The sequence below is a fragment of the Aotus nancymaae genome, unplaced genomic scaffold (assembly GCF_030222135.1).
Source record: "Aotus nancymaae isolate 86718 unplaced genomic scaffold, 86718_ANA_hifiasm-v0.15.2.pri h1tg000049l, whole genome shotgun sequence".
Classification (NCBI taxonomy): domain Eukaryota; kingdom Metazoa; phylum Chordata; class Mammalia; order Primates; family Aotidae; genus Aotus; species Aotus nancymaae.
This window is the reverse complement of record NW_026988463.1, coordinates 31,727,526-31,855,080: the sequence shown is the minus strand read 5'-3', so window position 1 is coordinate 31,855,080 and position 127,555 is coordinate 31,727,526. Positions and strand designations below refer to the sequence as shown.

Below are 127,555 nucleotides of genomic sequence, written 5' to 3'. Positions count from 1 at the left end.
AGCCAGGAGGTTGGGGCTGGCATTGGCATGCAGAGATAAGCTGAGGCAGTGTGTCCTGGAGAAAGGTCTCTGTTTTGATAAAATTGGAGCACTCAGGGCTGGCACCGTAGGGACCCCTGACCATGTCTCCCTTCAGAGGCCCTGTTCCCACAGCATGTGATGGGTGCTTCTGGGCCCTCACCCCGGCATCGCCTCACAGCCCATTCCTTTTGTGACTCTGGGTGTGGCTGAAGAAGCAGGTGGTCATCTGCAGCGGCTGCCGGCTCCACAGGGCAAACCTCTGAGATCTCCAGCTACCTGGAATCGAGAAACCTCAGAGCCTCAGGTTCAGAGCTGACATCGCCCAGTGCGTCATGCAGGTTCCAAGCACTTGAGGGAAGAAGGTAAGACCTGAAGCACAGGCCTCGGTGCACTGGTGAAGAGAGGCTTAACGCGCCGTGTCTGGGGTGGCACCTGAGCACTGACCGGGGTGGCTGTGGTGGGGCCGCCCGGTCCCGTCTGCCACTTGAGAAAGCAGAACACAAGAAAAGTGCAAACATGCACATTTACTGCCCCTTCTCCATCTCCCAGAGGAGACCTCGTCCCACCCATCCAGTCCTTCCCTGGCTGCTGCGTGGGCTCCCTGCATGAGCCAGACCTTTCTGTAACAGCAGATTCTGCTTGAACTCTTGTTCACAGCAGGGCTGTGTTTCAGGCTTTGGGCACATTGGTCCTGGGTTCCAGTCTGACCTTCATCTCTGCCTGGAAGCTATCTGTTTATTCCGCCTCAGTTTTTCTTCTAACAAGTGGGGAGTGTAAAACCTCAGTATGAAGAATGTTACTGATTTTTTTAAAAAGCCAGCATCATAATTGTACGTGGGCTGCATCTATTTTTTTTTTCCTGAGACGGAGCCTCCCCAGTCGCTGGGACTACAGGTGCACGCTGCCACACCCGGCTAATTTTTTTGTGTTTTAGTAGAGATGGGTTTCACTGTGTGGACCAGGCCACTTGTATCCACTTAAATAGAGGCTCCAGTAGCCCAGGAAGACAAGAACATGAAATGAGGCCTGTATCACTATGTTTAGTTTTGGCTCCATGTAACAGACAACCCGAGTAGTTGCTTTGCTTAAACAAGGAAAGAATGCAATTCCCTCCTCCTGCAGCGTCCAGGGCCCGTGTCAGGGTACACAGGGGCCAATGTCTGAGGCTCTGAAACAGCCTCCACTGTCGTTGTGAAAATAGGGGCTGAATGAGGGTAGACTTGAGTCCATGGTTCCTCATGCTGAGCAATTTCCAAAGTTACGATCTGGAAAAAATCACACCCGTTGAATGTTTCTAGGAATCATGTAGCTGTTTGGTGTGGGTTTTAAAACACGGGCTTCATAAATGCTAACACATTTCCTTTCTTCATTTCACTGTCTTGGAAATTTAGCATCTTACCATCACGGGCCACGTCCACCTAATTTGCTACATGTTTTTTCTCTCAGTGGTCCAATCGAAAGCATAATATATAATCAACATGGAATATCAGAAATAGCAAAACTTTAGGTAACAAGACAACACTTTTTTTTTTAATTGCATTTTAGGTGTTGGGGTACATGTGAAGAACATGCAAGATTGTTGTATAGGTACACACATGGCAGTGTGATGTGCTGCCTTCCTCCCCATCACCTACATCTGGCATTTCTCCCCATGCTATCTCTCCCCAATACCCCACCCCCCCGCTGTCCCTTCTCTATTTCCCCCCAACAGACCCCAGTATGTGATGCTCCCCTCCCTGTGTCCATGTGTTCTCATTGTTCAACACCCACCTGTGAGTGAGGACATGTGGTATTTGATTTTCTGTTCTTGTGTCAGTTTGCTGAGAATGATGGTTTCCAGGTTCATCCATGTCCCTACAAAGGACACGAATTCATCGTTTTTGATGGCTGCATAGTATTCCATGGTGTATATGTGCCACATTTTCCCCTGTCCACTCTATCATCGATGGGCATTTGGGTTGGTTCCAAGCAACACATTTTTTTTTTTTTAAGTATAAATGAGAGTACCAGGACTTTAGGCCATCTGGGTGGCACTATTTATATCACACCAGGAAACAGCACAGGCCATTCAGAAACACTTCCTGAAGGCACCAGAATGGGGAGGAACCGGGGCCACAAACGAGAACCTTCACTGGCTCGTGCTAGTCAGTGGACATGTGACAATCTCACTTCTTTTTGGTTTTTTTTTTTTTTTTGACAGGATCTGGCTCTGTCCCCTGGGCTGGAGTGCAGTGACATGATCATGGCTCACTGCAACCTTCGCTTCCTGGGCTCAAGCCATCTGCCCACTTCAGCCTCCCAAGTAGCTGGGACTACAGGCATGTGCCACCACACCTGGCTAATTTTTGTATTTTTTGTAGAGACGGGTTCCCCATGTTTCCCAGACTGGTCTCAAACTCCTGGACTCCAGCAGTCCTCCCCACTCAACCTTCTAAAGTGCTGGGATTACAGGTGTGAGTCACCAGGCACATACAGGGTCCAGCCCTATAGGGTTCTGTGAACCCCTCCCTGCTGGTTTAGAAATAAAAGACACAGACACAGAGATGGAGAAGAGAGTTAGGGCTCGGTGTCCACTGCCAACCAAAGCACGGAGACCTGCAGTGGCACCGAGTGCCTGGACACTCTGACTTTTATTGAGTACAAAGCAGGGGGCAGGGAAGGTCAGGGGAGGTAATGGTGGTCGGTGACAGGGTCAGGTAATCACGTCTTGGAGATGGGGGCCGAGGACTTTCAAGTAGCCAAGGTGAGGAGAAAACCTAATGCATCAGCGCTCTTCGCATATTTGTCAGAAATGTCAAGGACACTACAATTATGTTACTATTATTAATAATTATCTTCTGAGAAAAAGAGAAACCAGGTGCAGAAGCAGAGTGTTAGAGTGGACAGGGAACGTGACCACTGAAGCACAGCCTCACATAGAGACAGTTAAGCCCCCAGATGTCTGTGGGCCTCCCTGACAGCTGCCAGGCCTTACCGCAAGAGCTTGGAGAAGCGGAGTTTTCTCCAAACTTCCCCAGGAAGGAGACGTCTCGGCCATTTTGGACATCTCCTCCCCTAGCTGGCTAAACAGCGGGGCTTTCCCAGCGCTGGCGCTGCCGCACAGCCGCGGCACCCTCCAGCAGCCCTTATGCGGGCGTGACAGAGGGCTTAAAGCATTTTGCCTTAGGATCACTGTGTTCACAATGTCACCTCAGTTCCACGCTTCATAACCCAAGAGTCATTAGTAAAATTAAAGGTTATATTGAGCATATCTTTATGATTTTAAGTGAGTAACTATAAAATTATATGTGATTATATAAAGGAATAACTATGTGCCTACATTTCTCATTCTTTTCTAGATCAATATTTATATGGGAATAGGCTGAGGCTTCAGACCCTTGCCATGGCACTTGTGGGGTTTTTCCCATACAGGCCCAGCCAGTATTATTCTTTAAATGCTAATTATTTTACCTATATAGTTTATTGGGATCAAGTACTGTCCAAATAGTGAGATTTCTGGGGGGGGCTATGAAATATGCCACCCCTACCAAAGCATCTATAAAACTGTATGTTCTGGCCTAGGACTGTAACCCCCTCAGTCCCCTAACCCAGTTTAAGAGGTATGACAATGTCACCTCTTCAGAAACCCCCATGGGAGGCCTTGAACCTCCAGACAACTGTGCCTTCTGATCATTCAAGATGTGCTGGGCAGGCTAGGGGCGGTGGCTCACATCTGCAATTCTAGCACTTTGTGAGACTGAGGCTTGAACCCAAGAGTTTGGAAACCAGCCTGGGCAACATGGTGAAAACCCACCTTTATTAGTTCATATTACACAGCTATACACCCAAGGCTGGGTAATTTATTAAGGAAAGAAGTTTAATTGACTCACAGTTCCATATGGCTTGGGGGACCTCAAGATACACAATCATGGCAGAAGGGGAAGCAGGCACCTTCTTCACAAGGTGGCAGGAGAAAGTGTGTGTAGGAGGAACTGTCAAACACTTATAAAACCATCAGATCTCATGAGAACTCACTGTCATAAGAACAGCACGGGGAAAACCACACCCCCACGATCCCATCACCGCCCCCCAGGCCCCTCCCTCAACACATGGGGATTGTGAGGATTAAAATTTGAAAAGAGATTTGGGTGGGGACACAGAGCCAAATCATATTCTGCCACTGGGCCCTCCCAAATCTCACATCCCTTCTGCATTTCAACACCAATCATGCCTTCCCAACAGTCCCCCAAAGTCTTAACTCATTCCAGCATTAACTCAAAATCCAAAGTCTCATCTGAGACAAGGAAAATCCTTTCTGCCTATGAGCCTGTAAAATCAAAAGCAAGTTAGTTACTTCCAAGATACAATGGGGGTGCAGGAACTGGGTAAATGTTCCTGTTTCAAAAGGGAGAAACTGGCCAAAACAAAGGGGCCATGGGTCCCACGCAAATCCGAAACCCAACGGGGCAGTCATTAAATCTTAAAGCCCTGAAATGATCTCCTTTGACTCCATGACTCCCACCCAGGGCACCCGGGTTCCCATGGCCTTGGGCAGCTCCTCCACAGGCTGGCATTGAGTGTCTGTGGCTTCTCCAGGTGCACGGTGCAAGCTGTCAGTGGATCTACCATCCTGGGGTCTGGAGGATGGTGGCCCCCTTCTCACAGCTCCACTAGGCAGTGCCCCAGCAGGGACTCTGTGTAGGGGCTCCAACCCCCCATTTCCCTTCTGCACTGCCCTAGCAGAGGTTCTCCATGAGGGCTTCTGCCTGAACATCCAGGCATTTCCATGCATCCTCTGAAATCTAGAAGGAGGTTCCCAAACCTCAGCTCTTGACTTCTCTGTAACCTCAGGCCCAACACCATGGAAGACATCAAGGCTTGGGGCTCCCAGCCTCTGAAGCAATGGCCCGAGCTGGGCCTTCACCCCTTCAGCCACAACTGGAGCTGAAGCAGCTGGGATGAGGGCATCATGTCCCAAGGCTGCATAGGGCAGAAGGGCCCTGAGGCCATGAAACCATTTTTTCCTTCTAGACCTCCCAGCCTGTGATGGGAGGGGCTGCTATAAAGGTCTCTGACATGCCCTGGAGACATTTTTCTCATTGTCTTGGCTACTAACATTTGGTTCCTCATTATTTCTGCAAATTTTTGCAGCCAGCTTGAATATATCCCCAGAAAATGGGTTTTTCTTTTCTGCCACATGGTCAGGATGCAAATTTTCCAAACTTGTATGCTCAACTTCCTTTTTAAACACAAGGTCCTCATTTCTATCTGAGACCAGCCTGGACTTCATTGTTCATATCACTCTCAGCATTTTGGTCAAAACCATTCAACAAACGTCTACGAAGTTCCAAACTTTCCCACATCTTCCTCTCTTCTTCTGAGCCCTCCAAACTGTTCCAACCTGTTCCCATTACCCAGTTCCAAAGTCGTTTCCACATTTTCAGGTTATCTTTATGTGAGTGTCCCATTCCTGATCCCAATTTACTGTACTGGTTCATTTTCACACTGCTATAAAGAAATACCCAAGACTAATTTATAAAGAGCCTTAACTAACTCATAGTTCACATGGCTGGGGAGGCCTCAGGAAACTTACAATCATGGCAGAAGGGGAAGCAGGCACCTTCTTCACAAGGCAGCAGGAGAGAGTGTGTGTGTAGGATGAACTGTCAAACACTTATAAAACCATCAGATCTGTGAGCACTCACTCACTGTCATGAGAACAGCATGGGGCAATCTGGCCCATGACCCCATTACCTCACACCAGGTCCCTCCCTTGACACTTGGGGATTATGGAGACTATAATTAGAGATGAGATTTGGGTGGTGACACAGAGCCAAACCATATCACCGTCTCTACAAAAAATACAAAAATCAGATGGATGTGGTGGCACATGCCTGTGGGCCCAGCTACTTGGGGGCCTGAGGTGGGAAGATCACTTATGCCCAAGAGGTGGAGGCTGCAGTGAGCTGTGATGACACCACTGTGTTCCAGCCTAGGCACTATGTCTGAAAAAAATAAAAATATAAAAAAGATCTACCAGGGTCCCTTCCCCTGAAATACTGCAAGCAAGACTGACCCAGCCCCACCCTCTCAGTGGTTGAGAGACACAGCCCCTGAGGTGGGGCCAAGAGCACAGCCCCCACACAACCGGGCATCGGCAGGACTGGCACAGGTGGTTGGCCAGGCTCTGAGAGCTGACCGTGTGCCAGCGTGGGGCCCAGACAGTCCAGCACATCCACACCTGGCACCAGTGGGTCCCGGGACGTGACCCTGATGTTAGGAGCCTGAGGCAGGGTTAGGGACCTTGTGCTTTCTAGTCACCCAGACCCAGGGGCCTGACACAGCTCTCTTTGGCTGAGACAGGTGAGGTGCTGAGCTTGGCCGTGGGCCACTGTCTGGGGTTCTTCACCGTCTGGCTCTCTCCATGTTGGCCCAATCAGAGGTTACCACGGTCCACGCCATTCCATAACTTGGTCCACCTCTCATCCCTGGACCAAGTGGCCCTACACCCTCAAAGAGTCAGGCAGTCTCCCTGCCAGATCACAACTGCCAAGGGCCGGGTGGCGTCTATGGATGCCCAGGGCACGAGGCGGCTGAAGGAAAAGACTGGGTGACAGGACCATACAGTGAGGGATGGCAGAAGCCCCCCCGCTTCCCGAGGGTCATGATGGGTGGATCCATCCATGCTGGCTGCAGCCCTCACCAGTCTCTGACTTGGAGACACCCTGGCTGAAGGAGGTGCCCACTGCCCGGAGGCTTCAGTGACCCCAGTCCTGTAAGAGGGTCTCCTCAGGCAATAGTCCTCACTTGGCTCTGACAGAGAACAGCAGGAAAGTCTCCATCTCGACAAGTTCACTTCAGCCTGGCGCACAAGCAAACACTATTCGGCCAGCAGCAAGGGCACCCGCTGGCGAGACAGGTGCACGACACACCCTCGCAGGGGCGGCCGGGGCGGCCGGGCAGGAGAGGCTGGAGTGAAGCCGGGCTGGCTCCGGACGGGGAGCCGCTGCGAGACCCGCACTCCGAGGACGCGCGTGGGCTGTGTCTTTGCACCGTGCTGGTCGCGTTCGTGGCTGGTTGGTGACTCCCTGTGTCCCGAGCGACGGCCCTGTCCTCCGAGCCAGGCCCGCGCTCCGCCTCCAGCGGCCTCTGGACGCCGCGGACAGCGGGTTCCTGCCCAGCGAGGCCGCTGCCAGGCGTGGGTCGGACTGGGCCCGGCTTGGCGCCAGCTGCCCCCTGCTCCGCGGCGCTGCGGCCCTGGGGGCCCAGAAAAAGGGCCATCGCTGTCCAATCGCCGCAACCGCTGACGCCTGGCGCCCGTGGGTTTCCCTGGCCGCGCGTGTCTGGCGCCCGCGTCCGCCGCCCTCTCCCCCAGCGCCGCGGCCTCGGCGGTGCGCGGAGCTGGTCCCGACCTCCCGCCCCAAGGAGCCTGGTGGGACCGCGGTCCTGGCGTTCGTCCTGGTCCCGCCGGCACCTCTGCCTCCGCCGCCCCTGGGTGACTTTTCGGGCCCCCGCATCTGCGGAGTCCTCCCGGGCAGGGGCTGCGCCTGACGGGACGCGTCGCGGGTCTGGGCAAGGGTCACGCGGAAAATCTGGGGACACAGACGCGGCCTCCGACTGCTCCTGTGCTGGGGTTCGGTTCCTTGTCAGCCTCTCTGGTTGGACCCTGGACTGGGGAGAGGCCTGCGGGGCGGGGCCGGTGACGCTCCCGGAGAACGGGATTGGGTGCCCACCAGAGGCTCCGAGGAGGAGGAGCCAGGCCCTACAGAGACTGGCCCTTACAAGGATTCTTGTTCCAAAACTGGACGGATCTTTTGGTTTAAAAACGTTCTCCGGTACTCACCCTTCTCTCTCCTAGCTCGGTTTTGGAGTAAATCATGGCACTGTTTTGCGGTAACAACTTTATGCCTATTAGCATCCTAGAACACACGCAGATATACTGAACATTTATTATTTCTTACTATTTTGAGACAGGGTCTCACTCTGTCCCAGAGGGCAGTGGTGCCATCTCAGCTCCTTGCAACGTTGAACTCCCAGGCTCAAGTGATCCTCCCACCTCAGCATCCCAAGTAGCTGGAAGCGCAGATGCCTGCATCACCACACCTGGTTAGTTTTTTGTTTTTGTTTGTTTTGTAGAGATGAGTTTCTCTATGTTGCCCAAGCTGGTCTGGAGCTCTGGGGCTGAAGTGATTCCGCCCCCTGCCCCCCACTCCTTGGCTGCCCAAAGTGCTGGGATTACAGACATGAACCACCACGCCCAGCCTGTATATTTATTATTTATTTTTGAAAACCAAAGTTGCTCTAATAAAATCCAGCTTTGGCTGTTTAACCGCCCAGCTCAGCCAGAGTAATGTGATTAGAAAGTTTTCTTCTATGCAAATTTAGAAGCCCACAACACAAGGGGCCTTGGTGCCTGCGGTGTGGATCAGTTCTTTCTACTGAGACTGGTGGCCCCTTTCTGATGTAATAAGGGTGCTCTGAGTTGACTGAAGGAATTGCATCATGAAAGCACTTCCTCGTTTAATAAGGATGAGACAGCTGGCCTGGACCTGCCTGGCGTCCACCCGGAAAGCCCCAAAGTGGCCTCGGGGTAGATGAAGCAGGAGCCTGCACTGTGGCCTGGCCCATGTGGCTGCCTGGGGGAAGCACAGGGACATGGGGCCCAGAGCAGGTCAGCCGTGCCGGGTCTTTTCCTGTTCGCTGGGGATGGCACTTCCCTGGGTCTTCAGCGTCCCATACTTTCTAGTAGGCATCCACATTGGCATCCCTGCTGGTGGGGCAAGGTGGGGCCAGTTCATAGCCAGGGTCCTGTCCTGTGCACAAGAGCTGCCTCTGCCTGGCTCCAGCATTAGCCAGGAGATAGAAGAGGGAGAGGGTACAGGGGAAGGGGAAAGGCCCCAGAGTGGGACTGAAAACCTGGACCCCAGCACTCAGCACACCCAGGTTTCCTGCACAGCATTCTCTCCAGCCCTGGGGCCTGACGGCAGAGCCCCTGAAATGGGGGGCAGAGGTGATGGGGGTGAAAAGGGACCCTTTCGGAAACCTGTGTCCCACTTGCAAACAGAGCCTGGACACTGTTTCTGGCACTGGCTCTAGGCCTCTCCCCTGGTGCTGCAGAGACCTTCCTGGACTGTCCCCCAAGTCACTGGGCTCCATGCTGGGATCAGGGTGGGCTTCCCAAGGGGATCCCACCTGTGTGTGAGGTCCCCACCCTCCACCACACAGTGCAGGAACTGCTGGCCCCTTCTGCCTGAAGCTGCTTCCTGTGGCCCCGTGAGCCACCTAGGCTCTGCTGCTGCCCCTGACCCCAAGCCCTTTGTCCCAAGGCCCCAACTCCCAGAAAGGGATGGAGGACAGGTGCACGTGTGGGCGGGGCTGCAGAGCTGCAGCTGGCTGCGCTGGTGGTGGGTGAGATCTACCTGGAAATCCATTCCCTGCAGTGCTCAGTGCCGGGAGGGGCTGGGGCTGGGGCAGAGGTGACTCATGGCAGCTCCAGGCTCCCCTAGCCTTTCAGCCTCATCAGCTTTCATCCCGCTCCAGGGACACGGGTGACCCCAGCCCGCAGGAGGCCAGCGCACCCCTCCTTAGGCCCCACTCCCCACTCAGACTCCCCCATTCACCCCTTTCTTTCTTCACTGGATCATTTATGCCTGTGGGCTACACATATAGGGGCCAGGAGCTGCTCATGGGTGCCCAGAACCAGGGGTCAACCAGGAACCAGACACTCCTGTCAGGGAGGACACCCCGGGCCCACGCCCAGGCCCAGAACCAGGTAGATGGAGCGGGAACTCGCAGGGCAGGGCCTGGGCAGCGGGTAGGGGTGGGCCCCAGACTCCCCTGGGGGGCTGCAGCCGCGCCATTAAGGCAGATCCCGGTGGGGCTCAGAGAAGGCCTGGACCACCCATCGCGAGAACGCGCTCTCCACCTGTGTGCGCCTCGTTCCGGGAGGCGCGGAGTCTCTTCGGGGGTCCCCGGGGGGAGCACAGTGCCGGCCTCACTCACATCTGGCCGGGTGGGGGCGGAAGAAAGGCCAGCCGGGCAGGGGACGCGCAGGAGAGACGGAAGACGCCGGTGGACGACGCGAAATCTTCACTTAGAGAAAAGCCACAGAGTCAGAGACCCAAGGGGGCGGGGCTGCAGCGAGGGCGCCTGGGGCGAGATACGAACACGCGGAGAGCGGGGGCTGCGCGCTGGTCACAGGAGCTGGCGGGGTCGCTGCGGAAACAGTGCTGAGGGTTGAGAGCCCCCCGAGGACCCCGCGCCCGTTCACCCGCCCCGCGGCCCCCGCGGGCTCGGATTCGCACCCCCACCCAGAGGAGCCCGCGGGCGGGATCCGCGGCCCCTGGGAGGGAGGAGGGGGAAGGGGTGACCGGGGTCCCGGGCTCAGAAGCGGTGGCGGGAGGCCAGGAAGGGCCCCGGGCCCAGCCGGCCGGAGCCCCGCGGCGCGCACCTACCCCGGGCTGGGCTGCGGGTGGGAGACCGTCACTGCGCAGGCAGGGGCGCCGCGCTCCTCGCCGCCTTCCGCGCCGCCTCCCGCGCCGCCTCCTTCTCCGCCTCCGCCGACGGCTTCCCGGGGGGTTCGGTGGCCGCCGCCGCCCCAGCCTGGGTGGGCCTCTTGCGCTCCTCCTTGTTGGCGCGGCGGCCGTCCCCCCAGGGCGCCGGCGGCTCAGTGCTGTGCTTGCGACTGAGCGCGTTGGCCTCGATGGCCGCCAGGACGCTGCGGTGGCGCTCCGGGTCCATCTTGGCGTAGTACATCTCCAGGGTCAGCGGCGCGCAGAGCTTGTGTTGCGGGAGGGGCTGGGTCAGGGCCGCGGGGCTCAGCCCTCCTGGACCCGGACCCTCGCTCTTCCGAGGCTGGGGGCACTGCGGACCATTTCTAATGGGGCCATGGTTTCCGGACACCGAAGTCAGCCACAGGCTCAGAACTCAGGGCCTTGGAGGGCCACGGGGCCAGGGGGTCGCTGTCGGGTTGTAGGGGAGGGGGCCGCCCGGAGAGTGGGGCGCAGACACCAGCGGACCTGCCCAGCCCAGTGAGGCCTCTGCGGAGCGCTCCAGCGCATAAACCATGGAGTTAAGGAAAAGGGGCAGATTTCACTTCTGAAAAACGAAAGGCTTTCGAGAAACACACTGAAAGCTACAACCGTCATTGGCAAAGAGAACAATAAGGAAGGAAGAAAATATGTAGGAGCATTAATATGTTACATAGAAATAAAGCCTTGCACTAGTCACTCGGGGGGGACAGGTGACCCCCTGGAGAGACGGCTGGAGGGTGACTTTTGCTTTAGTGATGGCTTAGAGAAAGTCATCATTAAAATATCAAGTTTTCAAAAGACAGGATCTCATGTTCTGGAGAAGTAACAGGAACACAGATTTGGAGACCAAGTTCCCCAGCAGCAGGAAGCAGCCCTGCCGTCCCCTGACTGGAGGCCACGGGAGGACGGGAGGCTCTACCACTCCCCACCAGAGACAGGCCCCCTTACCCGTGTCAGGAAGCCGTTGGGGCAGCTGAACTGGTCGTACCAGATGGCCTCGTACAGGATCAGCACGCAGCCCATCAGTGCCATGGTGAAGGCAATCATCCGCCCCATGGGCAGCTGGCAGGAGGACAGGGAGGGGCTCAGACACGCGTGTAGGGGCTGGCTTTGTGGGGAGCCCCTCAGGGGATGAGGTTAGCACAGGACCACTGCCACCCCCAGTCTTGACGCCCCACCCCCCGCCCCAGGCAGTTAGACTTTTCCAAGAGTCGGCAGCACAGTCAAGTGTGCAGGCGCCACCCCTGGGGCCAGGCCTTGCTGGCAGCCCCTCCACCGGGAATCTGGAAACATCTGCCACCATGTAAAGTGATGTGACCTTTGTCCTAGGTGGGTCTTTCGGGAATTTGCAGCTTCTGTGTGGTGTGGGCTTCACAGGGGATGGGGGCTGTGGCCTCTGGTGAGTCAGAGGCTGCACTCACCAGGCCTCCCAGGGTGCTGCCCACAGTGGATGCGGCAACATGAGCCGCACACTGGAAGGTGAAGCCGGGGCGGGGAACTCAAGCAGACATGGTGGGGTTGGGGCAGACCTTACTACTGAAGAATGACAGGCTTTGTAAACAGGCCACTAAACATGACTGAAGCTATCATCATAACGTTGAGAGATTTAAAACAGAGGATGAGGAAGATATTTCCCAGATACACGGCAGAAAGAATTACATAGAAAGCCCGTGAGTCACTGAAGATGGGCAATGACCACTGGGCAACAGGCTAGCCACGCAGGTGGGAGCTTCCCAGCAAGAGAAACATCTCAGGAGCTCTGCATTCTGTTGGCACCTGCAGCCTCCAGAGGGGTGCAGGTCAGCCGGAGGCCAGCTCTGGATGGGATGACTCACTGCCACCTTCTCCTCCCTGAGAGCTGGGGCAAGGGGCCCCCAGCCGGGCCGGGCCTGAGCCCAGACACCCCCAGCTGCCCTCCACCTTCTCCCCCTGCCCTGAGTCTCCACAGTGTGTGGGGTGGGTGTGCTTACCCTGCGCCCTTCCTCTGGATGGCTGCAGTTCGGCTTCTGGCCCTCCAGGTCAGGGAACTTCTTTGGCTGGTCTGAGGAGGACAGCTGGTATGCTGTCTGCGTCTTGATGACCACCTGTGAAAAGAGATGGCCATGGCCTCGCTGGGCAGCTGGCAGGGACCCAAGAGAGCAGTGAACTGATAAGAGAGGGAGCCAGGGTCAGCTTTGTGTCAGTGGTGTTGACGCTGACCATCTTCCAGGACCGTCTCGGTGGATGGCAAGGCTCCAGCAGCCACACAGTGAGGCCAAGGGAAGGCGGACGCTGAAAGTCTGCTGGAGCCACGGCAACACTGGGCCTGGCCCGACCGCTGACAGAGCACTTCAGTCTGCTGCTGCTTCCAACTCAGGGTGCTGGAGAATTGCCCTTGGCCAACAGGGGTGGTCCTCCTGCCCTGGGTCCCCAGCATAGATGCTGCCGCCACTTCCAGCAGGGACAACTCGGGGTGCCCTTCATGCTGCACGACTCCCTGGGGGTCAGACTGGTCTGGGCTCAAGCTGAGCTCTGCTTCTCCCCAGTTTCTGCTTTATGTACCCCCACTAGTCACTTGCCCAAGGATCCCCGTCTCAGGCTCAACCCAGGACAGAGCCATGCCCCAAGGAGAAGGGTGGGAAGCCTTGTCTGCTGAGTGCTCTATGGACAGCAAGTGGGTCAAGTGCTGGCTGGGAGTCAGTGTGTGATTTCCCAGTCATGTGTCCGCCAGTTTGCCCCGTTCTGGCACACAGGAGCTGACCAGGAGGTCACAGAGTGCCCCTGGCCAACTGGGGTTTTGGCCCTCACGGCCCTTCCTCCGCTTGCTCTACTGCACCTGGGAAGAGGCCACATCTAGACAAACTTCACCCCACACCCCTTTGTTTCCAGGGGAGCCTGAGAAGGACCCCCACGCCGCCCAGGACCTCACCTGCTCAGGGAGCGGCAGCTGGAGCTGGCTGACGTCCAAGGGGCTGATCAGAGGCACACTGTCCATGGCAGCCGCATCCTGGTCCCCAGGGTCTTTACCTGGCTTCCCAGAGAAGCTGCAGCCCAGCTTCACCATGGTGGACAGTGGTCCTTATCCTGTCCAGAGACACACAGGGTCACTGTCCACAGGCTGTCCCCTGTACACCCATGCCATCTGGCTATGAAGCCAGAGGGTCCTGAGCTGGTCCTGATGCTCCTCACATCAGAGCCTGGGACGGGCTGTAAGGGGTCAGGCCAGCCTCCCTGGGGAAACCCAGCAAGTCCAGCCAGATGCTTCCTGCCCTTTCTTGACCCCCACAGACCCTCTGGACCCCACAGCATTGCAGGGGAGAGAGCCCCAGCCAGGACTGTCCATGAAGCTGAGGGAGTCTTCCACCAGCAGCTGCTCTAGACTGCTTCTTCTTCTTCCTCCTCCTCCTCCCCCCTTCCCCCCTTTTCCTTCTTCTTCTTCTGAGTGCAATGGTGCCACCTTGGCTCACTGCAGCCTCTCTCTCCTAGGCTTAAGCAATCCTACCATCTCAGCCTTCCGAGTACCTGGAACCACAGGTGTGCCCCACCATGCCTGTCATTCTACATGGGGGCAGAGGAGCAGGAACACACAAAGCATCTTGGAAAAGAAGGTGGAGGAGTATCATCTGCCGGGGTCTGGCTTGATGCACAGCATTAGAAATCAAGCGGGGTGGGGCTGCTGCATGCTGGAAAAAGTCCCACGTGACACACTTTGCACACACGAATGCTGATTTGCAGCATGGCTGCCTCTCAATAAACCGGTGTCCACATCAAAAACAGTGAGCCTGATCCCTACTTCACATTACACAGAGAAGTCTACACAGGGTGAATAAACCTAAACTGTAAAAGCAAAACAATAAAGCATCTCAAAGATAATAAAGTAGATTATTCTGGTCTCAGGGAGGGAAAAATTTCTTCATTAGGACAATAGGCACTAACCATAAAAGGAAATTTTGATAAAATGACTTCATTAAAACTATAAACTTCTGCTTATCAAAACAGCCTTCAAAAAATGGATGCAGAAAAAAATAAAATTAAATTAAAAAATGGAAGCAGAACCCAAGACTAGAAGACAGTTGTAACCCACAAATGATGGGCACATTGTAAGTTGAGTGATGTTCCCTCAAAAATATGTCCAGGTCCTCGGATCTGAGAGTGCCTGTGAATGAGATATACTTGGAATTAGGTTCTTTGCAGACAGAATTGAGCTAAAACAAACTTGTCCCAAACCAGGGTGAGCCCTGATCCAAAACTAGTATCCTTAATAAAACAGGGAAATTAGGCCATTCGAGGTGGCTCATGCCTGTAACCCCAGTGTAAGGCCTGTGCCTCCTTGGGAGCTGAATGGACATGCCCTTCTCTCTCTGTGCCTAAAAACTACATCATCATACTGAGCACATTGCTCAGCATTTGCCCTCTCCACGCAGGCTCCCCTTGCCCATTTCCGCATTCCAATCTCAGCCCTGCACCTGCCATAAATTTTGAAAAGGCCTGCCAAGAGCCCGCCCTATGGTAGCTCCCCCGTACATCCTCGGCCAGCCCCTCGTCCGTGCTCACTCCCTTCATACCCAATGGAAATGCCCCCGCTTTGTTCACCTCGCCCATCCCCAGTCTTTTAATACCCAATAGAACTACCTTGTCTTTGTTTCCCCCGTAGTCAATCAGCCACTTCTACTCCCTATAAAACCCCACGCCCCAAGAAGAGAAGCGCGACTTCTCTGGCCCCTTCCCGGACCATAGAACCTCGCCCGGGAGCCGAATAAATTGGCTTTTAATTTCCTCACTCCGGTCTCTGTTTCCTCATTGAACTCGGCGAAAAGTCTAACACCCAGTACTTTGGAAGGTGGAGGTGGGTGGATCATGAGGTCAGGAGTTCAAGACCGGCCTGGCCAAGATGGTGAAACCCAGTCTCTACTAAAAATACAAAAATTAGCCGGGTGTAGGGACAGGCACCAGTAATCCCAGCTGCTTGGGAGGCTGAGGCAGAGAATAGCTTGAACCTGGGAGGTGGAGGTTGCAGTGAGCTGAGATCATGCCACTGCACTCCAGCCTGGGTGACAGAGCAAGACTACGCCTCAAACAAACAAACAAAAAAAAACAAACAACAACAACAAAAAAAAAGGGAAATCAGACAGTGGAGGATGCTATGTGTAGACGGAGCAGAGACCGGAACGCTGCAGCTGAAACCCAAGGAATGCTTGGCCACCAGAAGCTGGAGGAAGCTCCCCTAGAGGCTCTGGAGGGAGCACAGCCCTGCAAACACCTTCATTCTGGAATTCTCGCCTCCGGAACTGTGAAAGAATGACTTTGTTATTCTAAGCCACCTGCTTGTAATTTGTGACAGCAGCACTAGGATGTCCAGGTAACTGCCAGAGACAGCAGTGACCACTCTTCCTGCCCTGCAGTGGCCGGCCCTCTGTGGGTTCCAGGTGTGGGTAGGCAACACGGTAACAGGAGCAGGGGACCCACAGTCACAGAGCTTTTTTTTTTTTAAGATGGAGTTTCACCACAGTGGCCAGGCTGGTCTTGAACTCCCGACCTCAGGTGATCCAACCACCTCAGAATCCCAAAGTGCTATGACCATGCCCGGCCATAGTCACAGAGCTGCTGCCCAGCTGCCGCCACTCAAGTACAGATAATGTGGAGGTATCTCATGGAGGTTAGGGTGGAAGGAACTAAGGGTGGAATGATTTGAAGGTAAAAGATTCTGAGGGGGAAGGACTGCGGCTGGCGGCCGGTGGGGAGGGTCTGAGGGGCGAGGGGTTGGAAGGGTTGTGGAAGGGTGGGGGAAGGATCCCAGGGGTGAGGGTCTGAGGGCAGAGGAATCCCACGGGGAAGGATTGCAGGGGTAGGGGTGGGGGAGAGAAAGGATATGAGGGCAGAGGGTCCAAGGTGGAAGGGTCTGAGAACAGAGGTATCTGAGGGGGAAGGATCTGAAGGGGAAGGCTCTGAGGGGGAAGGGTCTGTGGGCAAAAATATCTGAGGTGGAAGGATCTGAGGGGGAAGGACCTGAAGGGGAAGAACCGGATGGGGGGAGAAGGACCTGAGGTGGGGGAAGGATCTGAGCGGGGGAAGGACCTGAGGGGGGAGAAGGACCTGAGTGGGGGAAAAGGACCTGATGGGGGGAGAAGGACCTGATGGGGGGAGAAGGACCTGAGGGGAGAAGGACCTGAGAGGGGAAGGACCTGAGGGGAGAAGGACCTGAGGGGTGAGGGACCTGAGTGGGAAGTGTAAGGCTGGTTGCGTCGCCGGGAGCTTGCGCACACGCCTGCCCTTCCCTCGCCGGGGGCTCGGACGCTCCCCGCTCCCCTCGCCAGGGGCTCGGATGCTCCCCGCTCCCTCGCCAGGAGCTCGGACGCTCCCCTCTCCCTCACGGAGAGCTCGGACACACCCCCTCCCCTTGCCGGGAGCTCGGACACACCTCCTTCCCTTGCCGGGAGCTCGGACACCCCCCACCCCCTCATCCCGGGAGCCCGGGGGGGGGAAAAAAAAGCCCCGCCAGGACCTACCTGCCTACCATTTTGTCCTATCTGGGCCCCACTCCCTGCCTACCATTTTGTCCTATCTGGGCCCCACTCCCCGCCATTTTGTCCCACTCACCTTGGGCACAACCAATCAAATGCCTCCACTCCCTATAAAACCCCACGTCTGAGAGGAGTCCACGCGACTTCTCCGGCCCCTCCTGTCGGACTGCAGAGCCTCACCCGGGAGCCTGAATAAATTCCTTTGCATTGGATTATTTTCGTGCTGGCCTCAGTTTCTTCATTTTATCCTCAGCGAGACCAAACCTTACAGGAAGGACTGGAGGGGGAAGGACCTGAGGGGGGAAGGACCTGAGGGGGAAGGACCTGAGGGGGGAAAGGACCTGAGGGGAAAGGATCTGAGGGGGGAATGATCTAAAGGGGGAAGGACCTGAGGGGAGAAGGACCTGAGGGGGTAGGACCTAAGGGAGGAAGGACCTGAAGGAGAAGTACCGGAGTGGGGAAGGACCTAAGGGAAAAGTACCTGAGGGGGGAAGGACCTGAGGGAGGAAGAACCTGAGGGGGAAGGATCTGAGGGGAGATGAGTTGAGGGGGAAGAAGCTGAGGGGGAATCACTTGAGGGGAAGGACCTGAGGTGGAAAGATTCTAGGGTGGCAGCTTCTGCCTGGGGAAGGACCTGGGGGGAGGGATCTGCATGGTGGGAGTGAGACTGGACAGCCAGGTCTGGGTAGGGGATGGGGGAGGCCGCTCTGAGCAGGAAGGAGCTGGGCTAGGGGAGACAGGGCTCCCAGACCTGGACTTGACCAGGCCCTCTGGAGCCCTAACCCATGCCCCTCTTTGTCATGTGTTTATTGCAGGCGACCCTGTGCCTGGCCCAGCCTTTCCAGAAGAAGCCATACAGTGGTTCCCACTCACCTACCCCGGGCCAGAGGCTCTTCCTGAGGTGGGTCCCGACGTGGCCGGGGCAGAGAGGATGGCCACTCAGCTGGGGAGGTTTCCACGTGCACCTGTGGTGCAGAAGCGCCCTGTGTGTGCAGGCGGGGACAGACGAGGCACTACCGAGCTTGAGTACAAAAGAGAGCGAACCAGGGAAGCAGAACCCGAGAGGCGGGGAAGGATGTGGTTGTGGGGCGCGGGCAGCAGTGCCAGGGCTTGAGGGGGAGCTTGGCCCGCGGGGGTGGGAGCGCCACGGAGGAGGAGGGGTCGGGGGTCTTCCCGGAGCGGACGCCCAGAGCAAGCCCAGCCTCTCCACAGACGGGAGATGGGGAGGCAGAGAAAGAGGCGCAGTCCCGCCCCAGGCCCCGCAGCGCCATAGGGTGGGCAGGACCCCGCCAGGAGAAGCTGCTCTTCTGACGTTCCCTTCCAGCCAAGCTTCAACTGCAACTCCTCTGACGACCAATTTACGCCATCGTGGGTTACCTTGGTGACGGAGACAGGCCCAAGAGGCGTCTTCAGGAAGAAAAAGCCATTGGGGGCCTGCTGAAGCCTCGCTTTGGTTCCAGGCCCAGTGCCCCGGGCGGAATGTAGGGGGGTGCCGGCCTGTGTGTGGGGTCCACCCCCCCACACACCAGACCATCCCTTTGTGCTGCTGCGTCATGAAGGCCTCTCTTCCCACGGCAGACACGCGTCTTGTGGACCTGGGGGCCCCTCTGCTCCTCCCCCGGCCCCTCCCTGCACCTGCGCTGTCGCTGCGTTTTCTGCGGGTCCCCTGCGCCCCACTTGCCGAGCTCTGGCAGGGAGGCAAGCACCCGGCTCCTGCCTGCCAGGGCAGGCAGCCTCACCTGCCATTGTTGGATGTCTCCGTGTGTCTTTCTATGTGTGTGTGTGTGTGTCCGTGTGTGTATATCTTCCCGTGTGTGTTCATTTGTGTGTGTAGCCCAGTATGCTGGACATGAGTGTGGCCAGTGCACTCCAGTGCGGTTTCTCTGTAGTCCCTCTACCTTCTGGTGCCCGTCTGTCCTTGGCTCAGCTTAGGGACTGTGAGGCCCGCCTTCTTTGTGTTGCTCCTGGTTTCTGAAGCCTTAGTGTAGTGGGGGTCAGGCTCCCACCTGCAGGCCTCCTAATCACCTGCCCATCCCAAGGGGTTCAATCCTCCTGAAAGAATGTGGGGATCGCTCCAGCGTTGAGACCACTCAGTGTCCCCGCCATAATGGAGCTTGAGCCCGGACACGTTTCCCACCCCCTGGAGGCAGTCGAGACCAGTGAAAGAGAGATTTAATAGAAGTTTGAGTGTGCAGAAGCCTATTTCTGGTCCACTGACCTAAAGGCTGGGTGAAGGCTGTGTGGTTTTACTAGGCATTGTTTCTTGAAGTACCTGCTCTGGGCTAGTTTTATGACTTTGTTTACCCTCTATTGATGGGTCCCATGCTTGTTCCTGTGACTGCTATTTGCAAAGTTAATGGGTCTATCGCCTCTCTGATGACTTGCATAGATCATTAACATTTTAACTATAGGTTTCCTCACCCTGATAATGAGACCCACCTGTGTGACTTGATTGTACCCATTGTGTGACTTGATTGTACCCATTGTGTGTTTTCCGGCTGCCTAAGCTTGTAGCTGGATGGCTCTCTCTTCCCTTTATGAAGATAATGGCATCTGTTCTGATAATTGAGATGGGACTAAGAATGCTTATGTAAATGAGGTGGGGCAAAGAATGTTCCTGTAAAATGAGGTAGGAAAAGATATATATACTAACTCAGTGTACAATAAAGTTGCTGGTTTTAGGCATTGCTAATTGGGAACTGCCTGGCCAGCCCTCCAGACTCCAGCTGTCCTGTCTTTTCCTTTCTTTCGCGCACTCTCTCTTCCAGGTATTGGGACCCCCTTGCAGGCCAAGAGACCCCGGCAGATGTGCCGCTCTCACCAGCCCCCGACAAAAGAAGACCAACACAGCACACCCAAAACCAAACTCTTCCATGGGCCCTTGGTCCTACGGCACATGTAGGGCTGCTACTGTCCTCAGGACCCCTTGAGGGACTACACTGTTGTGCAGGTTTCCTACGTATGATTCTTGTTAAAAAAAAAATTGTCATTTCTATGTCAGGTGAGCCTGAGATTCTGTATTTCGAGTAGGCACTCAGGGGATGCCAGTGCTTATGGGTCATGTTTGATATTTCCAGGAGCAAGTCTCAGTATTGTTCTTTGGAAGTAATTATTGTAGATGTGGGGTCTGCATTTAAAGGCCTCTTCTGGAGACAGTCTTCATTTTTCTTCCTAATTTCTTTCATCACATAATTCAAACACACTGATTGGCAACATAGATGGAAACAGAGAGATAGTTCCTAAATTGTCTTTTCTTGAATGACTCATTTAGCGGACTCTTTGCCTCTCTAGGGACAGATTAAATGGTCTGCAGGTAGCCATGGGATGACATCACAATGGGTTTGGTAGCAGGAAGAATTGAAATCACAGTGAGGTAAGAAAACATTAATAGATTTATAGTATCATGTCATTCTGTTGAGAATGATTTGGTACCTACTCTAGCTTGGGAATGATCCTTGATCTCAGCTGTCCAAGTAATTCTGGGGAGCAGTGCCCGCTTTCTCTTCCAGTGTCTAGGGAACAGTGGTCTGCGTGTGGGAATGGCAACATCTACACAGAGGCTGTGCTGTGATTGGTGGTTTCTAACATATTGGCTGCAAATACGCAGGTACGTACAGTTCCTTTAATCATCTGTATGCCTTCCTTGAAATGGTAAATATCATCTGAACTATAGAATGTGAATTTTAGCTGAATTCATTTACAAGGATCTTTTCTATGGCATTCTAACTGGTTTTACCTGAACTAGGATTTAGGAGCTGTGAGACCTTTTCCTTCTGCTCTTCTTTTGCTGCTGAAAACTCATCTCTTTCCTTAACGATGAATGCACCTGCCTATATGTGGGCAAACAATGTGTGTACAACCATCCTAGGTTTAGCATTTCAGCTACAGAAGTCACACCTGACACGTTAGGAAAACTGACAGGCTCTGAGTAAATCCTAATCACGGATATTTAGAAAAGTATATATAAAGTACACTTAACTTGTTACTTTTTATTTCCTATGGCATCAATGGTCACAAAATATAGTGGTCCAATAAAGTGTTAATGAGAAACAGATAATTTTTCAAGAGCCTAACTTAAGCAACCATGTTTAACGGAAGAAACTTATTGTTATCCTTAGTAAAACATTCAGGATGGTCTGGAATTTTGTTGTTGTTGTTGTTGTTGTTGTTATTGTTGTTGTTTTCCTGGAGAACCAGAGGAGGAAAACAAAGCTTCGTTCCTGAGGGAGAAAAACATCAGGTTGGAAGAAGTTACGCACCTTTCCACGGCCTGACCTTTGAGAATTTTTCTCTCTTCCAATTGTTTCCCTCATCTCCTTATCCTGTTTTCTTCTATTTGCAGCCATTGTCTGGCAGGAAAGAGTTCCTAGAGAGAGAAGACAAAGACCGTCTCTGTTGCGAAAGAAGCCCCAGGCTCAAGACTGGAGAACTGAATGTGCAACTTGCAAGGGTACTGGAGACAATGAAAATCGTGTCAGGTAAATTGGATGCTAAAAGCTTGTCTGGAGGGGATGAAAGTTCCATGTTTATGATTTGCTGATCACAGGAAATATGGAAAACCAAATGGCAGGGTAGGACCTTCCTTAAAATATGATTTAGTGGAAACAGTCCTTCAGAAACAGATTTCATCCACTGATTAACCTCCCACACACAGTTACACTCTGGACTTAGGTGTCCATAAGAGTGAGAATCTTCATTTTTAACACCGGGAATTGTTTTTCTCTCGACAGGACAAGTTGACAATGGGTCTCCGTGTACAGGCCATGAAAGCAATTTGATGGAACCACTTTGTAGCAAGATGATGATGTTTTCCATGAAAACAATAAAGTGACTAAGATCCGTTAGCATGTTGTGCTTGGCTTTTGTGGGGGTCCTCAGCGGCATGCCTGGACATCCATCTCGGGATTTGGCTTTGCCCCAGAAAGCTTTTGAGACGCTCTCTCCACCCGATCTACTCCAAGGGGAGGCCAGTTCCGGGTGTGGCTGCCTCTGCCGCTGGCTTCATTTGCCGCTTTGTCTTTCTTCACACCTTCTCCGGACAGCAGTGCTGAGAAGGGGTCCCTGGGCTTGGAGACCAAGGCAGGGCCCCTTGGTGGGTGGCCCAGGTCGAAGCGGGGCAGTGAGCTCATGGAGCCAGGGAACGTTCTACTGACATCCTCCCCGAGGGTCTCAGGCATCTTTCTGGGGTCCACCGACCCCCGCCACACCTCACCAGACTAAATCTCCAGCCCCGTGGGACCCGATCCCTGCCCACGCCATCCGATCCGGAATCCACTGGGCAGAGCAGTCTCCAGTGCCCAGCTCAGGGTCTCAAGCGCCCTCCCCATGCAGCTGACCCAAACAGGAAAGTCGGCTCAGGGAGCCACTGAGGTCAGGACGGTCGGGCTCCTGCGTAGCTTGTAGCACGCAGCCTCCTTACCCGCGGCCGCCTCGGACACCGCCACCAGCATTTTCCGGTGCCGCTGCGGCCGGCCGCAGCAGGGTGCGGACATTGCCCCTGGCCAGCCCGGCACGCCAATGCGCATGCGCAAGTGGCGCCCCACAAGCGCGAGCGCCCACCAGGGGCTCGCGTCACAGTGACCGCCCCCGTGGCCTGGGGAACCACCGTCTCAGCGGCTTGGCAGTGCAGGGGTTCTCCGTGGAGGTGCCTCGGCGTTGGGCGACTGTCCCCCATCCCCGGGATTGTTGCCACGGCCCCTCGATTTCAGGAGTCGGGCATGGCGGACCAGGCTGAGAAAAGCTGCAGCGGAGCTTCAGGGTTGCCCAGGGCGATCCCCAAGGATTCCCACGATGCTTCAGGCCTTCTCAGAAGCTGTGGAGGGTGCGTCTTCTCGAAAGCTGGCCCTGCTGGGATTTCCAGGTACCGCCAGCCTGTGTGCCGCAGGGCTGCTCTCTCCGCGATGGACTTCCTGGCAGAGAGCAGAACCCTGTAGCCTCAGGAGCTGACTGCGACTGTTGGATGTCTCCGTGTGTCTTTCTTTCTGTGTGTGTGTGTCTGTGTGCGTCTGTGTGTGCGTGTCTGTGTTCATGTGTTTTTGCATGTGTGTGTGGGAGTACTGTATCCTTGACGTGAGTGTGGCCAGTGCACTCCAGCTCGGTTTCTCTGTAGGCCGCCTACCTTCTGGTGTATGTCTCTCCTTGGCTCAGCACAGAGGCTGCGCGGCCTCGCGTTTTTTTTTTTGTTTTGTTTTGTTTTTAATGTCATCTGTCACTTTGTGTTTCTTCTGTCAGTGAAATAGAATTCAAAGGCAGGAGTTGCCATACTAATGGAGTCATTACTGAATATTGTGAGGTCATCTCTAAGTACTGTACAGTGGAGTACTGAGTACTGAGTATTGTGCTGCACAGTGGAGGCAGGCGGTTTATGTCTGGAGCATGGGATTTCACCAGGACCTCATGAGCCCAGGAGACCATGAGGATCTTGGTCCATTCATCCCTGGCAATAATGGTGAACAGGGGCAGTCATTCCTGACAGAGAAGAGGGAACCAAAGGCTGCAGCCACTCATGGTGAGGTCCTTGGTCACCCCAGCAGGCAAGAGCCTTGGACCATCTGAAATGCTGGCTCAGGGTGAAAGAAATCTTACATGCGTTCTCTCTAGAGGGGACTGATGACAAATATTAATTATGAACTTGGGACCAGCTGCAGCTGCCCGGAATGTAGCTCATTCCAACACATCTCTGTATTCAGTCTTTCTGTAGGTCATGCCTATCCACTCTCCCGAAGACTCAGTGCCACTGTGGGAGGGTAAATGTGGATCTGAGTAGTACAAGGGCAGACTGTGGCAGACACTTTCTGGCACTTTGCATCATTTTCCTTCAATATCCTTCTGATTTCAGCAGCAGCAGTGGTGGTGATCAGTTACAGGCAAGTGCAGGCATGCAGGGCGTGTCCTGCATCAAGCATGTGACAGCATCTTTTCCCTCTCTGGCTCAGGGTTTTTTCAACAACAAAGGTCTGTTGAGGCTATGAGCAAGCTCTGTCCACAATTATGAGGAAGTCAGTGTCCTCAGGGAACACCCTGCACCTCTGGAGATGTAGGAGCAGGTGGATAAATGCTCCAGGCTCCTTCTTACAGGACAATTTTGGGAGACTTTTTGTACTCTTTGCAAGGGTTTCTACAGAATTAAGTCCTCTTTGCTGAAGCAGCAACCGTAACCCACCCTGACGTCAGCTTTTCCTCTTTCCCTTTAACACTCTTGTTTCTTTTGTCTGTTCCCTGAAGTGCCTCTCAAATAAACTCCCAACTCCAAGACCTTGTCTTAGGTTGTGCTTTGAAGGCATGAAACAGAGATGCCCCTGTGTTTTCATTTGTGTGTTTGTTTTTTGAGACAGAGTCTTGCTCTGGTGCCCAAACTGGAGTGCAGTGGTGCAGTCACAGCTCATGGCAGCCTCCACTTCCCAAGTTCAAGTGATCCTCCCACCTCAGCCACCTGAGTATCTGAGACTACAGGCATACATCACCAAGCCTAGCTAATTTTTTGTTGACATAGGATCTCACTATGTTGCCCAGGCTGGTCTAAAACTCCTGGGCTCATGGCCAGGTGTGGTGGTTCATGCCTGTACTCTAGCACTTTGGAAGGCCAAGGCAGGTGGATCACTTGAGGTCAGGAGTTTGAGACCAGCTGGCCAACATGGTGAAACACTGTCTCTACTAAAAATACAAAAATATTAGCCAGGTGTGATGGCACCTGCCTGTAGTCCCAGCTCCTCAGGAGGTTGAGGCAGGAGAATCACTTGAACCTGGGAGGCAGAGGCTGCAGTGAGCTGAGATCAAGTCACTGCACTCCAGCATGGGTGACAGAGCAAGAGTCTGTCTCAAAAAAATAAAAATAAAACAATAAAACTCTTGGCTCAAGTCATCCTCCTACCTCAGCCTCCCAAAGTGCTAAGATTACAGGCATGAACCACTGCTCCTGGCCAAGGATACCCCTTAATCAAACAGTCCTGGCAGAAGGGCTGCGATGGCCCAGGGCAGCAGGTGTCTGGCCAACAGTTTCTAGTGTTTTGTGACTGTTACCTACTGACACACATGAAAGAGACCGTCATACTGGTGTGTACTGGTGGAATGTTGACTCTTGTCTTCAACAATGTCGAAGTTCAGGGTTCAGTAAAAGTATTTAAACTGGGCATGGTGGCTCACATCTGTAATCCCAGCACTTTGAGAAGCCAAGACAAGAGGATAGCTTGGGCACAGGAGTTCAAGACCAGCCTGGGCAACATAGTGAGACCCTTCATCTCTACAAAAAATACAAAAGTTAGCCAGGCATAATGGCATGTACCTGTAGTCCCAGCTACTTGGGAGGCTGAGGTGGGAGAATCACTTGAGCCGAGGAGGTTGAGGCTGCTGTGAGCCATGATTGTGCCACTGCACTCCAGCCTGGACAACAGAGTGAGACCTTGTCTCCAAAAAAAAAAAAAAAAAAAAGTAAAAAAAAAAACCAGGATTTGTAGATCTCAGAACTGAGCAGGTCAAGCTATTCATAACTAGTTCTTTCATGTATTCATAAAGTTCTAAGATAAAATCTCTGTGTAGGTGATTATCTGAATGGCTGGGGCCTATGCCACTTGGTAAGTAGTCTTTCTTTTCTTGAATGGGGCTTCAGCCAGAAATTTTTCTTGTTTGGTTTTGTTGGGTGGTCAGGTTGTGCCAAGCATTACATATAATGCTTGAGTCATAATCATGTTGATAACAGAAAAAGAAACCATTTATGGGCCCTTCCCGTGCTAAGTACTTCGCACCCAGGATCTTATATGCCTCAGAATTACTCTTCAAGGTAGCTATTGCTGTTACTTCCAATTTCTTGATGAGGAAACTGGCTCAGACAGGTTAGGTAACTTGCCTGGGGTCACTCAGCAGTTAGGTGACAGAGCTGGTATTTTTGCCCTCTCCCTGGGCTGTCTTCTTAGCAGCACCTGTGAGTCCATCCCAGAAGAGATTCAGTCATTTCTGCTCACTCTCTATTGGCTAGAACTGGTCACATGACCCCAGGTGAGTTGCAAAGCATGCTGAGAGGTAGAGAAGCATGTGGCTAATTGGTGATTATTTGCAGCTCAGCACCAGACACAGTGGAGTGCAGGCAGGGCTCTATGAGGTGTGGTCATCTCTGTACACTGGTTGCCATGCAAGGCTTGACTCAGAGCATCTGTTGGCCAGCATCTGCTTTTCCAACCTGTGTACATACAAATGGGATCAGTCCACAGCATCCCTGGGAGACTAGAAGACACCTTGAACTCCACTCAGGATTAGTTCTTTCAAAGGCAGATTAATTGCTGCTGATGTTCTTTGGACATAATTTTCCACGAGACAGCATCATTTGGAAAGCCATAAATACACATTCAGATGCACATGATGGATAATAAACTCGGCTCCAATGAGTCATTTGAGCTGCCATAAATCTTGTTTGCATTTTCTTCCCTGGTTTCTGTAAATCAGGCCCTATCTGGGTCCTGGTGGCCCCTACCTGTCATCCATTAAGCTGCAGGTGGTGCATCCAACAGCCAGCCCCACATGCCGCCCTCATGTCCTATGCATATCCAGCCCAGGTGTCCCTGCAGTTTTACTTGTCTCTCATGCTTTTATAAATAGCAGCTGTCCTCTACCCCCCACCACCACCAACATCACAGATTACACAAACCTGATTGGGTTTTAATAACATGCAAGTTTTAAAAGTAAGCTGGAGCAAGCTGCTGCTGGGTTTCTACCCTCTCCTTGGCCTGTGCCCCTGCAGGCTGTTTTGTTTTCAACAATCCAATCATGCAAAGAGCAGACAAAACTTCATGGGGTTTGGAATTAGACCCGGTGGGCTGCAGTGGTTCTGTAATTAAGAGTTTTCAGCCAAGTTATTTGGCCTCAGCATGCTCATCTGCAGGGTGGTGTAATAGCCCCTCTTCCTTGGATTGTATCTCAGGATAACAATACTCAGGTAATCAACCTTAGAGAAAACTTCAAAACTCAGTGATTTAACCCAATGAACAGGTTTGATTTTTACCCCATGCAAAATCCAGGATGGCAACTTCCCTCTCTTACAGCTTTGTTATCTGGAGTGGGTGTTCCTCTAAGATCCCTAGAGCAGGAGAGGAGAGAGATAGAGAGAGGACATTGGCTCCTAACTGCTCCAGCCCACAGAGATGCCATCATTTCCAGTGACATCGTATTGGCTGAAACTGGTCACGTGACCCCTAGTGAATTGCAAAGGCTGCTGGGAGGTAGAGAAGCAGGTGGCTAATTAATGAACATTTGCAGGAGTGGTTATGAGTGTTCAATCAGATGCAGTTCTTGGGCCAGGCACCAAAGGGCTCCAGCAGAGCCTCAGAATGTCAGAGATGAGTCTACAATAAGATTGGCCAGGCGTGGTGACTCATGCCTGTCATCAGAGCACTTTGGGAGGCTGAGGAGGGGTGAATCACTTGAGGTTAGGAGTTTGAGACCACATTGGCCAACATGGTGAAACCCCATCTCTTCTAAAAATACAAACATTAGCCTGGTGTGGTGATGTGCACCTGTAGTCCCAGCTACTCCAGGCTACTCGGGAGGCTGAGATGAGAGAATCACTTGAACCTGGGAGGTAGAGGTTGTAGTGAGCCAAGAATGCACCACTGCACTCCAGCCTGGGTGACAGAGTGAGACTTCAGTCACTGTTGGTGGGCAGAGCAATGACTTTCATGTTTCTGGAGGGCCTGGCTGGACAGCATAAGGCCACATACCTGGGATACCTCTTGGGGCCAGTTCAGCAAACTTTCTTTCAACCTTAGCCTGGGGGAGGGACTGGGAGGCCCCCACTGTTGTAAGCAGCCATTCCTGAGAGTCAGGGTGCAGGCTGAGATCAGACACATGTGGGTCCAATCCTGGATCTGCTATTAACTTGCCCTGTGCACCCAGAAGAGTCATTGATTCATTTCAGCCTTCTCAGTTTTCTTCTATGTTGAATGGAGGCCAATCAGGTGACTGATGGGTAAAGGCCCAGAGCTAGGTTTCTTATTTATTTATTTACAAGACAGAGTCTCACTCCATCACCCAGGCTGGAGTGCAATGGCATGATCTCTGGGTTCACTGCAACCTCCACCTCCCAGGTTCAAGAGATTCTCCTGCCTCAGCCTCCCGAGTAGCTGAGATCACAGGCATGCGCCACCACGCCCAGGTAACTTTTGTACCTTTAGTAGAGAAGGGGTTTTGCCATGTTGGCCAGGCTGGTCTTGAACGCCTGACCTCAAATGATCCACCCACCTCGGCCTTCCAAAGTGCTGGGATTACAGGCATGAGCCACAGCCTCAGGCCCCAGAGACAGGTTTCTAATAGGAGCTCAGAAAGTGGGCTTCACCCAAGAACACTCTGTTTTCCATGATGCCATGCACACTCCCTAAGAGCTGAGCTCTCTCCCCTTTGTGCTCTCACCACCCACTCCTCCCTTGGGCTGACACCTAACAGCACCCATTATCTTTCCAAGCCCCTAGCACCTTCCAGCCTCTGTCGGGGCTTCAGGCTCCCATTACTCAAGCAGATGGCTTCTGCCCTGCCTGCAGGAAGACCTCCATGATTTCCTCCTAGCTCTTATTGGTATGGGGAGATAGTGGGCAGCTGGTGGTCCTGAAGTGCTCTCTGGGCTGTGGCTGGATGGGGTGGAGGCCATCCAGCAGATGAGGGTCTCCTTTGTCTGTGATGCTGGCCTGCCCCTTAGGCAGCCTCTTCAGCTGGGCCACATGGCTTCTTGGCTGGAATGCCACATGCATGCTTGACCCTGCTTCTTCAAGCATAGAAGCAACAGGTCTCTGGAAAGCAAAGGGGTGGCAGGAACCCTGGGGGGACAGGCTGGGGGAAACTGACAGATATTGCACCCTCTGCTCTCAAGATAGGAGGCTGGGAACCCAGGGCTGCCTCTCTCATGACTAGAGACAGCTGGGCTAGAAAGAAGCCACTTAAACTGTAGGCGAGATGCTGGATTCTAGTTTTTGCCTGACTGCTAATTTAGCCTGCAGCCTTAAGCCAACTCCTTTTGTGTCCAGGTCTCAGTTTGTTCATCTATAAAATGGGTATTGTATTTATCCTCCCCACTTTACAAAGACAGCTCCAAAGCACTTATAGGAGTGGGCATGAGGATGAAGGCTGTGGGAATCAGAGGGACCCTCTGTTGGGATTTAAAATCCTGGCTGGGTGTGGCGGGTCACTCCTGTAATCCCAGCACTTTGGGAGACTGAGGCAGGCATATTACTTGAGGTCAGGAGTTTGAGACCAGACTGGCCAACATGATAAAACCCCATCTCTAATAAAAGATACAACAATCAGTCAGACGTGGTGGTGGACACCTGCAATCCCAGCTACTTGGAGGCTGAGGCAAGAGAATCGCTTGAACCTGGGAGGTTCAGTGAGCTGAGATCGCACCACTGCACTCCAGCCTGGGCAACAGAGTGAGACTCCATCTCAAAAATAAAATAAGAGTTTGCCTGTGACCTGCTCTGGACTGGACAGCAACTTTTGTTCCTTTGGAATCCAGGCAGGACCCAGAGTCCAGCCCTGGACTAGAGGGACTGTTCCTTCTTTCTCCCTCCTCCCACCCTAAGGGTGAAATCTGTTGCTTGTCCCTGGTGGAATTCCCTTTTTCCAGCTTCCATTCTCAAAAGCACCCCATAAAATACCAAAAATAATCACTGTGCATGGCTTCCATTTGGGGAGGATTTGTCTTTTTCCTTTTATTACTTCTTACCATGACATACCAGCCTTTTATCTTTGCACACCCAGGTCTGTGACCCTGGGAGGCAGGCCAAAGGCAGTGTGTGCAGGCCTCTTGGGTCAAATGAGGACTCACCCCTCTGAATGCCAGGGAAAGCCCAGGGGACTTCTTGGGGGAGGCAGCACACAGTGAACAGACAGGGAGACACTAGGTCTGGGCCCTGAAGGATGCATAGAAGTTTGTCGAGTGACAAAATTGAGTGTGTTCCTGGCAGAGGGAGCAAAGTGTGCAGAGAGATAGGAATGAAAATGGACTGGTGTGTTCTGGGAGCAACTGGAAATTCAGTAAGCCTGGATGTTAGGGTTCCTGGGGATGGAGAGGCCAGGAGGACCGGGTTGTGGAAGACCAGACTTTATTTCCAGGACAGCTGGGAGTCAGGGAGCAGCACAAGTGAGGTGGGGACATCCCAGAACATCTGCCCACCACAGCCAGCTTTTGTGACAGCACTGAATCTTGTATTGGTGGCAGGGTGGCCTGTTTTTTCCCCAGATTTTACTTCCTGGGCAAAGGCAGTCTTGCAAGAATCTGAAAGGTGCCACTGCATAAATGACTCTTTTTTTGTTTTGTTTTTGTTTTTTTGCAAAAAGTCAACAGTTCTGTGATCTTTGTAGAAATTAATCAGGAACACGTGTTCTTTTTCATAAATTGCAAGAAATCAAAAGGAAAAAAGTGCTTTTAGGGTAAAAGACAGTGGGAGTTCCATCACTAGCTGGAATGCCCCACACACGGTCTTGGAGTAGGGTCCTTCCCTGCACCCAGTGTCCTGGGGTACCTCACTGGAGAGAGAGCATGGGCTGGGAACAGGATATGGGGTGGGCTTAGATACCACCCAGACATGAGATGCTCCCTGGCAGAAGCAGGGGACCAAGCCCAACAAGGGGCATGACAATCTCTGGAGTGACAGCCCAGGGTCGAGGGAACCCAGAGAAGGCCTCTAAGTGTCTCAGACATGGGGGGAGGAACAATTGGAGAAGAGACCAAACAGGTGAGCTGGGGATGTGGGATGTATCAAGACTGGTTTTTTTTTCTTTTTTGAGACAGGGTCTCCCTCTGTTGCCCATGCTGGAGTGCAGTGGCACAATCTCAGCTCACTGCAACCTCTGACTCCCAGGTTCAAGCAATTCTCCTGCCTCAGCCTGAGACTGTCTTGAATGTATGGCTAAAGAATCTTGATTTTTCTCTTGTACTTTTCTCCCCAGGTATCTGAGATGGGGACACAATGACAAAAGCCCTGGGTACAGAAAATCAGTCCAGCTTTTTTCTTACAGTGGGCCCAATCCCATATTTTGTGGGTTTTTTTTTCTTTTTTTCAAATGAAATCTCGCTCTCTCGCCTACCCTGGAGTGCAGTGGCATGATCTCAACATACTGCAACCTCTGCCTCCCGGGTTCAAGCAATTCTCCTGCCTCAGCCTCCTGAGTAGCTGGGATTACAGGCACATGCCACCATTCCCTGCTGATTTTTGCATTTTTAGTAGAAACAGAGTTTGACCATGTTGGCCACGCTGCTCTCGAACTCCTGGCCTCAAGTAATCAACCCACCTCCGCCTCTCAAAGTGCTGGGATTGCAGGTGCCACTGCACCTGGCCCCAATCCAATCCTTTGAACCTCAATGCCCTAATCTGTAAAGTGGCGATCATAATGAGACCTACGTCCCCCTTGGGGCCTGTGGAGAGGTGCATGATCTCCAGGACCTCTCTCATACTGGCCTCCTTGCCAGCTCCCCTGGGTCTGTCTGCCATGGGGGCTGCAGTTACTCACAGGCTGAAGAAGTGAGGAAATGCAGTTGCTTGGGCCTAGACCCAGCTGATGCTCTGTGTGCCCAAAGCCTAGTAGGGCCTGGGCCCCTGGTGGCTGTGACACTCCTGTGTCCAACCCATGGTGGAGAAAGAGACCAGGAAGACATGGTGCACTGAAAGCCTTTTGTGTGGCATCCTCCAGGCACCAGATCCAGGGCTTCTCCTGCAGCCCCAGCCCCACCATGGGAGCCATGCAGCACCCAGTTCAACACCAGCCACCCCTGTGGTGGCCTGGTGCCAGCCCTGCAGGCAGGCACTGAGATAATCTAGCTAGACTGGCTACCATCTTGGCATGTCCCAAGACAGCCCAGGGCCTCGGGGAACTTCAAAAGGAAAATTAATGTCTCTTACCAGCTATTAGAGGAAATTATTCAGATAGAAATCTTCTTTTCTATTTCCTCATCCTTGTTTTTGAATCCTGAGCCTTTGATTTCTTTCTACTCTGGAAATTTTCAGAAAGATGCTCTGAGGACCTGGGCTGTGCACCAAGGCTTAATGAGTACCTGGCACACCTGGCATTGAGCCTCACCTGGGGAAGTCAGCTTCTGAGGCCTGTGCCTCCTGAACCCAGCCCTGAGGTCTTCCAAAGAGGCTGGCAGGCCCTTGGCAGCTGAGGGCAGCTCTCCCAAATTGGGTGGGCCTCTGCTGCAGCTGATGCCCAGGGGAGGTGGCATGGGGCTGCAGGCAGACATCATGCACCAGGGTGGAGGGGTGCTGAGGGCACTTCTGGGTGGAGGAGAGGCCGAGGTGTGGACTCAGTGGGAACCCTTCCTGTCTCAGTGGGGACCCCTCATGCTCTCCACCCTTCAGTCTTTCCCCACTGCCTTGGATATGGTCTTTCAACTTCCCAATCTGGTGCTCAAAATCCTGCAGATCAATCTCTGGCAGTTACCCTAGCCTTGCCCCTCATCCCCTCCTCTACACATTCCCCACTTCTGCCTGCCCACAATCAACAACCTTCTTCTCTTTCTCTACCTGGTAGACTCCTGTGCCTCCTCAGGTGGTCCAGCCCTGCCTCACCTTCTCAGAAATGCTGGCTTGGACTCCACCCATCAGAACATTTGGCATCTCCATCACCTAGACCAGGCCATTATCCTGAGCTAGTCAGGAGCTACTCATGGGCTGCATCCCCTAGAAACTCCCCGAAGCCAGGGAGAAGGGTGGCTTCATCTCCAGGTTCCCAGTGTCAGGTGGCCCAGATGGGCTTTAATAAGCTCCTGTTTGAGTGAGTGACACTTGATGATAATGATGGCTTGAATAAATAAAGGAATGAAAAAATGAATGGGACTTATTAGAAGAGGCACCAGGAACAAGGTGTCAAGAGACTAATCATGGGCTGGGCATTATGGCTCATGCCTGGAATCCCAGCACTTTGGGAGGCTGAGGCAGGTGGATCACCTGAGGTCAGGAGTTCGAGACCAGTCTGGCCAACATGGTGAAAACCTGTCTCTACTAAAAATAAAAAAAAATTAGCCAGGCATGGTGGCAGGTGCCTGTAATCCCAGCTACTTGGGAGGCTGAGACAGGAGAATCACTTGAACCTGGGAGGTGGAGGTTACAGTGAGCCGAGATCACACAATTGCACTCCAGCTTGGGTGACAGAGCAAGACTTCGTCTCAAAAAAAAAAAAAAAAAAAAAAACAGAGACTAATCTTGAATCATGACTCAGTCACTTCCTTCCTGTGTGACATGGAGTGAGTTGCTTTACCTCTCTGTGCTTCAGCTTTCAATTCTGTAAAATGGGATTAATAGTTTTAGCCCTGCCTTCAAAACAGAGTTGTGTGGATAAAACAAAACAAAGGGGTTGCCAGGTGCAGTGGCTCATGCCTGTAATCCCAGGGCTTTGGGAGGCCAAAGTGGGTAGATCATTTGAGATCAGCAGTTTGAGACCAGCCTGGCCAAAATGGTGAAACCACATCTTTACTAAAAATACAGAAATTAGCTGGAAGTGGGAGGAGACACCTGTAATCCCAGCTACTCAATCACTTGAGACCAAGAGGTGGAGGTTGCAGTGAGCTGAGATGGTGCCACTGCACTCCAGTCCAGGTGACAGAGGGAGACTCCATCGCTAAATAAATAAATAAATAAATAAATGAAGGGATTGAGCATGCAATTATATTAAAGGTCCATGTACCACTCATCCCTCCATCCATCCAACAACTCATTCATCCAATTATCAATTCATCCGTTCATCCACTCATCCATCCACCCATCTATTCATCTATTCACCCGTTCACCATCCATCCACTCATTCATCCATCCACCCACTCATACAGTCATTCATCCCCTCACCCATCTATTTATCCATCCAATTATCCACCCATCCATCTATTCATCCATGCATTCACCCATTTATTTATCCATCCAATTATCTATCCATCTATCATCTATCCATCCATCCATCCATCCATCCATCATCCATCCTCTTGTCCATTCATTTTTAAACTGATAAGCAACTTCAGCAAAGTCTCAGGATACAAAATCAATGCGCAGAAGTCACAAGTATCCCTATACACCAATAACAGACTAACAGAGAGCCAAATCAAGAGCGAACTCCCATTCAAAATTGCTAAAAAGAGAATAAAATACCTAGGAATGCAACTAACAAAGGATGTAAAAGACCCCTTCAAGGAGAACTACAAACCACTGCTCAAGGAAAAAAGAGAGGAAACAAACAAATGGAAAAACATTCCATGCTCATGGTTAGGAATAATCAATATCATGAAAATGGCCACACTGCCCAAAGTAATTTATAGATTCAATGCTATTCCCATGTACAGAACTGGAAAAAAAAAAACACCTTAAACTTCATTTGGAACCAAGGGCCTGCATAGCCAAGACAATCCTAAGCAAAAAGAAAAAAGCTGGAGGAATCTCGCTACCTGACTTCAAACTATACTACAAGGCTACAGTAATCAAAACAACATGGTACTGGTACCAAAACAGAGATATAGACCAATGGAACAGAACAGAGGCCCTGGAGGCAACGCCACACATCTACAACCATCTGATCTTTCACAAACCTGACAAAAACAAGCAATGGAAAAAGGATTCCCTGCTTAATAAATGGTGTTGGGAAAACTGGCTAGCCATGTGCAGAAAGCAGAAACTGGACCCCTTCCTGATGCCTTACACTAAAATTAATAAGTTAATTCCAGATGGATTAAAGATTTAAACATAAGATCTAATACCATAAAACCTAGGCAGAATCATTCAGGACATAGGCATAGGCAAGGACTTCATGACTAAAACACCGAAAGTGTTGGCAACAAAAGCCAAAATAGACAAATGGGATCTAATTAAACTCCAGAGCTGCTGTACTGCAAAAGAAACAATCAGTAGAGTGAACTGGCAACCAACAGAATGGGAAAAAATTTTTGCAATCTACCCATCTGACAAAGAGCTAATATCTAGAATCTACAAGGAACTAAAACAGATTTACAAGAAAAACAACCCATTAAAAACTAAGTGAAGGATATGAACAGACACTTTTCAAAAGAAGACATATATGAGGCCAACAAACATGGAAAAAAGCTCATCATCACTGGTCATTAGAGAAATGCAAATCAAAACCACATTGAGATATTATCTCACACCAGTTAGAATGGCGCTCATCAAAAAGCTGGAGACAACAGATACTAGAGAGGATATGGAGAAATAGGAACACTTTTACACTGTTGGTGAGACTGTAAATTAATTCAACCATTGTGGAAGACAGTGTGGCACTTCCTCAAGAAATAGATACTCCATTTGACCCAGCAATCCCCTTACCCAAAGGATTATGAATAGTTCTATTATAAAGAAACATGCACACATATGTTTACAATAGCAAAGATCTGGAACCAACCCAAATGCCAATCAGTGATAGACTGGACAAGGAAAATGTGGCACATATAGACCATGGAATACTATGCAGCCATAAAAAACGATGAGTTCGTGTCCTTTAGAGGGACATGGATGAATCTGCAAACCATCATCTTCAGCAAACTGACACAAGAACAGAAAATCAAACACCACATGTTCTCATTCATAGGTGGGTGTTGAACAATGAGAACACATGGACACAGGGAGGGGAGCATCACACACTGGGGTCTGTTGGAGTGGGGCTAGGGCAGAGATAGTAGGGGGTGGAGAGGTCGGGAGGGATAACATGGGAAGAAATGCCAGATATAGGTGACGGGGGGATAGAGGCAGCAAACCATCTTGCCATGTATGTACCTATGCAACAATCCTGCATGATCTGCACATGTACCCCAGAACCTAAAGTACAATAAACAAAACAAAACCAAACACTTACTGAAGTCTCCTGCATGTCAGACCTGTGTTGAGGAATGGGGGACAGAGCGGGGCCAAAGCAAGACTTGCCTCCAGAACACTGTCAGGGAGAGGTAATAGGTGGCAGCAGAGAAGCCCAGACAGGAGCTAAGGGGAGGAGGTCAAGCATGCCGTCTCAAGAGTGCAACCCAGACCAGGCACGGTGACTCACATCTGTAATTTCACCACTGTGGGAGGCAGAGTTGAGCAAATCATTTGAGGCAAAGAGTTTGAGACCAGTCTGGGCAAAGTGGTAAAATTCTGTCTCTAGAAAAAATTAGCCAAGGCCAGGTACAGGAACCCCAGCACTGTGGAAGGCCAAGGCAGGCGGATCACCTGAGGTCAGGAGTTTGAGAGCAACATGGACAACATAATGAAACCCTGTCTCTACCAAAAATACAAAAATTAGCCAGGTGTGATGGCATGTGCCTGTAATCCCAGCTACTTGGGAGGCTGAGGCAGGAGAATCCCTTGAACCCAGGAGGTGGAGGTTGCAGTGAGCCGAGATTGTGCCATTACACTCCAGTCTAGGTGACTGAGCAAGACTCCATCTCAAAAAAAAAAGAAAGGAAAGAAGGAAGGAAGGAAGAAAAAAAGAGTAGGCAAGCATGATGGTGTGTGTCTATAGTCGTAGCTACTCAGGAGGCTGAAGCAAGAGGATTGTTTGACCCCGGGAAGTGGGAGCTGAATTGAGCCCAAATCATGCCACTTGCACTCCAGTCTGGGTAATAGAGCAAGACCTTGTCTGAAAAAAAGAAAATGAACAAAACAAAACAAAAGAGTGCAACCCAAATCTCTGCATCCCACAACCACAAATGCACCTGCTCTTGTCACATTCAGCCAGCTTCAGAAACCCTAGGAGACCAGGAACATTTCTGCCAGGAGTCCAGCTGGGAGGGTCTTTGGAGGGGCTGGTCATGGAGGCAGAGGTCAAGAGGAAGGGAAAACCAGACACAGAGAGGTTAAAGATATGCCTCCAACTACATGACTCGGAAGCTGTTGAATTGGGATGTGAGTCCTGAGCCACGTTCTTAACCAGGTCCACAGCCTGGATCAAATGGGCCCTCAAGTCAAGTGTTCGGAAAGCCTCCCATAGGTGGCTGGCCACCATCTGTTATATACTTCTCCTGACAAGAAGCTGACTACATTTCCATTCTAGTGAAGCTCATCTGTGCATGGCTCTGACTGTGTAAAGCTCCTTCTGGGATAGAGGATCCACATTGGCCCTGGCTCTGCCCTCTGGACCCCGTATTCCTGTGGACCTGGAATATCCCTGCAGAAACTTGAAGACAGTGGTGTGTCTCAGCCTTCTCTTCCCCAACCTGGGTACCCTTCCCTGGTCCCCCCAGACCCTCTCACCTCCCAGCTGTCTGTCTAGCCTAAAAGATCAAGTGCCTTGTTGAGACCACAAGAGTGGGAAGGCAGCTTAGGAGATCAGGAAAAAGACTTATGGCACTAATTTAGAGTGTTAGCCTCACCCTTGGCCTTATCCTTGCCTTCCAGACATTAACTTTTATCACCCCCCAAATCTTGATTTAATTACTCCATCTTAATGTATTGTCTTCATTGCTATAAAATACCTTGATTCCCTTTGGGGAGTAGAGATAAATAATAAATAAATAAAGGGACAAGCTAACCCCCCTAAGATTGGGAGGATGACCACATCTGAGTCCTTTTTCTCTTGTCTGCTTCAAGAACCAATTGTTAATTCTTTTAGTAAGTTTCAGGCCAGTTGATGTCATGACAATATCTTGAAATCAACCATAGTAGCCGAGCATGATGGTTCATGCCTGTAATCTCAGCACTTTGGGAGGCTGAGATGGGTGGATCACCTGAGGCCAGGAGTTCAAGACCAGCCTGGTCAACATGGCAAGACCCCATCTCTACTAAAAATACAAAAAATTAGCCGGGTGTCATGGTGCACACCTGTAATCCCAGCTACTTGGGAGGCTGAGGCAAGAGAATCGCCTGAACTCAGAATCCGGGAGGTGGAGGTTATAGTGAGCTGAGATTGCATCACTGTACTCCAGCCTGGGTGACAGAATGAGACTGACTCAAAAAAAAAAAAAAAGAAGAAAAAAGAAATCAAGCATAGTGAGGGTCTTTACACCACGAGTATTGGCAAATGCTATCAGTCGGGGCTTTCCGTGCTACAGTTTCTAGCACATAACTGAATATGCCTCTCTTCTTTCTTCTCCCCATGGAGCAGTCAAGTGAGGAAGACTGCCTGATCCTAGAGACCCTAGTTCTCCCAAGACACGGACTAAGGCTTTCATTCTCAGAGGACTTTCCCCTCACCTGACTCTCCTCTGTGCACACTCTGTCTCACTCTGTATTCTTTTAGGAGCTGCAGAGTTTCGAGAATACATCCACTCAATTAACATAGGTTGAACACCACTCTCTGTCAGGAACCAGGCTTGGAACTTGTGACTGGGAACTTACAGATTGGACAGAGCTCCCATCTCTACCAGTGCCTCCGGGGCACTCACTCGATGGCATATATATAATACATGCTATCTCACTTAACCCTCACAACACCTGGGCCCATTTTACAGATGAGAAAAATGCAGATCCTGGAGTGCCGATTGAGTCACTTCTATCTGTTCCATTCCAAAGACCCAGGCTTAACATTCCAAAATGACAGTGGTGGTGATTTTTTTTTCTTGTTTGGGCTTCACTATGGCTTTGAGAGGAAGCTGTTTGTTGCTCTATTTGCCAAGAAGGAAAACCTGAAGCTCAGGAAGTTGACTGGTCCAACTTGCAAGCTTGAATGAAAATGCAGGACTCCATCTCCTAAATCCAGGTAATGGTGCAAAATTAGCCCCCTCCTGGGGTGGAGCCTTGAGTTGGGAGCCCTGAGTTCTTGTCTCAGCTCCACTGGGGATGTCAAGGCTGACCTTGGACACGTCACTTCTCATGATCTAAGCCATTCTGTGCTCCTCAGCCCTAATCGCTCTGAACCCCAAACCCTGCCATCCCATGCCACTTGAGCTTTATTATGGGATGTTCCATGAACATTGCCACTTACTGTAACACAGATGGGACTCTCTAAGTCTTTTCCTCATTTGTAAAAACTGAAATAACAATAGTTTCTACTTTACAGGATATTGTGAGAATACAATAACATACTATCAATGGATCCCTCAAGGATGCTCGCTGAATGTTAGCCACTAACTCTCTGGAAACATGTCCCCACTGTCTAGGTGGCTGTGGTACACATGTATGAAGCCCACGTACATTCAAGTATCCAGCATCACCTAAAATGCACACAAGTTCATCCATTCAGTATTGACATGGTCAGATAGTGTGGTGGACTATAGATGGCTACAAATTATTTGTCATGCCTTTCAAGAAATCTACCCAGCCTGGCATGGTGGCTAACACCTGTAATCCCAGCACTTTGGGAGGCCAAGGCGGGCAGATCACAAGGTCAGGAGTTTGAGACCAGCCTGGCCAATATGGTGAAACTCTGTCTCTACTAAAAATACAAAAATTAGCTGGATGTGGTGGTGTGCACCTGTAATCCCAGCCACTTAGGAGGCTGAGGCAGAAGATCACTTGAACCCAGGAGGTGAAATTTGCAGTGAGTCAAGATTGTGCCATTGCACTCCAGCCTGGGCAACAAAGCAAGACTCCATCTCCAAAAAAATAAAAAAAAATCTATTTTCCCTCCTGTTGAGTCTAGGCTACCCTCATGGCTGCTTACCTAATAGAATGTAATGGAAGGAACAGTGGCCAGTTATAGTCCTGGTCTTTAAGAAGACTGGCAGTTTCTGCTTCTCCCTCTTGGAACACTTGCTCTTGGAGCACTACTTCTCAGAAACCAGCCATAATGCTCCAAAACATGTACAGAAGCCACATTTAGGCACTCTGATTGACAGCCCCTCTAAAGTCCCAGGCAATATCCAACATGAGCTGCCAATCATGTGGATGGGCCGCCTTGGATATTCCAGCCCACTGGAGCCCCCTGATGCCTGCATCCCCAACCAACATCACATAAATCAGAAGAGCTTCCCAGCTGAGCACAGTCAGCTTATAGGATAATGAGATTTAAGATGGTTATTGCTTTAAACCACTAAGTGTTGGGGTAATTTGTTATACAGCAAACCAAAACATATGTTATAACCATTTATGAAACGGTAACATATTTCTTTACTTTTTTTTTTTGAAAAGATTAGTCACTCTATACAGAAAACTATAGACAATAACTTGCTGCCTGTTTTTGTAGAGCCTGCAAAGTAAGCATGATTTTTACACTATAACATGGTGGAAAAAAATCAAAAGAAGAATATTATTGTATGAGCTGTGTGAGAAATTTATATGAAATTCAAATTTCAGTATTCACAAATAAAGTTTGATTGGAACACAGGCATACTCATTCAGGTACATCCTGTCCACCGCTGCTTTGTCATGAGAGCAGGAGAATTCTGTGGTGGTATCAGAGACCATATGAACCACAGCAACTAAGATATTTACTGTCTGGCCCTTTCCAGGAAAAGTTCACCAACTCCCTTCTGTAGAGCATTAAGTATGTGTCACCATTTTGAACTTAAAATCCTGCATATAAGAGCTTGTATGTGGCCAGTTGCAGTGGCTCATGCCTGTACTCCCAGCACTTTGGGAGGCTGAGGCGGGCAGATCACGAGTTCAGGAGTTTGAGACCAACCTGGCCAACATGGTGAAACCCCGTCTCTACTAAAAATGCAAAAATTAGCTGGGCATGGTGGTGGGTGCCTGTAATCCCAGCTACTCAGGAGGCTGAAGCAGGAGAATCATTTGAACCCAGGAGGCAGAGGTTGCAGTGTGTTGAGATCGTGCCACTGCACTCCAGGCTAGGCGAGAGAGCAAGATTTTATCTCAAAAAATAAAAATAATAATAATAACTTGTATGTGTCTGAACACTTTTTTTAATTTTTTTAGTTTAATCATTTTTATTTCAAGTGTATTTTAAAAATCATAAATGGGGTTTCATTATCTAAAGTTGAAACATTTATCCTTCATAGCTTCAGAATTTGACAAGGAATTGTAGACCATGCTTTTCAAATCCAGTCTTCTTTGCTATTTTTCAAACTTCTGAGATCTAGTATTAAACTGCTTCATTCTAAATGTACAGTTTTAGATAACTATTATACACTTGTTGTTAAGGGTTTTCTGAAAACAGTCTATCAAATATAAAGAATGGTTTCTATCTAAGAATCAGCAGTGAAGGAAGAAATATTAGCCACCTATCAAGAAATCAATTATTCATTTTAAAAATAACAGAACCAGTGCTGCTCTCTGTCATAAAAGAGAACATGGAAAATTTATTTTTATAGACCTTGGTAATATTTTATTCCCCACAGAGGCCTTCAATTCTTTTACACACAGTAATCATCAGGACTTACTGAGTAAAAATCTCAGGTATTAACCATGGCCCTAAAATGTGCTATTCCAAAGAGGAACAGGTTACTTTTGAGGAAAAAAGCTGCCTTGGTGACTTCCCTCAAATGTTTATTTTAAATAAAAATAGTTGATGGAAATATTTTTTAAACCAACTTTGGGTATAATATGGCATGCCGCCCATCAAACAAAAAAGGAAATCTAAACTTTCTTTCCTTTTATAATGATTCTTCATCTTTACTTTTAAGATTACAACATATTCACCTTTTTATGCTTGTTTGCTTTTTTTGACTGCCTAATCCAATATTTAAATTTTTTAAAGTCTACATTTCTATGTAGTAAGAGTTATTTTTCAAATAATCTTTATAAGCCAGAATACAGACACCAGAGCAACACTCTCAAGTCATACTGTTAGACTATAATAAAGAGATGAAAATGGATGGATATCTGAAGATAGGTATTCCCTCTGCTCTCTCTGAAGGTGAGCAAGCTTTTAACACATGAGCAACACAGAACTCCATTCCTCTGGAGCTCCTTTAAACTCAGAATGCTTCAAATCAGTAAGTCAATATATTATTCTTAAAAATTAAAGTTTGGTCACTAAGAAGGACTGAACAAAAATTATTCCCCTCCCATCAAACACAATCAGAAAAGTTCTATCAGGCCCTCTTCTCCCCACAAAAACAGGGAAGTAGCTGGGGCTGAAGACGTTAAGTGTCACATTCCAGTTCCTAAAACATCGCTACTATTTGCTTAAAGTTGTAGGTCTATGTATTTCCTTTTCCAATACGTCCCCATTTATAAGTTTATTTCCACACATACAAACGTGCACATGTGTGCATGTGCACATGCACACATGCACACACACAATCTCAAGACACTTTTTTGTATTTGCTGATAAATTATGAGGATTATGAACTAGGTGTGTACAGGGTTTCATAGGTGCTTTGTAAACATCAGAGTCACTTGGGTCCTTTCCTCCATAAGCCTAAAATCAAATTATGCAACCTATGACCACTACTTGCCCAGACACTGTTCACAGGCTGCATATTGACGAAGGGCAGAGAAAACGTCCTCATAACTGATGTTTAGGTGGGAAGGCAAAGAGACAATCTCAGTCAATCTGATGTGCTAGGGAAGAAAGCCTAATGTGCTGTCCACAGGACCAAACTTCAATACTAAATCAGGATCAGGACAACCATTTGAACTAAGTAAACTGCCTAACATATCTACATCCAAATCTGTGGGTCTCTTTTGCTTCTGGGCTACTAACTGGCAAAAGTCCTGAGCAGCTCTCACAGTATCTGCTTTTCCATTTTTCGGGGACAGCACCTTCACTGCCAAATGGCAATTTAAAACTGGATCATCTTTGTCATTACTATTTGCAAACTCTGGTGAATATTTTGAACAATCTAGGCCCAGAAGTTCTTGCTGTTGTTTTAAAATTTCATCCATCAATCTGGAATTCTTTTGAAAATACCTGTGATCCCAGCACTTTGGGAGGCCAAGGCAGGAGGAACACTTGAGGCCAGGAATTACAGGCTAGCCTGGGCAACATAGCAAGACCTTGTCTCTTGGTGGTCGTAGACGCTAATGTAGGAGATGCCCACGGCCATACACCACACCACGAGGCTTGGCGATATCCGAGAACCTGGGCTCCTGCTCCACCTCGGTGAACACCAGGCCCATGTGCACAGGCAGCTTCTCCAGGGAACGGCCGTCCGCGCGCCAACGCAGCCGGTGGTGGGCGGCGGCCAGGCACGACCAGCCGCGCGGGTGCCTGTGGTAACGGCGGTTCCTGCCAATCTCCGGGAGCTTGCGGAGCGTGAAGCCGAGCGGCGCTAGGACCGCGGCAGAGGCGGCGCGGCAGCAGCGCCGCCAGATCCAGTTCCCGGTGCGGAACCGAACGCGGAGCCAGCAGGTGAGCGTGCCGTGCAGACAGAGCGGCGCGTGCAACATCCGCCACACCAACTCGTACAGCCCCGTCATAGTCTTGTGGCGCTCGGGCACCCTCTCTCCCTCCCGCCCACTTCCGCGGCGTGACGGCTTTTTATCCACCCCTGCGGCAGGAGCCGGCCATCGCCCCGCGGACCCCGCTCCCCGCGCCCAAACCCCTTTCCACTGCCAACACTTCACCTCGCCCCCGCCGCCATCTTCCTCCTCCTGTCTGAACACTTATTTAGGGCTTTTCTACTTATTTGTTTTTAATGTTTATAGCGACGCGATCTCACTCTGTTACCCTGGCTGCAGTCCAATTGTGCAGACATAACTCACTGCAGCCTCCATGTCCTAAGCTCAGGTGATTCTACCACCTCAGCCTCCTGAGTAGCTGGGACTACAGGTGCATGCCACCATGCCCAGCTAAATCTTTTATGTCTTATTTTGCAGACATAGGGTCTTGCTATGTTGTCCAGGTTGGTCTCAAACTCCTGGGCTCAAGTAATCCTCCCACCTCGGCTTCCCAAAGTTCTGGATTAGAGGCGTGAACCACAGTGCCCTGTCTATTTATTTGAAACTCTGAAAGTTTTCAGAAGTATAAGAATGGCCCAACAGTGTGCAAACATAGGAGGAATGGCTAGAAAGCATTCAAAGAGAGATCAAAGGGAGACTCTTTGATTATGGGGACGAACAGAGGACTTTGAAGAAAGAAACTAGAAAAAAAAAAAAAGAAAGAAACTAGAAATGGAAGGGGTCCTAGTAGGACAAGGACATTTCCAAAGTCCAACACAGCATCCATCCTCCCTAGCCCCTTCCAGCCTCCCCGCTCCCACTGTCCTATCCTGGCCAGAGCTCCAGGTTTCACTGTTCCCACTGTAGAGCCTACCCGAGTTGTCCCCACCTTTGTTCTCTGCCCATCTTCCTTCACTAGTGCTCAGCTTCACAGCCCTTCCTCCTGCAGCCTCCCACCTCCAGGCCTCCATTCCCTCCCTTCTCCATGCTCTGAAGTTCTGTACACAGGAGTTGCCTCTAAGATCCCACTGGCCAGGTCATACTGTTGAGACCCAACTACTCATTCTTCTGCTCCCTGGGCTGGGTGCACCTCCTGGGTAGTCATTGGGCTTATTTATCTCTGGGCCCCCAGGGAAGGCATTAGAGCCAAGCTGCTGAATACAGGAGCCCTGCAGCTTGTACTGAGCATCTGAGCACCAGAAACTTCTAGGATTTCACGGTGGAAGACCCTAAGATATGGCATCTCCTCCCCATGCCCCACTGTCAGGGATGAGGGGTGCAGAGACATCAGGGCCTCCCAGCTGGAGGGATTGTTCAGGGCCAACTCTGAGCTGCCTTCCACCCTTGCCTAGCCTCTGGCAGGGCCTCTGGCCAGGGAGGAACGACCAACAGAGTCACCTCCTGCTGACAAGCCTGGCGCTGACAGCTGGGATCTAGGAGAACAAGAAGTCCAATCAAGGTGCAGGGCTGGGCAGGCCTGCTTTCAGGTGTATGATCTCACCTCTCGGAAACTGGCAAGCTGCTCGAGGCCTTGTGGAGCCTTTGATGACCCAGTGCTGAGGATGCAAATTGCAGGCCCCTAGGCCTCCTGGGTCTGGCCAACACTCTGCTCTAGGGACAAACGACTGAGCCCAGAGAGGGTCCCAGATGGGGCTGGGTAGGAATTAAACTGAATGGGCATACAGGCAGAGCATCCACCCTGGAGAACAGACCCAGGCCTGACTGGGACCCAGAGCCTGGAAGAGCATGTGGAGGGGCAGGGACAAACCAGCCCCCTCCTGCCCCATTCCCGGGAAACACAGCTTGTGTGTTCTAGTCAGTCAGCTTTAGCAAAGCTGACTAGTGACATCAGGCAGGCACCCCTTCTCGTTCAGATCCTAGGCCCCTGACACGCTGGGCCCAGCTGGGTGCTGGAGCTAAAGGAACTTTGCTCCTAGCTCAGCTCGTCTCTGGGCTTTGTCACCTAATGGCCACCAGCACCCTGGTGGAAGGGACCGGCCAGGGGGAGCAGTTGGCCCCATCTCAGCTGGAATCTGCCAGGGCAGCTTGGCCTGCAGCTTGCTGGAGTCCATACTTTTCTGTGAGCTCAAAGGGCAGATCCTAGGAGCCAAAACTGACCCAGAGGGAATGGAACTCAGATGGCCAAAGAAACCACCGCCCTCTGTCCTCTTGGTATGCAACCTTGGTTCCACCCATGAAGACCAGAAGGTGGCGGTCTCTGGTTTTCCAAGGACTCGCGGGGTAGGAGTCCAAGACAGAGCACATACTAGCCTCTCACCATGCCCAGCAGTGGCCTCTGTCATCGCCTCTGTGGATGGCAGCACGGGCCTTCCATCCATTCCCCAAAAGGAAGGCAAAGCCACAGCGCCCATGTGGTTGCCCAAGCCTCAAGGGAGGTTCCATATGCCTTTGAAATGATTACTCTGCTCTGGCTGGAGGCCCCGGGTCCTGCCACCTGACCCCAAGAGCCTCTCTCTGCTTAGGCCCTGCCTCCTGATCACTCACGGAGCTTGGCCTCCCAATGACTGTGACCAAGACGGGCTGTGTACTGCCCTTCAGAGCTCCTCCAGCTCTGGTGGACCCGGCTCATTGGTGCCCTGGATGGCTCCCACACCCCCAGCAACCAGAGCTTCTCTCTCCTCCAGGCCCCCTGGGAACTCTGCCTAGCCCACACCTTGGGCTGTTTCTGGATGCATCCACTGCTCAGCCTCTCAAGGACAGAGGCTGAGTGTGAGCCCACGTCGATTGTGAGTGCTTACCATGAGCCTGGTACAAGGAGGCACCCACTGGTGGTTTGTATCTGGTCAGTGACAGGGCAGTGTGACCACATCTTCAGAGTGGAAAGATAACAGGCTTCGAGAACAGACAGCCATGGGCAGTTGCAGCCTTTGGACAAGTATGTTAGCTTCTCTGAGTCTCAGTTTTCTCATCTGCAGAAAGAGAATATTAGCACCCATTCCCCTACAAAACAGCACAGCCACACAAGACTAAAGAGAGGGCTTCTTTTGCCCAGCGTGATGACTCACACCTGTAATCCCAGCACTTTGGGAGGCTGAGGCAGGTGGATAACCTGAGGTCAGGAGTTCGAGACCAGCCTGACCAACATGGTAAAACCCCACCTCTACTAAAAATACAAAATTAGCTGGGCATGGTGGCACATGCCTGTAATCCCAGCTACTAGGGAGGCTGAGGCAGGAATATGACTTGAACCCAGGAGACCAAGGTTGTAGTGAGTCGAGATCGCACCACTGCACTCGATCTGGGCAACAACTTCAAAACTCCATCTCACTCTGTCACCCAGGGTTGAGTGCAGTGGTGCAATCTCAGCTCACTGCAACCTCTACCTCCCAGTTTCAAATAATCCTCCTGCCTCAGCCTCCTGAGCAGCGAGACTACAGGTGTCTGCCACCACAGCTGGCTAATTTTTGTATTTTTTAGTAGAGACGGAGTTTTACTGTGTTGGCCAGGCTGGTCTTGAACTGGTCAGGCTGATCTCAAAGGATCCGCCCACCTAAGCCTCCCAAAGTGCTGGGATTACATACATGAACCACTGCGCCCGGCCCTAAGGCTGGAGAGAGGTTTTATAGAGACCAACTGAATGAAGCCCTGGGTACCAGATCTGGCACAGGCACTCAAAAAAATCAGTCCTGGCACTCCAGCTCTGGGCTTCTATGTAACTGGCACTGTGTGCCCAGTCCCTCGGAAGCTGACCTGAGCCAGGGTGAGAGCCTTCACAGTGTCCTGCAGGGAAAGTGCTGGGCCAGGGTCTTCAGCCCTGGCTTTTGGGCTCATCCTGCCACTTCTTGCCTATGCGTGCAAAGGAGAGCTGCCTTTTCTGTCTGAATCTCAGCTTTCTCTTCTGTAAAATGGGTGCTCCAGCCTGTCTGGGCCACCTCACAGTGGAGGTCCAGGTGCTGTACAGACTGTCAAGGGCCATGTGTCAGGTGGCCCAGGCCACCCAGGGACTGGGCAACCTCACTGGCAGGTAGGCATAGGGATGGCTTTTGTCCAGGAGGGTCTGCCTGGATGGTAACCCAGTGAGAGTCCTCAGTCCCCAGCTGAGCTGCTCTGGGCCCAGCCTGGTCTGACATCCCATCCCGAAGTTTCCCAAGCTGGACAGGCTGTCTCTGGGTGCCCACTTCCCACCATTCCATTTTATTTGCCTGTGCTTAAGCCAGCTCAGGCTTCCAGCATTATTATTACTAGACAGAGTCTTGCTTTGTTGCCCAGGCTGGAGTGCAGTGGCGTGATCTTAGCTCACTGCAGCCTCTACCTCTCAGGTTCAAGCGATTACCATGCTTCAGCCTCTCGAGTAGCTGGGATTACAGGCACAGAACCATACCTAGCTACTTTGTTTTAGTAGAGACAGGATTTCACCATGTTGGCCAGGCTGGTTTCAAACTCCACACCTCAAGTGATCCACTTGCCTCAGCCTCCCAAAGTGCTGGGATGACAGGCATGAGTCACTGCATCTGGCCAGGCCTCTAGCTTTTGTGAGAGACTCACATCTGCCCACTTGATGAAGCTCTGGGCAGAGCAAGGAGAAAAACCAGTATTTACTGGAATGGATGAGGGCATTCCAACAGGGGCCTTTCGCTGAATGGAGGCAGCATGAAAAAGGGGCAGGTGGGACCCAGATGTGCAGGAGCCCGAGGCTGCCCCTTGAGGCTGTCCCAGGAATCTGAGCCTAGCTGCAGCAGCCCCCAAGATTGACGAGGAGCAGCGCGATCCTCTCCCCACCAAGGACGGTGGGAGTGGGGTGGGAGCTGGCCCAGGACTTCCAGGCAGGATCAGCCACTGCTCAGGCACTGTCCCAGGCGGGTACAGCCAGGGGCAGGCTCAGCACTGCGCAGGCCGTTGGCTCAGTGAGTGCAGAGAGGGGCCCCCAGGTTATGCCAAAAACGTGTCTTCTCAAACTTTCTCCTCAAGCCTGTCTCATATGCTGGTTCCTATCTCTCTCTAATAGTTGCTGGGTACCTGGGAGCAGAGACTTGGCCAGTTCTCCCCAAGCTCAGCTGCAGGCTTCAGGGATCTGGGCAAGGTCTGGTTAACCCTGCCCATCTTTTGAGGAGGAAGGCTGGTTGCTCCCCTAGCCTCCACTGTGACATTAGGAGGCAAGGGCAGCCAGGCTGATCGCTAGTTTCATCTGGGTCCCCCAGGTGATGGGATGGGCAGTGACAGGTGCATTGGCAGCCAGGCTGGAGTGGCATGGCCAGCTGCCCTGGGCACCATCTTCCCTGCCTGTCACCACTCCTGTCTGCCCAAGTAGCAAAGCAAAGTCACAGTGACAAGATCCAGAGGTAGGAGGCTCCAACTGGAGATGGTGCTGCTGTCACAGGCCACCGGAGAAGCAATGCGACAGCTTCTCATGGTGGCGGGCTGTCCCCACTCCCTCCCCGGCTCTGGCTTGATCCTTGTCATTGTCTATTTCTTTGCCTTGCCCTTATCTCAGCCTGGCTTCTCTTCCAGGATATCAGTGCTGAGAGGATCTCGGTCCACGCCTGTCTCCATCTCTCTTCCCCACTCCCTAAACTCAGGACCTAGTCACTCCTGCTCCTTACACACACACACACACACACACACACACTAACACACATATACGCACTCTCACACTCACACTCTACCGCCCCCCCCAAACACTCCCAACCCATCTTAGGAAACAAGTTTCCCTCCCAGAACCTTTATTAAGATCTGTGGGGAGGCCGGGTACGATGGCTCACACCTGTAATCCCAGCACTTTGGGAGGCCAAGGTGGGTGGATCATGAGGTCAAGAGATTGAGACCATTCTGGCCATCATGGTGAAAACCCGTCTCTACTAAAAATACAAACATTAGCTGGTTGTGGTGGCACGTGCCTGTAATCCCAGCTACTTGGGAGACTGAGGCAGGAAAATCGCTTGAACCTGGGAGGCGGCAGTTGCAGTGAAGAGAGATCATGCCACTGCACTCCAGCCTGGCAACACAGTAAGACTCTGTCTCAAAAAAAAAAGAAAAAAAAAGACCTGTGGAGAATGACTGAGATCTGGGCCCCCAGTGAGTCTGTAAGTGTGAGCCTGTGTGTGAGCCTGTGAGCATCCACGTGGCTGTGGAATTTAGAAAGCATGTGTGCACACAAGTGAGTGTGACAGTGAAGTGCTGAGAGTTGAAAGAGTGTGTGTTTGGGGTCAGTGTGGCCTTGGCTGTATGCGCACACAGATGAGCTGTGGTGAGGGTGGAGGGAGGTGAGTGACTCTCAGCGTGGAAGCTGAGCCCGGGGCAGATGGACAAATGCACTCTTTGAGCTCCTGTGGAGTCTGCCACCCCATATCTTGCTTGACTACTCCCTCTGTCATCCTGGGCTCCCTCAAATCAGGACGGGGGGCATGAAAGGGGAGTGAAGCTGCTGACCTGTAGGAAGGAGCCTGCCACTCCCTAGGCCTATCAGCCACTGATTTGTTCCACATTGCTATAGATACTTACAAATCCCAGTTTCTGAGGAGTAAGACATCCTCTGCCAGCCAGCTGGAGCTGGTGGGTAGGGAGCTAGGGGGCGAGACACATGGGGGAGGAGAGGGGACCACACCAGAGGCTGGCATCAGGGACTCCTGAGTTCAGCTCCTAGTTTTGCCAAAGGTTAGCATGGGTGCCCCCATATGTCTTCATCAGGAACTGCAGAGCCAGAAATACCACCCACACCTCTGCCCCAGGAAGCAGCCCCTGCCTCTGCCTGATGAAGAGCAAGACTCCCCCTCGACAGCTAGCTTTCTGCCTTCTAGTCACGTCTCTCAAGTAGGGGTAAAGAGAGGGGTCTTCATGCTTTTTTTGTCTCACTGTTGCCCAGACTGGTCTCTAACTCCTGGCCTCAAGTGATCCTCCTGCCTCTAGCTCCCAAAGCACAGCAGTTACAGGTGTGAGCTGTCACACCCAGCAGCTTCTTACTCTTTAAACAACACATAAAATTCTCCTTGAGTTCCTGGAGGGGGACTGTCTCTTTGAACTCAAAATCTTTCCAGGACACTTTGATCATTCCATTAGGCTTTCTAGATTGGAGGCAGAAGAAACTGCAGCTCATTGACTCCCATGTCTTACATGGCTGGAGCAGGAGGAAGAGTGCAGGGATATGCTACACACTTAAACAACCAGATCTTGTGAGAACTCTATCATGATGACAGCACTAGAGGAATGGTGCTAAACCGTTCATGAAGACTCTGATCCCATGATCCAATCACCTCCTACCAGGCCCCACCTCCAATATTGGGGATTACAATTTGACACAAAATTTGGGCTGGGACAGATCCATAGCATATCAATAACTGCTACAGATGACATGCAGAATTGAGACAGAATGAGGTCATTCAGGGACTTAAGTATAGACACAGAAGAAAAGGAAAAGTGAATGCTGAACCTATGGCCTCGCTCTAATTTAAATAGGTCAGGCAAGAGCAGGGGAACCAGCAAAGGCAGCTGAGAAAGAGCATCCAGGGCTGCAGGTGAGTCCTGTGAGACAAGTGAATCAAAGAGAGAACAGGAGTGGAGCCAGAGTATGTATTGACCATTCTTTTGTGAAGTTTTGCCACAAAGTGGAGTGGAGAAAAGGTGCAGGTCCTGGCATAGGAGATAGGGTCAAGACTAATTTGTTTGTTTTGAAGATGAGAGAAATAGCTGCATGTTGTGTGATGATGATAAGAGACCAGTAGAAAGGGAAATAGTAATGATGGTGGACAGGGGATAGGATGGCTGGAGTGACACCCTGGAGCAGTAAGAGATGATGGAATTCAGCAGTCCAGTGCAGGATTCTTTGGGTAGACACAGCAGTGGTTCATCCACAGTCACAGGCAGGCAATAGGAGGCAGATGGGTGGAGATGGAGGTGGGAGTTTGTGGAAGACTTTTACCGATTCTGTTCTCTTAGCAAAGCAGGAGGCAAGGAAGGGGGAGGCAGTGGGAAGGATTGAACAGAGAGGAGGAAGTGTGAAATACTCATTTGGAAGAATGGAAGATTGAATAGACCAGGATTAATCTGGCATGGTCCTGTTTTCCTCCAGCCATGTTTAGTTGTATGGTTGTGGCATGGAATAGATGGAGAGCTGGGTTTATCCAGGGCTTCCATCTTACCAAGCAGATAGGAGGTGACAGGGAGGTGGGTGAATTGAGGTATTCAAGGGACTAATGAGAATGGCCATAGGGTTTAAGCTCGCTCACTAGAGAGGGAAAAGTAATTAAGGAAGGAATAAACAGTGAACAAGTAGTAAGATGTGGATTGGAGGTGCTGGTAAGGTTGCAGGAGTTTTGTTTCAGGGCAGTGTACAGAGTAACCTGAATAGCTAGGAGGTGGTGGTTAGAGTGGGATACTGTGGGGGTTGCAGTCTTTGGACCTCACAAGGTCTAAGGTCTGATCATGGAGGGAGGGGGAAGCTGAGGTAGGGCAGAGGACAAGAGTGGGCTTCATGAGACCAAATGGATGTTAGAATGATTATCTTCCCGGATACTGAAATCTCCAAGTAGGAGGCCTAGTGTGAAGAAGTTACAACATCCTAAGCTCTTCACGGATAAGGGAAGTTCGCACCATGTGGGGTAGCCTCCCTAGTCCAACACCCAGTATACAGTGTATGCAGAGTGAATACTTGGGGGTCTTGAGAACAAAGTCCCTGTGAGAGGACCTGAAGCCTAGGGGTCTCGGTGACAAGAGTGGCCTGGTTTTTTGGTGTAGAATTGAGCCTTTAATATGATCCCACACCGCTGGGATCATGTTAAAAAGAAACCCACCAGGATTAGAGGAAGATGCATCCTCTGACAATGTATGCTCTGTAGGCATTCCAAGTAGCTGGGCTAGAGGTCAGACGGACTCCAGGGCATTTCCTCAGGTGGGAATGGACAGAGAACTGGGAAGGCAAAGCTGTGCAGGAAGAAAATGGCCACATGCTACGTTCCCTCAGGGGAAGCCCCCTTCCCAGGAGCACGGAAGGCAAGGCAGTTTAGGCTGGGTCAGTTTGTCCCTGTCCTCAGAGTCTGCTGGTCCTGGCAAAAGAGGGCCTTATTTTATTCATTTTTCTTTGAAATAGTGTCTCGCTCTCCTGCCCAGGCTGGAGCGCAGTGGCTCAATCTCAGCTCACTGCAATCTCCGCCTCCAGGGCTCAAGCGATCCTCCCTCCTCAGCCTCCAGAGTAGCTGGGATTCCAGGCGCCAGCCACGACGCCTGCTAATTTCCCCCTCCCCGCGCCCCTCAACCGCGAGAAGGGGTCTCTCTATGTTGCCCAGGCTGGTCTTGCACTCCTAGGCTCAAGCGATCCTCCTGCCTCGGTCTCCCAAAGTGCTGGGATTACAGGAGTGAGCCACTGCGCCCGGCCAAAAGAGGGCTTTAGGGCACCCCGGAACGCGAGATGTCCGTCATCTGTCATCTTTAACGAGGAGGAAGTGGACTCCCAATCCAGCGATAGTCCATTCCTCCCCGGCACGGTGACCCCGGGGCGGCCAGGACCAAATGTGTCTCCTTCCGGCTTTTGTAACACACCGAGTTACCGGCGCCAGGTCGCACATCCGCCCTGGCCTTCCGGGAGGACTCCGGTGAGCGCGGTGAACGCTGCTGGGGAGTCCCACCGCGGGAGTTGAGGCCGCGGATTCCGAGGGCGGGAGGGGCGGAATCAGAAGGGACGCGGATCCTTCGGACTGCACTGCGTGGACGGCGCCTGCGCGTACACTCGGCTGTTCACGACTCGTTCCTCCGGTTCTCCACTGAAAGTCGTCCCCCCGCCGGTTTCTATTTTGTGCCTTCTTGTTTCCCTCCGGCGAGTCAGCGCGATTGTAAATTTCCGTTTCCGGTGGTTTCCAGGCGGACTTGAGGAGTTGTGGTTGTGATTCCTGGCTGTGGTAGGTGGCGGTAAGGTCCGTGAGTCTTGGGCACTGGGAGGCTCGCCAGTCGTGCAGGTGGGAAGGTCGTTCCCCGGTCCTCCGGGTCATCTGCTCCGGAGAATCGGCATTATTTCGCATCTATGGGAGGTGTGCCGGGGTCGTTCGAAGAGTAACGGGACGGGGAGGGAAGGTAGCAGAGAGACGTCGTTTCCTGGAGATGGGGTCCTGGCAGGCGACTTAGACCTGAGCCGGATTTGTTGACCCCAAATTGTGCTTTTCCCACTAAGAAGAAAGACATGGAGAGAAAAACATTACAAGTTCGGAACTAAAATGTAGTAGAGAAGAAACATAATCTCTGAAATCACACAGCTGGTCAGTTTCAAAGCGCTGCTAGTGGCTAGCTCTCTTAACTTCCGACCAGCGTTCCTTGAATTTCTGTTGATATATAAAGACTTAATGGGACTGGCGGGGTGGCTTACGCCAGTAATCCCAGTGAAAGGCCGGGGTGTGCGGATCGCGTGGTCAACAGATCGAGACTATCCTGGCCAACTTGGTGAAACCCGTCTCCACTAAAAATGCAAAAAAAAAAAATTAGCTGGGCATGGTGGCGCATACCTGTAGTCCCAGCTACTCCGGAGGCGGAGGCAGGAAAATCTCTTGAACCCGGGAGGCATAGGTTGCAGTTAGCTGAGATGGCGCCACTGCACTCCAGCCTGGCGACAGAGCGAGACTCTTGTCAAAAAAAAAAAAAAAAAACTTTCTTTTTCCACACTGGTGTATGTGCCTGTGGGAAGCCTCTGACTCACCTCCATGTTCCAGTGCAGTCTTCCAATAATATATCCCTCATTGCATGGCATGGAAGATACTAGTTTGGATTTCCCTCTGCAAATCAGATTATAGCTGTACCCATTTACTGGCACAGTGCCTAGCACATCATAGACAGATACAAATATTTACTAAATGGAATTAATACAGTACCTTAATTGAATGAAATGGCACCCTGCCCCACCTTTTTAAAAACAAGCTGTCAGATTTTATGTACCCAGATTTCCTGAAAGCTCACTAATTCAGTGATTACCAATTTATTGGCCACAGATTGCCAGGTAGCTCAGAAATCACTGGAAGGGTCTCTGTAAGTCCATGGAGTCTCTAGGCATCATCTAGAACCAGTAATTTCTCACACATACAGATAACTGCTATTTTTCAAATGTATGTAGATGAGTTGTAATTTAAAAGTTTTACAGAGTCAACAGGTACTAAAAGTAATACTGCGATCATATTGGAGGTTCATAAAAACATTTTTAGGCCTGGCTCAGTGGCTCACACCTGTAATCCCAAGACTTTGGGAGGCCGAGGCGGGTGGATCACCTGAGGTCAGGAGTTCAAAACTAGCCTGGTCAACATGGTGAAACCCATCTCTACTAAAAATACAAAATTAGCGGGGTGTGGTGGGGCATGCCTGTAATCCCAGCTACTTGGGAGGCTGAGGCAGGAGAATCGCTTTGAACCTGGGGGACAGAGGTTGCAGTGAGCCAAGATTTTGCCACTGCACTCCAGCCTGGGCGACAAGAGCAAAACTCTGTCTCAAAAAAAAAATTAAAGTTTTTACATTTTTTATTGAAATTTAAGTTTTAGTTTAAGTTAGGAAATCACTTCATTAGTCCTGTTGATATCTAAATCTGAGCTGTCTAGTATGGTAGCCACATGTGACCATTTATAGAGTGGAATCAATTAAAAATTCATTTTTTCAGTTTCCCTAAGTACATTTTAAGTAACCACATGTGGCGAATGCCTAAATGACTGAAAAGTACAGATATAGAATATTTCCGTCCTTGCAGAAATAAATACTTTTGATATTGACACTTAAGATAATTAAAAAGTAACTTAACCATAAAATGTAACCTTAGCAGAGGTAACTCATCTAATTTATAGCATAACAGAAATGAAATTGGGGATGGTTAAGTAGTTTCTACCCTTGTTAAGTGAACACATACATGATCTCGTCACAAAGAAATAAATGAAATTTACTGTTTTTTCCCTGGGTATTGCCTGAATTGTAAAATGCTTCTCCCACATCCTTACCCCAACCTTCTTCCTTGTAGGTTAGAGATACTTGTTATTGGTAAATAGCCACTATGGAGGCTAAGGACCAGAAGAAACACAGAAAGAAAAACAGTGGGCCCAAAGCTGAAAAGAAAAAGAAGCGGCATCTGCAGGCTCTCCAGCTAGGAGACGAAGAAGATGCCCGGAAGAGAAATCCCAAAGCTTTTGCAGTTCAGTCTGCTGTGCGGATGGCTCGATCCTTTCACAGGTATGTTTGGCTACAGTCTGGTGGTTCTTCTGTTGATGCTTTTTAAATAGTAGGAGCCTCTCACAGGTGACATTTGGATTCACGAGTCTGGTCCAGCTCCAGAGGACATGGAGATGCATGCTGTGTGGCTTTCACTAAAAGATGAGAAATCTTTCCCATAGAAGCTGTCATGCCTTCAGCATCTGCACACTGGTTGGTGTTTCTTGCCCAAGATAAAAGAATTCATAGAATTTGTTTGTTCCTAAACTTTAAACTGTTTCTGTGGTGATAAATGTGCTTTTTCCCTCTGGATATGTTTTACATAGTTGTAATATAAAATACAAAAATTATGGTATTTAATACTAACATAGCTTTGTTTAGTGAGTCCTTGTGATATGCCTAGCAATGTACTTTAAACATTTTCAACTAAATGTTTCCAGCAGCCTTACCAGAGTAAGGCTGCCCTCATTTTGGGGATAAGAAAACCGAGGTCAAGAAAACAAGTTATCTCCAATCATATAACCAGTGAATAGGAGAGCCAAATTTAACTCTAGAGCTTCTGCTCTTATCTGTTATGATGCACTGCCTCGGTAGTTACCTTTTACTATTAAAGTCACTAATAAAACCCAGTCAGATTTAAGGGGTGTTTAATTTTCAACTCTATATACTGTTGAAGTCATCTTGTTACATGTTATCGAATAGCAGTGATTTGGATAGGGGCCAGAAATCAACAAGCCAATAATTAACAAGTTAATATATTTATATATTGTCTATTATACTCTCTAAAATACTAAAGTACTCTCTATAAGTATACTAAAAAAAAGCCTACTTATAAGATTGATACCTTTTACTCTATTTTGAAAATGAGTTTACTATTTTTGGTTTTCATGAATAGAACTCAGGATCTAAAGACAAAAAAGCATCATATTCCAGTGGTTGATCGAACTCCACTAGAGCCCCCACCAATAGTGGTGGTAGTGATGGGGCCTCCAAAAGTTGGAAAGAGCACTTTGATACAATGCCTCATTCGGAACTTCACCCGGCAGAAGTTGACGGAGATCAGAGGCCCGGTGACAATCGTGTCAGGTAGGAGATGCTGCCACAGACACAGTTGGCATGGCTGTTGTCATCTGAGGAACATGCATGTGTTTGTTGTTTTCTTGAGTGGAACATATTAAAGATTGTCATATCATGTTAACCTCTCTTATGTTTTTACTAAGTTGGCTATAGCTTCAGAAAAGGGTAAGTTCTCAGAGATAAGGATATGATGCATGTCTTATTGTGACTGCCCTATGGCTTTGCCAGGTATGTTCCTTGGAAAGGCCTAGGAGGCCTGGTTACCTCGTGAACACATCATTTAACAGATAGCACACACTTCTATGTGCCAGGCACACATGCTTTCCCTTATGAAGCCACATTCTGGTGGAAGTGAGTTTTCTCTTTTTCCTATGATAATTTGTCTGCTTTGGGAGATGGTGACCTTTCCAAGTTTGAGGCAAAATGAAACAAGCTTCCAGTGGTAGAATGGCAATGTACAGTCTGAAATCTTTTGTTATTGCAATAATATAGTTGGATTGAGGCTTTTCTTTATCTTTGGAGCATCCATATTTTCTTTTTCTTTTTTTGAGACAGAGTCTTACTCTGTGGCACAGGCTGGAGTGCAGTGGGTTGATTACAGCTCACTGCAGCCTCAACCTCCTAGGCTCAAGCAATCCCCCTACCTCAGCCTTCTGAGTAGTGTATGCCACCATGCCTGGCTAATTTTTCTTTTCTTTTTTTTTTTCTTTCCCTGTAGAGATGGGGTTTCCCCATGTGACCCAGGCTGGTCTCAAAACTCCTGGGTTCAAGGGATCTGCCTGCATTAGCCTCCCAAGGTTTTAGGACTAAAGGCGTGAGTCACTGTGCCCAACCCATATTTTCTTAACCATTTTCTTTTTACCTTAATTTAGAAATAATTATTGTTATGAATATTCTGTTGCATTATGTTTGAGAATGTTTTTAGCTATAGTGGGAATACGGGAAGTTTTGATAGAGGTGAAGACATTGGCCTGCAGCTGAACAGCAGGATCGTGGCTATCATGGAGCCTGTCCAGTCAGGATTTTCTCTTTGTGAGCACTTTTATTCATCTGGGTATTTTCTCTTTGTGAGCACTTTTATTCATCTGGGTAGACTTCTGATATTATTTCAGTTTAGAGCACAGCAAGAAAAACAAGATGAAATTTATTTTATGTTACCAGTTTTTGCCTATAAAAATGAGCTTGTAGTATACTCCTGTAAACATATAAGGTGTTTTACTGGATACAATTAAAACATGAAAATTAGAGTTGATGCTTAGAGTTTTTTCAGAGTCTTTTTAAAGTAAACTTTTTATCTTTTCACTTATAGGTAAAAAGCGCAGACTCACTATTATTGAATGTGGGTGTGACATTAACATGATGATTGATTTGGCTAAAGTAGCAGATCTGGTAAGTCAGCAGGGGCAGCCTGGGGTCTGATGGAGACTTACAGCATTGTGGTGGGTTATTTACCTCATGATGAAGGGAAGAAAGTTTTATGATTGTTAAAGGAAACATGGTCTTCATCAGGGATACAGTACATGTGATTGAATTGGTGATGATAATAAATGTTATTATATTAATAATAAAAATGGAATGTGCACAATGAAATATATTCCATAATCTAAAAGCAAATCCCAAGATGGAGAAAAATCTTTAATGAACACAGCTAATAATAACTCATTAACTTGCTTGTATGTGTATACATATATATATACACACACAAGTTAATGAGTTGTATAATGAACGTATGTATATGTGTGCGTGTGTATATGCACACATATACATACGTTCAAATATATCGTAGTAAGTACCATTTCTTCCTGGACTCTTCCTGGCACTGTGCTAACTGCTATCTACAAATTTAGCTTACATAAACCCTTGAGGTGAGTCGGTATTATCTGTTGTTTCCATAAGATGAAATAGAGCCTCCCAGCAGTTAAGTAACTTGTGTGAAGGTGGGACCCTTGTTCCCAATGGTTCCAGAACCTTCCTCCTTAATCGTAATAAGTAAGTATATGAATTGCCCTCAAGAAGTGGTCAGAGTTTATCAATAGAAAATCTAGACAGTACTCAGTGTATGGAAAACGTACACACGTTTGCATTTATGGAAATGGTAAGGTTCACTATTTTCTGATATTCTATTAACTATTTTTTAAATTAGCAAAAATAAAATACTAATTAGTTAAAAAAAACATTGATTAGGAATTATGGGCTGACAGATACCTTATTTTTTTCATTTTTATTTAGTTTTTTCTAGACAGCTGTTTCGTGTGGTGACAAAGAGCTACAGATTTTATTCTTTGGCCCAGGAAATTCCTAAATTACAAAGTAAAAAGTAATACAGATTTTAAAGTTGTGTCATTGTAATGTCAGGAAGCTAAATAACATTCAAATTTTGAGCGTGTAGTGCTGCTGCTAGTAAAAATAAGTGTTGTTATTAATGTAGTGTAAGCTTACTAAATCTTGTGTACTTGAAATGATTGGGATAGTTCAAAGAAGTCATTTGTTTCTCCTTTATTTAAAATGTAGCAAGTTTCTGATTTTGAAGACATATATATTAAGAGATGCCTTTACATTTTTATTTTTAATTATTTTGAATACATAATAGTTGTACATATTTATGGGGTACATGTGGTATTTTCATAAAGTATACAATGTGTGATGATCAAATCAGGGCAATTAGGATATCTATCACCTCAAACATTTATCATTTCTTTGTGTTAGGAACATTTCAATTTCATCCTTATAGTTATTCTAAATTAAAATTATAGCCACCCTATTGTCCTGTTGGACACTAGAATTTATTTTATTGAAGTGTATTTTTTTTACCTGTTAACCTTTCCCTCTTTGTCCCTCCCTCCCTGCTACCCTTCCCAGCCTCTTAACCATCCTTGAGAGAGATGCCTATTATGTAAATCTTTTTAAGATTTTTGAAAGGAACACACACATGATAAAGTACTCTAACTGTAATGCAGGGTACACACAATGCACATTTCCCTGCTCTAACTGCTGGTCTCTCAGATCCCTGCAGAGCAGTATCCTTCCAGATGCATATAAACACACACGCCACCCTTTAAAAACACAAATGGAAGCTTATTTTGACACACTGTTCTGTGCTTTGCTTTTTTCATATAATATATCGTGGAGGTACGTAATCAGTAAGTATTGTAGTTCTGCCTCCTTTTTAATCCATTCTGTGGATACACCATAATTTATTTAGCCTACCCTATGTTGCTTGCTCTGCTCTGGGTTGTCAAAGCCTCCTGAGTATGCAGAGGTACACACAATATGTAAATTTAGGTGCGTACGTGTGTGTGTGGATTAGGGGAGTAACACTGGCTTAGATGACAAAGATTGGCAGCTGAGGTACTGTTTGCACCCTGTTCTTCCTGACCCTACAACCAGCTGCTTGCCCCTTGGCACTCTGTGGCATCAGATGTGGTGTGAAGATATTCCATCTGTCCTTTGAGCTGGTCCAGTGTTGCTGGAGGGCTCTGCTTGCTGCCTCAGTCTGCAGTGGCAGCTGTGCTTTCTCACAAGCCCAGCTTCATATATTCTGTGATTTTGGATTTTGAATGTTTCTCAGTTTAATCAAAGATGGGCATTTCTGTTTCCATTTTTTTGGTTATTTTTAGTTATCTAAGGAAAGATAAGAACAGAAGTGTCTTTAGTATTAAAACTAGAAGTTTCCAGGAATCAATTCTGAAATTATTTTGCATCTTTAAAGTGTCTTAAGTTTTAAAAATTGGTCTTACGTGCTTAAATTTTCTTATAGACTACCATTCATCATAATCGTACTATTTTTTGAATTAATTCAAAAAAAAATTCTGAGCAATTGAGTTATACAAATCAACATATAAGATAAAGGTTTCCACTGCATACTTCCCAGCAAAAAAACAGATTTTTTTTTCTATGAGGAGATTAAGACATATTTAATATTTCATTAATTATCATTTTCTTCCCATTCTTTGGGTGTCAAGAGACCTGTTATTTGGCTTAAAAATACCTTACAGGAAACTTCACTTCTTTAAATTAGGATTTCTTAGGTAAGGTCCAGGTTAGACCCAGCCTTTTCTGAATACTTCTCATACATTAAAATTCTTAAAATGAAAGTTTGTGTCCTAGTGGCCATTGTCTTACGGTTGCCTTTTAGAGCAAGTCAGAGGGTGGTAGTTTCTCACTAATAGGGTGATGCCTATTAGTCATTTGATTTAGTCTGGATTGGGACTTTCCTGTCAAGGGCCAGATAGTAAATATTTTTGGCTTTGTGGATCATATCTCTTGCAGCTACTTAGCTCTGCAGTTGTAGTGCACAGGAGCCATAGATAATATGTAAATGAATTACGTGGCTGTGTCCCAATTAAAGTTTAGTTACAAAAACAGGAGTTGGGCTGGATTTGGCCTGTGGGCCAGTTGCCAACCCCTAGTGTAGGTGGTCTGTTTTGGTAGTTTCTTTGAGAAATGATGTGTTCTTCTTTTAGGTACTGATGCTTATAGATGCCAGCTTTGGGTTTGAAATGGAAACGTTTGAGTTTCTAAACATCTGTCAGGTACACGGCTTTCCTAAAATTATGGGAGTTCTCACCCACCTCGACTCCTTCAAGCATAATAAGCAACTGAAGAAGACAAAGAAGCGATTAAAACACAGGTTCTGGACAGAAGTTTACCCGGTAGGAAGAGAAATAATTGTTGGATACTAACAGTATAATCCTTTTAAAATAGACTGAAGAGACCAGGTGCAGTGGCTCACCCCTGTAATAACAGCACTTTGGGAGGCAGAGGCGGGCGGATCACTTGAGGCCAGGAGTTTCGAGCTCAGGGCAACATGGCCAAACCTATCTCTAATAAAAATGCAAAAATTAGGCTGGGCGCAGTGGCTCACGCCTGTAATCCCAGCACTTTGGGAGGCCGAGGTGGGTGGATCACAAGGTCCGGAGATTGAGACCATCCTGGTCAACATGGTGAAACCCCGTCTCTACTAAAAATACAAAAAAATTAGCTGGGCACGGTGGCACATGCCTGTGATCCCAGCTACTCAGGAGGCTGAGGCAGGATAATTGCTTGAACCCAGGAGGCAGAGGTTGCGGTGAGCCGAGATTGCGCCATTGCACTCTAGCCTGGGTAACAAGAGTGAAACTCCGTCTCAAAAAAAAAATGCAAAAATTAACTGGTGTGGTGGCATGCACCTGCAATTCCAGCTACTTGTGAGTCTGAGACATGAGAATTGCTTGAACCTGGGAGGCAGAGGGTGCAGTGAGCTGAGATCATGCCATTGCACTCCAGCCTGGGTGACAGAGTGAGATTCCATATAAAAAAAGAGTGAAGAGACATTAATAAACATCTCTATAGCATTCACCTCCTGAATTTCCTTTGTGTGTGTGTGTTCACAGTCTCTGGAAGATTTCCCTGAAGAGACTACTTATTCTGAGCCTCTTGGTGTATCTCACTGGTCTCTTGTACCTGCTACACCAGGCAGTGTCTCGCTGTTTTGGGATAGGGACTTTAAATAGAGTATATCAGGAGTTTCTCACAGTTATAGGACCAGGCACTGCCCCTTCCTTTGCATACTGCTCTGGTTCATTGGCCGCAGAACGATTTCTGTGTTCAGAGGCCTCACCTCCTTCTCCTCACCATTCTTAGACACCTCTGCTTGGCTGCAGAGCAGTCTGCCTCTGTGGGGTTCTGATAAGTCCTGAAAGAAGCCAGCAAGGCTCTGGAAGCCTCAGGACAGTGGTTTGTTGGAAGTCTCCCTTCTTAAAATTGCTTCTTGTTTAGAGTTTTTATTTTGCAGCAATATTAATGAGAATTTAATTGAAATTTAAGTTTTAATTTTCCTTTAATGTTTAGGGTGCAAAGCTGTTCTACCTTTCTGGAATGGTGCATGGAGAATATCAAAACCAAGAAATCCACAATCTGGGCCGTTTTATTACAGTTATGAAGTTTAGGCCTCTCACATGGCAAACTTCTCACCCTTATATCCTGGCAGACAGGTAAAAAGTGATTGTAAACTCCTTCTTCCTGGGCCATATATTTCAAAGTTAAAAAGGCTAGAAAAAGAAAAGAACAGTGATAGGATTTATTTTGTGCCTATTTGAATAGTGGGGGTAGAAGTGCAGCTGATGGAAAATGTCTACTTATTGCTCCAAGATGCTGTGCCTTTGGTAGTAAATTAACTATGAGATGTTTAGGAAAATGGGTAGAAGAAGCATTTAAGGCTACGGAATATGGCCCCATCCTATGTTCAGCCTCAGTTTTCAGTGATGCTGCCTTGTACCCGTGTGCTTGAGTTCTTCGTGTGTGCCTTCAGTTTCCTTCCTTTGTGCTCTTCCTCATTTGGGTTTCTCAGCCTGGAATACCCTTTTCCACCTGCCAGAATCCACATCACAGTAAAAATCCCAGAGTACAGGCTTGCCCTCTTCCAGAAAGGGATTTTCTGAATATGTTCTTCACTCTTCCCTGACCCCAGGTGGACGTCATCTCCCTGTCTGGTTTCTTATGGAATGAATGTCACTTTCAGCCTAGAGACACAGTTGTGTGTCTGTCCCTTTTCCTCTGGTGGATGGTGAACACTGCTTCCTTATTTCTGCATTTTCTAGTTTTCTAAACAACGTGCTTAGCGGACAAGAGTATGATGAGTCACTGACACATGAAAGGAGGGATAGGAAGTTCTGCCATTCATTTCTGCTGTATGACTGAGTTTATTTTTCTAGGATGGAAGATTTGACAAACCCAGAGGATATCCGAACAAACATCAAATGTGACCGGAAGGTGTCACTTTATGGTTATTTAAGAGGAGCGCACTTGAAAAATAAAAGCCAGATTCACATGCCAGGTATTGTCTTGTTGTTAGAACATGCTAGAATTACACATAGGATTCTCGAGATTGCTTCATTTCTCAGGAAAACTGAAAAATGACCAACAAGGGAAGATAGCTTTGCTGGAGGTTTTAAACCCAGCTCTGTGTAGGCCTGCATTGGTGTTACCGAATCCCCTCCTCTCTGACCTCCTGTCTTGTAGTGAGAGGGGCACTATTCCAGTGTGGCACAATGCCCTTCTTTAGTGTCATGGTTTAAGCCCTTGGACTGTGGATCATTTTTACCCCCAAAGTGAACAGTAGGTACTTACTGACTTCTTGTCAGCTGAAGCTGGCTTTTTAAAAGAGTCCTGTCTTCTAGGCGTAGGAGATTTCACCGTGAGTGACGTCAGTTTCCTCCCAGACCCTTGTGCTCTTCCTGAACAACAGAAGAAGCGCTGTTTAAATGAGAAGGAGAAGCTGGTTTATGCACCTCTTTCTGGAGTTGGGGGTGTGCTGTATGACAAAGATGCTGTCTATGTTGACCTTGGTGGCAGCCACGGTTTTCAGGCATTGGTGAGACACAAGTCATTGTTCTGAACTCTCATTCTTCTTTTCTAATCTATTTTTTAATCACAAAAGTAATGTACTCAGCTTTTATTTATTGAAGTCTTTTCTCTTGTACTTACAATAAAGGTCCAAATGCATATTGTAAATATATAGAATAAAAAGAAAACTTCTTTTTCATTATACCAAGAAGAGTACTGTCCTCCATGCCTCCTTGATCCATGGCCCCAGTACAGGCACTGCTGCCAGTGTGGCACCTTGCACAGCCCATCCTCGTTTCTACAAAATCAATTTGCTTTCCAACTCTCATTGGTCTTTTTCTTTTTCTCATTCACAGTGGTCTCCTCTGTATTTTAAAGTGGGTTTCAAATGTTTATTTCTTAGTTCTGAAGATGAATTGTATTGGGTTAAAATCAGGGTTATTTTAAAATGTTAGAAAAGCCAGCATTGTGGTTGTAGCATTGGAACTGAGGTTTTTCTAGCTAGGTGTTTAGGTTTTTATACTCTGAACTTTGCAAAAGTTTAATGGAGATGGGGATCCATTTCAGGCTTTGTTGTAAAGATTTTCTTCTCTACTTTTTGAGGCATTAAGAAAGGTTCTCAGGAAATGTGTCTAAGGTAATTTTGAGAAACTGAGTGAAACCAGTGTCTCTCCAGGATCTTTATACTTTCCTCACGTCCCCTTTCTTGGTGGTCTTGACAGGACGAGGTGGGGTCCACCCATGAGCTGGTCCAGAGTCTCATCTCCACCCATTCCACCATTGATGCAAAGATGGCTTCAAGTCGAGTGATGCTGTTTTCTGATTCCAAGGCACTTGGGTCAGAGGATATAGATAATCAAGGGTAAGTTTGCTTTTCTTCTGTTTTTAATAAAAGGATATATTACAGAAGATGCATAGTTTTGCCATCAGAACACATTTTGGTGGGATTAATTCCAGGTTGTTTTGTTTTTCTTTGTGTGTGCATATGTCTCTGAGGGCTCTTCACATACCTGACATTACAAGGGAGTATTTTCTTGAAATAAAATACAGGATGCATTTTTCAACAGACCCTAAATATTCCTCGAATGCCACACCATCTTCCATAGGTTGCTTTTTGTTTTTAAGAGACCTGAGGCCACTGGGCTTTCTTTTGGTGGCCAAAACACTAGAGCAGAGTCAGGGAGTTTGTGGCTACCCAGAAGCCATGTGCCTTGTCTCTGAAAGTTTTGTTTAGATTATGTTGTATTATCTCCCGTGGGTATGTTTCCACTGATGTGTGGCTTATGTAAATTATTTTTCAGTCCAGGTTGGGAATTGGTGTGCCTTTATACATAGTGGATGTTTGTAAAACATTGGTTTTATTGTATTCATTTATGACTACCAGTAAAATTTATCTGAAAATTTGTTGCAATGTGCGTAAACTGTCTAGCACGATGCCTGACAGATACGAAGTGTTCGCTGAAAGATCACTCTTTTATAATGAGTGTTACTAGCTATTTTCATTTTTGCATATCCTTATAGTCATCCTTGTCTATAAGAATACTCCCTTCTAATATAGTTATAGTTAAAATACATAGTTTTATTTCTATATTCCGAGCATTTCCTTTTTCTCTACAGTCTTTATGTAGTCATCATTTTGTTATTATTGGTGTATTCTTTTTGTTTGTTTGTTTGTTTGTTTGTTTTTGAGATAAGGTCTCACTTTGTCTCCCAGGCTGGAGTGCAGTAGCATGATCTTGGCTCACTGCAACCTTGAACTCCCAGGCCCAAGTAATCCTCCTGCTTCAGTCCCCCAAGTAGCTGGGACTACAGGAATGCAGGAGCCTTCAGCCTGTCTCCTGTGTCCTTTCAACCACTCCCGGCTAATTTTTTTCTTGTTTTCTAGAGAAGAGGTCTCACTATGTTGCCCAGGTTGGTCTAGAACTCCTGAGCTCAAGCTGCCTTCCTGCCTTGACCTCCCAAAGTCCTGGGATTACAGATGTGAGCCACTATGCCTGGCCTATTATTGCTGTATTCTAACTTATCCATCTCTTATGGTGTGATTTTTAGTTTTTTCTAATTTATGTTTTCATAATTTTGTATATCATGCTACGTTAAACAGCTTCATACAGTTTTCTTTCATTCTGTGATTTTAGCCTCCTGATGATTCTTCTCTGTCAGTTGTGGCACTGGTGACTTAAAATGGATTTTCTTCCTCTGTCACTCCTCCTACATTTGTTAGCTGGCATTTTTAACAAAGAGCTTTCACTTCTCCCTTTTATTTCAGTATCACTGCTGACTAATACACTTGCATTTTATTCCATGGGTTATTTTCCTTCACTATCATTATTCTTTCTGATGCCTATGCTGTCCCAGATTTGGCCGCGGGAGCCTTCAGCCTGTCTCCTCTGTCCTTTCAACTGTCTTTGTTAGTCTTTGAGTGTTTCTTACTTTCTGACAGAAAAAGAGATTCAGGCTCATTTTGCCCTCCTTCTGCTTTGCTTTGGGCCCAGACTCAGCCATTTCTCTTAAGGATCATGTATTTTTAGCTTAGAAATAAATCAGCTTTCCAAAAGATCTACAAAGTATTAACTTCCCTTTTCCGCAATTTTTTCTAAAATTAGATTTTTTTTTTTTTTTTTTTTAAAAGAGGATCATTCCTTTATTCTCTCTGTAAATTTTTTTGGAGTGTGGTATTAGGGAACCACGCCTGAGTTTGCTTATTAACTCTTACAGCGTTTATCAGATCATTTTTTTCTTATGTCATCTTAAACAATTCCTTAACATTTTCTGTTTCTTTGTATTTTCATTGACTATATTGCCATTTCTAGATTAGCTGATTAATGTACGAATTGAATTATTTTGCATTTCTTTGGTAATAATATAGGCTGTTGATGCTAAAGGAGGAAAAACAAATGGACTTGAAAACTGGTCGAATGCGTCGGAAAGCCATTTTTGGTGATGAAGATGGATCTGGAGATAGTGATGATGAAGATGATGATGAAATGTCTGAAGATGACGGGTTGGAATACGGCTCTAGTGATGAGGAAGCAGAAGAGGAGGAAAATGCTGAGGTGACTGATGAGTATATGATTGCTAAGGGCATCAAACGACGGAAACTTGAGGAGTTGGAAGAAGACAGTGAAGTAGATTTGCCAGCATTTGCTGACAGTGACGATGACCTTGAGAAGAGCTCAGCAGAAGAAGGGGAAGTGGAGGAAGCTGATGAAAGTAGTGAAGAAGAGGACTGCTCTTCAGGAGAGAGGGGCATTTCAGGATCAAAGGCTGTTGGAGAAGGTAGTAAAGCAGAGCTGTCGCCATCTAATCACCAAAGTGACCCTGTGAATCTGGAGAAGTCTTTGCCAATGAAGAAAGCAGCCCTCACCACTTCCGATTCTGGGCATTGCACAGCTGAAGAGGTGTTTGCATCTGAAGATGATTCTGAAGAAAGCTCCTCGCTCAGTATAGAGGAAGAGAACTCAGAAAATCAAGAAGCTCTTAGGAAAAAACTTTTGAAGCCTTCTCAGGTGGGCAGTGGTCAGAAACTGGGGCCAAGGAACTTCATTGATGAGACCAGTGATATAGAAGATTTACTCAAAGAGGAAGAAGATTACAAGGAAGAAAAGAATGATTCCACAGAAACTTCCGGTAAGCTTAAATTTAGTTGGTTGCTACTATGAACTTGACTCTTGAAATGGTACCCAAAGGAATGTCTACATTTGTGGGTCTGTTGATTTTTTAAGATTTTGTTAACTGTTGAGATGCTGTATTGTGGATGGTCTTGAGGGAGGGGAGACACGTAAACAAGCCTCACTGGATGTTGACGTTGGTTGTTTCAGGTGCCCTCAAGTGGAAGGAAGACCTTTCCAGAAAGGCAGCTGAGGCCTTTCTGAGGCAGCAGCAAGCAGCTCCAAACCTCAGAAAGCTTATTTATGGGACAGGTAAAGAATTCTGGTTCAGAGCTGGAAACATTTCAGTTCCTCTGATTATTTTCTGAAAACGAGATGAGGGAATTGGTTGGAGGATTGGGCTGGTATTGTTGACATTCATAATTGCTGACCATCACATTTCCTATTTGGCAGATGTCTTTAATCATCAGCTTATGAGGACCACACATTGGTCTTGTGAAGTACACTTATAGGTTTGCTGTAAAACTTGATGCAAATACTGTCTATTGCATCATGTGATGTCCTCTTTTTAAAAGTCCTTCATGAGAATTTTTTTGTAGAATTTAGTGCCAGAAAAATATTCTGCCCATAAAAATATTTATTTGTTCCTTTCTGAAAATGAGAACCCTATATCATACATTTTGTTCTCCCTTTTGCCCTTGTCCTCTGATTTTATGCTTTATTAAACTTACCTGTATGTTCTTTGTGGTAGAATTAATATAAAAATAAATCTATAGTGGTGAACTTCATATTGTGCCTGGTTACTGCACGATGAGATCAAGGTCACATGGTGAGACATTTGGGCTCAGCACCCTGAAATGGGAGGGTTGTTGTGTACTGATTTTCATTCAGGTTTTGTCTAGGTGTGGCTGACCTGTCCTCTCAGTGCCTGACTCATATGTGGCCATCGTCATACCCCCCACAGACAGAGACCCTCAGTTCCTGAGTTCAAAGACTCATGGCCTAACTAGTTAAAAACGATGAATCCTCTACGGCTGTAGTTTTTGTTCTCACTTTTCTGCCATGGTCTTCTCTTTAGTGACAGAAGATAATGAAGAAGATGATGATACCCAAGAAGAGCTTGGAGGGTTATTTCGTGTCAACCAGCCTGACAGAGCATGTAAGCACAAGGCCGACTCTTTGGACTGCTCCAGATTTCTTGTGGAGGCACCCCATGACTGGGATTTAGAGGAGGTAAGGGGGTGGTACGTTTGATTTGTTAGAGAATTGTTGTAGAATAAGATTGTCTGATGTCAATATTGCTTGCCTGTTATTGGCTTCTTATTTTTATAGGATGACAGGTCATCTAGATATTGTAGTGGGCACTTCATCCATCCTAAGCAATAACAGGTTCTGAGTTTAGTTAGACCATGTGCACAGTCCACGGAGGACGGTTCAGTTTCCAGTGTGAACAGTAGTGTGAATCTTTATTTTGAAGCATCCCACTTAAGTTTTTATACATCTGATGTATTTTGTATCTCATCACTAGGATATATGTAGCATCCCTGAGTTAACATTTATAGTTTCTGCTATTTGTAAGCATACAGAAATCTGTGATACCTATAAATGTTCTTCCTGTAGCTCACCACTTTGTAGTCACACTGAAACTTGCCACAGCTTACCCTCCTCTTACTCTTAGATCTTTTCTTTCTCTGTCTTTTTTTTTTTTTTTTTTTTGGAGACACAGTCTTGGTCTGCAGTCCTGGGTGGAGTGTAGTGGCACGAGTGTATGGTCCAATGCAGCCTTGACTTCCTGGGCTCAAGGGATCTTCCCACCTCAGCCTCTGGAATAGCTGGGATTGTAGGCACGAGCCACCAGGCCTTCTTAATTTTTGCATTTTTTGTAGAGACAGTGTTTCACCATGTTGAGCTGGAGTCTCAAATTCTGGGCTCAAGTGATCTTCCTGTTTTGGCCTCCCAAAGTGCTGGGATTACAGGAGTGAGTGATCATGCCAGCCCCTTTCTTTATATTCTCTTTTGGACTGTTCTGATCTTCCAAAGGCTTCCTTTTTTTCAGTCAATTCAGTTTGACTTAGACGACATTTCTCACAGAGGGCCAGTTGCTCTCATCCTGCCTTGCCAGGTAATAATGTACTTTATGAGGTTTTATTGAACCATTTTTGATGGTGAAATTTAATACAGCTATAGAAAACCACATAAAAACAATTGTTTAACTTAATGGGTTGCCAGAAGGTGAATACCCCTGTATTCAGCACTCAGGCTGTGAAATGAAGCTTTGCTGCTTGATTGCAACACCAACCAGGATCCCCTTTCTCCCTATAGAAGGAAGTGTGGTCCAGCCTCTTATGGTGATTCTTTCCTTTCCTTCCTGGTTTCCTCCTCCATGCTTCTATAAGCATCGTAATGATGTAGTTTACTTTTACCTGATTTTCATGACTTTTTCAGTCTATCTTTTAAATTTTTTAGTCAACAATCTTCCTTTTCATTTCTTTTTTTGGTTACATTTTATTTAAGAAACCAAGTCTTTGTTCTGTAGAGTTTCTTGTATTCTGGATTTTGTGGATTGCTTTGCATCCCTCTGCAGTTTCTCAGGCCCTCCTGTATTTCCTGTGAATAGGTAAGGAGCAAAACTGATAGAACTTCTGTGATGAGCAGAATGTGAATCTGAGTTGGGAGTTGTGGCTACTGAGCTGCTAGTGAGACTAGAGAACTAAATTTTAAATTTTATTTAATCTTGGTTAAGATTATTTTAAATAGCCATGTGGTTCTAGTTACCCGATGGACAAAACATTTAGCAGTTGAATAGGATTTAAATTTGATTCTTATTTTTCAGCAAAACTGCTTTCCAGGTGGTGGTGTTTTCTGATTAGGAGGCACATAAAGACCAGTTGTGTGTTTTTAATGATGTTAAATGTTATCAGTTGTTGATGCTCAATGCCTAGAACCATTAACTTCTTAAGAACATAGAGTGGTGATGTTCTATTCATCATTTCTCTTTATTTATTATCTGTAATACTTCTTTAAAGAGAAATGTTTCCTCTTCTACTGTTTGGTTATCCACTTCCAAATATATAGTTTAAATGCTTGATTTTTTTAATCAGTTTTTGGAGTGATTCTCCAAAGGATACTTGTTTGTAAATATTATTGTGATGTCATGGATATAAATGTAGTTGATGTGCCTTGTGTTGGTGCACCTGTTATCCTTATTAAAGCTCCTCTTTATCCCACCTGTGGCCTGTGGAAGTCTCTGCTCGCCAGCTCCTGAGTCCTTATGTGATGATCGTAGTCATCCTTAATCAATTCTTGCTCTCTGATTTGAGAGAGCACTTGGAATCACCCATAGAAAGTTCTGATGTCTTTTAGTAGAAAATCGTATTTCAGCATGACATCCTAGGCACAGGAATGCTTACTGCCATGAGTTGGTCATTACTTCTGGGGCTTCTCAGTGACCTGAAGCAGGTGAGTTCATATAGATATTTCCAGTTTGAATTCAGGACTACATCTTACTCATTATTCTAGACAATTATTCCCTGGTTGAATCAGAAGATGTTGAAATTAGAGAATCTCATAATTACTCATTTGTTTTATCCTATTATTACACACAAAACAGTGTCAGAATAATATGATTACTGAGAACAAGATGTTTTTTCCCTCATATACTCTCTCATTTCTCTTTTCAAAAGTGACTGTGCCATTTTTCTTACCCACTGGCACTGTATATGAGTTCCAATTTCACCACTTCTTCACCACAGTTGTTATTATCTGTCCTTCTATTATAGCCATCCTAGAGGGGGTGAAGTGGTATCTCATTGTAGTATTGACTTGCATTTCCCTGATAGATAATGATGTTGAACATCTTTTTATGTGCTTATTGGCTATTTGTATATATTCTTTGGAAAATATCTTCATATTGTTTGCCGATTTCAAAAATTGGATTACTTAGTTGTATGCATTGTTTATATATTCTGGATATAAGTCTGTTATCAGATATATAATTTGCGTATAACTTCTCCCATTGTATAGGAATTAAGTTTTCAAACAGACATGTTTAGATTAACGAGTAGCAAGACCAATATGTAAACTGTCTCATTGCATCCCCTTAGAAACCTTAATAAAATCGAAAATTAGTTGAATTAGTAATTATCTGTTTGTTTACTTATGAGGTCGGTAGACTAGTAGTATTGAATATTTTCCCTATCTGCTGCTTAATGTTTTTTATCTCTGTGGTTAAACTGTCTCCATCAGAGGTAAAGTTATTTCCTAGGCTCATTTGCAATGAGACTATCCATGAACGTGGAAAATATTTCAAGGCAAGTTGTCACCTATTACCATTTCTTATATTGTTTTGCTGAGTGATTGGGACACCTCACCTAAGTGCTGACTTTTCTGCATAAGGTCATGAACAGTATCAGAGATTGCTTCGTGACTGGAAAGTGGGAAGATGATAAAGATGCAGCCAAGGTCTTAGCAGAAGATGGTAAGTAAAGAGCTGCTTTCTTCAGGAGAACTGGTTTCTCTACACTTTATTTTCTTCTGTATCTTAGACAATAGTCAGGTTGAAAATAATAGTCATTTGTGAATCGCTTTTGGGAATTCAGACAGGTATAATGAACCAGGTAATATTCTGGTTTTTCCTTTTATGATGACCTTATTTTCTCCTGTTGGCTAACTGATTACCTATGGACCTGAAAGAAAAGTGAGAAACTTCCCATAAATTTTATCATGTGTTTGTTAAAAATAGATTTTGTGTGATGTGAAAAATAAACACAAATAACATTTATATTTTTCTTGTGATGATAAAGGTAGCATACATTATGGAAAATTTAGAATGAACAGTACATAACATACCAGAATTCTACCAACCCATAAAAAAACCTTTGCTAACTTCTTGAAGTACTTCTTTCTAGTCATTTAAAAATCATGTGTGTAAACCTTTTTCGTTGTACTTTACTTAAATTTTGGCAGGAAGATTGGTTAAGTGATGTATTTTGTATAATTTTTGTCATTTGTTCAAAGATTTCATTTTTATTATTTAAATATCATACCATAATTCAAGTCACAATTTTTTCAACATCTAAGTAGTTTTGTACTTTGTTCATTTTATAAAGAACTCCACATTGAACAACCTTGAAATAATTCTTGGATCACATTTTTTATTTTTGTAAAATATTCATAAGTGTTAGAATTGAGTCATTTTTATGGATTGCAGCTGCCACATGGGGTTTTGGAAGGTTGTTCTTTTTGTTTGATTTTGAGACAGGATCTGGCTCTGTTAGCCAGGCTGGAGTGCTGGTGTGGTCACAGCTCCCTGTAGCCTCAGCCTCGCATATCCAAACCTCCCGAGTAGCTACGACTATAGGCATGCATCACTACACCCAGCTAATTTGAAATTTTTTCTGTACAGTCTTCTTATGTTGACCAGACTGGTCTCAAACTCCTAGACTTAAGAGATCCTCCTGCCTCAGCCTCCTGAGTAGCTTGGACCACAAATGTGTGCCACCATGCCTGGCTAATGTTTAAATTTTTGTACAGATGAGGATCTTGCCATGTTGCCTAGGCTGGTCTTGAATTCCTGGGCTTAAGCAATCCTCCTGCCTTAGCCTTCCAAAGTGCTGGGATTACAGGCATGAGCCACTGTGCCTAGTCTGTAGTATATTAATGTATTCTTTATATATATGTAATTTTTTTCTGGACTTACTAGTTTATATCATTGATCTCTGTTGGATCATTTAGTATTATTATAATTTAGAACCCTATGTATCTTTATCATGTTATTAAGACAACAGTTATTAAAACTGTCTCAACAGTTTCTTTCTCTTTGTTCTGCTGGCGGGACTTTTTTTTTTTTTTAGGATTCTCCTGACTATTCTCACTTGCTTATTGTTTTTTCCATAGGAACTTAAGAATCATCTTTTCTGTTTTCAAAAGAAAGTGTGGTAGGTTTCTTTTTTAGTCACTTAGGTGAGGTATAATTGATAGTAAACTATAATGTTTAAAGTGTACAATTTGATAAACTTTGATAATATGAATATACCATTGCCACAATCAAAATAATTAATACATTTGGAATAAAGAATATTCACAGGTGACAACACATTTGTCTCATGCCACTTTGTAACCCTCCCACCTCTCCTCTCCCATCGTCAGGTAGATTCAGCTGCCTTATGTCACTATTCAGTAGATTGTGCCCTTTAGAATTTAATAGAAATGGGATCCTACAAATGTACTCTTTTCTGTCTAACTTCTTTTACTCAGCGTGATTATTTCAAGATTTATCCATGCTGTTGCATTTTCATTTCTTTGGATTTGGCCAGTAGTAGTCCATTGTATGAGAGATAACAATTTATTTATTTGTTAACCTGTTGATGGACAATTATTTCCAGGTTTTGGCTATTATGAGCAAAGCTGCTATGAACATTTTTATAGAAGTCTTTATATTTAGAGGCCAGGCGCAGTGGCTTTACTTGTATTCCCAGCACTTTGGGAGGCCTAGGCGGGTGGATCACCTAAGGTCGGGAGTTCGAGACCAGCCTGACCAACATGGAGAAACCCCATCTCTACTAAAAATGCAAAACTTAACTGCACGTGGTGGTGCATACCTGTAATCCCAGCTACTCAGGAGGCTGAGGCAGGAGAATTGCTGGAACCCTGGAGGCAGAGGTGGCAGTGATCTAAGACCATGCCATTGCACTCCATCCTGGGCAATGAGAGTGAAAACTCCATCTCCAAAAATAAAAAAAAAGTCTTTATATGAATGACTGCTTTTCTTTTGCATAAATAAGTAGTTCCGAATGTACTAAATGGGTCTTACGATAAATACACATTTAATTTTTTAAGAAATCGCCCAACTGTTTTCTAAAGTGGTTATACCATTTTCCATTACCATTGTAACTTTATTCGACTTTTGGTTACTTCACTCTACATCTTTGCCAGTACATTGTAGTATCAGTCTTTTTAAATAATAGGCCTTCTTTTAGGTGTAGAGTGGTATCTTGCAGTTTTAGTGACTAATAGTATCGAGCATTTTTCCTGTGCTTATTTGCCATCTGTGTCTTCTTTGATGAAATGTCTGTCCAGATCTTTTGTACATTAATTTGGTTGAATTCTAAGAAATTTTATGTATTTTTGATACAAATTCTGTATCCTGTGATATGCAATTATTTTTGCCTAGTGTGTGCCTTATCTTTTCATTTTTTAAATAGTGTTTTTCACAGAGCGAAGTATTTAATTTTGGTGTAGGTCAATTTATCAAAATTTCCTTTTTTTTTTTGAGATGGAGTCTCGCTCTGTTGACCAGAGTGTGACACAATTTCAGCTCACTCCAACTTCCTCTCCCCAGGTTCAAGCCATTCTCCTGCCTCAGCCTCTCAAGTAGCTGGGGTTACAGGCACCCACCACCCCACCCAGCTAATTTTTGTATTTTTAGTAGAGACAGCGTTTCACCATGTTAGTCAGGCTGGTCTTGAGCTCCTGACATCAGGTGGTCCACCCACCGCAGCCTCCCAAAGTGCTGGGATTACAGGCATAAGCCACTGTGCCCTGCCCCAAATTTTATTTTATGGACTATGCTTTTGATATTGTATGTAAGAAATGTTTGGCTAACCTAATGTCACAAATTGTCTAATATATTCTATAAGTCTTACAGTTTCAGGTTTCACATTTAGGTCTATAATCCTTTTTGAGTTAATTTTTTATATGTTGTTGGATATGGATTTAGGTTACTTTTGACATACTGATTTCCATCTGTTGAAAGACATTTTTTCCCCCCCCATTAAATTGCTCTGTATTGGTTGGCCATATATGGGTGAATATTTCTGGGCTCTCTGTTCTGTTCCATTGATATATTTGTTTATTTTTATACCAATACCAGTGCTGTCTCAGTTACTTACAGCTTTCTGATCAGTCTTGGAATTAGGTAGTTTTCAACTTTAGGTAGTTTTTCAAACTTTAGTCTCCTTTTCAAAGTTGTTTTGGTTAATCTGGGTTCTTTGCATTTTCATATAGATTTTAAGATGAGCATGTCAATTGCTACAAAAAAGCCCACTGCAATCTTGATTGGGATTTCATGGAACTTGTAAAACAATTTGAAAAAATTGACCTCTTAACCACATTGAGTTTTCTAATCTATTAACATAGTATCTCTCCATCTATCTTTTTTTTTTTTTTTTTTTTTTTTGAGACGGAGTTTCGCTCGTTACCCAGGCTGGAGTACAATGGCGCGATCTCGGCTCACCACAACCTCCGCCTCCTGGGTTCAGGCAATTCTCCTGCCTCAGCCTCCTGAGTAGCTGGGATTACAGGCACGCACCACCATGCCCAGCTAATTTTTTGTATTAGTAGAGACGGGGTTTCACCATGTTGACCAGGATGGTCTCGATCTCTTGACTTCGTGATCCACCCGCCTCAGCCTCCCGAAGTGCTGGGATTACAGCATCTATCTTGTTCTTTAATTTCTCTCAGCAAGGTTTTCAGGACACAGATCTTATACAACTGTCAGCAATTTATTTTCATATCAACTTGTATTTGTGTATGACTAATATATAAGAAATGCATTTGATTTTTGTATATTGGTCTTGTATCCTGCAATGTTGCTAAATTACTCATTTTTTTTGTTTTGTTTTTTTGAGACAGAATTTCCCTCTCTCACTTAGGCTGGAGTGTAGTGTCATGATCTCAGCTCACCACAGCCTTTGCCTCCCAGGTTCAAGCAGTTCTCGGGCCTAGACTCCCAAGTAGCTGAGATTACAGGCAGCCACCACCATGCCCAGCTAATTTTTGTATTTTTAGTAGAGATGGGGTTTTACCATGTTGGCCAGGCTCGTCTCAAACTCCTGATCTCAATTTTTTTATTTTTATTTTTGATGAAGTCTAATTTACCAGTGTTTTTGTTTTAGAGAATATGAAATTTGCATCAAGTCTAGGAACTATTTCTTATTCTTTGATCCTGAAGATTTTCTACTATGTTGCTTTCCAAAAGTTCTATAGTATTTTTTGTTTTCTCTTTACACCCATGATCTATTTTGACTTTTTCATTTTACCAGATATGAGGCGTAAGTCAAGGTTTATATTTTTGCCTGTGGGTACATAATTTTTCTAGCAACACTTGTTCCATTGCATTGCTTTTGACTTTTGTAAAAAGTGAGTTGAGCATCTTTATGTGGATCTGTTTCTGGGTTCTCTTGGGTTCCATCGACTTGCTGTGTCAATCCCTTTGCCACCCTTGCTGTCTACGTCCCTGCAGTTTTATAGTGAGTGTTAATGTTGAGCAGAGTGAATCCTCTTACTTTATTCTTCTTTTTCAAGATTGGTTAAGCTATCCCAGGACTTGTGACTTTCCATGTAAATATTAGAATAAACTTGTTTATGTCTACAACAACTTAGCTGAGATTTTGATAGGAATTGCATTAAACCTATACATCAGGTTTGGGAGATAATCTTTTTCTATTTTGAGTATTAAAATATATGAACACAATATATTTAGTTTTTTTATTTCTTTATCAATATTATGATTTGCAGCATACTGGTTGGGAATATGTTTTGATAAGTTTAGACCTAAATATTTCATTTTGATTGATCATTGTTCATCTTTTATCCTGCTAAACTCACTTACTAGTTGTAGGAGGGATTTATTTTGTTTCGGTTTGTTTTGTTTTTGTAGATTGCCTGGGATTGCCTGCACAGACAGTTGTGTACAAAACATAGGGACAATGTTCTTTCTTTTCAACCTATATGGCTTTTCCTTTTCTTTTGTTAATTACTTTATTTTGGAGGGGGTAGAGATGGAGTCTTGCTATGTTGCTCAGGCTGGTCTCAAACTCCTGAACTCCAGTGATCTGCCTGCCTCAGCCTCCCAGAGTGCTGGGATTATAGGTGTAAGCAACCACACCCGGCCTTCTTTCTGTTTTAAGATTTTCTGCCTTAATTCAGTGACTGGACTTTTATTACAATGTGGAGTAAGAGTGCCAAGAGTGGACTTCCTACGTTGTTCCCAATCTTTTCACTGGTATTTATTTATTATCATGATTGGGTGTTGAATTTTGTCTAATGCCTTTCAGTGTCAGTTGATATGATCATCTGGATATGCGTTTCATTCTGTGTTCTTTTAATATAGATTGTGTTGATCCTTTTATTTTTATTTTTTGAGACACGGTCTTCTTCTGTCACCCAGACTGGAGTGCAGTGCTGCTATCATGGCTCACTGCAGCCTCAACCTCCTATGCTCCAGTGATCCTCCTGCCTCAGCCTCCCGAGTAGCTGGGATTACAAGTGTGTGGCTAATCTTTTTGTTTGTTTTGTTTTGTAGAACCAGGTCTTACTGTGTTGCCCAGGCTGATCTTGAACTCCTGGCTTCAACAATCCTCCCACTTTGGCCTCTTAGTGTTAGGTTTATAGGCAGGAGCCACCGCACCTGGCCTGATTCATTTTTTTTTTGAATGTTGAACCAGACTTGCATACCTGGAATAACTCTCACTTGGTTGGTCATGAATGAAAATGAAATACAACATAGTTTTTTTCTTTTCATGTCAGATGGTTAACGTGCTAATGTTGTAACAAGGCTCAAGGGTGGCATATCCCACACATATGCATCAACATCCAGACATCACACTTAGGAACTACGAAAGGATAGCCAGGTGAAAATTTTTGTACAAATCTTTTTATATGTTGAGATGTTGGTCACTGCCTGTGGAAGTCTGCTCTGCAGACCCTGACCTAAGGACGAATGAATGAATGCACTCTTACATCATTGCAGTGTTTTAAGTGGGCTAGGGATGACCCTTGGCTGCTTTTAGAGGGCAGAATGCAGCCAATCGACCAAGATTCCCTGTTTATCGACACATTTATTCCCTCAAGATTGTACAACAAAGGTTCTAAGTTAACATACTTGTGGATATTTAACATGGTTAAGAGAATGGTTTTATGACTGGTAAAAGCCTTAGGTTCTGGCCCAGAGTAAATACTAGTAACAGGTCATTCCCATTTGATCTTCCCTGGAGAGGGCCACCCAGCACAAAATTAACTTGAGTAAACAGAGTGGGGATAAATGGGTGTGGGGGTAAGACCTTTGATCAGTCTCTACCTCTTTCCTATGCTAATGTTAACAAGGTGGCTGCCTTTGACTTGCCTTAATAAAACCTTTTGGTCTTTCAAAGGTTTGAGACTATAATCTATAACTTTCCCTAAATATTTTCTGTAATATTTTGCCAACCACCCCTAGTGAATAGCAACAATGTGTTGTTGGATTCCATTTGATAGATTTTGTCGAGGACTTTTTGCATTCATGAGAGATATTGATCTGTGTGGTTGTTTTTTGGTTTCCTTTTGTTTTGTGGGGGTACCATCTTCATCTAATTTTGGCATCAGGATAATAGTAGCCTCAAAATGAGTTGCAAAGTGTTCCCCATTCTGTTTTCTGGAAGAGTTTGCATAGAATTGGAATGAATTCTTTAAATATTTGGTGTAATTCTCCAGTGAAGCCATCTGAGCTTGGAGAGTTTGTGTTCAGAAGCTCTTAATTAAGAATTTTATTTCTTTTTTTTTTTTTTTTTTTTTTTTTTTTTTTTTTTTTTTTTTTTTTTTTTTTTTTTTTTTTGAGACGGAGTTTCGCTCTTGTTACCCAGGCTGGAGTGCAATGGCGCGATCTCGGCTCACCGCAACCTCCGCCTCCTGGGTTCAGGCAATTCTCCTGCCTCAGCCTCCTGAGTAGCTGGGATTACAGGCACGCGCCACCATGCCCAGCTAATTTTTTTGTATTAGTAGAGACGGGGTTTCACAATGTTGACCAGGATGGTCTCGATCTCTTGACCTCGTGATCCACCCGCCTCGGCCTCCCAAAGTGCTGGGATTACAGGCTTGAGCCACCGCGCCCGGCCTAGAATTTTATTTCTTTAATGGTTATAGGATGATTCAGGTTATCTGTCTCATCTTGCCTGAAGTTTGGTAACTTACAATTTTCAAGGTATTTCAAGACCCGTTAGGGAGGTGGAAGTCGCCCTGATTGTCTTCTGCAAGAGACCAGCTTGGGTGTTCTGAGGGTGATGTTTATGGTATTTGTTTAATACTCTTTAATGGCTGCAGGAGCCTTTTTGAGCACCTCTGTTTTATTCCTGATGTTGTTGGTTTGTGTCCTCTCTGTTTTTATCTATGTCTTAAAATTAATTAGTTTTGTTGATTCTATTCAGTAAGCAGCTTTTTGTTTCATTGATTTTCTCTGTTTTTCTGTTTTCAATTTTATTGACTTCTGCCCTTTATTATTTCTGTTCTTCTGCTTGTTTGGGGCTTAGTCTGTTCTTTTTCAAATTTGTTAGATTATTGGTTTACATTTTTGAAATTTCTCTTTTTTTCTTCTTCTTTTCTTTTCTTTTTTTTTTTTTTTTGAGATAGAGTCTTGCTCTGTTGCCAGGCTAGAGTGCAGTGGTGCAATCTCCATCTCCCAGGTTTAAGAGTTTCTCCTGCCTCAGCCTCCCAAGTAGCTGGGACTACAGGTGCACACAACCATGCCCAGTTAATTTTTGTATTTTTAGTAGAGATGGGGTTTTACCCTGTTGGCTAGGATGGACTCGATCTCTTGACCTCATGATCCACCCGCTTCGGTCTCCCAAAGTACTGGGGTTACAACTGTGAGCCACCGCCCCTGGCCTATCTTTTCTCATTTCTAATGTGAGTATTTAGTGCTTAAATTTCCTTCCTAGCACTGTTCAGCTGTACTCCACAAATGTTCATATGTTGTATTTTCATTCATATTTCCTTGGGCCTTCTTTTTGGCCCATGTATTATTTATAAGTATGTAGTTTTAATTATCGAGTATTTAGAGAGTTTTCTCTTTTTCTATTACATTATGTTCTGAGAACATATTCTTATGACTTGAATGATTTTAGATTTGCTGTGATTTCTTTTATTGCCCCGAATGTACTTCGTCTTGGTAGATGTTCTGTTGACTTTAAAAATGTGTGTATTTTCCTGTTGGGGAGTAGGGTTTTGTACAGATGTCAGATTTTGCTGGTTGACTGTTCAGATCTTTTGTAAATCCTTGCTCCTTTTCTGCCTAGTTTCACTCTGTCACTTAGGCTAGAGTGTGCAGTGGCCCAAACATGGCTCACTGCAGCCTTGACTTCCTAGGTTCAAGCAGTTCCCCTGCCTTAACCTCCTAAGTAGCTGGGACTATAGGTGTGTGCTGCCACACCTGGCTAAATTTAAAATTTTTTGGAGAGATGAGTCCTTGCTGTGTTGCACAGGCTCGAACTCCTGGCCTCAAGCGATCCTTCTGTCTTGGCCTCCCAGAGTGCTAGGATTACAAGTTTGAGCCACTGCATCTGGCCTCTGCCTAGTTTTAACAGTTGCTGAGAGAAGGATGTTGGTGGGTTAATCCTATTGTCACTATGTAGTTGTTACGGTCACTTCCTTTTCACCCCATTGGTGAAGGAGGGGTCCCTGCTCTAAAGTATAGGAGAAGGAGGGGTCCCTGCTCTAAAGTATAGGAGATAGCTGAACACGACACCTCGATGTGAATGGATGAGATTGACAGCAGTGTTTTAGTCACATATACCCATAGCTTAGAGGAGGACACTGCATGCCACCCAGGGTCAGATGGGCACTGTACTCAGTAGCTGAGTGAGGGCTGGGGTTGGGGGAGGCAGACAGGCTTGATATTAACAGGAGCGCACAATGACCATTCGTTCCCAAGGGGTTTGCGATTGGCTTGTTTGAATAAATTCATGGGCTGGCAAACAGGTAAAGTGAAACTTGTTAGGCTGAGGTGCAGCTGCTCTGGCTGATAAAAGAACCAGCCTGGTGGGGAGCCTTCCTGCTGGGAAGTGTTTGCTCTGGATGTTACAATATGAGTATTGTGATATAGCAGTCTGCTGGTACCAGTATTTACCTCTTCAAAGTCTGGAAACCCATCTTCCATTTAGGTCTCATTACCTTTTCTGCTTTTATAAATCCCTGGCTTGAATATTAAGTGGTGGTATAGTTGAAAATATGGCATTTCCCTCTTGCCTCCATGATTTTAGAGAAATACACTGACATTTGAGTTGGCATGTCCCTACAGGCATTCTGCCATTTTTGGTCTTGTTTTTAGTTTTGAAAGTTTAATTGGTGTTGCTTTCTTTGGTATACTTTGAGATTTGCTCAGCTTCTTGAATCTGTAAGTTTCTATCTTTCACCCAATGTGGGAAGCATCTGGCATTAGTTCTTTATGTGCTCTCGCAGCTCTGGTCTCCTGTGAGACTCAGATAATATAAATGCGGGGTCTTTTGTTATCGTCCCACAGGTCTATGCAGCTTTTGTTCATTTGTTTTCAGGTTATTTTCTCTCTATTGTTTAGACTGGGTGAATTCTGCTGACCAGGCTTTATGTTCTCTGATTCTCTCCTGTGTCATCTCCACTTTTACTCAATAGAGCCCATCCTGAGAGATTTATTTTATAATTTATGTTACTGTATTTTATATTTCTAATTTCCATTTGATTCTTCGTCATTCTCTTTGCTGAACTTTTCAGTTTTTTGTTTGTTGCCATGGGATTTGTCGTTGCTTGTTGAAGCATTTTTATACTGGCTGTTAAAAGCGATGAGTCAGATGGTTCCAGCATCTGACTCATTTCAGTGTTGGTGTCTTCAGTTGTCCTTTCACATTAAAATTATTATTTTCTCAGTGGTATGACAGGTGATATTCTCTTGATTCCTACACATTTTGGTTATTCTGCTGGAAGGCCTATGTAATTTTTTTATTTTTGCAGGCAGTTCTCCTGTTTACGTTTAGTATGTAGGTCCTGGTCTACTTTGTGGGCTGTGATTCTAATGACAATTTAATTTCAGAGCCTTCATGGTGCCAATTTGGCCTTTTTGGCTTATCTGGTATCACTAGGACTCTCCCACCAGTCCCTGCTGGTGTCCACCTGAGGGAACAGGGGAGCTGCCCCAGGCTGGGCCACCTGCTGCAGCTAGGTGGATGGGGGATGGTGGTTGTCTTGGTGTGTGGAGCTGGTTTTCTTGTGGGGAAGATCTCCTTTGACCTGGGGGGATTGAGCCTGCCTGTGTTGCCTTCTGTTGCTAGGTTGGGAGTTGGGAAACAATGGGCCTTGGTCACCCTCCTGTTGGATAGGGTCCAGGGAGACACCTGGCCACTATGCATTCCCCAGTGCTAGAGTCCCTCGGCAGTCTTTTTCTGTCCACCTTTCAGAATTCTCCATTGATCATCTCTTGTCTACTGTTTCTAGAGTTGAAGTTACACTTCTTAGTCAGGAGGGAATAATGTGTTGTCTTCTCTAGACCAGAAGTCCTTAGTGGTGGTTCTGGGTTGTAACTGTGCTAAAGGAAGAATTGGCATATCGTGTCTTTCTTTTCAAATACGGGCATATCATTATTCTGTAGATAATATTTACAACACCTACTTCCTTGGGTTGAACAGTGTGGTTAAGGCAAGGAAAGTACTTAACGCAGTACCTGGTGTGGAGCGCACTTACGAGTGTTGGCGGTGATGCTATTCCTTTTGTCCTTTGGTAGCTTATTAAAGCTTTTCTTCTTTTTTAAAAAACTAAAGTTCTGGCGTAATTCTTGTTAGGTTTATTCCTATTTTATCCTTTCTTGCTTTTGTTACAAATAGGAGCTTCCTATCTGTTACATCTTCTACCTGGTTCTTTGGCTCTTATGTGAAAATGTTTTAGTAGCCTTTAAAATGTTGCCTCCCAAATGAATTTTAACTTGCGTATTTCTTTTATTTCTTTTCTTTTCTTTTTTTGAGACAGGGTCTCACTCTGTCACCCAGGCTGAAGTTCAGTGACGCAATTATGGCTCACTGCAAACTCCGCCTCCCCGGCTCCCAAAGTGCTAAGTTTATAGGCATGAGCCACTGCACCCAGCCTTGCCTGTCAATTTATTTTAAGAGTGGGACCTATAATTGAGCTCAGAGCTCCAAAAACAAATGAAGAAATGAACGAGTGAATGAGCTCTTCCCATGGATTTGGTGTGGTTTGGGGCTGTACTCTTGATCTAAATGCTATGTTTTATATAATCTAAGATTTCCCCTAGGTGTGTTACACGATTGTGTCGTGTTGAACTTACACTGAGACTCTTTTTCACATATGCTGGTATCAGCATTGGGCTTTTCTATTCACTCTTTGAACTATTCGTTTGGGGGGACACAGACCTGTGTCTCTCATCAAGAGCATCCATTGGCCGGGCCCAGTCGCTCACGCCTGTAATCCCAGCACTTTGGGGGACCAAGGCGGGTGGTTTATGAGGTCAGGAGTTCGAGACCAGCCTGGCCAATATGGTGAAATCCCATCTCTACTAAAAATACAAAAATTAGCCAGTCCCAGTGGTGGGCACCTGTAATCCTAGCTACTTGGAGGCTGAGGCAGGAGAATTGCTTGAATCTGAGAGGTGGAGATTGCAATGAGCTGAGATTGTGCCACTGCACTCCATCCTGGGTGACTGATCAAGACTCTACATCAAAACAAAAACAAAAACAAAAGAATGCCCATTATCTATACTGGAAAAACTGAGATTGGCATTTTGACGTGAAGTGTGGAAATGCGGCTCAGGTCCATTTAGTTTACCTAAACAGATGATGAAATACTAACTGTTTTACGAAGCATTCCTGAGTGCAAAGTTCTGCCTGTGTGTGTAATGATGGGAACAGTGAGAATGAGGCTTGGAACATGGAGCACACTGTGGGCCTGTGGCGGGTGGGACCAGCGGCACATGCATGCCTGGCTCACAGAGCAGCTTTTGGGTGTTCTTTTCCAGAGGAGCTCTACGGTGACTTTGAAGACTTGGAAACAGGGGACGTACACAAGGGAAAATCAGGCCCCATTACTCAGGTATGACTTTGCTATGGTTGGCTGTTCTTGGTCATTGTGTTCTGAGAGAGGCTCACATTGAGACATGCAAATCTTACTTGTGATGTGTGATGATTGCAGATTGGATGAATGGATTCCTCCCTAAAAGATCAGGATGTGGGGACCAGAGAGAAGCTTTCTTGTTTACTTGTTAAGTTTTGGATGACATGTACTACTGCTTCTTGCCAGTCATTTGCCAAGTCTGCTGTGATTTTTTCATTCATGGAAGTCTTAGCTCCTTGGGGTTACATTCCACCATTGCCATCATTGTCCTCTTCTTTAAATTTAAATTTAAAAGAACAAAGTCCCTGTTCTCCCTAATAATTCTTTAGAACAGGGTCTGGGGGCATCTGGGTGAGGGACATGTCTGTTATTTTTATTAGTTTGTGTTCCCAGCCAGCTTAAGGAATGGAAGCTAATTGTAATGCAGATGTAACCGTTTCCTGTAGCAGTACCATGTTATTCAGAGACAAAGGTTGTGTTTTATTGATAATGATAACAGATTTTTGCTAAAATTTTTGTTCAAATGAAACTTTAAAAAATCTAATGTTTAAAGAAAAGACCTTCATAAATGTATACAAATTTTTTTCTTCTGGGAATTTAAGAATGAAGATGTAGAGAAAGAAGTTAAGGAAGAAATTGACCCCAATGAAGAGGAAAGTGCCAAGAAAAAGCATTTGGATAAGAAGAGAAAATTGAAGGAGATGTTTGATGCAGAATATGATGAAGGAGAAAGCACATATTTTGATGATCTTAAAGGAGAAATGCAGAAACAAGCACAGGTGAGAAACCTCAGTTCCTCTCAGCCATCAAGACTATCATAGCACAGGAATCTGACTTCGTTTGGGTCTCTGCTTCCTATCCTGCTGTTCTGCCTTTCATTTGGACTCTGGTTAGAGATGATGTGAGTGTGTTTATTCATGCAGTGAGCTCATTGTTTTTGCAGTCAGAAGATCACCGGAAAAATATCCATACCTATTTTGTACCAAGAATTAGGAAACAGAAATGACTGAGACATGGTCTCTGCTTTTGAGACTTTCACAGTGTAGTGATCTGAGACAGTGTTCGCTTTAGTGAAAGCCTTGGCTGCCTATTCCGATCGCTGCTCCCTGATTTTAATGGCAGGCGATCAGTGGCCCTTGTGGCTTATGGACACACCAGAGCTCCCAGGAGGAGTGCTCTGAAAACTCATCCTGGTCAGAGTTCAGAAAGACATGTGGAGTGTAAGGTCAGATGTGGAGATAAAGGGAGATGGTGTGGCCCTCCTGCCTGGGGGTGCTGAGCAGGCTGTTGGAGGTGGTGATCTCATTCTGAAGGAGGCAGACACAAATGTGTGTACAGTTGATGGCGAGCATCTGAGTTGCGCCTTGTTAGTGGGGCCGGAGTATGTCTGTAAGCTGGAACAGATTAGGTATACAATTTGTGAAAGGGAGTTGAAAGGCTCTGCTCAGCCTAGGTCTTCATCTAATCAAAGAACTGTCTCCTGATTAGCTTAGTGGTTGCAAGTCTGTGTTGACATTTGACAGACATGAATAAGCTAAAGCTCTGAAATCTTTGCTTCACACCATTTACAATTTAAAATGACCTAGAGCCTGTGGGCCATTGTAAAAGACTGAATTTTTCACTCTGAAATGGGAGTCCTTGGAGGGTTTTGAGCAGAGGAGAGACATTCAGGTAATCAGATCACTCTGCCAAGAGATCACTGGGGTGGCACAAACCAGAGGGTTGGCAGTGGAGATGAGACAGAGAGTCAAACCGGATATACTTTATTTGGAAGCTGGGTCAGTAGGATTTCCTGGTGGACTGAATGTGGGTTGTGTGAGAGGAAATGAGGTTGACAACTGGAAGTTCCTGGAAGGGTGGGTTGTTGTAAGTTAGACAGGAAACGTTCTATGGATGCAGCTTTGGGAGGATGATGTTTGGGTCGTCTGGGTGTCATGCAGACAAACGGAGTGTCAGGTCTAGAGAGAGAGGACTGTCTAGGGACTTAGATGAACAGCTCTCAGCATGTAGATGCCACATAAAGCTGTGAGGTGACCAGGGAGTGAGTGCAGAGTGAGTGGGGGGAGCAGGACTGGCGTGGGTGAGAGGAGGGTGACTGTGGTGGTGAGGCTTGAGCAGTGCCCAGGAGAGAGAAGCAGTGTGAGCATGCAGGCACGCAGGAGGCCAGCTGTACACTGAGGTGACACATTGTTCAGATCCCACTGCCATGGTAACTGTGGTCAAGGCAGAGTTGGCCACTGGAGGAGGGCCGTGGAGGCCTTCAGGAATCTTGGCAAGCGCCACTTTTCATGGATGTAGGAGAATCGAGCAGAGGAACCGGAGGCTGTGACTGCAGAAAACTTTTGTGGGGTTTTGCTGCGGAGAGAAGCAGAGAAATGGAGCAGTTGTTGGTGGAAGAAGTGGAATCAAAAGGTTTTGCGATAAGAGAAATAACAGAGAAGAGCCATTGGAATAAAGTCCAGGAAGAGTGGATGGTGACTAGTGAGCAAGTGATGTGTGGCCCTGAGTGGAGGCATGGACAGATCATCTGTGCCTGAGCTGCCCGTAGAACTCTCCATTATCATGGAGGCACACGTCTCTGCTTCCCAGTATTGTAACCCCAGCCGCAGGTTGATAAGGACCACTTCCAGTGTGACTAGTGTGACTGAGGAACTGCATTTTAAATATTATGTAATTGTAATTAATTTTAATTTAAATAGCCACACATAGCTCCCCTATGGGCTAAGTCAGAGTTCTGATAAGGCTGAATATGGGAGGAAACCCTGGTAGAGGGTTGACCCTGGAGGTTCTTTTGGGTTTGGATGAATCAGCAAACAGCCATCAGCTGAGTGAAGGGGAGGGAGGTGTTGGGTGTTTGAAGACGGGAAAATGTGAAAGAATTGCTTGTAGAGAAGGAAAGAAGTTGTGAATTGGGGACATTTCCAGTGTTTGGACACACAGGGCTCCACAGAGTTGTCTACATTTGCTGTCCCTTGGAGCAGCAGGGAAGGAAACAGTTGACACATTCTGAGCAGACTATCGAGGTAAAATGTGTAGTAGTTGTTTGTTTGTTTTTTAGATGGACTCTTGCTTTGTTGCCCAGGCTGGGGTGCAATGGCATGATCTCAGCTCACTGCAACTTCTGTCTCCCGGGTTCAAGCGATTCTCTCACCTCTGCCTCCTAAGTAGCTGGGAATACAGGCACACACCACCACGCCCAGCTAATTTTCGTATTTTTAGTAGAGATAGGGTTTCATTATGTTAGCCAGTCTGGTCTCAAACTCCTGACCTCAAGTGATCCACCCACCTCTGCCTCCCAAAGTGCTGGGATTATAGGCATCAGCCACTGTGCCCAGCCAAATGTGTAGTATTTTTAATAGGTTAAAGCCTACATAATTCTGTCCACAGTTCTTTACTTAGAAGTTGCTAATTTGTTCATGTTAATCTTATGTTGATTACAGATAATGGCATATGGGTTTTTTTTTTCCTGTCATGTATAGCTGAACCGTGCAGAATTTGAGGATCAAGACGATGAAGCCAGAGTTCAGTATGAGGGTTTTCGACCTGGGATGTATGTCCGCGTTGAGATTGAAAATGTTCCTTGCGAATTTGTGCAGAACTTTGACCCCCATTACCCCATTATCCTGGGTGGCTTGGGCAACAGTGAAGGCAATGTTGGATACGTGCAGGTGGGTCCCTTTGCTGCGTATTTGGTGCCTGAGGCTCTGTGGATTTCCTCTCCATCAGTCATCTTACCCTTTCGTCCCCTCAGATGCGTCTGAAGAAACATCGCTGGTATAAGAAAATCCTCAAGTCCCGAGATCCAATCATATTTTCTGTAGGGTGGAGGAGGTTTCAGACCATCCCACTCTATTATATCGAAGACCACAATGGAAGACAAAGGCTTCTAAAGTACACACCACAGCACATGCATTGCGGAGCAACCTTTTGGGGTAAAATATGATTACAATAAGTTGCTTGTTGCTGAGATTAAACCTTACAGTCTGCATCATTACAGCTTTGTGCTTTTCCTTAAAATTCCACTCCTAAGATTTTTCTCTTTTCTGGGAGAGGGAAGGTAGTTTGGAGTATATAGGTAAATTTGTATCCAGATGTAAATGTTCATATCCAATATGTAAACCTAGAGTCTAAAATTAATGGTTTGCTATATTTCTTCTTTTCCTTTTCCTTTAAGGCCCTATCACTCCACAGGGAACTGGTTTCTTGGCAATACAGTCTGTCAGTGGCATAATGGTAACTATTTTGGATAATTTCTTTTACAGATTGGTTTGAGAAATATATCCTGATTGTGGGTTATTATGTGCATGAGACTTTAAGTTGAAAATTACTTATTTTTTATAATATAAAGTAAATTTCCGTTTGCTTTTAATCTTCCTACATCTTTTTCAGTAGGGTGTGGAGTATATGGGGCGGGGGGTGGAAGGATTATGGTACTGAAGACATTTTCTATTTATGTGCATTTTTTGGATATATTTAAGCAAGTACTTCAGCAGTGCTCACCATGTGCTGAGCACTATATGCGGTTGTGAAGAGCCGTCAGAGATCAGCCAGACATGAGGTTCCCTGCAGCCATGCTGGAGTAGCAGTCTGTTCATTCCATTTTCATTTGAACAGTCAGGCAGGGCAAGGGTCCTATTTAATAGAGAAGAAAGCAGAATAATGAGCAGATGGAATCTGCCCTGAAGATCCAAAGTTTAATTTCCTAAACATTGCAACTGCATTTTTCTTTTCCATTTCATTCCAAATAGATTATTATAGTGACATTATGTTCCTCTGAAATCAGTCTCAGGAAAGTACTCAAGTAACCCTTTTTTGTTGTTGTTGTTTTGTTTTTTTGAGACAGAGTCTCACTCTGTTGTCTAAACTGGAGTACAGTGGTGCGATCTCAGCTGACCACAACCTCCATCTCCTGGGTTCAAGCAATTCTCCTGACTCAGCCTTCCAAGTAGCTGGGATTACAGGTGCACGCTACCATGCCCAGCTAATTTTTGTATTTTAGTAGAAATGGGGTTTTGCCATATTTTGGCCAGGCTGGTCTTGAACTCCTGACCTCTGGTGATCCACCCACCTCAGCCTCCCAGAAAGTGTTGGGATTACAGGTGTGAGCTATTGCACCCAGTCTTAAGTCATCCTTGTTAGTTTGGCTTATCAATTTTAGAGTTTTGCATTGCTTTTATCAAACCACTGGGTTGCAAGTTCAGATGGTCTCTCTTGTTTTTCTTAGCTATTGTAAATAAAATTCACTTTGGTAATTTATTGTGTCACATAGAATTGAAGTTTTTCTCCTGCTGATATTATTCCTATTTTCAAATTTTGGGGTTCCTGTTAGCCTGATTTCCGGATAGCTGCCACAGGAGTTGTCCTTGATCTGGATAAATCCATAAAAATTGTGAAGAAATTAAAGCTAACTGGTTTTCCATATAAAATTTTCAAGAACACTTCATTTATTAAGGTCTGTATATCTAAATATTCTCATATTTATAAATGTCCACGTTGTTTGAGAAAAGGAATGAAATACTAAAATATGGGCCTCATGTTGTTAGAAGAGTATTTGAAATTTTTTATCAGCTTCATATCTTCTTTGTTTGCTCTCTATATTCTGTGTTACTTATGCTCAAAAAAGCAGTAGTAGCAGCTATTTAGGAATTGAGGCTGTTACTCATGACTTCATGTGAGACTGCTACAGAGCTCATATTGAAAATACGTCATTTTATCCACTGGGTTTTATTTCCTACTTTTTGGATTTGTGTTAAGCAAGGGAAAAAAAAATCACAAGTTTGTCTAACCGTTCAGTAGGAAAATAGACAAAGCATTTGCAGACAACTTGGCAAGGGTACAGAGAAATGAATGTACTGGTTTCCAGCATCTGGGGAGGGTAATTTGAGCAGCATTTATTGACAGTTTCCTTAGTGGGGATGTTTCCATTAAAAACACAGAGTTAGGAAGATCATAAAATGTTCTTGCAACATAAAGTAATAATACCACTGGCATTTATCTTACTGTTTTCATGTTCTAAGTGCATGCACCTGAGTAAAAGGATCTGGGCTGCGGTCCAGTCTGAGAGATGTCAGCAAAGGCTGCCTAGGCCAGTTCAGTTCAGTAAATCCCTCTTTGATCTTCTCTTCCACACAGACAGCAGTGATGAGCATGCCCATAAACCCACATGATTATTCTGGGAAAAATGTAAGAGTTGTATTATTTTTGAGGTAGTAATTCAACTTTCAGGGGCGAGTACAGTTTGATTATTTTATCACCTGTCAGTGCATCATTTTTGTTCTTTAACCAGTGATGTATGTTTCAGATAAGAAGTAAAGCATAAAAAGCATAAAGTATAAAGTGTGTGTGTATGTTTTTGTCTTGCTATACCTGTAGGGAATGTTTAATTCTGCCTTGGAAGTGGCCAAATTTGAAGGTGCTATGATTCGAACTGTCAGTGGGATAAGGGGGCAGATCAAGAAAGCGCTCCGGGCTCCAGAAGGAGCTTTCCGGGCCAGCTTTGAGGATAAGCTGCTGATGAGCGGTGAGTGTCTAGTGTGGTGTTCAGGGAAGGGTGTTACCATTCATGCTTGACTTCTAGCCAGTGCGACCAGAGGCTAGAGTCAGGTCTCTAGAGATTTGAGCAGCTCCAGTATTAGATCTCCCAGTTGTATGTGGTGTGCCCAAGCACCTTGTGTCTGCAGCCCCCTGGTCACACCCAGTAACAGTTATGTGATCTATGAGAGTAGTTTTCTTAACGAGCTTTCTCTTCACATACAAGTTTGGAGTGCAGGTTTTGTTCTTTGTTTCTTTGCAATATGGATGTGAATTTCTTTTGAAAATGTTAAAGTAAAGTATCTCTCTTTTCAGATATTGTCTTCATGCGAACTTGGTATCCGGTTTCAATCCCAGCCTTCTATAACCCAGTAACATCTTTGTTGAAACCAGTGGGTGAAAAAGACACCTGGTCAGGAATGCGGACCACAGGTCAACTCAGGCTCGCCCATGGCATCAGACTAAAGGCGAACAAGGACTCTCTGTATAAGGTAGCAGTCGCATGTGTGTTAGTGGGGATGCAGCCTGTGCTCTGCAGACAGGGAGTCACATAGACACTTTTCTATAATGTCTTACATGCTTTGAATGTCCAAGTATAAAGTCTAACATTGAATTTGATTGAACAGTTGTATATTCATGGAGTATTTTGGAACAGAACACCAAAAATGTGGTAATAGTGTTTCTTTCTGGATTGAAGACAAACTTTTCTTTTTTAAAATAAATTTTATAGCCCGGCACTGTGGCTCATGCCTGTAATCCCAGTACTTTGGGAGGCCAAGGTGGGTGGATCATGAGGTCAGGAGATCTAGACCGTCGTGGCTAACACAGTGAAACCTCGTCTCTACTAAAAATACAAAAAAATTAGCCAGGCATGGTGGCACGCGGCTGTAGTCCCAGCTACTCGGGAGGCTGAGGCAGGAGAATTGCTTGAACCTGGGAGGCGGTGGTTGCAGTGAGCCGAGATTGTACCATTGCACTCCAGCCTGGGCAACAAGAGCAAAACACCATCTTAAAAAAAGAAAATTATTTTGTATATTTGAGGTTGACCACATGACCTTAAAGGATACATATAGATGGTAAACTGGTTACTATAGTGAAGCAAATTAATGTGTCTGCCATCTCACATAGTTACATTTTGTTGTGTGACAGGAACAGCTAAAATCTACTTATTTAACAAAAATCCCAAAGACAATACATTTTTATTAACTATAGCCCTCATGATGTACATTAGATCTCTAACTTGTTCATCCCACATGTCTGCTGCTTTGTACCTTTTATTGTGCATCTCCCAGTTTCTACTGGTCATTTCTTATTTGGCCCATTTTTTCAACTGGCTCGTTTGTCTGCTATTAAGTTGTAAGAGTTCTTTACCAGTTTTTGGATAGTAATACTTTATCAGATATGTGGTTTGCAAATATTTCTTCCAGTCTGTAGATTCCCTTTTCATTTTGTTGGTTGTTTCCTTTGCTGTGTGGAAGCTTTTTAGTTTGGTGCAGTCCTCCTTGTTTCAAATGTTTGCATTTGTAGCCTCGCTTGTGGTGGGAAATCCAAAAAATTTTGACTAAGTCCACTGTCAAGAGGCTTTCCCCTTTGGTTCTCTTTTAGGAGTTTTATGGTTTCCGGTCTTATTTGGATCTTTTATCTGTTTTGAGTTGATTTTTGTGTATGGTGTATGATCAGGATCCAATTTTATTCTTTTGCATGTGAAAATCCAGTTTTCCCAGCACTATTATTGAAGAGACTGTCTTTTTTTCCATTGTGTTGTCTTGTTTGCCCTTGTCAAAAATTAGTTGACAGTATATGTTTGAATTTATTTCAGAGGTCTCTGTTTTGTTCCATTGGTCTGTTTTTTTGTTTGTTTGTTTTTATGCCAGTACCATACTGTTTCGTTAACTATAGCTTTGTAATACAATTTTAAATCAGGAGGTGTGATGGGTCCAACTTTTTCTTTCACAGTAATCTGTTGGCTGTTTGGGGTTTTCTGTGGTTCCATATGAATTTCAGGATTGTTTGTTTTGGGGTTTGTGTGTGTGTTTTGTTTTTGTTGTTTTTTGAGATGAAATCTCACTCTGTCACCCAAGCTGGAGTGCAGTGGCATGATCTCGACTCACTGCAATCTCAGTCTCCCAAGTAGCTGGGACTACAGGCACATGCCACCATGCCTGGCTAAGTTTTGTATTTGTAGTAGACATGGAGTTTCACTATGTTGTCCAGGCTGGTCTCCAACTCCTGACCTCGTAATCTGCCTGCCTCGGCCTTCCAACATACTAGGATTATAGATGTGAGCCAGGATTGTTTTTTTTTTTTTCTGTTCTCTGAAGAATGCCATCAGAACTTTGATGAGGATTGTGTTAAATCCGTATATTTGCTTTGGGTAGTGTGAACATTTTAACAATGTTAGTTCTTCTGATCCATAAACATAGGATATTGTTCTGTTTGTTCATGTCTAAATTTCTTTCATCGGTGTTTTATGATTTTCAAGTGTACATATCTTTCACCTTCTTGGTTAAATTTATTCCTAAGTTTTTGTTTTTCTTTGATGCTATTATAAATAAGGTTGTTTTCTTGATTTCTTTGTCACCTAGGTTTCTGTTGAAGCAATGTGGGTTTTTATGGAAGTTTGAATGTTTCAATAAGCTTTTTATTGAAATGTTAATGTACATACAGAAGAGTTCCCAAATCCTAAGTGTGCAGCTAGATGAACTGTGTGGCACACCAAGCTGCCATACCCTGGACCAAGCAGTAGCCTCGCCCTGTGGCCCCTCCCAGGCACTGTCGTCCTGCCCCCAAAAATAGCCACTTTCCCAGTTCCTGACGTGGATTTGTTCTGGCTGGTTTTGACTTTTATGAAATACAGCACATTTTATTAAGCCTGGCTTCTTTAATTCAGTATTATAGGACACATCCATGTTCTTGTCTTTGGCAGATATTCATTTATTGTCATTGTTGAGTTCCATTATATGATTGTGTCACCATTTATCCATTGGTGGGTAAAATAATTTCCCATTTTTGGTTGTCATCCCATGGCCCTGAACACTAAGGTCTAGATATGGGACTTGCAGGTGTTCAGGAGCACACACGCTTCTGCTGGAGGCTTCCTGGGTGGGGGTGGGGGGCGCTCCAGGGCACCTGTGCTCTGCTTCAGTGCTGAGGTTTTTGTGTCGTGTTCTGGGGGCACAGTGGCTTGGCCTCCACCACCACCAGCAGCTTAAAGAGTTCCTGCTGTTGCACATGCTGGCTGACAGCTGGCTTGTTCAGGTTTTTTGTTGTTTTTTTTTTTGTTTTTTTTTTTTAGGTTTTCAGTGCCTGTCTGGACTTCTGTTTTTATTTAGATGTTGGTTTCTTAGAACTTTCATTCTTCTCCTCAGAGCTTAACAATGCATTTGAAAAGATTCGTTCTTTTTTGTGGAGTATTCAGTTTTGTAATAAGAGGGTTGTTCAAGGCATCAGTCTGCCACTCTGCTAGAAACAGAAGTCTCCTAGGCTTTTATTTTATAGAAAATAGTTAATGAAATTTTGAACTATCTTAACATGAATTTTTATTAAAATACACTTTGGTGCCCCTTGTTCATTCTACTCTTTTGTAAGAAGTAGGATTTCCCTGAATTCTTGAATTTGAAAACGATTTGAGTTCCTAAACAGAGAATATGGAAGATTATTAAGATGATGTCTTTAATAATAAATTTCAAGACATAGGAGAAACTTTTTCTATAGAGTTGACTTTAATAAAAGCCTAGGGCAAAACTTTCAATTTATTAACAGTGTTTATGAGGCAGTTAAGAATTTGGGTCAGCTCGATTAAACAGAAGTTAAGATTACCTTGAAAATTCAGTCGAGTATTTTGCCTTCATCTGTCATTTGAGTCTCCCTTCTTTCAGCCAACCTTCCATCAGAAATAGAATAAAGTTAAACTTCTTAATTAGAATCAGGCATCAGGACACTTTGGCTGCTGATTGAAGGAAGAACTGTCCTTAAATCTAGAGTGGGCGGAGCATGGTGGCTCATGCTTATAATCCCAGCACTTTGGGAGGCCAAGGTGGGTGAATCACCTGAGGTTAAGAGTTTGAGACCAGCCTGACCAACACGGTGAAACCATATCTCTACTGCAATTACAAAAATTAGCTGGGCGTGGTGGAGTGTGCCTGTAGTCCCAGCTACTATGTAAGCTGAGACAGGAGACTCGCTTGAACTCAGGAGGTGAAGGTTGCAGTGATTCAAGATCATGCCACTGCACTCCAGCCTGGGTGACAGGGTGAGACTCCATCTCAAAAAAAAAAAAAAAAAATCCAGAGTGGTTGATAGTCAAGATGAAAAGCTAGATTATTTTTGGTAGGCTGGGAAACAACCACCTCAGTGGCCAAAAGACAAGGCCTGAAATTTTCATTAAAAGAAACCTTGGGCCTATTCATCTGCTCTGTGGAAACCCCATAGTTCCATACCATAGAAATGGACACAGTGGGTTTTGGGGGAGAATTGTAAGTATAAGCTCTCTGTTCCTCTGTTTACTGAGAATTGTGGGTGTCCACTGAGACGGTCCATATTTGGCGGATAGTTGAGTCCTGATTTCTCAGGGCCAGTGGATTCTATTTACTGACTTGTGGAAAAGTCAACCCAATGAGAAAATTTTATGCAGAAGATTTAAATGCACATTGATCATAATTTGAATATGTCACAGTCTTTATTTTTCTTTTCAGCCAATCCTAAGGCAAAAGAAACATTTTAATTCACTGCACATTCCAAAAGCCTTGCAGAAGGCCCTGCCATTTAAGAACAAGCCCAAGACCCAAGCAAAGGCAGGCAAGGTGCCGAAGGACAGGCGGAGACCAGCCGTTGTACGCGAGCCTCATGAAAGAAAGGTACTGTCACCTGTGCCATACTGCACACTGCATTTAGATAGGAAGAGAACACTCTTAGCAGCACACTTCATGTTTCTACTGCAGTCTCAGTTATTCAGGGCATTGAAACTAAAGTCAGGAAGAACCAGAGCCCATTTCCCTTCCTTTGCCTGGTCCTGTTCTGCCTGTGCTTTTGAATGGGGGATAACAGACACACAGCTGGGGAACCTTTCTGTCTTGGTTAGCTGTACAGTGTCCACAGAATGATGAACAGCGGTGTTAAAGGTGAAATGCGATCACATCTGTGTCTCCATGCCAACAATGACTTCCTAGCGCAGGATGCATTTTCGTGCAGTTAATATTCATTTGGATGGTGGGTTGCCCCTACTCTTAGTGCTTAGGATGCGAGTGTGCGGTGACTGAGAGAGCATTTTGATGCTCACCGGCTTTTGTCCTTGTTAGATCCTCGCACTGCTGGATGCTCTGAGTACTGTGCATAGTCAGAAGATGAAGAAGGCCAAGGAGCAGCGGCACCTGCACAATAAAGAGCACTTCAGAGCCAAGCAGAAGGAGGAAGAGGAGAAGCTGAAGCGGCAGAAGGACCTCAGGAAGAAGCTTTTCCGAATTCAGGGGCAGAAAGAAAGAAGAAACCAGAAGTCCAGTTTGAAGGGGGCTGAGGGGCAACTGCAGTGAGCCTTTGGACTGGAGGGACTGTCCCTGGATCTGCAGAGGTAGACAGTTTCAAACATCACAGTTGGAATGCTTGTGAATAACAAGCATTGACAAGCTGTGGTTATATGGATTCTCCTACTTCCCTCTGCCTGCCTCAGTTTAATTATTTGTACTATAAAAATATCATTAAAATTTTTTTTTGTTAGTTGTGACTTAGTAGTTTTCACTAGGGATGAATGCCTGACAATTCTTTGTGGATAATTATTTATTCTACCACCTTCATGAGGCATCTTCCAGAAGGGAAAGAAATATTCACTTGAACCCTCAGCTCTCATGTAAAATTTTAGAGAAGGATGTATAGTGTTTTTGTTTTTTGGGTTTTTTTGTCTGTTATTTCCTTTGATCACTGGACCTCATGGACATTTCCTATCTTATTTCATATGTTTTGCGCATTAGTATTGTGATGAGGTAACAATAAGTACTCTTTTAAAGTTTTAGACCAGGAGATTGTTGTCTCAGGTGCGGAGACCAAGGAAATCGTATGTATCAGTGAGGTAGGCTTCCCATATTATGCTCATGCATTATACCTGCCTAGCTACATTATTCTTCTTAAAATTAAACATTATATTGATGTAACCATACTATTATATAGGTTATGTATTTTATGACTATATGTTGATATAGTTATGTGCAATCAAATTCTATGTGATGTAATCATAGAGTCACATACATTGTATACTTTACCCAATTTCTCTCGGTGGGAACATTTCACACATACCACAATCAGGATATTGACATCAATATAGCCCACTGATTTTATTCACATTTCCCCAGCTTTACTTTCCCCAACATATACTCCTCCATGTGTGCAGGTGTGTGCAGAAATATGGAACGCAGCTGGGTACAGTGACTCACTCCTGTATTCCCAGCACTTTGGGACACCGAGGCAGGAGGATCACTTGAACCCAGGAATTTGAGACCAGCTTAAGCAACGTGGCGAAACTTCATCTCTACAAAAAATGTAAAACTTTGCCAGGTGTGGTGCTGTGCACCTGAATTTCCAGCTGCTTGGGAGGCTGAGGTAGGAGGATCACTTGAGCTTGGGAGGTTGAGGCTGTAATAAGCCATGACAGCATGCTGCACTCCAGCCTGGGTGGCGGGGCAAGACCCTGTTTCAAAAAATATACATATACATATGTGGAACACTTCATGAATTTGTGTGTCATCTGTGCACGGGTCTATGCTGACCTCTGTGTTGTTCCAGTTTTAGTATGTGCGCTGCTGAGATGAGTACCACATTGCCTTTACAACATCATAGGGGCCAAAGAGGGTTGGCAGGATTGTGAGAAGCTGGCCTAGTCTGAGAGGCTTTCTAAAAGCCTAAACCTGTCAGTGGGCAGGTGCTCATCGTCATGTCTCATAAGATGGGAAGGAGATGTGAGGATCCCGTCAGGGCTGGTTCCACCTGGGAAGTGACAGCTGGAACATGCCCAGAACTTTCTGAGCAACTCTGGGTGTAAATGTTCCTCTATTCCTCAAGAGCTATTATGAATTTCATCATCTAGTATGCTGATAGGCCTGGGGACTGACAAATAGCCCATCAAAATTATAAAATAATTGAAAACTAATTTATTATATAGCATAATTGATACATTTTAAAATGCAAAACTACAACTAAAATATACAAGGCACTCTAAGTCATACCATGTTTTACAGTTAAGTAGTTTACAAGGTGATCAGCAAGTATCTTATAACAAGCAAATTTGTTCAAAGAGAAGCATTGCAAAAAAGTATTTATAATTGTGTAGTTTTATATTTTAGCCAGAAGAGTGAAATCCTTTAGCAATGGGGAAATAAAAGAATGTTTAAGCACAGTTGCAGGTATATGTAGGTGGAAGACAATATATGTAGGTAGAAGTCATACCTGCTAATATTAAAAATCTTGGTTTATCATATTTGGAGAACAAGAGAAATAAGTTTGTATATCAAGATTATTTAAAACTACAGTTAAGGAATCTCTAATATCTGAAAGAAACAATAAATAGCATTTTCCATGTAGAATTTTTATTGGTGAAAGTGCTAGACGGCCAGGTTAGTAAAATACAGTCATGCATCAATTAAGGATGGGGATACATTCTGAGAAATGTATCATTAGGCAATTTTGTCACTGTGTAAACATCATAGAGTGACACACAAACCTAGACGGTACAGCCGACTGTGCACCTGGGCTCTATGGGATGGCCTATTGCTCCTAGGCTACAAACCTGGACAGCATGTAACTGTAGGGTACCAGCCCCCACACACCACCTGTGGATACCCCAATTTCGGTGGCAAAAAAAGGAATGAGAAAAAGGTTAAGAATGCATAAAGTGGGACCAGGGGGCCAGAGCAAACAGGAGGCTGCAAAGGCCCCAAGCTCTGGTTTCCACAGTATTTATTGAATACAATCACTTTTATGTATAGAGCAGATGGTGGGGTGAATCAGTGAAAGGGAGGCTGTGCGCCAAATGTTAAGATTGATAGCAGTGGCAGTTTATGTGAGTTTCTCAAGAGCTAAAAGCATATGCTTATCCATAGATAATGCAGCTGGTGGGAGCAGGCTTAGCAAGGAGCCTATGTGTCTGGTTACATTCCAGTGCTTCAAGGGGGTGTTACGTCCTTGGGCACTATGTTTAAAACATCAGAGCTTAGGTCACTCTGTACCTGGGAACATGCTGGCAATAGAGAGGCCTTCCTCCCCAGAGGCCTCCTACGGTTTTCCACAGTTTACTGTTCCTGATTTCTTTGATACATTACTTATAACCAGTTTATGTAGGCACACTGTAAACCCTTCCTCCATTGCTGCTCCCCCCAACCTGTGACTTTACTGACTACTGTAGACATTTGTAACACAGTAGTAAACATTTATGTGTCTAAACATAGAAAAGGCGTAGCAAAAACACGATATTGTGGAACCACCGCCATATATGTGGTCCATCGTTGACTGAACGTCATGTGGCATGTGGCTGTATGTATAGGCATAGTTTTTGCTGTGAGTTTGCATCCATTTCATAGGAAGACATACATCAAAATGAGGACCAGACTGGAGAGTGTGCAATTACTTTTCACTACTAATGGATTATTCATTTGATATTGTCAGCAAGTATGTTGCAAAAATAAATTCCACCAGAATGTGAGTTCCATGAGAGGAAGAACTGGGTTGTTCACCTTGTTGGCACTTGGAGCAGAGCCACTGAGCTTAGTGCTTCATAAAATTTGCTTGGAAGAAAGTAGAGAGGGCATTCCAGGTAACTGAAGCATTGCTATGCAAAGTAAGCATTTGCCGTCTGAAATATTTTAACAATTTTTATAGAAACCTTTCTCAATTGCATTAAACTTTATAAATTGTAAAAATTATTCTCTGTTACACCTTTCTATCTTTTTACTCTACACAGGCAGCCATAAGTGCTGGATATGTTTTGAAAACATTGAACCTCGAGTGTACATATCATTCCGTGCATTAAATATTCGTATTTCATCCTTGATGTGTTCAGGTGTGTGTGGTTTCCTATTTGTGGATGTACTAGATTGTTTCTTTTTTTTTTAACAAAACATGTGAACTTGCTTTATTTATTATCATTTGGTGACATGCCCGCCATGTCAGAAATTAATGTCTGAGCAAAGAAGAAAGACATGGGGCCTGATTCAGCTCTCTGGAGGCTTCAGAGTTTACCCCACTGATGGGAAAGCATCAGCTTGGTTGCCCTTGGCACTGACTCCTCATATCTAGTATTTTGCCAGACTCAGATATTTCTTAAGGTCATTATTCGGAGTCTTCAGCAAGGACATTGTATTTTATTTGTGTCTCCTTAATTTTACCTAGTTTATTTCATGGTTTTAAAGTATTGTACATTTTTGTAATCATTTAATAAGACAAAAGGTTGAGATATTGGACATTTAAATGCCAAAGGTGTTTTATTATGAGACTTAGCATTTTGTATTTGGGGATGGTACCTTACTATTGAATATCAGGTAAACTTTGATTGGGTGGGTATTTGGAGAAATCTTTTAAATCTTGCCTTAAGCCAAGTATGGACATTCTAAAATAAGGTTGCCAACTGGCAGGTAGAGGGAAGGATATTTCATACATTTACACCAAATGGTCTGTAACTTTTTTGTGAGGGGGGTGGAAGATCTAGTTTTGTTGTGTTTTGTTTTTTTCCCATTTTTTTGTGAGAAAATATGCATAATAAAACATCATTTTAACAACCTTTTTTTTTTGAGATGGAGTTTTGCTCTTGTTGCCCAGGCTGCAGTGTAATAACACGATCTTGGCTCACTGCAACCTCTCCCTCCTGAGTTCAAGCAATTCTCCTGCCTCATCCTCCCAAGTAGCTGAGATTACAGGCATGTCCCACCTCACCTGGCTAATTTGGTGTTTTTAGTAGAGATAGGGTTTCACCATGTTGGTCAGGCTGGTCTCAAACTCCTGACCTCAGGTGATCTGCCCACCTTGGCCTCCCAAAGTGCTGGGATTACAGGCGTGAGCCACTGCACCCGGCCTCATTTTAATAATTTTTAGTGGTATGATTCAGTGGCATTAATTGCCTTCACAGTGCTGTGTGGCCATCTTCAGAGCCTTTCCATCATCCCAAACTGAAACTTTGTACCTGTAAGGCCGGTTGCCTCGCCGGGGGCTCAGACACACCCCCTTCCCTCTCCGGGAGCTCGGGCACACCCCCTTCCCTCTCTGGGAGCTCGGACACCACCCCACCCCACCAGGAGCCTGGGAAAAAAGCCCCACCAGGACCTACCTAAAAGCATTTTGTCCCATCTGGGCCCCACTCCCTGCCTACTATTTTGTCCTATCTGGGCCCCACTCCCTGCCTGCCATTTTGTCTTTCTGCCTACCATTTTGTCCTATCTGGGCCCCACTCCCTGCCATTTTGTTCCATCCGGGTCCCACTCCCCTCCATTTTGTCCCACTCACCTTGGGCACAACCAATCAAATGCCTCCACTCCCTATAAAACCCCACGTCTAAGAGGAGTCCGCGTGATTTCTCCAGCCCTTCCTGTCCGGACCGCAGAACCTCAGCCGAAAGCCTAAATAAATTCCTTCACATTGGATTATTTTTGTGCTGGCCTCAGTTTCTTCATTTTAAACGCGGCAAGAACCCAAGAGCAAACCTTACAGTACCCATTAAACAACATTCCTCATTCCTTCCTTCCCCCAGCCCCTGCAACCACTGTTCTATTTTCTGTTTGAATTTCACTACTCTAGATACTTTTGTAAATGGAATCATACAATATTTGCCTTTTTGTGTCTTGTTTATTTCACTTAGCCTATTGCCTTCAAGGTGCGTCCAGTTGCAGCATGAGTCAGAACTTCCTTCCCTTTTAAGACTGAATAATCTTCCCAGTGAATGTCTTTACCGCACGTTGCTTATCCATACATCTGCTATGGACATTTGGGCTGTTGGGAATAATGTTGCTGTGGACACTGGTGTGTAAATACCTGTGTGAGTCCCTGCTTTCAGTTCTGTGTGTATACCTAAAAGTGGAATTGCTGGGTCAAATGTCATTCTGTGTTTAATTGTGTGAGGAACTGCCAGACTGTATCCACAGCTGCCGCGCATCTTACATTCCTTCTAGCAATAGGTACCAGGTTTCCAATTTCTCCACAGCCTGGACCACCCTCATTATTCTGGTTTTTTGTTGGTTGGTTGGTTGGTTGGTTTTTTTTAAAAAAAAAACAGGCACCCTAGTGCGTGTGAAGTTGCATCTCGTTGTGATCTGAGTGTCAGTGATGACTAGCGATGCTGAGCATCTTCCTGTGTGCTTATTGGCCATCCATAGACCTCCTTTGGAGAAATGTCTATTCAAGTTCTTTGAATCAGGTTTTGTTTTTGTTGTTGTTGAATTGTGGAAGTTCTTTTTATATTCTGGATGTTAAACCCTTATCAGATAAACCATTCACAAATATTTTCTCTCATTCTTTGGGTTATCTTTTTGCTCTGACTGTCCTTGATGCACGGTTTTTAAATTTTGATGAAGTCCGATTTATTTTTTCTTTCGTTGCCTGTGCTTTTGGTGTCATAGCCAATAAGTTACCAAATTATTGCTTAGTTTTAAAAAAATATTTATGTGATCTTTTGGCTGGCATTCGTCTCTAATGATTGACTGAACTTCTTGGGGGTAGTGTTTTAACATGAAAATTTGATATCACTCTCCCAAGCTCTTCCGTGGCTACCCTTTGCTTCTAGGCCTTAGCGCTTGTCTGGCCTCGCTGCTGCTCTGGCCTCTACCTTCCTCTAGGGCCTCCCTTCTGCTGCCTCCGGCTCTGACCACAGTGGCCCTTCAACTCTCAGTGCACTTGCCTGGGGCCTCAGCACCTGCAGTTCCCTCTGCCTGCTGTTCTTTATTTTTTTATTTTTATTTTTTCTCTGTCTCAAAAAGAAAGAAGAAAGAAAGAAAAAGAAAGAGAAAGAAAGAAAGAAGAAAGAGAAAATACACAGTACCCCAGAAAGCCTCATTGCACTGTTTCTGTCACTACCCTCGATCCCCCAAGGGTAAGCACTATCCAGACCTCTAATAGCATAATCATATAAAGCGCAAAAAACTTTACATAGATGAATGAAATCAGTCAGTGTGGACTCTTCTGCTTTTCTATGTCTTGTTTCTTTTGCTCAACTAGATTGGACCTTGTTTGTTTTGAAACAGGGTCTTACTGTGTCATCCAGGCTGGAGTGCAGTGGCGTGATCTCAGCTCACTGCAACGTCTGCCTCCTACGTTCAAGTGATTCTAGTACCTCAGCCTCCCAAGTAGCTGGGATTACAAGTGTGCGCCACCATGCCCAGCTAATTTTTTGTATTTTTAGTAGACATGGAATGCGGCAGCTCCCATGTTCCCCTCCAGGCCTCCACCTGGTGCCGCTGCTCCTTCTGACGGTGGCCTCCGATACCACTGATCAGTGTGGCCCGCCCTGGACCCGCTCCTAATTCCCCTGTACTCCTCCACACTCTTCTCCAGTAAGCTCAATTGTGCCACCCTGGGATTTTCGCGACCCTGTCAGCGACTGAGTGAGGTTGAGTCAAGTGTGTTTCCTCACAATAGGGAGACCCTATTGACCTCTTTTCGCTGGAAGCGGGAGCGCCTTTCAGGGGAGCACCGGGCCGAGGATGCGGCTGTGTTAGACGTGACAGCTTACACAACTGAAGCACCGCCACTTTCCCACACTTTTTTTTTTTTTTGCTTCGTAAAATATTTCTCACAAAAATATGCGACTTATATTATCATGTAATGGGCTTGCTTCTGTTATTTTAAAACAAAGTAATAAATCTCTTAAATGTTTCTCGGCTTTAGTTTTGTTGTTATGGTTCATTTTCTTCTCTGCCTCAGGTTTATGAAGGTATAATTGACAAATACGCTATCTTTACTGTTCACAGCGTGCTGTTTTGCTCTATGTGTGCCCTCTGGAACGCTTCGTGCCGCTGCTGCACACCTCCATCACCCAGTGCGGTGAGGACTCCTGGGATCCGCGCTCCCGGCCCTGCGCCCTCGATCCCGCACTGTGCCTGCGCCCCGGGACCCGCACCCATGGCTGGCGCCATTCCCCTCCCAACTGTAGTTTCCACCCACGGGAAGAAACTCAGCCTCGGTCCTGCTTAGGCACGGGAAGGGCTGGAGAACCGCGTCCTCCGGAGGTGCCCCCAGCGTGGTTCCCCACGCCATGCAGGACCCCGGACTGTCGCGCGGCGCCAGGAGACGCACAGGAGGCGGGACCCAGAGAGAAGCCCCTGCAGCGTCCCGGGCTGGGCGTGACCCTGTATGATGGGCTGCCGGGCGGGAGGAGGCGCGCACAAAACCGCGCGCTTTACAAAAGATCGGTGGTTCCGGGAAAGTTAAAGAACGCGCTGCAGCTACTTCACCTGCTGCTGAAAGGATCTCGGGCGGGACCGGTCCCTCCGCGCCATACCCCATCACGCCAACACGAGTAGGTCAATGTTCAGAACATTTTTCTCTTTTAAAGCCGGTATATCCCGCCAGGCGGGGTGTCTCACGCCTGTAATCCCAGCTACTTGGAAGAACGAGATAGGAGGATCCGCTTGAGCCCAGGAGTTCCAGAGCAACCTGGGCAACATGGCAAGACCCCGTTTCTTAATAAAACAAAACAAAACAAAAAGCCAGGAGTGGTGGTGCTCGCCTTGTGGTCCTAGCAACTCGTGAAGCTGAGGCGGGAGAATGACCTGAGCCCAGGAGTTCTCCAGCCTGGGCGACAGAGCGAGACCCTGTCTATCAATAAATAAAGCCAGTATACCTAAAATATTATCACAACATGGAATCAATATAAAAAATGATTATCGAACTACTTGAAATTCCTGTTTTGTGCTAGTCTTTGAAATTTTGTGTGTGGTACTCTTATAGCACCTCTCAATTCAGATCTAAATTTGTGGGGAATAATCTATATTTAGATTTCACACAATTCACAGTTGAAAAAATAGATGTATATCCCCTTGTTTCAAAGGTAACTGAACCCATTTGAAATTCAAATTAATTAAAATGAAAAATTTCCAGTTCTCGGCAGCAGATGCACATTTCAAGGACTCAATGGCCCCATGTGGCCGTGGTCCCGGAGAGGCGGCACGGCCCTAGACTAGGTGTCCGAAGTTGGGGAAGGTGTCCTAAGGGAAGCAAGTGATGCTTCAGCCATGAGCAGAAGTTGGTTAACTTGCCAAAGGCTGGGAGCTGGGGAAGCAGAAGAGTATGTTGAGCACAGGAATGTTATGTGAAAAGGCCTGTGACACAGGGCAGCATGAGCCTGCCAGCCAGCGTGGCTGGAGCCAGGACAGGGGCAGAGAGTCCCAGGAGCTGGGGAGGAACATAGAGAGGCAGGGGATGAGGCCGCCTTAAGATGCTGTCTTCATCCCAAGGCACCAGGAAGCCTGGGAGAACATTTAGCTGGGACAGCATGGCCAGATTTACATTTTTTAAAAAGCCCCTTTGCTACTGGGTGGAGATAGTTTGCAGGGAGTTCAGGGGAAGGAGGCACAGAGATGGAGAAGTGGTGGGTGCTAAAGCTCTGAGAGGTAACAGTGGAGAGGTAGTGGGTCTGGGGGTTGTGAAGAACAAGGGATCTTTGGGGAGTACCCCAGGGCCCAGCCCCCAGGTGTCTGGCTGGGATGCCAGGTTGAGTGATGGGCACCTGTGGGACAGCCAGGTGGAGACATCTGAGGTGATAGCTGGGGAACTGCCTGGAACTCCAGTTGATGTGCTGCCTGGGCTTAAGATGTACTCCCAAGGGTCATCAACACCTACACTTGGGAATGGGTGCATTATCCAGGGAGGAGCCAAGATTGAACACAGGTGGGTCTTTGTTCAGCATTTAAAAATTTTTAATTTTTTTTGAGACAAGGCCTCACTGTGTTGCCCAGGCTGGCCTCAAGTGATCGTCCTGCATTGGGCTCCCAAAGGGCTGGGATTACAGGGGTGAGCCACTGGTCCCAGCCTGTTCAGCATTTTTTCTACTAGCTTAGTATCTCCACACACCTCAAAGAGGTCACCAAGTCCAACCCATAGATGTAAACCAGTGCTCAAAAAGTCCACATGATCCTGCTGTGGTGCATTTAACCAAAACCGAGCTGGTGGAGCTAAGCAAGGCTGTTGCACAGAAGCCAGATATGTAAGTGGCCTCAACACAGAGGGCAGCCTCCATCTCCTGGTGTCTCCCCCTGCTGCACGCACACTTGGCATCCTGTGCTGAGGTCAGGGATAGTTTGGGTGGGGATTCCAGTTTCTGCCACTCACCAGTGATGTGACTCTGGGCAACTTACGAAGACTCTTGAGTTTCAAGTTTCTTCTCCGTAAAATGGAGATAATAAATCAATCTCGCAGCATGTGAGAATGTAACGAAACTACCGTTCCCATGAAGGGGATGGGGAGCCAACCTTCCACACAGTCAAAAGTCCACATAGAACTTTCAACTCCCCACAACTTTTGGTAATAGCCTACTGTTGGCCAGAAGCCTTACCAATACCATAAACACTAAATTAACATATATTTTATATGTGATTTGTATTGCATATTGTATTCTTACAGTGAAGTAAGCTAATAAAATCATAAGGAAGAGAATGTATTCACTATTCACTAAATGGAAGTGGGTCATCATAAAGGTTTTCATCTATATCATCTTCACATTGAGTAGGCTGAAGAAGAGAAGAGGTTGGTCCTGCTGCCTCAGGGATGGTAGAGGCAGAAAAGGTAGGAAGGGAGGCAGGAGAGGCACGCACGCTAAGTGTAACTGTATGGAAATTTATCATAATTTCTCTCTGACAGTTTTGCTTTTTCATGTCTGAAAATGTTTCTACATGGTACCAATCCTTCTTCTACCGTTTGCTTTAGTTTCGTTGCCCATCATAGAAGGGTCCATGTGGTAAAAGAAGTCACAAGCAGTCTCGAATAATCGGAACCCTTCTGCCAGATTGTCAAATGTCAACTCGTTTTCTGGCACTGCTTCTACATCCTCTTCCTCATTATCTGGCACTGATTCGAAAGCACTCATCATCTCCATCGAGTGGTCTTCTGTTAATTCCTCTGGGGTGATGTCTATTCGCTCTTTCTCCAGATCCATGTCCTGAAAGCCTCCATTACCCACCTGTTTTGCCACAGGCACACTCTCTTTCATGATTTCCTTGATTGTCTCTGTTGTAAATCTGACACAGTTTTCTCCAGTAGGAAGGCTGTGCACTGTGTGCCTTCAAACCCTCTGCTTCACCTTTTGACATATAGGGCCCAATTTTAATGCATTTAAATGTTGTCTCCACCCCAAAATGAACATGGGACATATGTAACATGGAAAATAGGTGTGTATCACCCCTTCCTGAATATTCATAGATCATTCTATAAGTTGTTGAATATGTACATTTAGCCAACCCTTTCAGCATAATTTTCTGTCTCACCTTTCTGTCCCTGGAAGTGCCTGCTTTTGGTCGTTGCTGGAGGCTACACTTCCCAGCCTGTCAAGAGGGCCAGCCTGCAGGCGGCAACCCTTCTAAGAAGTAAGGCTCTTGGGCTGGTGCGATGGCTCACGCCTGTAATCCCAGCACTTTGGGAGGCTGAGGCATGTGGATCACTTGGGACCAGGAATTTGTGCCCAGCCTGGCCATTATGGCAAAACCCCATCTCTACTAAAAATACAAAAATTAGCCAACTGCAGTGGCATGTGCCTGTGGTGCCAGCTAATCAGGTGACTGAGGCAGAAAAATCACTTAAATCTGGGAGGCAGAGGTTTCAGTGAACTGAGACTGCACCACTGCACTGCAGCCTGGATGACAGAGCTAGACTCTGCCTAAATAAATAACTAAATACAAATTAAATAAAATAAGGTTCCTGGCCTGGCACAGTGGCTCATTCTTGTAATCTCAGCACCTTGATTGTCAAGGGGGGAGAACTGCTTGAGCTGAAGAGTTTGAGGCCAGCTGGGCAACATAGTGGGACCCCTGTCTCTACAAAACAAGTTTGAAAATTACCCAGGCACAGTGGCACACACCTGAAGTTCCAGCTACTTGGGAGACTGAGGTGGGTGATCGCTTGAGCCCTGGAGGTCAAGGCTGCAGCAAGTCATGATTGTGCCATTGTACTTCAGCCTCTCCAAAAGTGTAAATCTCATAATTTTAAGTCATCATCCTCCACCATCCTTTTGCTTTAAGTTGTCATATAATGACATTAGTTTTTCTTGAATCATGTTGAGTCTATAGATAGATTTTCCTTATAGCTATCCTGCACCCCCATAAAAGCTGCACTATCCCTGTCTCTTTTCTTCCTTCTTTCTTCTTTTTTTCCTTTCTCTTTTTTATTCTTTCTTTTTTTTCAGACAAGGCCTCACTCCCAGCTAGAGTGCAGTGGTGTGATCTTGGCTTATTGCAACCTTTGCCTCCTGGGCTCAACTGATCCTCCTGCCTTGGCCTCCCAAAGTGTTGGGATTACAGGCATGAGTTACTACATCCAAACAAAAGCTGCATTTTCAAGACTAGATAAAAAGGTATTTGGCAAAAAGAGCAAGGTTTCACGTCTGCTGGCGTGGCTGCAGTGATGACATTGGGAATTTCCTTTTCTTTTTTTACAATGGTTCTTAGGCTGGATCATTTATCTTGAAATGGTGGGCAGCTGCAGCTGTAGGCCTCTGTCTACAGCACATGTTAATCAATCCACCGTTTGCTTGTACTGCCAAGACTTTTCTGTGCTTCTTGGGAGCACTTCCAGCATCACCAGTGGCACTTCGTATGCATCCCATTGTGTTCTTCAGGTTTACAGTATTGCACTAAACACGAAAACTACATGAGAACCACGAGAGATCACTTTTCACTGTGATACACAATCTACAGGAGAGACAGGTGCTCACGCAGAGTTGGCTAGTGTCACATGGCAGTTGAAGTGGACACTCTTGACACGAGCTCACTGCAATAGTAGCAGGAGTGGCGACAGAATTACCCCAGTAGTACAGTGCGCTCCCCTTAATCTATGCGGTTATGACTTAATGCTGCATCTTTACATTGATGTTTCTTTTGACTGATGGCACCATGTGCTGTGTTGGTGTGCATAGCTTTTGATAAATTTTAACTGTTTATAATATATTTATGTATATTTTATGGTAGCAAATGATAAAAATAGGCTAGCATCTACATATATTTTATGTATTCATGACATACCTTTTTCTTAACGTTTTCAATATTTCTAGGCTACAAGGTTCACCTGCAAGTTTCTTCAAATGGTTGCAAATCTCCAAAAAATGTTCTATTTATTGAAAAAAACCTGGGCCAGGTGTGGTGGTTCATGCCTGTGATCCCAGCAATTTGGGAGGCCAAGGTGGGAGGGTTACTTGAGTTCTGGAGTTCGAGACTAGCTTGAACAACATAGTGAGACCCTGTGTCTATCTAAGAAGATTTCATTAAAAATATTTCTAAGAAAAATATCACCTGGGCATAGTGGCTCATGCCTGTAATCCCAAGGTGAGTGGATCACCTGAGGTCAGGAGTTCAAGAGCAGCCTGGCTAACATGGCAAAACTCCATCTCTACTAAAAATACAAAAAAAAAAAAAAAAAAAAGAATTAGCAGGGAGTGGTGGCAAGCACCTGTAAGCTCAGCTACTCTGGAGGCTGAGGCAGGAGAATTGCTTGAACTTGGGAGGCAGAGAGATCACGCCATCACACTGCAGCCTGGGCAGCAGAGTGAGACTTTGACTCAAAAAACTAAATAAGTAAAAAAAAAGGAAAAAGAAAAAAAAAGAAAAAGAAAAAAATCTGTATATAGGTTGACCCATGTAGTTCAGAGTTGTGTTGTTCAAGGGTCACAACCGTACATGTGGTGACTGATGTGAAACAGATGACAAAAAATGTTAATTTTATTTCCCCATCTGGTCCCATTTTAAAGAGGTGTTTAGGTCTGGGAATTTTCATACATGTGAGGTTCCACAGTCAGTATGCTGAGGAGTGGCACCCTGCTTGCTGGAGTCCAGCCCTCCCCACCCAACCCTGCTGACTGGTGATGCACCTTCCATCCCTGTCACACTGTTGTCTTGACTGGAGACGGGCAACATGGGATCTTTGTAACTGGCTGCTTTACTAAGAATCATGTTTTTGAGATCCATCCCCGTTGCTCTGTGTGTCAGTGGCGTGTTCCTTTCAATTGTGGAATGGTGTTGCCTGCACAAGGAGACACAGGTGGTTACTCCTTCGTCCATGGGAGGACGTGTGATTGTGTCCAGATTTGGGTGATTATGGATAGAGTTGCTATAAACATTTGTGTAGAGGTTTTCATGTGAACACAATTTTTTCTCACTCCAGGGAAAATAGCTGTGGGACTGCTGAGCCACGTGATAACAGAGCTGTGAAACTGCTTTCCAGGGGCACCTCACTACCTCACTATGGTTTGATTTGCATTTCCCTAATGACTAGTGCTGACGGTCTCTCACAGGCTTACTCTCCTCCACATAGAGCATCCTCTTTGGTGAGGGTCCAAGTCTTTTGCCCACTTTTGTCTTGATGGTTCCCTAACTGTTGATTTTGAGAGTTCTTTATATATGTCGAATACTCTTTGTTGGATATGTGGTTTGCAGATATTCTCTCCCAGCCTATAGCTGTCTTTTCAGTGTCTTTTGCTATATTGTTTTATTTTGATCAAGTCTAATTAATGGATTTTTGCTTTTACGTGCATTTGGCGTCATGTCTAAGAACTCTTTCCCTAACCTCGAGTTATGAAGATTTCTTCCTATGTTTTCTTCCAAAACTTTAAACACACACACACACACACACACACACACACACACACACACACACACTCATACCAGATAAGGAGGAAACATTGATGACACTTCCAGTCCCGGTTTCTGTAAGTGGTCACATGGTCCTATAACTACCTTCTTCCACTCCGCAGTCGGTATTCCCTTTGCCTTCAGGAAGCCTCCGCTGGTTGTGGTTTTTCACCTGGTGGGGAACCTTCATTCCCAAAGGTTCTGGATCATTACTAATCCCGCCTAGATTGGGTTGCTGTGCTTTTCCATTGATCTTAATCACAGCGCATGCCCCAAGGGCCCTCCTGCATCCCAGACATGCTCTGCCTCAGTCTACTGTGAAGCAGCAGTGCCGTTTCTGTTTGGCAGTCTGGGTCAGCCACCCCCACCAGCGTAATAACTCCTTCTTTACCTTTTGATCCAGAGGCATGAGGAGCTTGACGCCACCAGGTGGCAGCTTGAACTTCCAGTGCCATGCATCATCGCTGTGTCTCTTGGAGGCAGCATTCCTCCCTCTGGAACTAAGACTTCTAGGCCAGCAGAGCATAAGGTGGTGGGGACAAGGAGCAAAACTTTTGCTAGTGGGTCACTAGGGGTGATGGTGAGTGCTGCTACGCTGGTTTCCACTCTGTCATTCCTGGACCTGTGAGTCCTGGTTATGGCAGAAATAGCACCATGTGTTGGACACTGGTTCTGAGCACATCCAGCCTTCTGAGAGCCTTGCCCCAGCACTAAAGGCACTGCCACCGAGCTGCACCGTCACCAACTCCTCCAAAGGCCATTATTCCACCATCTGTCAGGCCAGCTGCCTCAGGACAGTGGGAGCCTGGAAGGCCAGTGAACTCCATGAGCATTGGGCCATCGCGGCATTTCTTTTGCTGTGATGTGAGTTCTTTAGCCAGAAGAAATGCTGCGTGGATTCCATGACAGTGGAGAAGGCATTCCATAAACCCACAGGTGGTAGTGTCAGCAGAAGCACTGCACTCAGGGAGGGCAAATCCATACACAAAGTGTGTATTCCACTTAGAACAAATACTGCCCCTTCCATGATGGAAAAGGTCCTAGGTGAGCAACCTGTCACTGGGTGGCTGGCTGGTCACTCTGGGGGATGGTGTCATAATGAGGACTCAGTGTTCGTCTCTGCTGCTGGTAGACTGGACACAGTGGTGGCCACAGAGAGGCTGGCCTCGGTGAGTGTGAGTCCACGATCCTGAGCCCATGCATAACCTCATCTGTATGACTATGGCCACTTTGTTTCTGAGACCCTGGGGTGAAGACAGGGGTGGCTGGAGAAAGAGACTGACATCTACAGAATGGGTCATCTTATCTACCTGTTACTAATGTCCTGATCTGCTGATGGTGACCCTTCAGTGACCATTCACACAGGACATACATTTTCTGCCCTTCAGTGAGGTCTACCCACATAGCTCTTCCCCAGGCTTCTCTGTCACCCATCTGCCTATCATGTTCCCAGCAAGTCCGTAACCAGCTGTCCAAATTATTGGCCACAGCCCATGAATTGGTCTCACGTCTGGCCATTTCTCCTTCCAATCAAAGTGCACAATCACGTGCACTGCCCTGAGCTCTGCCCACAGGGAGGGTTACCCTTCACCTTTGTCCTTTAGGGATGTCCTAGAAAGGGGCTGTTACACTGCAGCTGTCCACTTTCAGGTGATACCTGGGTATCACACAGAACCATCTGTAATCCAGGCATAAGCCTTCTCTTCCTCTGTCATCTGATCCTAGGGAACTCCCCATGAAGCCATCGGTGCAGGCTGGGAGAGAGAAGGCAGTGTACCAGGAGTGGGGACCATGGGCATTTGGGCCACTTCTTCATGTAACTGACTTGTGCCTTCAGGGCCTGCTGGGGTCTGCTTACGCACAGACCTCATTCTTCTGATGATGGAGTCCTGCCATAGATGCCCGGCTTATGCTTGGTGGGTCAGACAAAATTCAGTTCACGCTGGGCAGCTCAGGTCACATGGGAACTTTGTGATCCCCAGTTAAGTGTTCAGCCCAGGCGCAGATGAAGAGATGTTTCTCAAAAGGAAAATAGTTATCTGCAGAGGATGGCAGGGCTGTGCACCAAAATCTTAAGGGCCTGTGCTGCGACTCACCTATAGGGGCCTGTCAAAGGCTCCAAACTTATCTGCCACTGATGCTCTGAGCACCATTGTATCTTCTGAGTCACCTGGCCCCTGTGGCAGAGCAGCATGCACAGCCACCTGGACCTGCTGCATGGCCTTCTCTTGCTCTGGTCCCCACTCAACACCAGCAGCCTTTCAGGTTACTTGTTACATGAGCTGGAGCAACACACCCAAATGAGGAATATGCTTCCTCAAAACTCCAAATAGGCTCACTAGGCGCTGTGTCTCTTTCTTGGTTGTAGGAGGAGCCAGATGCAACAACTCACCCTTTCCTCTTAGAAGGTATGTTTCAGCAGGCCCCACACTGCCAGACTCCTAGAAACTTCACTGAGGCAAGGCCCCTGAGTTTTTGCCAATTTCTTCTTTTTGAGAGACAGGATCTCGCTCTGTTGCCTGGGCTAGAGTGCAGTGGTACAATGGTAGCTTATTGCAGCCTCGAACTCCTGGGCTCAAGGAATTCTCCTGCCTCCACCTCCCAAGCAGCTGGGACCACAGGTGCACACTACTGTGCCCAACTATTTTATTTTATTTACTTCTTGCTCACTGGGTCTAGTCAGAATGATGTCATCAACTCAACGGATCCCTGTGCTGTCCCATGGAAGGGAAAGGCAATCAAGATCTGTGAGAATGACATGATGACATGGGCTGGAGCATCAGTAGACCCCTGAGGGAGGGCACCAGAGGCAGAGGTTGGGCACTGAGGGTGGAGGGTTGCTGGCCTTGCCAGCTGAAAGCAAACTGCTTCTGGTGGGTCTTATTCGCAGCTCAACAGCTGCATAGCAGTACCAGGGGATATGTTAATTTGCTCAAACAATTACCACATTTGGTACAGCAGCTGCCATTGAAGTTATTCTTGGGTTAAACTTATGAGAGTCCACTGTCATTCTCCAAGATCCATCTGTCTGCATGGGCCAAATAGGCGAGTTGAAGGAGGATGTGGAGGAATCAGATGTGGGAATCAGCACCCCTGTGTCTTTCAAGTCACTGATGGTGTCATTTATCTCTTAGATCCCTCTGGGAATGCGGTTTTGCTTTTGGTTTGCTATTTTCCTAGGTAAAGGCTGTTATAGAGGCTCCATTTGGCTTTCCCAACCGTAACAGTCCTCACTGTATAGGAACCCAAGGTGGGGGAGCCGCCGGCTGCTGAGCATGTCTGTTCCGATGATGTATTCAAAACTGGCGCAGTGACCACAAGGCGGGCTTGCCCACCGCGAGACAAGCCTGAGCTAAAACTCCAGTGGTCACCTGACATTCGTAAGCCCCTATTTTGTCTGGTTGACCACAGTGACATTTTGGGTCAGTTCAGAGCCCAGCAGTCCCCAAAGTATCTGATTATTTCCTTTCCTCCAGTGCACAGTTTCCCTGGTAAAAGGCCATAGGTCCCTTTGGGGAAGGCTGGAAGAAAGGCTAACAATACAGATTTCTGGCAATGTTCCGGGTCCTTCTTCAAGGGGACTTGGCCTCTGCTATGGCCTGAATGTTTGGTTTGAGACAGAGTCTTGCTCTGTAGCCCAGGCTGGAGTGCAGTAGTGTGATCTTGGCTCACTGCAACCTCTGCCTCCCGGGTCCTGGTTCAAGCAATTCTTCTGCCTCAGCCTCCTGTGTAGCCATGCGAAGAACCCATGGAGTCTGCAGGAGGTGACTGAGGCATGGGGGTTCTGCCTTCATGACTAGCATTTGTGCCCCTATAAAAGAGGTTGAACAGAGCTGACTTGCTTCTTCTGCCATGTGAGAACACAGCAAGAAGCACCATCTGGGAAGCAGAAAGTGAGCCTTCACCAAACATGGAAGCTGCTGGTACCTTGATCTTGGATTTTCCAGCCTCCAGAACTGTGAGAAGGAAATTTCTGTTTTGTATAAATTACCCTGTCTCAGCTCTGAGTGGACTAAGATAGCTCCCCCCGGCCCTGACCATTCAAGAGGTTCTGGGTCTGCAAAGTGGTTCAAGTCCAAGAATTGGTTGAGAGGCCATGACTGTTACCTTGATTCGGGTTAGACCTTTGTTCATTTGATCTAGAGCTTTTCTGCTTATATAGATCAAGTAAGGATTTATAGGCTTCCCATCTGTTTCACTTCTAGGGCCACCATGATCAACTAGGAAATGCCATAGGTCTATGTAAGTCAGAACATTCTCTCTGCAGCTTTGACTCTACTGCCATCACAGCAACCACACCCATCTTGCCTTTGGTGATTGAGTGCTGCCACTTGCTCCTGACACCATGGGATCCAATTACTTCCATCACATTCAGGTTTCCTCATTCAGTGAATTAGTTCCCATGTCTGGTCTACAGAAAAGAGTGATCATGGAACTCTTCAAAGACGCTGGAGCTCCCCTCACAAATTTCTCACAGTCATGGTGAAAGGTATGTCTTCTGGGCCCTCCCATTGTGGGTGAGTAGTTTTTAAATGACAAATCCAGGCTGGGTGTGATAGCTGACACGTATAATCCCAGCACTTTGGGAGGCCGAGACACAGGATCCCTTGAGCCCAAGAGTTTGAGACCAGCCTGGGCTACAAAAAATATATTTTTTTAATTAGCCAGTGTGATGGCAAATGCCTATAGTCCCAACCACTCAGGAGGCTGAGGCAGGAGAACAGTTTGGGTCTGGGAGGTCAAAGATGCAGTAAGCTGTGATTCTGTCACTGCACTCCAGCCTGAGTCTCAAAAAAAAAAAAAAAAAGATAAATCCAGTCTAACATTCCAGTTTCCTTTAGCCTTTGCATTAAATTAAGGAAGTTGCAGCATTTCTAACTCCCTCACTGTGGGTCACCTTTTAGTCCATATTTCAGCCAACCACCAAACAAATTGTTAGAGCTCTTTCTAACTCCCTCAAGCTGCAACATTAAATGCAGAATCTCTCCTTAGTGAGGATAAATTTGTCCTAATCTGACTTTATATTTCTTCCACCATTATCCCACACTTCTAGCATCCATTCCCACACACATCCCCTGGATTTCCATCTGAGTAAATTAGGACATTCAAATAGTTCTTCTGGAGTATAATGTACCTCCTTGTGGGTTACACTTGTACCACACCTTTATGGGCCTGCTGGGACTTGAATTTATGTATAGGTCTAGAAACAAATGGGGGTGACAAATATGGGTGCTGAGGAGACTCAGCATTTTCTTGCATTGCTACTGCCTCAGGGAGGTCCATTACCGCTTCCTCAGGCAATGCAGGGTCAATCTCCCAGGTGGGGTTAGGAAGGTCACTCACACTGGGGCTAGGGAGGCCTCTTCCCCTGGCAAAGAAGAAACATCGGAATTTAAGGGCTCAATGTCCTCAGCTTCACTGGGGTCTTCCCACATACTCATCCCTACCCAAATTTTGGAACTTCAATCCTTCCCAATCCATGTCCTAACACCATGCAAGCCTGGGAGTTAAACTTGAAGTATAATTCAGCTAGCCACAGGGTGAGATTCTGAGTCTGATTTTCAGCAATCTCAGCTGAGGGGCTACCTGGGCTTGGGATCTACTTGAGGGCACACATAGGAGCTTTCAGGTCATTTATGTGGTACTTGAGTTGGGAATTAGAATCCCTGAGCTCATTCTTTTTTTTCCCCACTTTGTCCAGTGACAGTAGAAGCAACCATCTAATATTTATTAGTTTGGTGAAAATGTTTGAAATGTCCTATACACAGTCACCCAGATCCTTGCTTCTTATAAAGCTGTTAATTAGGAGTCTCCAATGGTGATATTTGTGTATCTCTATTGCTAGATTTTTCCATGAACTACCAGTGCTCTCTTTATTATTGGAAATAGAGTTATTAACAACTTTAAATGAAATCTGATTAGAGAATCAATTCCAGAAACCCCAGAACAAACTCAGAAAACTCATTCTCAAAATTCTGTTTCTCTAGAACCATTATCTGTACCAAAATCTGCATTAGTCAGGGTTGTTGAGAGAAACAGAACCAATATGATACATGTTGGGCTCATACAATTATGGAGGCTGAGAAGTCCAGTTGTCAGGCTGGTGACTCAGGAGAACCAATGGTGTAGTTCTAGTCTGTGGTGGAAGGCTTGAGAACCAGGAGAACTGATGGTTGAATGCCAGTTCAAAAGTCTGTAGGCTCAGAACCCAAGAAGAGCCTATGTTTTAGCTCAAGTTGAAAGACAGGGCCAGGCACGGTGGCTCATGTCCCATAATCCCAGCACTTTGGGAGGCTGAGGTGGGTGGGTCACGAGGTCAGGAGATAGGGACTATCCTGGCCAACATGGTGAAATCCTGACTCTTTGAGAGGGAACATTGGTCTTTTCCTGTCTTTTTTTTTTTTGAGATGGAGTCTCATTCTGTCACCAGGCTAGAATGCAGTGGTGCAATCTCCACCTCCTGGGTTCAAGCAATTCCTCTGCCTCAGCCTCCCAAGTAGCTGGGACTACAGGCGACTACACCTGGCTAATTTTTTGTATTTTAGTAGAGAAGCCGAACTGATCTGGCTGAGGAGCAGGAAACAGTCTCCTAGCACGCAGAGAGAGTGCAAGAAACTCTTTTTTCTTTACCCCATTTTTTTTGTGCCTCAGTCCCCTGCAGCCCACTGGCACCTCATTTCCTGATAATGGAAATCAAGAAAGAAAATGTCAAATTTTCTATGCTTATGAATAGATAACTAGTCTTTGGTTCATTTTTACCACTCTAGAAATGAAATTACCATGTGTGATAATTGGTGGGACACACAAGTATTTTATGCTTTGTGTCTCTAGATAGTGGGGGTACTCTTTGGATTGGAGGTTGGAGGAGGGGATGGTGAAATGTGAAACTTTGAGTTGTGAGGGGAACACAGGTCAAAACCCCAACCTTGTGCTGCCAAAAATGTCAACACATCCCTTCGCTATAGAGAAATACCGGTACCCCACATCACCTCCCACCCTGAAGTGATACCCTGAAATTTTTCACATTTGAAGTGCCAAACATTGCTGTGTTCGTGTCGACATGGTGATGGAGCACAGAAGGAGGAAATTTGCAGGTCCTTAGGTACTCACTTAGTGCCGGAATTGCTATATTTGGTGGCTGCTTACTTCATCCTTCATATTTAGAATTTTGATTCTAAATTATAAATTCATATTTAGAATTTGATGGTGGGATGCTGTTAAATCCTAGTACCCCATTTAGTTTTTAAAGAAGGCTTTGTTGCACAAGTGACAGGACAAGTCAAGTCACTTCATGCTACTTTGCTGAATGAGTACGGCAGACCTGTGTTAACATTTTTACCATTCTGTAAAAAAAAAGATTCTAGATATTAGGGGGAAATGACTTACAGAATAAACCTGACCAGTTAGCAGCCTGACATCAGCTCATTAACATGAACTGCTTTTTACTGGGAATAATTTTTGGGACAAACATGAGAGCCACGCCTTTTCATTAGGCTTTAAAAAGTGTTACAAAAAATGGCCTTTTTGGAAATGTTGCATTATTTGTTAAAGATAACATCAAGTTTTCTTTGGTTGTTCTGAGCATACCCTTGTAAAATCTTTAGCTCAATCTGAGTGTATAGAGTGCATTTGTCCTGATGGGATATTTATGGCTTGGAATCAAAATGTGCTGTTAGTACCCTCATTTTTCTAAACTGTGGGAACATAGTATTTAAATATCAGAAGTAATTCTTCATTCATTCTCACAGTACTAAATTTCATTTTCTGTATTTTCATGTCATTTGAATTTCATTGCACTTTATATATTAACCCAAAATAAATGTTTATTTTTTTTAAAAAAAGAAAGAAACTAAAAATGAATTCCTACAAGCATGTGAATTTTTTTTTAAATGCTCACTGTTTTGAAATAACTATAGATTCACAGGCTGTTGTGCAGTAGTGTACAGGAAGGTTCCTTGTGCCCTATACCCAGCTTCCCCAGGGCTAGCATCTGAGATAACTACAATATCAAAACAGAAAACTGACATTGGGACAATCCACAGAGCTGACTAATATTCAACGAGGTAGTAAATGTGCTCATTTGTGTGTGCATGCATATAGCTGTCTGCAATGTTATCAAGCATGTACCTGTACCTAGCACCACAATCAGGACGCATACCTCCCTCTCCACCACAGGCTTCCTTGTGATACCACTTTAGACTCACACGTCCACATGTCCTTCACCCCATCCCTAACCTGTGGCAACTATCAATCTTCTCTTCATTTCTCTTCATTATGTTATTTCACAAATGTTATGTACGTGGAATCTTATAGTATGTGCCTTTTTAAGATTGATTTACTTTTCAAGATTGATAATTTATTTGAGGTTCATTCAAGTTGTTACATGTATTTGTAGTTTGTTCTTTGTGATGGTGGGTAGTATTCCATAATATGGATGTGCCACAATGTATCTAACCATTCACCATTAAAGAACATCTGGGTAGTTTTCAGTTTGGGGTTATTACAAATAGAGCTGCTATCGACATTTGTGTATAAAATTTTGTCTGAAAACAAGTTTTTATTTCTGCACTATAAATACCCATGGTTGCATTTCCTTGGTCCTATGCTAAGTCCATTTTCAGTTTTATAAGAACTGCTAAACTTTTTCCAGAGTGGCTGTACCATTTTACATTTCACCAACAAGTGTGGCTGCTCTGGTTTCTCTGCATTCTTGCCAGGATTTGCTGTTATTCACTCTTTTTTTTTTTTTTTTTTTGAGTTGGAGTCTCCATCACCCAGGCTGGAGTGCTGTGGTGTGATCTCAGCTCACTGCAACCTTTGCCTCCTGGGTTCAAGCAGTTCTCCTGTCTCAGCCTCCCTGCAGGCATGTACCACCATGCCTGACTAATTTTTGTATTTTTAATAGAGATGGAGTTTCACCCTGTTGGCATGCTGGTCTCAAACTCCTGACCTCAAATGATCTACTGGCCTTAGCCTCCCAAAATTCTGGAATTATAGGCACGAGCCACTGCACCCAGTCTAGTGTTAATAACTTTTTAAAAAGTCATTCTAATAGTAGCATTGTGGTTTCAATTTGAACTTTCCTAATGGCTAATGTTGCTGACCATCCTTTCATGTACAAACAATATTTTATTTCATCAATATCTTTTCATGTCATTTGCACATTTTTAATTTGATTACTTATTTATTTAATGTTGATTTCTGAGAGTTCTTTATTCTTGACACAAGTTCTTTTTCAGATATATGATTTGCAAATATTTTCTCTCATTCTGTAATTTGTCTTTCCATCATCCCAATGAGTCTTTTGCAGAGCCAAAAAATTTTAATTTTGATGAAGTCTAATTTCCCAGTTTTTTCTTTTATGAATTGTATTTTGATGTCAAGTCTAAGAGCTCTGCCTAGTCCCTGGTCCTGAAGATTTTCTTCTATGTTTTTGTTTTCCTGCAAGTATTACTGTTTTACATTTAAGCCTGTGATCCTCGAGTTATGTTTTGTAAAAAATGTGAAGGTTGGGCCAAGGCTCATCTCTTTTGCCTATGGATGTCTGCTTGTTCCTGCAGCACTCGTTGAAAGGGCTGTCACTCCTACTAAACTGCCATTGCATCTTTGCCCAAAATTAATTAAGCATATTTCTGTGGGTATTTTTGGGTTCTCTGTTCCGCATCAGTTATTAAGGTGTCTATCCCTCCACCAGCACCATACCGAGTTGATTACTGGAGTTGAAGAGTGAGCTTTAATATTTGGTACTGTGATTTCTTCCATTTAATTGTTCTTTTTTAAAATTGTTTTAGCTAACCTAGGGCCATTCTCTTTTAATATAAAGTTTATAATAAGTTTGCATATTATACAAAAAACAATGCCAAGATTTAGAATTGTGTTAAACCTGCAATTTGGGGAAAGCTGGCTTTTATGTTGAGACTTCCCATCCCTGAATATGGCATGTCTCTCCATTTATCTGGATCTTTGATTTTTTTTCCAGCAGAATTTTATAATTCACACTATACTTTCCTGTATATGTTTCATTAGATTTAAAGCTATATTTTAATACTTCATGTATTTGGAGCAGTTGTAAATGGTATTGCAATTTGTATTTTGGTTTCTACTTGTTTACTGTTACCACAGAGATGTGATTTGTATATGTGTGTTATTCTTCTTTATTGCAGCCTTGATACTCTTGCTTTTTGTATCAAGGATGTTTTGTTTATTCCATGGGACTGTTTACTTAGATGATTATGCCACGTGCAAGTAGTGATAGTTTTCTTTCTTTCTTTTCATTCTAGGTAGTTTTTATTTCCTTTTCTTGTCATATTACACTGGCTAGAACTAGTACTATCTTTCTTGTCATATTACACTGGCTAGAACTAGTACTATCTTGAATTAAAATGGTGAAAGGGAACATTCTTGCCCTGTTCCTGCTCTTAAGGGGAAAGCATTCATTCTTTCACCATTAAGTATGATGCTAACTGTAGGTTTTTGTAACTGCTCTTTATTAAGTTAGAGGAAATTACCCTCTATTCTAAGTTCGCTAAGAGTTTATATCATAAATCAGTTTTGAATTTTGTCAAAACCTTTTCCTGTCAATGGATAAGATCATGTGATTTTTCTTCTTCAGTTAACAAGGCAGAATATGTTGATTGGTTTTTCAAATATTAAAACAGTCTTGGATAATTTAAGCAAAATTCCTCTTGATTGTGGTCTGTTATTCTTTTTATGCATTGCTAAATTTGATTGTCTTGAGGATTTCTACATCAAAACTTATGAGTAAAATCAGTCTGCCGTGTTCTTTCTCTGTCCCTATCTCCTCCCTCCCTTCCTTCTTTCCTTTGGGCTGTCATTGTTTTGTTTTGATATCAGGATGATGATATCATGTTCCTTTCTCTTCTATTTTCTGGAAGAGATTGTGTAAAACTGGCATTGATTCTTTTAAATATTTGGTAAATTCTCCAGTGAAACCATTCGCGTCTGGATATGTTGTGTTCAGGAGTTTTTAGTTACAAATCCAATTTATATAATAGATATATGACTATTCAGGTTATATATTTCATCTTTTCTGCATTGTGGTAATTTGTGATTTTCAAGGAATTGATCCATTTTTTCCCAGGTTGTCAAATTTATGAGCATAAAATTTTTATAGCATTTTTCATGGATGCAGCATCTTTTGTGATATTTCCTAATTTTTTGAAGATCGTGTTTTCTGTTTCTTTAATGTTCTGTATTGCTTTCCTGTCTTTAATTTCATCAATTTCTGCTCTTAACTTTCTTATTTCTGTCCTATTTGCCTTAACTTTGTTTTACTATTCCTCTTTTAGTTTCTTTGACTATTCATTTGAGAACTTTCCCTATTACTAATATAGGGATTTGGTGCTATAAATTTCTCTCTCAGCTCTGCCATAGTTGAATCGCACAATTTTTTTTTTTAAGACAGGGTCTCATTCTTATCACCAAGGTTGGAGTGTAGTGGCACAGTCTCCACTCCCTGCAATCTCAACCTCCTGGGCTCAAGCAATCCTCCCATCTCAGCCTTCCAAGTAGCTGAGACTATAGGTTCATGCCACCACACCTGGCTAATTTTTTGTAGAGATAGGGGTTTCACCCAGGCTAGACTTGAACTCCTAAACTCAAGCAATCCACCTGCCTCAGCCTCCCAAAGTGCTGGGATTACAGGTGTAAGCCACTGTACCCCGCCACATCTACAAATTTTTATATGCCATATTTTCACTTTGTTATTTGCTTTTTAAAAATTCCCTTTAAGACTTCCTCTTGTCCACATTTTATGTAAATGTTTATCGCTTAATTTCCAAGTGTTTGCAGAGTTTCCTGTTATCTTTCTGCAATTTATTTCTAGTTTGATTCTATTGTGATCAGAGGACATACTTTGTATGATTTCAGTTTTTAAATATTTGTTAAGGTTTGTTTTAAGATCTAGGATATGTTCTATAAGAGCTTGAAAATAACATGGATTTTGCTGTTGATGAATAAAGTTTTCCATAAATGTTAATTATACCCTATTGGCTAATAATGTTGTTTAGTTATCCCATATTCTTGCTGATTTTTTTTGGTTTAGAAATTCTACAAATTCCGAAAGTGAGATGTTGACATATCCCAATTATAATCATGGATTTTTCTATTTCTTTTTTAAGCTCTATCAGGTTTTGCTTCTTGTGTTTTGAAGCTGTGTTGTTTGGTGCATATACATTTAGGATCAAGAGATATTCTTGCTCTTTTGTTATTATGTAACATTCCTCTTTTGTCCTAGAAATTCTTTTTGCTGTGAACTCTGCTTTATCTGATATTATTATAGCAACTCCTGCTTAAAAAAAAAATTCCTGTTTGTTTGCATGAAATATCTTTTTCTGTTCTTTCACTTTCCATCTATTAAGTACCTATGCCATGATATTGGAACTGAATTTCTTATGGACATCATATAATGGGTCATATTTTTGCATTTACTCTGTCTATTTCCGTGTTTTTCCCAGATTTAACCAAATTGCAAAGTCTGAGGGCACAGTTCCTAAAATTTTCCTCATTCCTGACACCAATGGCAAGTTTTAGAGGTTGTTTCTAAAGCACCCTAAGTTTCAGTCATTTGCCGGAAGAACTCACTAAAAACTGCTCTATACATGGTTACTGTTTACTGCAGGAAAGGATATAAATCAGAACCAGCACAGAGGGCAGGCCTAGGAGGGTCCATGAAGCCTCTTTTGTCCTCAGGTGCATTACCTTCCCAGCATCCACGTGTGACAATACCATGAAGCACTGCCAACCTAGGAACCTCACCCAAGCCTTGGTGTCCAGAGTGTTTCCTGGAGCTGCAACGTGCAGCCATGATTGACTGGTCTGTTGGAGACTGGCGTGTTGGTTAGAACTCTGCATGCAGCTCTTCCTTTCCTGGAAGCTAGGGCTGACAGCACATTCCCGGGAGGGCCCACCGTGAGCCAGCTGGTAGCATAAACTTCAGGTATGGTCTGAGGGGCCCACCATGAGTAACAAAGCCCCTCCTGTCACATGGGCTTCAGGACTACTTACCAGGAGCGAGGACAGAGGCTTGCCCTCTTTGGGCTAGGCCAAATTCTTTACCACACAGAAATTATACTTAGGACTCAAATGTGCCATTTTTATTTGCTTTCTGCCTGTTTCTTGTGCTTCCTTTGTCCTGTTTTGTTTAACTTGTTGTGGATTTAGTGGAACAGTGTTTAGCATTTCATTTTGAATTGTTTATACTTTTGGCTGCATTGCTTTGTATCGTTTTCTAAGTGGCTGCTCTAGGCGTTATAATATACACAAGTAACTTACCACAGCCTGCTGGCATCGATGCTTCACCACTTCATGAGAAATATCAAAACCTTACTTTTATTTACTTCCCCTTTTTCTCCCCCACTTAAACATGTAATTGTCATAATTATTTCCTCTTCAGATGTAGAGCACCACAGCAGATGATGTTATTATGTTTTGCTTCAACCATAAAATATAATTTAAGAAACTCACGGTAGTCTATTATATTTGCTGTATGATTACCCCTTCTGTTGTTGCTATTTCTGATTTCCTTATTTCCTTTTTGTTAGGAGAGCTTCCTTTAGCCATTTATTAAGGGTAGATTTTCTGGTAACAAATTATCTTAGTTGTCCGTCCTCTTAGAATGTCTTCATTTCCCCCTCATCTCTGAGGATATGCTCACTGAATAGGGTTTTGGGCAGTTTTTCTCAGCACCTGGCGATGGAGTGCTGCCCCCTCTGCCTCGTGGTTGAGAGAAGTCCACCATCCTCAGAACCAGTGTCCCTTAATGCATTGTTTTTCTCTGGTGGTTTTAAAGATGTTTTTCTTTGTCTTTCCTTTCTTGAAGTTCCATTATTAAGTGGGGCTTGCTCAGATTCTTGAGTCTGCAGGTTTATTTCTTTAACCAAATTTTGGAAGTTTTCAACCATTGTGCCTTTGAATACTTTTTCACCATATGTTCCTTCCTTTCCTCATGGGACTCTGGTGACAGGAATGCTGGACCTTTTGTCATTGCCCTGCCTTTCCCCGAGATGTTCATTTTCTCAGTCTCCTGTCTCTCTGTCATTCCTAGGGGTCAGCTCTATTAATCGTCGCTGAATCAACAGACTCCGTTCTCTGTCGTCTTCACTCTGCTATTGAACCCAACTGCACATTTTTTAGTTCAGTTATTGTATTTTTCAGTTGTGTGATTTTCATTTTGTTCTTATTCCAAGAAAATTCACCATTGTTTTTTGAAGTGTTTTTATGATGGCTGCTTTAAAGTTCCCACATCTGATTTATCTTGGTTAATCTTATTTTGTTATTCAAGTTGTCTTTTGTTTTGTTCTGTTATGTTTTTGAGACAAGAGTCTTACTCTGTCACTCAGACTGGAGTTCAGTGGCACAATCTCAGCTCATTGCAGCCTCAAACTGCCAGGCTCAGGTGATCTCCTGCTTCAGCCTCCCAAGTAGCTGGCACCACAGGTGTGTGCCACCACAGCTGGCTGATTTTGAAATTTTTTGTAGAGACAGGGTTATGCTGTGTTGCTCAGGCTGATCTCAAACTCCTGAGCTCAAGCCGTCCTCCTGATTGACCTTCCAAAGTGCTGGGATTATAGGTGTGAGCCCCTGCACCCGGCTTCAAGTTGTTTTTTATGTTTCCTGATATGACAAATAATTTCAAATATATTCTGGAGATTTTGGTTATTATGTAAGGAAACTTCTGAGACTACATGAACGTTCCAGTTCACCTGTGGTACCCTTACTTGGTTTACCACAAAAGCCCAGCCTTCTCTGGGGAAATGTAGAGTCAATGACAATTTAGTTTCCAAAGCCCTCTCCGTGCTCTTCTGGTCTGGTTTGTTCTTCTGGATCTGCTGGGGCTCTGGTTCAATCCCTGCACGTGTTGCTGGGGCTGCCCTGTGCAGCGGGGATAGGTAAAGAAGTACTGGGTGCTGGGTGTGGTCTCTGAGCCTCAGTCAGCAGAAGCTGCTATGGCCTGGGTGTGATGCTGAGGGCTAGGCCCAGCCAGACCTGCTGGGATGTGGATCGGTGGGACTCTCCTTTACTGGGTCTCCAGTGGGGTGCAGGGCTTAAAACCTAGATGACAGTTTGATAGGTACAGCAAACCACAATGACGCATGTATATCTATGTAATAAACCTGCAAGTTCTGCACATGTATCCAAGAACTTAAAGTGGAATTAAAAAATAAATCAATTAAAAAGATATATCTTCAGTTTGTAAACATCCCGGCAACACGGAAACAGAGTTAAAAGGGTCCGTGTCCTCCTTAGCTCCTCCCACCCCCTCGTATCCTCCCTAGCCAACCCAGCGGTCTGGTGTGCGCCTTCCAGGTCTCCTGACACTGGCATTCATAGATCACTATTTTCTGCCACGTGATATCTTTTTAAAAACACACAGTTGTTTTGTGCAGAAACTTTCTATTTTTACCTCTCAGAAGTGTCCTGGGGGTTCTTTCCATGTCACTGTAGTGTGTGTGCGTGTGTGAGATTCAAGTTCAGCTTGCCAGTCTTAAAAGAATTGCGCTCCGCTTCCCCTGTGCTCTGGCCCTCCCTAACACAGCAGCCCGTCCCTGGAGGCTGATGGAGCCCCTCGAGCGCCTCTGCTTACCATTTCTGTTTGTTCTGGAAGTTCTCAGAGCTCAGCGTGGTGAGGGCGTCACCTTTCTGAGGGTGTCCGTGGGGCCTTGGAGAAGGGAGGCTCCGGGGCGCCAGCGCAGTCTACTAGGAGAGGCCGGCCGAGCGCTTGCTCACCCCCAGCCCTCTTAGGGGGCTTTCACACTCTTCTCTCTCCAGGTCTAGGCACCCCTCCTCACCCTCCCTGCCCTCCTGGTTCCCTGATCTTCAGTGACTTCCTCCTTCAAGACTCAACTCCAGAGTACCCACCCGAGGACCCGCAGTGCCCAGCCCTCGCGAGCTCGCGGGGTGTATGCCCACTCCGAGACTCCACCGTGCCTGCGTGCCGGACGCCTGGCTCCACGGGACCCTGGGGCGCTGGGCGCGCCCTCGCTGCGGCTGCCCGGGGCTCCTGAGGCAGCGGCTCGAGGCCCTGGGGTGGGCCAGGCATATGGTGGGCCCGCTGCCCTCACACCCACTCCGGCTGTACACAGGAGATGCGGTCAGCAGATGCGTGGTTTGGACATCAACTCTCTCTTTCCGGCCTCGGGTTTTCGCGTCTGAAATAAACGCGTGCATCCTGGCCTGGCCCTTGGTCTCTGCCACGGTAGCGGTTTCCACCCGCTATGAGCCCAGCGAGCCTTCCAGCCTCGAAGAAGAGGGAGTATGTGTGCATGTGCACATGCGTGTGAAAGACGGTGCGTGTGTACACGTGTGTGCATAAGTGAACGCGTCAGGGTGCCCGAGGATGCACACATGCAGGTATGAGTGCGCGTGTGTGTGCTGAGAGGACAGCCCAGCTCTCAGGAGGCTGGGGACCTCCTTCCTCTAACGGCCCTGGGGGTTTGGGCCAGCCCCCTGGGGCGAGCGCCGCTGTGCTCTTGCTCCTGCTCCTGCTCTGGGGAGACCCGCGGCCTTCCCCGCTCGCACCACGGGGCGTTCCCTGCAGCTGCCACGAGGTGGCGCCGCAGACACGCGAACGCGGAGCAACTCCGGGGTTCCCGCAGCCTCCGCTCGGGCTGTGGCCAGGGCGGCCTGCCTCAGGCCCAGGCCGCTGCTGGCAGGGAGAGCAGGAACGATCGCCAGGCATGCCTGCTGCTGCCCCTGTAGTGCTTATGCTCCCAGGCGTGGTCACCGCAACATGGATTCTCTCCTTTTATTTCCCCACTATTTGGAACCCTGTTTTTTTTTTTTTTTAATCTGCTACTTAAAAATACCCAGTGTGGAGCTAAAAGTACAGACGCTGCTCAACTTACCCCTGGCTGCCGCCCGATGAGGCCACTGCGAGTGGAAAATGACTTGAGTCCACCTGAATACCAAACAGCACGGTGCGGGCCCCACCTTGGCCCTCTGGGAACGCGGCCCTGAGCCGTCGGTGGGCAGAAACATCAACACGAAGCCTGTTTTGTAGTCAAGTGCCGGACACCTCGTGTAATCATTGACTACTGTACTGAAAGG

General features: G+C 45.9%; 2 protein-coding genes, 2 non-coding genes and 1 pseudogene across 9 annotated transcripts; 1 reads left to right on the top strand and 4 right to left on the bottom strand.

The window, feature by feature from the left end:
• Positions 1–10,482: 10,482 nt before the first annotated feature.
• Positions 10,483–18,585, bottom strand: LOC105734015 (neuron-specific vesicular protein calcyon-like). The gene is made up of 5 exons (XM_064362904.1): positions 18,410–18,585; positions 13,441–13,595; positions 12,503–12,616; positions 11,481–11,594; positions 10,483–10,797 (listed from the first exon to the last, which is right to left on the bottom strand). The coding sequence occupies exons 2-5, from the start codon at positions 13,573–13,575 to the stop codon at positions 10,483–10,485; spliced, it is 678 nt and encodes a 225-aa protein (XP_064218974.1). The 5' UTR covers positions 13,576–13,595; positions 18,410–18,585.
• Positions 18,586–41,956: 23,371 nt separating this feature from the next.
• LOC105734016 (dehydrodolichyl diphosphate synthase complex subunit NUS1-like) lies at positions 41,957–43,239 on the bottom strand (annotated as a pseudogene).
• A 9,709-nt stretch (positions 43,240–52,948) lies between these two features.
• On the top strand, positions 52,949–99,721 carry LOC105734017 (ribosome biogenesis protein BMS1 homolog). 6 transcript variants are annotated; one of them, XM_012476722.3, is made up of 23 exons: positions 52,949–53,045; positions 55,130–55,338; positions 56,213–56,403; positions 57,704–57,783; positions 60,858–61,046; positions 62,224–62,366; positions 63,087–63,208; positions 63,552–63,745; positions 64,440–64,579; positions 66,584–67,344; positions 67,536–67,637; positions 68,404–68,558; positions 71,721–71,802; positions 84,070–84,143; positions 84,767–84,943; positions 87,644–87,832; positions 87,916–88,096; positions 88,339–88,397; positions 89,494–89,616; positions 90,537–90,684; positions 91,011–91,186; positions 95,390–95,551; positions 95,993–99,721. In XM_012476722.3, exons 2-23 carry the CDS (start codon positions 55,163–55,165, stop codon positions 96,221–96,223), a joined length of 3,855 nt encoding a protein of 1,284 aa, XP_012332145.3. In that variant the 5' UTR covers positions 52,949–53,045; positions 55,130–55,162; the 3' UTR covers positions 96,224–99,721. The 6 variants fall into 6 exon arrangements, with proteins under 6 accessions (XP_012332145.3, XP_021525775.2, XP_021525770.2 ...); XM_021670095.2 differs by having other exon boundaries at positions 52,971–53,060; XM_021670097.2 differs by having other exon boundaries at positions 52,980–53,055.
• Positions 77,847–77,950, bottom strand: LOC135269159 (small nucleolar RNA U13). The gene has a single exon (XR_010337460.1). It is a non-coding gene; the product is annotated as a small nucleolar RNA U13 (small nucleolar RNA).
• LOC135269129 (U6 spliceosomal RNA) lies at positions 97,394–97,496 on the bottom strand. The gene has a single exon (XR_010337437.1). It is a non-coding gene; the product is annotated as a U6 spliceosomal RNA (small nuclear RNA).
• Positions 99,722–127,555: the final 27,834 nt, after the last annotated feature.

What these genes read in the sequence shown, in the direction of transcription:
- LOC105734015 (XM_064362904.1), bottom strand. Translation starts at nt 13,575, where the DNA reads ATGGTGAAGCTGGGCTGCAGCTTCTCTGGGAAGCCAGGTAAAGACCCT. An exon ending in ATCCAGAGGAAGGGCGCAGG is followed by an intron (nt 11,595 to 12,502) that starts GTAAGCACACCC and finishes TCCTCCTGCCAG; the next exon opens with CTGCCCATGGGGCGGATGAT. An exon ending in CCAACGGCTTCCTGACACGG is followed by an intron (nt 10,798 to 11,480) that starts GTAAGGGGGCCT and finishes GCCCTGACCCAG; the next exon opens with CCCCTCCCGCAACACAAGCT.
- LOC105734017 (XM_012476722.3), top strand. Translation starts at nt 55,163, where the DNA reads ATGGAGGCTAAGGACCAGAAGAAACACAGAAAGAAAAACAGTGGGCCC. An exon ending in AAGCCAGATTCACATGCCAG is followed by an intron (nt 63,209 to 63,551) that starts GTATTGTCTTGT and finishes CCTGTCTTCTAG; the next exon opens with GCGTAGGAGATTTCACCGTG. An exon ending in GAGGATATAGATAATCAAGG is followed by an intron (nt 64,580 to 66,583) that starts GTAAGTTTGCTT and finishes GTAATAATATAG; the next exon opens with GCTGTTGATGCTAAAGGAGG.